This window comes from Esox lucius, chromosome 11, assembly GCF_011004845.1.
Source record: "Esox lucius isolate fEsoLuc1 chromosome 11, fEsoLuc1.pri, whole genome shotgun sequence".
In the NCBI taxonomy this organism is placed as follows: domain Eukaryota; kingdom Metazoa; phylum Chordata; class Actinopteri; order Esociformes; family Esocidae; genus Esox; species Esox lucius.
The window spans coordinates 26,371,068-26,515,246 of record NC_047579.1 but is presented as its reverse complement, the minus strand read 5'-3'; the positions used below and the strand labels follow the sequence as shown (position 1 = coordinate 26,515,246).

The 144,179-nt window shown below is 40.2% G+C and overlaps 1 protein-coding gene across 4 annotated transcripts; it reads left to right on the top strand.

Moving 5' to 3' along the window:
- Window positions 1-65,883: 65,883 nt before the first annotated feature.
- Window positions 65,884-128,898, top strand: LOC105022934 (protein shisa-6). 4 transcript variants are annotated; one of them, XM_010891710.2, is made up of 9 exons: window positions 65,884-65,954; window positions 66,371-67,327; window positions 73,307-73,455; window positions 78,766-78,858; window positions 80,896-80,967; window positions 121,743-121,808; window positions 123,249-123,269; window positions 124,818-124,958; window positions 127,938-128,898. In XM_010891710.2, the coding sequence occupies exons 2-9, from the start codon at window positions 66,783-66,785 to the stop codon at window positions 128,552-128,554; spliced, it is 1,704 nt and encodes a 567-aa protein (XP_010890012.1). In that variant the 5' UTR covers window positions 65,884-65,954; window positions 66,371-66,782; the 3' UTR covers window positions 128,555-128,898. The 4 variants fall into 4 exon arrangements, with proteins under 4 accessions (XP_010890012.1, XP_010890014.1, XP_010890013.1 ...); XM_020050631.2 differs by lacking the exon at window positions 65,884-65,954 and adding an exon at window positions 66,094-66,150; XM_010891712.2 differs by lacking the exon at window positions 80,896-80,967.
- The last annotated feature ends 15,281 nt before the right edge of the window (window positions 128,899-144,179 follow it).

The following is a 144,179-nucleotide window of genomic DNA, read 5'->3' as shown; positions in this document are numbered from 1 at the left end:
TAATTCTACGTGGCATTGATTCAACAAGGTGCTGAAAGCATTCTTTAGAAATGTTGGCCCATATTGATAAGATAGCATCTTGCAGTTGATGGAGATTTGTGGGATGCACATCCAGGGCATGAAGCTCCCGTTCCACCACATCCCAAAGATGCTCTATTGGGTTGAGATCTGATGACTGTGGGGGCCACTCATTGTCATGTTCAAGAAACCAATTTGAAATGATTCGAGCTTTGTGACATGGTGCATTATCCTGCTGGAAGTAGCCATCAGAAGATGGGTACATGGTGGTCATAAAGGGATGGACATGGTCAGAAACAATGCTCAGGTAGGCCGTGGCATTTAAACGATGCCCAATTTGCACTAAGGGGCCTAAAGTCTGCCAAGGAAACATCCCCCACACCATTACACCACCACCAGCAGCTTGCACAGTGGTAACAAGGCATGATGGATCCATGTTCTCATTCTGTTTATGCCAAATTCTGACTCTACCATCTGAATGTCTCAACAGAAATTGAAACAGAAATTGTAGCCTCTTTTTTCTATTTGTAGTGGAGATGAGTGGTACCCAATGGGGTCTTCTGCTGTTGTAGCCCATCCGCCTCAAGGTTGTGCGTGTTGTGGCTTCACAAATGCTTTGCTGTATAGCTCGGTTGTAACGAGTGGTTATTTCAGTCAAAGTTGCTCTTCTATCAGCTTGAATCAGTCTGCCCATTCTCCTCTGACCTCTAGCATCAACAAGGCATTTTTGCCCACAGGACTGCCGCATACTGGATGTTTTTCCCTTTTCACACCATTCTTTGTAAACCCTAGAAATGGTTGTGCGTGAAAATCCCAATAACTGAGCAGATTGTGAAATACTCAGACTGGCCCGTCTGGCACCAACAACCATGCCACGCTCAACATTCCTTAAATCACCTTTCTTTCCCATTCTGACATTCAGTTTGGAGTTCATGAGATTGTCTTGACCAGGACCACACCCCTAAATGCACTGAAGCAACTGCCATGAGATTGGTTGATTAGATGATTGCATTAATGAGGAATTGAACAGGTGTTCCTAATAATCCTTTAGGTGAGTGTATTATATCTGACTGAATACGAGCAGGAAGAACATTTTACGAGGAATAGATCCTTACTTTTTCTAACCATAATACACAGATGATGAATTGACTGAATAGAAGCTTGGACAGCAGCTAAAGGGGGGCGATGGTGAACCCGTTAATCCCCAACCCTTGCCCAGAATATCCGGAGACAATGTGTCCTTTGAGTATATATTATAACATAGCAATAGGAAGTATTACTTACAATCTGTCTTGTCTCCACGGGTTGAATTAAGGTAAATTGATGGAGTTGCATTTACCTTTAGTCCTCTTCTAAGTGAACCTGGGTCACAATTCTCGGTATTAAAATGTTTCTCTCGCAAACATTTTATGTCTCATTAGTTGTTCCACTGATTCTCCCACAATACAACTCGGGAGAGGCAAATGTATTGTCCCAATTCCAGACCGGGTAGAAATTCCAGACTGAAACAGAGGAAATCCAGAAGTTTAGAGTTTATTTATCAAATGCACTGAATAACACAGCATCATCCTGCACAATCAAAATCAATTGTGAGATAAGTGCCAACCTCGGTTGAGCTCACAGGTGTGTGTCCAAGCTGCCACAAAGAGTTGCTACAGTGCGATTAGGGGTCTGGCGAGTTCTGGGTGCTACTGGCACACTAATGAAATCACTTAAATGATTAGTTCTTCTTACTGAAGAACTCAAAAATATAAAAGGAGTCGAGCTTCCCATCACCATTTCAGAGACGTTCATTAAAACTTGCACATGCAGATGTTAGATTCAAGACTGTCTAGCGCCAGGATAAGATCAGATATGCTGGCTGAAGGTCATAAATCATGACCGACAACAGTAATTATCCTCTCTCTGCTAAGATGTTGATGTCGTGTTTGTAGTTAGTCTGTAAATATGTAATGCTATGCTAATTATAAGGCTATGTACAGACCTAATCACCAGCTGTTGTAAAGTGCATTTCTTCCGTTCTTTATAGAACCACATTGAAAGATCACTTCTACATGAAAATGTGTGTGTGTTTTAGGTGTTGTGGTGACCCAGATTGAATAAATAATCTGGATAACAACACGTCTGTAAATTCTTTCCGGAAAACCTGTAGTGGGTCAGAACCACATGTCAGCTTAAGTCAAGAGTGGATGAGGACATTTACAGCCAACCTTTTAGTTGTTAAGAGCATTTATATCAGACCCCTCTAATGGAATGTTTTTACACATTTCATGCAAGAAGAAAGCCTCTATATTCATCCAGATATATACTTCAGTGTTAAAACGTTGTTAATTGTCTTTCCAACTTAGGGTCTGCAAAGTAGCCCCCTTTGCCTTGATTTCAGCTTTTCACACTCTTGGCAATCTCTGAAACATCTTCAGGAGGTAATCACCCCATCGAGAGTTGAGTCCAAACTTTTGACTGCTGTAAATGTTTTGAATCTTGATCTTAATTGGAACAATGGTAATTTATGTTTATGTTGTGATTGTATGTGCTTTAACTTCTGTGTGCTGCTATTCCTGGCAAGGTCCTTCTTGAAAAAGAGATTGTTAATCTCAATGTGGCTAACCTGGTTAAATAAAGGTTAAAACAATAAAATAATAATAATTAATAATAATAATTCTTGGAACATCCAATAACCGCCAGTTTTTAGCCTCCTGGCAGACGTAGATTTCTAAAATGTTCTGGCACCTGAAAGTCCATGATGTCATGTACAATGTCATGTACAGTCCCATTTCAATATCTATCAATGTTTTGATTTTGGTCTTAAGATCAATCATAGTCACTAAACAATTTAGTTTTAAAATCTTTTGTAGCTCATTCCAGTTGGAAGGTGCACAGCACTGGAACGCTTTTCTTCCCTACTCCAGAACGTGTCCTAGGAACTGTCAACAAAATACAGTTATGAGAGCCCAAGCAATGTTTCTCATTAGTCCGTTGGACAATGTAAGAGCATTAAACCAAAAACATTCCTCCAGATTCACACAAAATCACAAAACCAAGTTTTTACAATGGCCCTGACTGTGTCCTGACTTAAACCCCATTAAAAACCAGCGGGGGGAGTCCACAAGGGAGGACAAAGAATGATCTAAAGACTACGAATGATCTGAAAAGATTCTGCGGATGTTTGATTGTATCTCAATTAAAGGTTAGATTTCTCTTGTATTTTGAAGATCAAGCTGACAGATACATTGGAATTTATTTTTATTGTTTAATTGTCAACAATAGGTCAAATTATTCTGCAGGACACTATGTAAAGTACTCAAGGCCTAACCAATGTTGGCCTGTCCATTACAGTATTAGGGGTCAGTAACACATTCATAATTTAAACTAATGGTCCTCCACCTATAGCTCTGGGGACCTGGAGACTTTGAGGAGATCCAGGTATTACTTACGGAAGGCTATCAGGGATGTGAAAAGAGAACACAGGGATAAGTTAGAGTCCAACTAACACAGCTCTGACCCCAGATGCATGTGGGGAGGACTGCGACACATTACAGAATACAAAGGGAGAAATAAAAATTATGCTTGTCCCGTTGCCTCGCTCCCTGACAAGCTCGACACTTTCTATGCACAGTTTGAGTCCACCAACACAATTCCTTCAGTGATGCTTGCTGAGGACCAGGATGACTACACTCTGTTCCTAACCACGGCTGACGTGAGGAGAGTTTTTAAAAAAGTGAACCCTCGGAAGTCACAAGGGCCAGATGGCATTCCAGACTGTGTCCTCAGGGGGTGCGCTGACCAAATAGTGGAGGTTTTCACCTCCATATTCAACCTCTCTCTGTCTCTGTCTGTAGTCCCCTCCGGTTTCAAACAGACCACCATCATCCCTGTACCGGAGAAACCTTCCATCACCTGCCTTAACGACTACCACCCTGTAGCACTGACCTCCACCATCATGAAGTGCTTCGAGCGGCCAGTCAGATTCAATTTGCATACCACACCAATATATTTAAGGATGATGCCATCGCCCTGACGACAAACACCGCCCTCTCCCACCTTGAAAAAGGCAACACATATGTGAGGATGCTCTTTGTGGACTACAGCTCTGCATTCAGCACTATTCAGCTTAGGAACCCGCCAAGCTTGTCCCTAAGCTCAGGACCACAACCTCTCTCTCATCGTCTGCCAGTCTAAAGAGATGACTGTGGACTTCAGGGAGCAGTGGGGGGTGGTGCCCCCATACACATCGATGAATCACAAGTGGAGAGTTTCGGAATGAATCAAAGAAGAGCTCTGTGTTTTCATCAAAGATGACCTCACTTGGTCCAGACAAGTGAACTTGGCAGTGAAAACTGGCCAAAAAACGACTAAATTTCCTGAGGAGACTCAAGACATTTGGCATGTCTGTAAAAACTCACCAACTTCTACAGGTGCACCACTGAATGCATCCTCTCAGGCTGCATTTCTGCCTGTTATGGCAGCTGCTCCGCTGCAAAACGCAAGACACTCCTGAGGGTGGTAAAGTCTGTGGAATGCGTCATCATCTGCCATCTCCCCTCCGTGGTAGGAATCTACCATACACGATACCTGAGGAAAGCACAGAACATCATCAAAGATCACAGCCACCCAGGCTATGGTCTGTTCACACTGCTGCTGCCTGGTAGACACTACCGGAGCATCGTGGCACGCACTTCCAAACTCACAGATTCTTCCCTCAGGCCATAAGACTCCTCAACCAGCAGCACTGATCCATGATCATACTGATTACACACAAACATTCCAGATGCTCTGATGTCATTTCAGCTACATTTAATGGGCATTAGAATAGTGCTTTGCATGTACCATTCAGAAGCATATTACATTCATATATATCTATAAAATTCAATACTTCTACCATAATGTTCATACTCCCCATTCTACTTTATCCTAAATTGATGCTAGTTCACATTGTTATGTATATTACTGCCATACTTATCATATCTTTAACTTTCAATACCACTACCAATATTGCTGCTAGTTTACAGTACTCTTTTTAAACTGCTGCTAGTGTACAGTATTATGTTTATTATTATATTATCTTCTTGCTATATTTTGTTGTGTATATATTTTTCTTCTTCATTCTCACTATGTTGTTGTAGTGAAATGTGATTGAGAAAATAGATTTTTTTCTCCCTCTCTTTTTCTCACTACACACACTGTATTTTTGAATGGGTTTCTGCCACTGCTTAGGGCTTCATAGTTACAATATAATAATTAGTGCTCCCTGTACAAGTTAGCTTCAAAGGAAAGCCATTGCCTTAGCCTGCTCATTCAGCCCACACATCTGACACTTATAATAGAACTGCATATCTATTAAGTTCCACAAAATTGTCTTACATTACTTCTCCATTTTGAGGTTTTCTTCCTTTGTGATTCAATTCTAGAACTGCTTGACAGTTTCTTAAAGGCAGCATACTATTTTTTAATTGTGTAGAAAGACTGAATGAAAAAGAGAGAAATAAATTATGTGAAATAGAAAGTAGCAAAGCAAAATGTGTCATTTTAATCTTATATAAGATTTGTTTTTGATGAATACCTACTAAAGAAGTTATTGGTACCCTTCATGAAGCTGATTAAAAGTAAGCATTCATGGAACTAAAATTGAAAATGTGTGTTGTAATCAGATGAGACTTTTAAGCCATGGACACCAGCACCTGATGCCCACAGCAAAATATGATGGTGGATCATTGATGCTTTAGGGATGTTTCCCTACTACAGTAGTGTAAGATTGATAGCATAATGAATTCCACTAGGTACCAAGCTATTTCAGCCCGAAACCTGGATTCCTCTGCAAGGAGACTGAGGCTTGGCCATAGATGGACCTTTCTAAGGGACAATGGCCCCAAACACACATCAAAATGAACACAGAAATGGTTGTGGGACAACAAAATCAATGTTTTACAATTTCCACATTAGTCCACAGCATTGTTTCCCAATCCGGGTCCTTGGAACCCAAAAGGGTGCACATTTGAATTTTTGCCCAAGCACTCACACACCTGATTCAAATGAAAGGACTGATGATAGGTTGATTAAGTTAATCAAGTGTGTTGATGACAAGTTGATGATGTCAATGTAGTGGATAAGTGGTACATTTGAAACAGGTGTGTGAATGCTAGGGCAAAAACAAAAGGATTTGGGCAACAATAGGTGTGGGAAACACTGGTCTACAGACTCAAATCTAATTGGAAACCTGTGGTCTGAATTGAAGAGGACAATACACACTTAAGATTATCAAGGATTTTGAAATGTGCTGAATGCAGGAGTGGTCCAAGATCCAAAAGTGTGAAAGTGTGTGCAACCTTGTCAGTTTTTACAGGGAAAGGCTCAGCACTGCTATCCCTGCTTCAAAAATATTTATTGTAGGGTTGCTAATAATTTTGAGATCTATATTTTTCAGAAATAAAAAAATACAACTCATTGAATTTGTTTTTGTGATTGAGAGATGCTATATTGTTTTATTTCAACCCAAGCACAATCTTATACTTGAGCCCAAAATGTGACTAATTGTGTTGTTTATTCTTTGCATTTGTTTATGCTCAATTTGATGAAAGGTGCCCTTCTTGATTTGATTGTTTATACACCTACTTGTGTGTGAGATGTAATGAAGTTCAGTCACAGGGAAACATTTTGATATTTGGTAGTGGAAGATTCTTTACTTATTTGTACTGAAACATTTACAGATCTCTGTCAATCAGTGGCTACTGCAAACTGGAAATAATGTGCTGGAGGTTCATTGAGAGTACATTGAGAGTATAGCTCAACATATGAATGTAAAGGTTCTATACTGGGTCCATTACTGTTCACTCTCTCCATAAACAATATCAGTGATAAGATATGAAAGAGTAAAATTAATCTATATGCAGACGACACTGTCATGTTCTCTATTGCTTCGATGGCTTTCCAAGCATTATTGCAGCTGGAGACAGATTTGACGATACTCAAAAGAATATTTTTTACAACTTGTTTGAAATGCAAAGAAAACAAATGTTATGATTTTTAATAGGTCTATAAAGCTGGTTGAAAAAACAATTGCACTCATCTGTTTGGATGGCTCTCGAATTAATAAAGTCTCTGCATATAAATAAGGCTGGATGATAAACTGTCTTTTAAAATAAATGTCTGATGAACTCTGTAAAAGGTAGAAGATCAAGCTAGGCTTCTTTTATAGAAACTGAACAGTACAATGAAATGCAGTTAGCAGAAGTGCAAATAGAAGAGGTCAGAAAATGTATTAACTATATGTATATTACTGGAAGGCAGTTGTGGGTGAAGAGGGAGTACAGGAGAGGGCACAGCACAGGGCAGAGGAGGTGAGGTTGTTTAACCTGACAGACTGGGGTCTGTTAGTTAGGAAGTCCAAAGTCCGGTTGCAGAGAGGGGGGCTGATCCCCAGGTCATGGAGTTTGTTGAGGATGACCGTGCTGAATGCTGAGATGAAGTCTATGAATAGCATTCTCACAAAGGTATTGGTTTTCTCCAGCTGGTTGAGGGCAGAGTGTATGCGGAGATGGCATCCTCTGTAGACCTATTTGATCGGTTGGCAAACTGGTAGGGATCCAGTGTTGGGGGGACCAGAACTAGTCTTTCAAAGTCTTTAAACCCCTGGATGCTACTCATTGTGCAGTTTTATTACGGGTGCTAGCTACAGAACTCAACACTGTAGTTTGTATCAAAGCCTGGGCTGGACATGCCCTCATGTTTTCTTTAAAACACTTCTTAATAAACTACCTTCTTATTTATCATCACTTATCAACATTAGAAATATTACTCATGAAACCAGATTTCAAATCTGGATTAGCCTGCACTTGAGGCCCCTGGAATCTCCACAGAATTGGGTAGGTCTGCCTTTTCCTATTATGCTCCTTGCTTATGAATCGCTTTCAGTGCGAACTTAAACTTGGGACTCTTTTAAACATTTATTGGAAGATTTTTGTTTCTGTATTGCTTGTAACTGTTTTGGGTAATGAAAGTTATTGTGCTATCAGGGGAATAACCTCTGTGTAAATGTAGCAATCTGCTTCTGTCTTGGTGTTAACTGTGGTCGTTTTACCTAAACTGATTTTTAAACTGATTTTAATCTTTTTGTTGCTTGTAACTGTTTGTAACTGCTGGTAAGATTTAGTATTCTGTGCACTGACAAAGGTATAAGACCTAAATGAACCTACATGTATTGATGTGTTGAAGGGCTTTGCGCATGGTCTGTAGGTCCCTGGGTTCCATGGTCACAACCGCCATACATTGAACAGTGTACATTTAGTTATTTTGTTAACGACATACACATATTTGTGGGAGAATTGTGTAACTATTTCAAAAAACAGGTACCTGATGTAATCCTCCAGAGTGATAAGTCAGGCATGCTCTGATTGTACATGACTTGTATGTTAACCTTGAGAGTATTAAACAATTTGTAATTTCAGAGGTATTACATGTGTTTGTGAGCGATATACAGTATATAAGTATGCTTCATATACTGTTTCTACTGCGTGAAGACAAGGGACATCGCATACCTCACCAGGCCCAATATCCACAAAAAACCTGATGCAACTGAGGGAATAACACCTATGTTGAAAGCAAAGTACTTTGTCTTGTGCTATCTATAACCATCTTGTTTTGTCTGTTGTCTGTGGGTTTTTTTTTTTATCATATGTGTAAACATGTATACACAGGGCCCAGCTGTAGATGAGACCTTGGTCTCAGTCTGTGTTCCTTGTTGAAATAAAGGTTTAATAATAATAACAGAACTGACACATTGGTAAAGCTCTACACGTAAAACTGACAAAGCAGTATATGTCTACATACAAAGGTAAAACGGTGTAGATAAAATTGTATTTCTCTACATTTTAATGTAAAACTGACAAAATGGCATATCTGTACATATGAATGTGAAACTGACAAAACGGAATAGCTCTGCAAATGAATGTAAATGTGGAATAGCTGTTATAGAGGTTATGTAAGGCATGTTCTCTGTTCCATCATTTGTTTGTTTTATCAGTCTATGCAAAGATGTCCTTCAAAGTCTTCCCGGGGTAAAGCAGAGAAAATATGCAGATGATACAGCCAGCAGGACTTTTCCAGTTGTCATCAACACCCATCAAAGCAGTGCTCCTTGTGGTAAAGATAACAAGGAAGGTTCTTTGTGGGATGTGATATGGTCAAATCATAGATCTGGACAAAGTGGTTGAAGAGGAAGATAGGAGGAAGGTTGTGTCTGTGTGTGCATATAAAGTGTGTGTGTGTGTGTGTGTGTGTGATACTCCTCTTGGAAAGAGACAAATACCTATTGACAAGCTGTTGTCCTTGTCTGACACAAAACATCTGGCCTGACCTTGTGAGTGAACAGGTCTGAATGATAATCATGTTGTAGCAGCTCTACTACCCACATCCAACTTAGCAGGTATATTTATTTATTTGTTACCTTCCATCCTTCAGTATTTAGCTAATAATATTGGTCTGTCTGGTCCAATCGGTTGTCTGTGGGCATTTTTTAAATGACCTCCAGTTACTGAACTTTCAAAATTTGGGGAGATGAATAGAAGGATATGACTATACTCTCAAAGGGATAACAACATAACATATTGCCTTTATTATTTATTTTCATGGAGGGGGTTGTTGAAACAGAAAGATTCGCTTGGAACAGCCACGTGTGTACGTTGTCAGCAGTGAAAGCATGGAGGTTGGACAGGATGGTCACGTCCTGGTTCTGCTAGCCTAACAGTGACAAGCAACCATATTAATCAACCCCGTCCAGCAGACGTGTCGAATCCAAAATTAACATTTCACCCAATTTAGCCCTTGATGCCTATATAGGGAGGTTTCTAGCCCTCTCCGGGAATATAACCTGGCCCAATTCTCCCTCTATCTCCAGCTTTCGCCTGGCCACCTGACTTCTAATTCCTGTGCAACGGCTTGTTTTTATTGAAGAGACACTTTGTTGTGTCAAAAATGCAATTCTCTCAACAGTTACTTCTATATGAACTATGATTAGGCAGACTGAAGAACGGCTGGGTGTTTTCCGTCAATGACTTGGTGGTGTGATATATATAGCGCAATCCCAGTTACTTTGATTTGCTGCTTGTCATTTTGAAATAATAAGGCTACACTGTCACAGTCAAAAACATCAACAGGTAAATAAGGTTGAGCTGTTAAAGTAGAGGAACTGCTGTTTTTTAGTGCAGACATCGTAGCGCCAAACTCACCACGAGACTCCCTTTAGGGAAAACGGCTCCAGAGTGATGGGGCTGATTGTTGTAGGGAGATAAGAGTCAGGCCTCTCTGATGTAGAAGGCTTCCTTTCACACGGACACAATAAAGCACACTGCATTGATTTAGTATTGATTCAAGGCCCCAGACTTTTGAAGATCTCTTCAGTTCAGTTCCTGTCTAGGTGGGAGTGTGTCGAGGGAAGCAGATAATACTGTTAGTGAGTGAGACAGCCAGATAACAGTTAGAAAGCAATAGAGAGCAAATCTGTTCCTGTGGGGCTATGATTTTCTCTCCCATCTGTAGGCTTCTGGTAGTGTCCGAATAGCCAGTGCTAGATGTAATTTTGTCACAGTAGATTGAGCACCTCTCTGTTGAGCCCACAAGCTGCTGGTGTTCTGTTAGTTATGGTGAGAGAGAGTATGGCCATTTATTAGCTTGGATGAGTTCTTAAACGAGGACATATTGGCAGGTGCCAAAGCAGCACGAGAGGAGATTAGGCCTGTAAATCAGCGGTGGACAGAGAGGCGAGCTGACAGCAGGAATCTACCCTGGATCGAATAGGAGTTAGGCTGTCTGTGTGGGCTTCAACTCCAAAGCACCTGCTCCACTATTTCCAGTTCTAGTGGGCTCCCAATGTACAAATGGCTGCTCCACAACTCACTGCTAATGCCGGTGCACAAAGTCGCCATAGTATATGTCCATCATGTTTAAGAACCAGGAACAGAAGGAAGGGAGTTTGCTGAGTTGTGACAGTGGAACGTATGAAGTGGGAAACAGTGTCCACCACAATGTCCCAGTGTTCAATCCACCATCCACCTGATATGTGGAAGTAAATGTGTCTTTAAAAAAAAAAACAATGTTACAGAGGATTTTTGTTTATTGCCAGATACGTGACTGTCTGTTTAGAAATGATAAATCCCAGACTTGTATGTCATGTACGCCTGCAGTCAGCATGTTATTAATTGTTGTAGGTTTTGCTAAATGTGGGTACTTGAAGAACAGTACAGTCTTGGCCATGCAGAGAATGAGAAATGTGACAAGGCCACTGATGAATTTATAACAATAGAGTTGACCAAGGAAAGAGGATCATATATCACTTCATTTAGACAAGATACTACAAGTATGGGGGATAAATTATATTTGCCGCATACACAAAGATGGATGGATTACCCCTGTTCTGAAACAGTAAATTAAAATGTAGTATATTTAGCCCTCCAAGTGCCATCTCTGCAAAAACATGCGATTGGGGTAGTCAGCAGGATGGAATTATAAATTGTGTTTTTGGCGGTTGGTTAAGACTCATTAAGAATTTCTAAGAGTTGGGTCCCTACTGAGCCTGGGTGCTGGTGAAATGCCCAGAAAATAAATATTGTGTTTCACCCATAATTTCTTTTCTCCTAGGGATTTATATTAATGAGAGAGAGCACGTGTGGCAATCAGCTAATGGCTAGGCTGGCCACAATCTGAAGGCTATTAGCTGAGGTGTTGCGCAGCAATTAGCTTGTGATTGCAAGCGACAGCTGAGCCATGGCTGGCTACCTCTCTGGACAGTCATGCATTCCACTTAATCCTTTATCTTTAACTTTCATAACTTTACAACATTTTGTTATTCCTCTTCTGCTCAAGGGCTGGTGGCCGATTTCTTTTACCAAGCAGCTAAGAAGTGGTAATGGTTTAACATTCACTGATATTAGTTTGCTCATCTCCAATGGGTAATCCTGTGCTCTCTCATCCAGCTTGGTGATTTATGTTTACTACTCTCAATTCTAATCCCATCTTCAATGCCTCAGGCCATAAAATGCTCTTTGGCATGAAGCTATCACTACTCAAATGTAACCATGAAACATTGCAATTTCCGCCTTTTAACACATTGTTGGACCTTTCTGGGATGTATCTTATTTTCTAAAACCAGTCTGTGTGTGTGTGTATGTGTGTGTGTGTGAGAGAGAGAGAGAGAGAACCTGTAAACAGGCAGTACTATTTAAATGGGACAAAAATATCCCCAAACTGTGGTTAAATAAGGGTAATGTGAAATATTACCTGTTCTCAGGGCAATTTTTTGGCTTAGGTATTTGGGTAATGGATGGAATAAGCATTAAAGGATGAGGTTTTGGAATTTGGTTTAGATTAGGTTTTTGTGTTTCAGTTAGGATAAGTAAAAATATTTGAATTCAGTGGTGATGTCCTCATTTAGTGTGCGTAGATGCATATGTGTTTTTATGAGACTGAGAGAAAAAATTTAATGTTTGTTTGTATGTGAGGGAGAGAGAAAGAGATGATGTGATGTGTGTTAGTATGTGAGGGGGACTGAGGGAGGATGTAATCTGTGTTTGCATGTGTTAAGGGGGTTTGTATGTGTTGGAGAGTGAGAGAGTGGATGTGATGTGTATTTGTATTTGAGGGAGAGGGATATCAGGGAATGTTTTGAGAAAAGTTTAAGATTATACAAATGCATGATCCTTCAGTCAGTTGATTAAAGTAAACTATGACATCTTGTATAAATACTTTTTTACCTGGTTAAAAAAAAAAATCTACCCAGTTACTAGAAATGTACCTTCGCATGAACATTAATCCAGTTTCACAATGAGTAGTGACACCTAACATTTTTATAATGAATCACGACTTGTTTTATGGTTAGCAAACAGTAACACAGAGATTTGTTTTAACATCTTCCCCATACCATTATTTTCTTCATGTTACCTAAGGCACAAGCCATCTACTGTTACATGGTCTGGTACATCTAGTCATTTATAGATCTGTAGCCTTGAACCTGTCTGCTTATTTACTTTTTCAGTACATTTTGTAGCTGCAGTAAATAGAAGGCCACAGTGAGTGTTTGCTCTAAATCGAAATCATCAGTGAGAACCACCGAAGTGAGAGAACCATCTATTTAGGGCTTCTCAGTGACCGAGGCAGGTTTCTGAGTGACTGCCTTCAAAAGGATCCGTGAGAGTCCTGTCTCTGGTGAGAAATTAGAGGTTGATCCAGCACTGTAAACTGTAGACACTCACCTACAATTCTGCTCATATCTTGGCCCATTCCGAGAACAACAGAGGAGTCTATTGAGAGGAATCTACAAACCCAATTCCAAAAAAGTTGGGACACTGTACAAATTGTGAGTAAAAAAGGAATGGAATAATTTACAAATCTCATAAACTTATATTTAATTCACAATAGAATATAGATAACATATCTAATGTTGAAAGTGAGACATTTTGTAATGTCATGCCAAATATTGGCTCATTTTGGATTTCATGAGAGCTACACATTCCAAAAAAGTTGGGACAGGTAGCAATAAGAGGCCGGAAAAGTTAAATGTACAGATAAGGAACAGCTGGAGGACCAATTTGCAACTTATTATGTCAATTGGCAAAATGATTGGGTATAAAAAGAGCCTCTCAAAGTGGCAGTGTCTCTCAGAAGTCAAGATGGGCAGTGGATCACCAATTCCCCCAATGCTGCGGTGAAAAATAGTGGAGCAATATCAGAAAGGACTTTCTCAGAGAAAAATTGCAAAGAGTTTGAAGATATCATCATCTACAGTGCATAATATCATCCAAAGATTCAGAGAATCTGGAACAATCTCTGTGCGTAAGGGTCAAGGCCGGAAAACCATACTGGATGCCCGTGATCTTCGGGCCCTCAGACGGCACTGCATCACATACAGGAATGATACTGTAATGGAAATCACAACATGGGCTCAGGAATACTTCCAGAAAACACTGTCGGTGAACACAATCCACCGTGCCATTCGCTGTTGCCGGCTAAAACTCTATAGGTCAAAAAAGAAGCCGTATCTAAACAGGATCCAGGAGCACAGGCGTTTTCTCTGGGCCAAGGATCATTTAAAATGGACTGTGGCAAAGTGGAAAAGTGTTCTGTGGTCAGACGAATCCAAATTTGAAGTTCATTTTGGAAAACTGGGACGCCATGTAATCCGGACTAAAGAGGACAAGGACAGCCCAAGTTGTTATCAGCGCTCAGTTCAGAAGCCTGCATCTCTGATGATATGGGGTTGCATGAGTGTGTGTGGCATGGGCAGCCTACACATCTGGAAAGGCACCATCAATGCTGACAGTTATATCCAAGTTCTAGAACAACATTTGCTCACATCCAGACATCGTCTCTTTCAGGGAAGACCTTGCATTTTACAACATGACAATGCCAGACCACATACTGCATCAATTATAATGTCATGGCTGCATAGAAGAAGGATCCGGGTACTGAAATGGCCAGCCTGCAGTCCAGATCTTTCACCCATAGAAAACATTTGGCGCATCATAAAGAGGAAGGTGCGACAAAGAAGACCTAAGACAGTTGAGCAACTAGAAGCCTGTATTAGACAAGAATGGGACAACATTCCTATTCATAAACTTGAGCACCTTGTCTCCTCAGTCCCCAGACGTTTGCAGTCTGTTTTAAAAAGAAGAGGGGATGCCACACAGTGGTAAACATGGCCTTGTCCCAACTTTTTTGAGATGTGTTGATGCCATGAAATTTTAAATCAACTTATTTTTCCCTTAAAGTGATACATTTTCTCGGTTTAAACATTTGATATGTCATTTATGTTGTATTCTGAATAAAATATTGAAATTTGAAACTTCCATATCATTGCATTCTGTTTTTATTCAAATTGTACAGTGTCCCAACTTTTTTGGAATCGGGTTTGTAGATCTTTTGGGATGTTTTCTTTTCTTTTTGGTATTCTTTTTGTCCCTTACCTTTCTTTCAGTATACCAGGTTGAGGTGCCAGTGAGGGCTGCTTCAGTGCCATTAACGTCATTGTGTATCTTACATGAAAAGAGTGTGATGTTGAACTGCTCAGAAATAGTCACCAAAAATTCTTAAAGGGGCCATTTGTAAGATTTAGAAACGCAGAGAAATGCTAAATATAATATATAGGTAATTGGGGAAAGATTCTCTTAAATGGAGTACTTCACAAATAGTTTGATATTGTCAGTGTACTACCTCATACCGTAAGGAATCATCTCAATGATTGGATTTTTTAAATTATTTAAGCGATGGAGGAATACACAGGCTGATTAGGACCTGAAATTCGAACTGTTGGTCATATTTATCCTCCGGGAAGCTCTCCAGAAGTAATAAGCTAGCTATATATAATGTATTTGTATCTGTCCGGTGCCAAAATAGGCTATAAAAATAGGAATTCCAAACCAAACGTAGTTTATGGTTAGCTAAAATGCTAAGCTAGTAAGCTGTTATCTCATTAGCTCCTAGACTAAACATAGCAAGCTCTGTCTGTCCAAGCTAAGAGTTTTCAATTAAAACCTATTCACAAAGCTGCAAATATCAACGTTTACTAAGGAATGGGGAGAAATCTTTAGCCAAGAGAAAGGGCGGGGTTGACCCTGTAGCTATGGAGGATGTTGTGTTCCATGACCAAGCTTACTCATTATGCCCCAGTGATTGGCTGATAGGGGAGGGGTCTCTGTCAGTGAATTCATCATAGCAATACTGTAGAAGGATTGAGAAGGATGTGTCATGTTGCCATATTGAAATAACGATATTCAAATAAAAATGTAGGCTACTTGTCACTGATTAAACATGAAACCAAGAATGATATACTGACTAGTCAAGTATAAGTTCAGCTAATGTCTGGCAACTCCTAAAGAAATGTGTGTTCATCTTTGGATGATCCAATAATTTGCTCAATAATGTGTCCCATCTATAGCACCAACTACACCGGGTGGTCCAGCTATAGCCACTCGGCCATTGTGTCTTTGTAGTTGGCGAACATCAAAAGGAAACCATCTGAATTGTCGGACTATATGAGGTCTGGAGAGGGCATTTATTATTTGATGTGTCTACTGACAGATATATGTAGTTTGTCTGCACTGCGTATCTGCATTTTCCCTGTGACCAAGTAGCATAGAGTTGTCACAACCATGATCTCTGGTTTTATTGGGTTGTTTCTGTTTTATGGTGACTTGACTGCATCCCTGACTACCTCTGCTATGATCATAATACCTTTGTGATTAAGGCGATACCTTTTTAAAAGCTCAGTATCAATAAATGTCGATCTGATCAGGAGGCAGATTCCCGGCAGCAGCCCTTTTAGGATTCTTTCTCATTTGGTCTTAGTGAATTAGGAGTTCTCTTGACTACTCCTAACTTTTCATAAATGTAATAGCTGGTTTTAGTGCTAAAAAATTTAGGAGGCGTACAATTAGGACTGACATACCCATTGTTTTTAAGAGAAAATCTGTAAGTTGGGAGCTACTTTTAGTCTTAAGTTGTTTTGAATATGTAGTGTAATGAGAAATGTCTGCTGAGGAAGAGTGGAAGTGTATTCGACGAAGAGGAGCGTCTGGCCACACCAAGTCTCCAACACACCCTTTGGGATGTTAGTCAGGTGTCCTGCATATTTGCTTCTCTAAATATCTGGGGCCTCATGCATCAATCGCGAATACGCACAAATATGTACGTAAACCATGCGTATTACAGTTTTGACGCAAAATTTGGCATTTATCAATAATGAATTTGATGGGAAAGTGTGTGTATCTCTACGCAAATTCCAACCCATGCACAGCTTAGCGGTTGAATTGATGAAATACCATGCTATTTCGGAAACGCTGGTATAGTAATGTCGACTGAAACACATGGGAAAATCTTATCAATAGAAATATGAATAGCCTACAGCAGAGGCGTCGCTAGGATCACAATACATTCGGGCTATGAGCCCCCCCCCCTCCCCCCACCCCGTTTGGTCTTGTGTTTGCATTGGATTTATTTATAGCGAACTTTTGCTTAACTTTTTTAATATACACTCACCTAAAGGATTATTAGGAACACCATACTAATACTGTGTTTGACCCCCTTTTGCCTTCAGAACTGCCTTAATTCTACGTGGCATTGATTCAAGAAGGTGCTGAAAGCATTCTTTAGAAATGTTGGCCCATATTGATAGGATAGCATCTTGCAGTTGATGGAGATTTGTGGGTACAGATTCTGTTGAGGTCATCTTTAACAGCTTTGTAAAGGCTCACCAGTGAGCATAACATGAAGTTGTCATGCCTATAACAGCTGAATGCAGCGATTTTCATGTTGCTCAACAAAATGCAGCCCAAATGTATCTAGATCTAATGCCCTTGAGCGTTTTGATTTAATGCTGAGTACAGCCAAACTCAATAGTCTCTTTTCAGTCATTGTTGACCGCAAATAAGTCTTTATGAGCCTGAGAGATGAAAAATGTCATTCACAGGATGCACTGCTCACAGGTAAAACAACCGCTATTTTACACAACCTGAACATGGGTCCAAAAACTAAGTGAACTCCAGTAGAGTGGTAGGACTCTCCTTTTCCCCCTTTGGTCTGTCTAGTACTGTCCTCATCTGATGTAACTCATTTTTGAGATCCTCAATATTTGAATCATAAGCTTCAGCCAATAACAGAACAGCCTCCTCTCTCAAAAAAGTTGGACTTGATGGATTTAGTGCCTGGACACCCTGCATAATGTTACAATTTGTGTTAGAAAATCTTCTTTCTATTTCTGCAATCATGATCCAGAACTGAATAGTACACAGAGACACAAAACATGTGTTTGCTATCTGGAACTACATGCTGTCCCAAGGTGGAGTGGATGACAGTATCCTGAAGCACCTTTACTGTGTGTCTTGGCCTCTTTGGTTTTCGCAGAGTTGTATCAATGTTACTTCATTGACATAAATAAAGTGTTTCACTCCACATTTCCTCAAAAGAGGCTTGACTATGGTACTGGACCAGTGTCTCTTTAAGTGCTTCAATAAATTCAACAGCCTTAGCATAGTCCACTGCTTTAGACTGGAACATGTCTGAATTTTTAGTCACTCAGGACCTTTCTGAACAGAACAAGAGATCCAGCAAAATTCAGATCAATTTAAGCCTAAATTATTCTATATAAGATTATATTATTTTAAGTAAACATGGGAAATGTACTTTCTTGTACGTTTTTTCTGACCGGTCTTCACCTTGCTTCGCGTATCGACTGAAATTATATAGACAGTAGGGCTAATTTGGATAACTTTTATGGGTAGTTGTAGGCGTTCGTTGGGCGGACACCGTAAGCTCATTCCCGTATGCTGAAGTATAGTATAGGTCTGACGCCAGGTTCACATTGTAACATATGTAATTATGGCGTACGTTGTTTGGAAGCAATCTTGCTCTGCTACATGATGCAGATCTGGGCAGATGGCGACTATTGCACCTGTCCTCCAGCATAGCGATGGTTTGATTAGTCTTCCAGACCATCTTATTTATACTACTTTTACTGCGAAAATAGATACATTTTTGCCGGAGTAACCAAGAATAATAAAAAGTATGTTCAATGTCAGTTTAGGTAAATTATAATCTGAAAATATAAAATAAAGACGTATGCAATAACCTTATTTAAAAAAGGAACATTACATTCTATCATTAATATTTAAAGCCTACTTTTTAGAATAAAATGGGAATATAATTCAAGAAAGGACCAATAATTATAATCAGCAATATTATCACAATATACATTTTAGGGAACATTATTTAATAAATGATTAAGTCATTATAACCATCACTTCTATTATCACAAGAAACGTAACTACATGGGAACATTATTTAATCATGGAACATGTAATTGTAACCATCGTTATCACAAAGTTATAGTAGGCTTTATAAACCAAAAACTACAATGGTGTAATATTATTCACATGTTGTCCTATTTTTGAAATGTAACATGTTTGTAGGGATGAGTGATATGTCCTACCACTTATTTCGATCATTTTTATTTGAGATTTTTTGCTGTGATTTGGTAACTTCCAGTTATGTGAACGGATTCTGCTGGAGCGAAGACCAGACAAAGTTTGAAATATTTTGAAGTATGAAGTGTCCGTTTCCCGACAGCGACCTCAGCCGCTAGGGGGCCTTTCCGATTCCACTCCGTTGTGACGGACTTCATTGGAATGAATGACATCCGGCGCAATGTAATGGAGTGTGTGAACCTAATGTGAATGAGGCACGAGTTATCAACGGAAGCACGCGTATGTGTTGCGTACGGCAGTTTGATAAATCCCAAGAATTGTGTGAGCATGCATATCGTAGGATTTCCATATACGGCAGAATTTAGTTAGAAACGTACGAAAGATTGATACATGAGGGCCGCCGGAGAGGCGTGATACTCTGAGTGAACTGGAATGTAATTAAATGCATGATATTGTGGAAATGTATCTGTACTGGCAGCAACGCCCCTGTTGTTTGTGTTCATTGTGTTTGCCAAGGTAAAGTAATGCTAATGACTATCTACAATTAGATATGCCTGATTTTAGGATAAAAAGCCATATCCCTAAAAGGTTATTTAGGTTTGTCATCGTTAAAGAGACCTCCCAACACGTTGTGTTGTAACTTGCTATTTTAGGAGTTTGTCATCGGATTTTCATCGGATTTCAAAGCAGTCTGGGTAGGCGCAAGAACACATGCCATTGACTTACCATCACTGAGTCCTGGGTTTTGAAATTGTCTGTGTAGTCTCAGGAACACATGCCATTTTATTGTACGGCTCAAGTTAACACGACCTACACCATAGGTGGGCAGGGCAGGAGGCTGGGCGTACGATAGTTACTGCCGCGAGCGAGCGTTTTAAGAGAAAACAAACATGGCTACGGGGGACTTGAATACATACGGGGGACTTGAAGTTATTATTCCTTGGCCGACTTAAGACCAAATTGACTTCCGACTGGCAGTTCGGAACGTATCCCGGTCATAAGTCGGCGACTACCTGTACGTACACATTTTCTGCTGTTCTCCATATGGATGCTAGAGGGAGGAACTTACCAACTTCTCCTTCAAAATCACATACTTAATGTGATTCCATTAATCTACAGCTTAATCCGTTTTCGGCACTAAAAAGCTTTCTGCCTCTTCTTTTCCTCTTCAATCAAGGCCTAGAACTGATCAAGCAAATACTGCATCTAAATTGACATCCATATCTCCTTTACAGTGTAAATGTCTTGTAAATGTTAATCAGTTTCTTCGCTGTAACATGGCTTACAAGGCCAATACTTTAAATACTTTTTCTTCACCTGTCCACCCTGGAAAGCATTTAACCAATGTTCGCCACCTTCTGCAGAAACCCCATTTACTGTCAATATACATCAAACAGGATTTGAACTTCTGATTGCAATGATGCAGCTGCACTGCTCCGGGGCCCTCTTTTTCAATTCTTAGCTTGTCAGAGGTTTGTTGTCTCTGACAGGGAAGTGCTGTACATCTACCAGTCATTTTGGCAGAGGAACTACAGTCTTGCTGTAGGACACTATATTTGAGAGAAATACTATATTCATAGCATCTGTGCCCAGGCCCTCCACGTTGTGACAAGAAAAGAACTGCAACTAATGAAACAGAATACCCCACTGGGATTCTCACTTGCTGACAAGATTTAGCATTGAAAAGACTGCATATTGATTCATACGAAGTCTAACTGATAAGGGCAACCCAATTTCCACTTTTAAACAATTTCCAAAATGTAATGAAATCAGCCTATTCAAAGAAAAAAGAAATATTTGAATAGATTTTCACACCAACTAAAATGAATAGAGCAATATAACTTGTGTCAGCAGAATCCTATCTTTCTTATTGTTACTGCCATGTTTTCACTTTGGAAGTCTGAGATCTTTTGAACCCAGGCTTGACTATTCCCTCTGTCCTGTCTCATTATGTCATAAAATTAAACTCTTTAAGGCATTTGGATAATCATCCTAATCCAATAGTGTCACTAGGCCTAAATCAAATTAAGCCTGTCTGCCTTTTTAAAGGGTTGAGGCACTTTACATTCATTGTAACAGAAAGTAAATACATCCACCTCCAAATTATTGGCACCTTTGATGGCCTTCAATGGCTTCCAGTTTCAGCAGGTAATAGAAATTAGGTTTTGGGAGGTGGGGTATAACATATAATTATAAAAAGTGTATTTTTTATCCTATTGAATCATTGATGAAGTACAATAAATTCCAAATTGCATCGTTATCAAGGGTGCCAATAATTCTGGAGGTGAATGTGTGTAGAATAATTTTGTCTCACATTTACTTACTTGGGAGAACCCTTCCAATATCCCAGGATATCCCCATATTCAGGCCTAATTTAAGTCATGTTTTATGTAACTGGACTGCCTATTAAATCAATATCTTACTCTTACGACCTAACAACCTCATTTTCAGGTTTTGGTTTGGGAACATTTGTGCGTCATCCAGGTGACTAGAGCATAAGGACTACACTCGCTTTTATAATGACGCTGTCATCATGTCCCCTTTCTGCCTGGACAAACTTCATAAGGGGTGATAGGGTAGCCTAATGGTTAGCCTAATCTGACCGTTAACCCAAGCTTTAAAACAAGTCCTGCTGATTGGCTTGCTGATTGGCTGGTATAAGTTCTAGAATGCACACCAATTCCGATTATACGGGAGAGTTTGTTGTCTTTGGGACACATATACTGTATGGGCCAACTTAACATGACATAAAAGCCCACCAATCACCACATCTAGAAAGCAATAAATATCAACAATGCAGTGAGGGGTTTATGAGAGTGGTTCAGAAGGTTTACCACTTAGAAGGTGACCTGGGGACAGCTAGGGAATGTGTACAAGGGAACGTAACCTTAGTGATAAATACATATAAATATATAATCTGACTCCATATTGTTAGTAAATAAATGTTATCGTAAATGACCATATGTTGGAAGTCCTTGGTAAAGGTTAGCTGCTTTTGTCACAAGCCTAACATTAAAATGACATGTGTTTCTGGATCCATCACGACAGGTTGGAAACCCAGAACTCAGGCATGCCCACAATGGCATGTGTCCCTGGGACCACCCAGTCTGTTCAGTGACCCAGAACTCAGGCATGCCCACAATGACATGTGTCCCTGGGACCACCCAGCCTGTTCAGAGACTCAGAACTCAGGCATGCCCACAATGGCATGTGTCCCTGGGACCACCCAGTCTGTTCAGTGACCCAGAACTCAGGCATGCCCACAATGACATGTGTCCCTGGGACCACCCAGCCTGTTCAGAGACCCAGAACTCAGGCATGTCCACAATGGCATGTGTCCTTGGCACCACCCAGCCTGTTCAGAGACCCAGAACTCAGGCATGCCCACAATGGCATGTGTCCCTGGGACCACCCAGCCTGTTCAGAGACCCAGAACTCAGGCATGAATGAGGAGAGCCATAATAATCTATATTCCAAAGTAATACAATTTATTCCAATCAACTAATAAGGTTACAATACAAAATATAGTTACACACCAACACAATTCTACGTCATCCCAACTAGTCAGTAAGTCTATTAAGTTTACCATAAGACACACTATAGAACGAAGGTGTGCTTCTGTTAGCGATAGACTCCTAAATATGACTACAACACAATGTGTTGGGAGGTCTGTTTTACAATGACAAACTCCTAAATATAACTACAACCCAATGTGTTGGGAGATCTGTTTTATGATGACAAACTCCTAAAAATGACTACAACACAACGTGTTGGGAGGTCTGTTTTACGATGACAAACTCCTAAATGTGACTACAACACAATGTGTTGGGATATCTTTTTAACGATGACAATCTCCTAAACAATGTGTTCGGAGGTCTCTTTAACATTGACAAACTCCTAAATATGACTACAACACAACAAGTTGGGAGGTCTCTTTAATGATGACAAACTCAAAGAACCTTTTGGAAACATGGCTATTTATCCTAAAATCAGACAAATCTTAAATACTCCCCCAAATAGTCATTGGCATTACTTTACCTTGGCAAACACAATGAACACAAAGGACAGGAACTGTCCCACTTAATGAATTCAAAAATATCAAATGGTTTGGACGTTGCTGTCAGTTGTTGTCAGTTGTGTACAATAAAGCATATCAGCCTATTCTGCCCTTTATGGGGAATAAGGGAAATCCAAACACTACAGACCAATGTCCACAATATCATGCATTTAGTTACACTCCAGTTTGCTCACATCTCTCCAGGTGAGCTCAGGAGAGTGTGGCTGATGGCCAACATCTGGTGTTCCACATCTTCAAGAAGCAAATATTACCCAGGACACTGATTAACATCACCAAGGGTCTGTTGGAGACTTGGTGGGGCCAGACACGCCTCTTCTTCGAATACACTTGAACTCTTCCATTTCTCATTACCGTACAACAATGTACACATGCACAACAGTTACCAATGAACAACAACATAAGCAATGACATTCTAGGAGCAACTTCATCTATTCTTTACATTTACGTTTCTAAGTCATTTTATGCTTTTTAATGTTTTGGTTGCTACGGATAAGACCTATTCTTTGATTACTTCTAAAGTTTTATATAATTATAGAAATAATAGAATGCACGAGTCTTTAGAAACCAAATCATATAATAAATGAATTAACACCTTTTACACAAATGCAACAAACACGGTATCACTCAAACGCCATAGCTGTCCTACCAACAAAACTTAATTTATGACAGAAATAATAAATGAAAACACATAATATTAATATGTTCAAAGGTTTTGGGGATATGTGTTCTTACTTCTAGGATAGATGGGGTCTATCTAATGTAAAATGTGCTTTCAGCATATACCTTTTATCGCCGATGGTGACTACTGTTCTAATACCAGACTGAATTTAACAATTAAAACAGGGTCTTCAGTTATGGGGACCTAGTTTTTAAGGGGATATATTGATGGAGGACATTTAGCCACAAAATAGTAGTAATTAGCCATTTAAGAATCTGGTCTGGACTAGGGAATCGTACTGCATTAAAATGATTTAAACATTTTAAACTATAATTGTTTTAATGTGCATAAAATCTCCATAGGCTTAACAAAAAAACATGTAGATTAATCATAGACACTTAGATTGCTAGCTTACTATAAATACTGTTTAAAATATATACATTTTATTTATTTATTTATTTAAATTATGCAAAAAATAACATTGTTTTGAATAATAGCCATATGATTGCTGTGGTAGCTATTAAATTTGTGTCTCCTCCTTGGCCTAATATGCTACAAAGCCTACTTTAACTTTACATTTTCTGAATATGTGTTATTAAACTTTTTAAACTATATAAAATAGGCATAAATTAGCATAAAACGTATGAACGCAATGCCAACCATAAGAATACCTCATAATAAAGTGTACACCCTAATACATCCTGCGGGAATTCTCATCAATCATTCGCTCTGTCATATTTATACCTCCCCAACCTGATACCAAGTTGGCAGTTGAGGAATTGCAGAGAACTCTGAAAACAAATTGGTAACCGTGTTCCCTGAGGCGGCTTCTGTGGCCGCAGATTTTAACAAAGGACATTTTAGGAAGGTGCATCACTATACTCCCTGAACTCGTTCTACTGCCTCTTCTGCCCTCCTATCAGCAAGTCAGAATAAGCTTCTATTCTGCTCATTCCTACCTATAAGTAAAACAGAAAGCACGAAAATACCAGAAGACCTGTACAGCACTGGCCAGAGCAATTAGAGTACATGCTACAGGGGAGAACATCACTGACTTTGCAGAATCTGTTCTTGGGTTTATCAAGAAATGTATTTACATTAGGATGTTGTACCTACAGTGACTAAGACATGAAATTAAGAGACCTCTCTCTTTTTAACCCCTTCTTTTCCAAACTCAAAACATTCCTTTTCCACTTTTTTGGAAAGGGAAAAAAAGTCTGGTCTCTTAATTTCTTTCCGGAGCTGTATAAAGAGCTTAGTCCTTTGAATGGCTCAGTCATTTGAACGGGGATTGCACTCTCTTGACAGTTTTCTTTACATTTACCTTACTTTGTTTTCGACAGGAACCAGCTTTTTCCAACATCCACTCATTGTAATCCGTGTAAAAGCAATGACTGATAATCAACAGATCAAAACCTGTAATTGGAAAACATGATATAACTTGTAAATGTGTTGCATGTAGCTAATTGTCAGTCACTACCTAGATATCCATCCCAATGGCAAAAGATTTTCATCTTAGTATTCAAAAAGATTTGTATTTTCCTACCAATGGGACGTTTCAACTGAACATACCTTTTGTTGATATAATGCAGCGTGCAGTGATGTAATACATTTACTGTATTTTTTTTAATAAAGGGGTTGTCCAACCAGGACCATGCATTCCTATCATTGCACATTGTTAAATAATGTAAGTGCTATACTGTATGACTAATATGGTGTGTCTCCCTTTTGTACTTACTGTATATTTAGCAAGCAACATGTGAAATCTGTTGAAAAAATCTGTTGGAATTCCGCTACAAAACACACACTGCAAATGCAAAACATTGACAGGCTAGGGTTATACCTGAGGGGCTAGGTAATTAGAAAAATCAGGCCGAGTTTAGCCCAAGGAAGCAGCCCTGAGTTGAGAGAGAAGAAGCGGAAGATGTCAAGGACATCCTGTCCTTTCACAGCCTTAGACTCCACTTTGCCCCAGCGACGCAAGAAAGACAGCCTGGAGAAAATGGGTGCTATGGCCACCAAACTCAGAATGCCAGCACCCCCCCCCCCCCCCAGTAACACCAATGTTAGGTCACCCAAATGACACCATTTCACCCAGCCCAGCGGTTTGCATTCCAGCTGTTCCTTATTTATCACGTTCCTCATGCTATGTTTGTAAATGCCTTACAGGGCCTTGAACACTTTGAGTGAGTCCAGAGGCCAGCGCCTGGGTGACTGAGGCGTGGGTAGAACAGTTGGAGAACCTCATAGGCACAAACCCCTGCTGGATCAGTGGGCGCATACAGGACCTCAGTAGAGCGCAGCGAGCCAGGCAGAGCCTGGCTTTGTGCCCAATGTGGGGTGAGGCAAACTGTCAGGGAGGAAGCAATACTGTTAGCAACAGCACGTTTGAGGTCGGTTTCATATGCATTGCCTAAAAAACAAGAAAAGGAACCAGGCAAGGCTAGTTCTGTTGGCCCGCCATTAGAAGGGATGAATGTTGTTGCCCAAGCTGGATTCGATCCAATGTTTACTATGAGACAGACTGCGACAGACAGCAGGTATGTGTGCAATTGATACGTGTGTTGAGATGTGGGGTCTCTTTACTTGCATTGTCAAACCAATTAGTCAAAACTACACAGTTCCCTACATTAGTTGACATCCAAACCAACAACAGGTATAACAGGATCACTACACTACATTAAATACGTTAAATTAGAAAGTGATTACTATAGATGGCTAGATAATAGCTATACAGTACCTATAATGAAAACAATGACTCCAATCACTCCACTGCTGGTTCGTTTCATTAGAAAACAAATAGACAGTTGAATAGCTAACCACTACGCCAAGTGAACAACGCTATGTAAATAGAAAAAAGAGCAAGGATGGAACCCCAGGCGCCATCACAACAGTCTGGGTTTCAAACCACTAGGCTATGTTGGGGGTGGCCAGCTAATAACTACACAGTATAATGAAAACATTGAGAAAACACAGGGTTGCCATCTGTCCCGTATAGTACGGGATCGTCCCTGACAGAATCAATACAGGATGCGATCTGTTCCGTATTTTCGTGCACACCCTACTCCACATTTTCACAAGCTTGAGAAATAATAAAACCAAAAGAGTTTCATGAGACAGCGGAGAAGTATTAAATCAGAATGACGGGTGAGTTGTCTGTCACTCAGCGTCATCGTTGCCCTGGTTATGGAAACTCAGGCGCACAATAACACTGACTGAAATAGTACTCAATCTTTTTTTAGTTTTTTGTTTGTTTGTGCAAGTCAGTCAATAATGTCAACCACGTCAATGGTGAATACTGTCCTAATTAGCATATTTTTTGCACCCCAAACTTTTTTTTCTTTTTGCCAATGCATCATTCCACACTCAATCACAAGACACACACACACCAAAGACACACATAAACTCACACAAAAAATACAGACCGACAAACACAATAGTATGCAAGTGGCGCGTCGTCACCAGCTTTTATATCTGGGGGATGTGAGTGTCTATGCTCCAGGAAAACCATGATCGGGGAGGATTATCAGGGAGGATTGGAGGATGTAATATACAGTCGTGCACATTTTATGCTAGTAATTCATTAGTTCCATGCTAGATTCCAAGGAGGCAACCATCTTTCCCAGCAGACAAAACAAATGTCATTAGCAGCAATATATTTCTCAGTCTTACAATGATTCTTTACAACATATTTGAAACTGTTGAGGCTCAAAGCGTCCATCAATGCAGTCTTGAAAATGAATGTTTAACCAAGGAGATGAATCATGTTCTCAATTGATTGAGCATTGCTTCTCAGGTCACCCAATATGACTCTCTGTAAACTATGGGCGACTGATCAATTCCCCATAATCTAAAACAGACACCCCCTCCTATTTAGCATTAGCTAGCATTTTCAGAGCTATTATATTAACACCCTCTCAAGTAAGCCCCACACACCCACAAGCAGATTACCCCCAATACATGTTGGTTTTATTGATGAGTAAAGTAGCCAGCTAAGCGACTTAATCACCGTTGTGTAGACTTGTAAACACATCCATGAACCATAAAAACTGGTTTTGGTTAGTCTAGATGCTTGAAATAAACTCTGTGGGAAACACAAGCTAGAGAGATGTTTACGTTTTGTTCCACAACACACAGACACACACACACCGTTGCACACCGTCGCCGTTGCTTACCATCATTTTTTTTCCCGAATTTTTTTACTCTGTTTCAACACCGCCGTGTCCGTAGATGGCGCTGTAGCGAATGTGAATTGCACGAGAGGCGAGACAATCGCCATTTTGCACAATACAACAAGGGAGGGGGCATCTTTGCTCACAACGACAAGAGTGCTAGCTAGCTAGTAATCCCACGTTTTAAAGTAGTGATGTGAAAACTGGATAATTTTAGTGTTCATTAAGTACTGATTTTCCTCCAAATCAGAAGCCATGGTCCTCAGTCGGAAAAGGGTAGCTTGCCCACTTCAGGTTGGTGGAGAGTTCTTGCCTCAAGTGGAGGAGTTTAAATATCTAGGGGTCTTGTTCATGAGTGAGGGAAGGATGGAACGGGAGATTGACAGACGGATCGGTGCAGCTTCTGCAGTAATGCGGTCGATGTATCGGTCTGTCGTGGTGAAGAAAGCTCTCGATTTACTGGTCAATCTACGTTCCTACTCTCACCAATGGTCATGAGCTTTGAGTCATGACCAAAAGGACAAGATCCCGGATACAGGCGGCCGAAATGAGCTTTCTCCGCAGGGTGGCTGGGCGATCCCTTAGAGATAGGGTGAGAAGCTCGGTCACCCGGGAGGAGCTCAGAGTAGAGCCGCTGCTCCTCCACATCGAGAGGGGTCAGCTGAGGTGGCTTGGGCATCTGTTCCGGATGCCTCCTGGACGCCTTCCCGGGAAGGTGTTCCGGGCCCGTCTCACAGGGAGGAGACCCCGGGGAAGACCTAGGACACACTGGAGGGACTATGTCTCCCGGCTGGCCTGGGAACGCCTCGGTGTCCCCCCGGAAGAGCTAGAGGAAGTGTCCAGGGAGAGGGAAGTCTGGGGATCTCTGCTTAGACTGCTGCCCCCGCAACCCGGCCCCGGATAAGCGGAAGAAGATGAATGAATGAATGATGAATGGTTCTTTAAGTCTCGTTAAAACGAACTACTCTTTTTCAAAGGGTGTATGGTATGAGCTACAGTGGGGAAAACAAGTATTTGAAAGCATGTAAAGGTCTATCTAAAAAAATAATCCAGAAAATTACTGTATGATTTTTAAATAATTAATTAACATTTTATCAGAGCAGTGTATATGCTCTGAATTGGACAATACAACAAGTGGATTATGACATTGTTTTACTACAATTTGATGAACTCCCGAAACAGACGAAGATAAAAAATCTGACTGAAAAGGATTGAACACCCAGTTACATACATAGCTACAGGTGAGTTCTGTTCTGCGTTATTACAAATAACTAACGTTAATTGTTGTTAGGTTACTGAGTAAAAACATCATGACTGTTTTGTATTAAGCAATGACTGTTTATAATATTCTATTAACATTTAAATTCTTTAGTCAAAGTCACTGGTAGTTGACTGGAAGTTCTAAACCAAATGTGGTAGAACAAGTTACAAAGTGAGCTTTGTGAAAAAAGTGGGAAAAAAATGCTTAGGCCTGAGATTAAATACCTAACCCTTGTGTTTCTTCTTTTATCCTCAATTGAATAGGAACGGTAACGTTAGCCAACTTAGTTAAATCGTTTTATAACATGTCTTTTATTAGTTACCTATTCATTTGGTAACATGTTTATTGACACAACCACACACAGTTCATTATTTGTAGATGCATTAATTAACTATTAGTTTACAGTATGTTTTCATGTATTAGTTAATGTTTGTTGATATGTGTTCCAACAGTTAACTAATACTTAGTTAATATGTTTAGTAACACATGCACACATAATCAAGGCTTTATAGATGCATTAATAAGTCATGCATCCATGTCAATTAATGCATTTAATAATCATTATTACTGTATCCTTATTGTAAAGTGTTACCAGTTATAATATGTTGTGCTTATTCCTCGTAACTTATATCAACTGGTAGGTTAGCTAAATTGTGTTTCTTTGTGTAACGTTATCCACATGTGCGATTGATAACATAGCTAACATTGTCTGTTGTTAGCAAGACTAGCTAAACCTGCCTACAGTTCCTTTACTGAGGTGTCTTGTGAGTTTTTTTGTGTATCCACAGTGCTACTTAGCTAGACTCTGTGTCTTATGCTAGTGTAACACTTGCAACTGGCTTTTTTTCTAAACCTCTTTTCTATACATTGCTTTCAGATCATGACGTTTTCTGTTTTGTTCCGTTTTGTTCACCAGCAGGAAGTCCTTCAGCCACGACAGGTTTGCCAGAACATTTTCACCACCTGAAGACACCTGGGAGGCTGTCCCTTATAAACTCATCAAGCATGCAGGTAAATTTGAAAACGTAATAACCATTTGAAACTTGGGATGAAAATGTTTTGCAGGGTAAATGCTTACAAAACCTTAATTTTTACAAGATATATGGGAGATCCCACATGTGTATCGCCAGAGGAGCGAAAATCGTTCCAGCGTGGGCCCCTACCACCCCCAAAGACGCACATCTACACCACAACACCCTGTGGATTGCAGCCCTGGGGGTAAGTGAATTACATGTTGATCTGGTAATCACTGCAATGTTTACTTGGTTTCACCATTTTTATCTATTTACTTTTATGTTTATTTATAAGATGGAGCAAGCACAGTACTCCACGGCACCAGAGAGGTACTCCACGGCACCATGTTGAGGACCACATGGAGGACTGCTAAAAAGGTATGAATGGGTTCATTCAATTAACCCAGACGCTTAACTTGATTTATTAAAGCATGTTGCTTTCAATTTTATTTGTCAATAAAAAATTATTTTGAAGGGCAAGAAGGCAGAGCTTGGCAAAGTTGTAGCTCTATACATGAAGGTAAGAATGAACATTTTGGCGGACACTGCAATTTATTGAGTTCTGAGGAGTGTAAAAAAACCTGATATTTAGGACTGAATAATGAACTGTCTGTCTTTACTTTCATTTGGAGAAGAACAGAATAGATTGTACAGCTGGGGGCACAGCTGGCTCTACAATCAGGTAAAAACAAGAATGTAGTTACACTAGCATCTGTGTCTTCATAAAACATTTCATTTGTCTGATTTTGTGCCCTTTACTAAAATGCAATACTGTATAGCCTTTCTGAAATAACATATAACGTATAAGGCAGTTAGTTATCTTTATTTCACTATTAAACTATTGACATTTCTTTGTGCTTTTTAGTATTAGATAAGCAGCTGACTGAAATATTCATAAAACATTTCATTTGTCTTGAATGTCATGCAATTTGTCAGTGGTATGTGATGTTGATAAACAGCTTTTTTGTAGGTCCAAGTAATTCACTTCAGTTGCGCCACATGGGCACAATGAGTGGAGAACTGTGCAAGGTGTCGAACAAGATGGCCGTTGTACTCACTTGTGTCTAAGTAAATTGGCTCGGTGTGGGAATTGTCGTTACTCAATGTTCCGAGTATTCAGCTCCCCTGGACAACCTGGAAGACCTGTGGCAGTTTGATTCACAGTTGAGGCAAGACACGGACATTCAGGACATACCGGTAAGCAGTTTTCTTTTCATAATATTTTTTTAAATACATAATCTTTTTTTAGATGTTATATAAAGTGATTAGATTTTTTTTACATGAGCTGTCAAGTGTAAAACCTTTTAATTCTTCTATCAAGTGTGTTCGCTGTTTGGCTGTTAAGGCTGGCAGGGAGCTGAAGCACACAGTGTGGCGGATGCTACCGTGCATCATCCCAAATGCTCTCGTCATTTTGACCACCTGGACTGGAGCTGGGAACAAAGCCAGCTTTAAGGACCTTTTCCTCAGGACCATTCTTCTAAGTTATTTTGTACTAAGTTATGGCTATTAGATTGTTGTGGTTAATTTATAATGACTTTTTCTCAAAATCATGTCAGACCATTTAAGTCCAAAACTGTATTACTGGATCAATAAAGAAGAATCGTTCCACCTGGGATGTCACTGATGAGGCTTTCCAGAACCAGGTCACCAGGTACCTGACAGGGGCAGCTGACCGTGCAGGTGAGTGAAGATGTCGCATAGGTACAAGGGACCTGCCATGAATATGAATGACACAGCTCCAGCACAATGCCACATCGCCACAACGCATGGATTCCGGCCCTTGCTTATTTAGTAGTGTATTATGTTTATTTAGTATATTTTTACATTCAAATACTGTGATTTTTCTAAATCTGTTGCTGGACAGATGTGTATTGCACAGGTTTTTTTGCATGCATCTTACACTTTTTGATTTCCTTATGTAATTCAAATGATTTGCACATGTTTATTTTGTACACTTGCTGTATAATAACATGTTGTTTTGTATGCATCTTGCATTTGCAAATGACAGTTCATTGTCATTTGTGATATGACCAAAATCTGATTATTATTTCAAGTAATAATTATTAAATAAATCCTAATATTGGCATGAGGCATCCTACTGGGTTTGGTGCCAAAAGGCAGCTATCCGCCCTCGAATCGCTGGCGAGCCCATGGTCAGGATATTGTTGGAAGGTATTGTAATGCAAGCGGCCCACAGGTGGCCCGAACGCGACGAGTGCTATTAAAAAAAAGCGTCCCGCAGCTGGCTTCTTACTGGTCAGACACTTCGCAGAAAAGCTTGGTGGCCGCAGCATCAAAAAGCGGGAAGCTGGCATGTTGTTTGCTAGGTAGTAGTTTCTTCTTGAAAACAACTGATAATTGAAATGGCTGCTGATTCTTTGAAAGTGCTTCCACCTATTACCTTCTTGGTGTGTAATTAAGAAATCTTCAGGGTTCTGAGAGAATAAATGAGTAACATTTTATTTAATTTGCTTAGGTTGTGTAGATTGTTGGGAGAAATTCCAACATATTCCCTTTTGATATTTAAAGGAAATGTTCGCTATTTTTGAACCTGGGGCCTATTTACAGATTATATAGCATGATCCTAGTTCATAGAGACATTATTCATTTTGGGTTTTTCCTGCAGTCTCTTTGGACTAAAATGGAACTGAATGGGGTAACCGATGTAGCGTTCGAAAATATATGATACATTAGTTTTTCCAAAATGGGAAGGCCAAGGTGTATTGATATAGGTCTCCATATGTTTTCCAGAATTGTTTTTGCCAAAACGTGCATTGTATCAGTGGTTCTACGTGAATCCAAAAAAAAAATAAACATAAACAATGCACTACTTCACAACGTCTGTAAATTTCCGTATCTGAGCTAACAGCATGCTGCTCCAAAACAGCTGACCTACGGTGGTGACCTCACTGGAGTTTACTAGCTAGCAACGAGAACAATTTACGAACATTCATCAAAATGTTTTGAGAATGTGCAGTCCCTTATTGTGTTGATAAAATTACATCTACTAAAACTAATCGTCTAAAAGGCAGGCCAAGACTTACGACAGAATTATCCAAATAGCAATTACATGCCTACTTACAGAATTGAGATTTGTCAGTTTGGTCTCTTCGGCCTCTGCCTCTTCTTCCAGTTTCTTTGGGGATGTGGAAGATTTCCAAAACTGCCCGGTTGATAAGAGCTTGAAAGTCATTGTTGTCTGTTGCACACGCTGGAGCCGATTCAGCCTCTTCCACGAACACACCAAGTTTCTCAATGGCACTAGGTATCAGTAAATCCCAACATAAGCTACAGTTTTGTAAACAAAGCCTGTTGCCGGATAAATCCTCCTTGCAGACAGATTTGTGTCTGTTTACCAGCAGTTAATAGAACTTGTTGGCATATGTCTTTGAGCTATAGTCTTTACTAGCTAATGTGAGCTGCAGTTTTGTAAACAAAGCTGGCTACGGATACAGTCTTCTCAGAGACAAATTCATCTGTGCGGCAGCTGCTTATAAATTTTCCAGAAATAATTAACAGGGATAACCATTGATACAATGCTTGTTTTGAGACAAATTGTTTTTGGAGAACATACGGAGACCTATAAGAATATACCCTGGCCTTCCCTTTTTGCAAAACCGAATATACCATATATTTTCAAACGCTATATCGGTTGCCCTGTTCACTGCCATTGTAGCCCAGGGAGTATTAAAAAAATCTAAAATACTCAAAACTGTAATAACTAAATGTCTTTACAGTCCCGGATTATACTAGATAATCAGAAAAAAGGCCCTAGGTACAAACATGTTAAAGGCATAGGTCAACCTTATTTTAACACAGTCCTATCTTGGAATGAGCATTATTAGCATGTCCTTCAACAACAACTCAGGGTATGCAAAATGTCACCCATATAGGAATCTAGGCCATACTATCCCTTTAAGGAAGCCAATAGAAGCAAAATGTGAAGAATGTGCAAGGGGTGGCAAGACTTTACCTAGCTCTAGGTTTACAGTCAGGATATTTCCTCTTTGCCCATGATAATTTTATCTTGACTATAATCAACCTCCCTAAAACATTCACTGTACTTCAGCATGGCCAGTGAAACCTATTCAATAGCATACAGCAGGTTGAACACACTGTAACTGCATCACAAACAATCCTCTTAATTTGGCTTGTACTGTCATGTTAGAACAATTTATCATCCAGTTCAAGTTTTGCAATCAGAAAAAATCTGCTGACCGACAGGCCTTGCATTACAGTAGGTAAATGAAAGAAAACAGTGACACAGAATCCATGTCAGTTTCTGTTAAGAGGATTGAAAAAAATACTGTAGGTGACCAAGCCCCTGAGGCTGTCAATGAACCATGTACCTGAAGCGAATGGTAAAAAGTATGAATGGCAAGGTCTTATTGGGCTGGTTAGATGAACTCTTATGCAGGCACTTTTGATTAATTTAAGTGATGAAAGCGATAAAACCTACCTGTCAGGTAGCCAGGCCATTACATGGACAGATTGAAGGAAATGTAACATTATTTTGCATCACCTCATTACAGAGAATACAAAGAAAACAAATTGTTTTAGGAGCTGTGAGTAGGAATGTTGCACTGCAATATCAGAAAATGTCCATCATATATCTGCAGTAATAATGGAATTATGGTGTTTTGGGTGCATGGAAAAGCACATTCTAAAATGCTAAAAGGCCCACAGGCTGACCTGGAAAAGCTGCTCTATCCCTCTTCCCTCTCAGTTGAGACATGATCGTTTTTCAAGCCAATGAAACAAAAACTGGTTGCACTTCAAATGCAAAGTAGACAGCCCCTTGGCCATACACCCTCGAACGCCCTTGGATGAAGTTTTACATTGTCACATGCCAGTTAACTCGTGAGTGCACTTGCCCATGCAAGGGAGCATGATGACTGGAGTTGGCGGTCTTGCTACAGAGTTTGCTAACTAGTTATACACCTCATGAGGAGTCTGACCAATGTTGTTGTAGTCTGACAAAAAACCATTGCGCTACCCCTAACGCTTAAGCTAACCCTAAGTTTGGGGTCACTTAGAAATGTCCTTGTTTTCCATGAAAACATACACAAAATGAGTTTGAATAGGAAATATTTGAAAGTTTGATATAATTATTTGTTTCCAGTGAGCTGACAGGATGTTGGATTGAGGAAGGGCAATCTTGCTCCAGTTATTGCAACAGCAGCTGAGAGGCCTAGCAAAAGCCCCAAAACTGACTTGAGTCAGGCCCATATTGATGTATTTAAGCTAGAGAGAGAGAAAAATTAACTGCAGATTGAGGTCCTGAAATGACAAAAATATGTTATTTTAATAACATTTAAAAAATACTAAAAGAAGGGAACAATTTGCAAAGAATTCTGATCATATTTAAATAGTAAATGTATATCTACTAATATGTATTTAAACAGATTATTTAATTTGAATCCATGTAGGCCTAAAACATTTACTAAAACTATAATTTTCTCAGCAGTGGTGTCCTCTGGGCTTGTCCCACTCTTCTGCTCTGGTGCTTCCAGCTCCAACCTGTCTAGTGTTGAGAATAACAACAGACAGTAGTTTCTATCAAAATATAATATTTCACGTATTAACAATGATACAGTATGTGCAAACATTTAGACCTCTTATATGCACACCTTTAGGATGTTTAGATCGTCAATAGCACTGGACACTGGCCACAATCCTGCTGACAGTTGACTTGTGAAGTCCAAAATGGTCTCCATCCACCATTTGGAAGCATCCAGTTGCAGAAAACCGCAGGGCCACGAGGAGCTGAAGCATTGGAGGGACAGCTGCATTCCTATCGCACCCATGCTGGATGACTGGTCCAACCTTTTGGTTTAGTTGAGTTACTGAGTCCTTGGAGAAGCGAAATCTTGTTGAAAACTCTTCTTATCATAACACTCAGAAGAGTTTAGCCTGTCTCTTATTTGTCTACAAGGAACTCGATAATTTTACACTCCGCAAATATGCTGCCCTCTTTCTCAAGTTAAACCACCTCAAGTGGCAGTTTAGAATTAATGTCTTATCTAAGTTTTTATTAAATTAAAAAAGAAATATGGGGCAACAATCTTAAAGTTGATCTAGGTTTAATGAAAGACATAAAGTTAGGTTAGAGGAAAGTAGAACCAAATTAAATCTAGATTTTATATTTGGTACAACACGATTTATAGATTATCCTTGATTTAACCCTGTTTACAGATTAACATATGTTGGTGCAACCCATTGTAGATTATCCTTGATTTAACCCTGTTTACAGATTAACATATGTTGGTGCAACCCATTGTAGATTATCTTTGATTTAACCCTGTTTACAGATTAACATATGTTGGTGCAACCCATTGTAGATTATCCTTGATTTAACCCTGTTTACAGATTAACATATGTTGGTGCAACCCATTGTAGATTATCCTTGATTTAACCCTGTTTACAGGTTAACATATGTTGTCGCAACCCATTGTTAGTCATCTATTTGTTTGTATTTTCAGAAAGCCATTTAGAGTTAGGTCCAGAAATATTTGGACACAGACACAATTTTCATAATTGTGGCTCTGTATGCCACCACAATGGATTTGAAATGAAACAAATGAGATGCAATTGAAGTGCAGACTTTAATTCAAGGGTTGAACAAAAATATTGTATGAAACATTTACGAATTGCAATCATTTGCATACACAGTCCCCTTATTTCAGGGGCTCAAATGTAATTGGAAAAATTAATACAATCATAAATAAAATGCTTTGCCAGGCCTTTACTGCAGCTGTCTTCAGTTGTTTGTTCGTGGGTCTTTCTGCCTTAGGTTTTGTCTTCAGCAAGTGAAATGCAAGCCTGATCGGGTTGAGAGCAGTTGATGGACTTGGCCATTGCAGATTATTCCACTTTTTTGCCTTAAAAAACTCCTGCGTTATTTTGCACTATGTTTTGGGTCATTGTCCATCTGTAAAGTGAAGCACCGTCCAATCAACTTTGTTGAATTTGGCTGAATCTGAGCCAACAAAATATCACTATACACTTCAGAATCCGGCTGCTTCTGTCACATCATCAATAGTGACGAGTACCACTGGAAGCTGTGCATACCCATGCCATCACTCTGCCTCGACCGTGTTTTATGGATGATGTGGTATGCTTTGGATCATGGGCCGTTCCAGGCCTATATACTTTTTTCTTCCCGTCATTCTGGTATAGGTTGATCTTAGTTTCATCTATCCAAAGAATGTTGTTCCAGAACTGGACTGGCTTTTTTAGATGTTTTTGGCAAAATCTGGCCATTCTATTCTTGAGGCTTATGAATGGTTTGCACCTTGTGGTGAACCCTCTATATTTGCTCTTGTGAAGTCTTCTCTTTGTGGTAGACTTGGATAATGATATGCCTACCTCCTAGACAGTGTTCTTCACTTGGCTGGATGTTGTGAAGGTTGTTTTTTTTTGCCATGGAAAGGATCCTACAATCATCCACCAATGTTGCCTTCCATGGACATCCAGGCCTTTTTGTGTGCGCTTTTTTTTTCTCAGAATGTACCAAGCTGTTAATTTGTCAACTCCTAATGTTCCTGCTATTTCCCTGATGGATATTTGAATTTTTTTTGCTGCTTAAGGATGGATGGCCTGTTTCACTTTTTGCTTCACTTTTTTTTCACTTATTGAGAGCTCCTTTGACTGCATGTTGTGGGTTCACAGCAACAGCTTCCAAATGTGAATGCCACACCTGGAATCAACTCCAGACCTTTCATCTGCTTAATTGATGAAGAAATAATGAAGGATTAACCCACACCTGTCCATGAAACAGATTTTGAGTCAATTGTCCAATTACTTTTGGTCCCTTTAAAAGAGGGGGCTACATATTAAAGAGCTTTAATTCCTAAACCCTTCCTCCAATCTAGAATAACCTCAAATTAGACCTGAGAGACTGCACTTTAAGCCAATGTTCATTATCTTACGGTAACATTATAGATGGTGTTGATAAATTGACAACTTCTGGAATCAGGCAGAGGTCAACAAAACCATCCGGGTCACAGCACCACCAGTAAGACCTTGAACGTGAGACCTGTACCTGTGTAGTTACACAAACATATGTTTGTTATTGTTCTCAGAAGAATGTTGATGGCTGTTCGAACAAGAGACAATGGTCAACAAAAAGGGAGACAATGGCCGACATCATACATTCTCATATTATTCTCACATTCCCTCATTTCTAACATTAGTAATTTGTACATTAAGTAGATGAGCTGTGCTAAAACGTCCCTTTAAGAAACAATAGCTGTAGAAATAAAATGGGCAACATTTATTGCTCTATACAGCCATGAGAATAAGGTCACAACTACAGTCCAGTACAGCTTTTTAGCCTACCATAGTATGTATGTACATTTAATTGCTATAGTAACACACAAAATGCAATTACTTTCCCCTACTTTATTTACCTGTTTGAATGAGCAGTGTGATAAGAAGCAGAACATCTTGGCAAGATGTGCATCAGAGGAAACATGACTCGATCTTAGATTCACCATAGCCTGAAACTAATGAAACTGGAGGAGGATAATGAATATTACAAGAAACTAGAAAGCAGATTTTTTTAAATTCGTATTTCCTATGTACTGTAACAAACCCCCAATGCTGGTATTTTCCTCTCTCTTCCACTCCTGCTGCCCAGAGGTGCTTTCCTGGGGCCCTTTTATCCAGTATGATTATTCCACATGTAATGTAAATAAAAACAAGCTCATTCATCCAACTCGGTGGAGACTACAGGGAGTTAATAATATTTTAAGACCCTGTCTGTTAGCATGTACATCTGTAAGTCAACAAAGAAGTGAGGTATAGTTTATGTAGGACAGCTTTTTGGACAAAAGCAGCAATCCATCAATCTACAAAACTTGCCTACTTTCTGTTACAGTGCAGTGATTTGTCCGGGAACTATTATGCAGAAACCCATACATCATTATGCACTACAGTGGCTCTCAAAAGTATTCACCCTCTTGTACCTTTCCACATTATATTGTAGTACAAAATGAAACCAAATAGGTTTAATCAGGAGGTTTTACAACTAACAACTATGGTCAAAAGTTAAAACAACGAGAAATGTATTCTCAATTAACAGAAAATATAGCATAATTATTCACCTCTTTTAGTAAATATTTGTCAGTGGCCCCTTTGGCAGCAATTACAGCCCTGATCCTAAGAAGAGCGAATGTCTCTTACTGAGTAAGTGAGTGACTGACTGATTACCCACTTGTTAAATAGGGTAGTGGTTAGAAAAGCAGACTTGTGAGCTATAAGGCAAAGCAGGCAAAGCAGGCGATGCGAAGTAAGGATTATGAATTATTCCGTATAGATGAAGACTTTGCTGGCTAAAATCGTCCGTATCTCCATTATAGTAAGTTTACAGTTATATTGAGACTGTTTCTGGTGGATTTTCTGTGCATGCATTTTGGGTCAGGATGGAAAAAGAGGATTTGTTCAGGATAGCTATACTGATACCCAGCAAAAGTACAGCTCTGTTGTGTAGTGGTTAACGACGCAGCCTTTCACGTTGGTGACCCGGGTTTGAATCTTGAGACTTTCTATTGCGGGCCGGCAGAACTAGGCTTGCCTGGTTCCTTGTATGGAAAGGAAAGGAAAAGGTGCAGTGGTCTCTACATTTTTTTCCGGAACTGTACCATTTGTAAAGAAGACATGAGTCAGCAGGCACATTGGCACAATCCAAAAAAATTAAAATAATAATTAACCCCTGTTCTAAAGTCTGCATACCCATCCATCCATCCATCATCCGGGGCCGGGTCGCGGGGGCAGCAGTCTAAGCAGGGATGCCCAGACTTCCCTCTCCCCAGACACTTCCTCTAGCTCTTCCGGGGGGACACCGAGGCGTTCCCAGGCCAGCTGGGAGACATAGTCCCTCCAGCGTGTCCTAGGTCTTCCCCGGGGTCTCCTCCCGGTGGGACGGGACCGGAACACCTTCCCAGGAAGGCGTTCCGGAGGCATCCGAAACAGATGCCCAAGCCACCTCAGCTGACCCCTCTCGATGTGGGGGAGCAGCGGCTCTACTCTGAGCTCCTCCCGGGTGACCGAGCTTCTCACCCTATCTCTAAGGGATCGCCCAGCTACCCTGCGGAGAAAGCTCATTTCGGCTGCCTGTATCCGGGATCTTGTCCTTTCGGTCATGACCCAAAGCTCATGACCATAGGTGAGAGTAGGAACGTAGATTGACCGGTAAATCGAGAGCTTCGCCTTGCGGCTCAGCTCTTTCTTCACCACGACAGACCGATACATGAGGCAGGCACTCTCCACCAACCTGAAAGTGGGCAAGCCACCCTTTTCCGACTGAGGACCATGGCCTTGGATTTGGAGGTGCTGATTTTCATCCCCACCGCTTCACACTCGGCTGCAAACCGTCCCAGTGCATGCTGAAGGTCCTGGTTAGAAAATCTGCATACCCTTAGTTCTTAATACTGTGTATAGCCCACTTTAGCATTAATTAAAGTGTGCAGTCTTTTGTTATAGTTGTCTATGAGACCTTGAATCCTTGCAGGTGGTATAGCTGCCCATTCGTCCTGGCAAAATGCCTCCAGGTCATCCAAAGTCTTTGGTTGTCTTGCATGAACCGCATGTTTGAGATCTCCCCAGAGTGGCTCGATGGTATTAAGGAGACTGCAATGGCTACTCCAGAGCCTTCACCTTTTTCTGCTGTAACCACTGGAGGGTCAACTTGGCCTTGTGCTTCAGGTCATTGTCGTGCTGGAAAGTCCAAGAGCGTCCCATGCGAAGCTTTCGTGCAGAAGAATGAAAATTGTCTACCAGTATTTTCTGTTAACATGCTGCATTCATCTTGCCATAAATTATCACAAGATTCCCCATACCTTTAGAGCTCACCCACCCGCAAAACATCAGTGAGCCACCATCATGCTTCACAGTGGGGATGCTATTTTGTTCACTATAGGCTTTGTTGACACTTCTCCAAACATAGTGCTTATGGTTGTGACCATAAAGCTCTATTTTGGTATTGTCACTCCAAATTACAGTGTGCCAGAGGCTGTGAGGCGTGTCAAGGTGTTGTCGGGCATATTTTTTTCCCAGGCTTTTTTGTGGCATTGGCGCAGTAAAGACTTCTCTCCAGCAACTGGACCATGCAGCTAATTTTTGTTCAAGTATCATCATATTGTGCTCCTTGAAACAACCACACTGTCTTTTTCCAGAGTGGCCTATATTTCTCCTGAGGTTACCTGTGGGTTTTTCTTTGTATCCCAAACAATTATTCTGGCACTTTTGGCTCAAATCTTTCTTGGTCTGCCTGACCTTGGCTTGGTATCAAGAGATCTCCAAATTCTACACTTCTTAATACGTGATTGAAAAGTACTGACTGGCATTTGCAAAGCTTTGGGTATCTTTTCATATCCTTTTCCATCTTTATAAAGTTCCATTACCTTGGTACGCAGGTCTTTTGACAGTTCTTTTCTGCTCCCCATGGCTCAGTATCTAGCCTGCACAGTGCATCTACGTGAGCGCTAACAAACGCATTGACTATTTATACACAGACACTAATTGCAATTTAAAAATCCACAGGTGTGGAAAATTCACTTTAATTGCAATTTTCATCTGTGTGTGTCACCTTGTGTGTCTGTAACAAGGCCAAACGTTCAAGGGTATGTAAACTTTCAATCCGGGTCATTTGGGTGATTTCTGTTATCATTATGATTTAAAAATGAGCCAAACAACTATGTGATGATAAATGGCTTCATATGATCACTATCCTTATATAATGTATGATCAGTTATATTTTCAAATTCAATGCCAACATTTCTGCCAGGGAATGCACATTTATGAGCGCAACTGTAATATCCATGGTCACGCACAAGTACTGAGTCTAAGAACAAGTGGTATAAATTAGTGATGAGATCTTACAAGTGTGCGTACAACTGTTCGTTTGATAAATCTCACTTTCTGTTTTGCACACCTATTTTTTATTACGTTTGTATGTACACATTTTGGATTGATTCTTGATAAATGAGGCCCCGGTTCTCTTGCAGATTGTAGCAGTTTTTTTTCCTAGGATTTCTCTGCACTTTGCTCCATCCGTTTTCACATTTATCCTCACAAGCTGGCCCTGATGCTGAGATGCATCCCCATAACATGATGCTGCCACCACCATGCTTCACATTGGTGTTACCAGCATGATGTGCTGTGTTGGTCTTGCGCCAAACACTGCTCTTAGAGTTGAGGCCATAGAATCTTCTTTCACTTAATCTCAAAGTGTCTCATCTGCCTTGACTCCACCAGATTTGATGTGTGTTGTTTTCTTTTTGTCACACTTCCATAAAGGCCACATTTGTAATGCACCCTGCCTTGGTTGCAAAATATATGTCTGCGAGCTATATTGGCCATAGGCCAATTGTTAAGTTCCCTGACTAGTGTTGTTCTCGCCTGGATACTAAATTTTTGAGAATGGCCTTTTCTAGACATATTCTCTACATTTCTTAATACTGGACTTTACTGTGCTCCAGAGGATATTTAATGCCTTAGAAATTGTTTTATATCATACTACTGGTTGGTGCTAAGAACCTCATTCTTGATTCACTTTGAATGTTCTTTTGTTTCCATGACATAGAATTGGTTAGGAATTGTATCAACCAACCTCTGAGAAACAAGTGCATTTTACCTGAAATTATGTGAAACAGGTGGACTCCACTCAACTAAACGTGTGGCTTCTAAAGACAAATGGGCAGCTAATTCAGGTGTGTCATAGCAAAGGGGTGAATACAAATTCAGGAAATGTTCTGTTTTATATTTGTAATTAATTTAGAACAATTAAAAAATATACATAACTTTCATATTATGGACTTTCTGGTTATTCAGAGGCAAAAACTTCTGATTAAAGGGGATTGTTCATCACAAAATCATATTTCAGGGACAGACCCCTTACCCCCAGTTAGTCCTTCAGGCACATAGAGTAATTTTTTAAAACAATTCATTATTTAGCTAAGTCAATATTTAGCATTATTAGCGTCGTACAAATTCATGAATGGAAACCATACGTGGCCCTATCGCAAAGCTGCATTCCAAGCTGAAAACGACTGTAAAACACTCCAAAGTAAGTGGTGTTGTTTACCTCAAAGAACATGACGATGTTGTTGATGTTTTAATTTTCGCAATATAATTCTCAATTCAAATAAATGGGTACTTCCTGTGTTTACTGGTCAGTTTTGTTCTCAATTGTATCAATCCACGGCGTTCCTTCAGGAAGAGAGTGTATGCACAGAAAGCCTAATCATAACACACAGATGATGAATTGACCAAAAAGAAGCTTGGACAGCAGCTAAAGGGGGGCAATGGTGAACACGTAAATCTGTCGCAAACATTGTATGTCTCTTTGGCGATGGTCCTCCATTGATTCTCCCACAATATGACTCGGGAGAAGGAGAGGTATTGTCCCAATTACAGAGCGGGTAGAAATTATTTAACTCAAGATCCACAAGCAGAAGTTCAAAAAGTCCAGAAGTTAAAAGTTTATTTATCAAATGTACACAGCATCATCCTGCACCATGAAATTCTTCTGACATGGCACACGACATCTACGTAGTAAGAATTAAGAAATAAATATAGCAAAAAATATATAAATAATATATGTAACTGTAAACTAGCAGCAATTTTAAAAAGCTAGTTGAAGCAACCTATCTTCACAGAGCTTGTTGAGGTTAAAGTTCATGCTCAGCTTGATGACATCCCTGCTGAAGAACATAAGCTATGTATGGTGGCTATAGGAAATAGCTCACTGGTGCCAGTTTGAATTCAGCCAATTCCTCCCGCTGTTTTGTCATGGTTCAGTTTAAAAATCTATGCTACACGCGACAGATTACTGAATGTAGTTTGAAGTGTTTTGGAGTAGTTTTCCACTTGCAATGCAGCTTTGTGATAGCAGTACAAAACGTTTCCATTCATGAATTTGGACGATGTTAATAACGCTAATTACAGACTTGTGCAAGTCCAAAGGAGGTAAATATATTTGAGAGCCACTGTATCTGGGCACATGTTCAAGGAGGTCATCATCCGTGGTACTTAAGCATAAATCATCTGATTTGGAAAATAACATCTACTTTGTTTTTCCTGCAATTAAGAACACATTTCAGTTGACAAAGGCTTTCTGCAAGGCAATTAAGGCACATTAAAGCCCCAAAATTGCCTGGTCAGCTGTGGGAGCATCGACAACAATATTGTTCATGTAATTAGTGAAAAGAACCGGACTAAGAATCAATCCCTGGGGGACACCCTTTCTCGTGCCAAGGAAACCTGATTTAACACCTTCCGTAAGTACATTATGTGGTCTGTCTGTAATAAAAAAATAATAATCACCAGCAACACTGCCTGGTTTATGCAAACTGATTAAAGATTTTTAATTAATAAGTCATTTTGAGTAAGTGTAGAAGGCTTTAGAAAAGTCCATAAAAGGGGTGCATATTTTTATACATTTTAGTATGCATAATCCAACTCGTCTTTTGTCTATCTAGTGCTGTACACACACACACACACACACACACACACACACACACACACACACACACACACACAATGGATTTTCAGGGAAATTTCTTGAATTTATGTATACCTACTGATTAAAGGATTGAGTCCCCATGTTTGGAGGAGAAAAGGAATGTAGTAGAGAGGTATCTGGTATTTGTTTAGGGGGGGCATCCTTGACCGGCACCAGCGGATTAGAGGGTTACTCGTAAATCGGTAAATCTGTATAACCCATCAGTGTCTATCTGTTATTTGTCCAGACGCTGTGAGTCCTGAAGAGTTGAGAAGGTTACCCATGTGGGGGAGGACAGCCTGTCCCTTGTGTAAGGCCCAGGATATGTGATGGAACAAGGGGAATGTGTTTTACTGACATACATCTTACCACACCCCTTTTTCCCCTTTAAGTACTGACGATTGTCCTGTATTCATTTAGAGATTATTCACTGTTACTCTGTAACCTGTGTACTCTCTCCTTGCAAGAATAAAACTGTTTATTGTGCAACTGAGTTTTCCTCTGTCTTACCTACCATTTTCGTAAATCGTTTGGACTTTAGAAATAGCCATCACACTTTGACACCTGTTAAAATGCCATGTAAAAGAATGAGACAAAGATAAATAATTTCAGTACTTTTTCCACTTTTAATGTGACCTATAATGTGAATAATTCAATTAAAAAACTGCTCCGTGATGTTGTCATGGAGGAGTGGAAGAGGACTCCAGTGGAAACCTGTGAAGCTCTGGTGAACTCCATACCCAAGAGGGTTAAGGCAGAGCTGGAAAATAATTGTTGCCCCACAAAATATTGACACTTTGGGCCCAATTTCTTCAGTGTTGTCACATGAAAAGATCAAATCAAATATTTACAAAAATGTGATGGATGTACTCACTTTTGTGAGATGCTTTATACATATATACATACACATTTACATGCATACATACATACATACATACATACATACATACTACATACATATATGCATTTCACTGCACACAGTACAGTATAGTACTGATCCTAGGCAGATAGGATAACATTTTACCCAAAAGACATAGTATCAAATTAGTGATTACATTTAAAAGCAATAACAACCAAAGGAGAAGAAAAAAGGCTGCTATGAGATCCTTGGGGCATGTGCCATTATTCAATTTGGATCCCATAATAACAGCTTGTTATTTCCCTGGAATTTCAATTACTTGTGTGCAGTGTGTTCTATGACTTTGTAAGAGTGCCCCGCACCCCTGCTGTTTCCGCCTGGTCCCTGCCGGCCAGAGCCTACACGTTCTTCTGGCCATCTTGATAGGAAATGTTACATTGCCAAAAACAGCAGGATACACCCAAACACAGACCCGAACACACACTTTAAACTCAAGGGGCAGATTTTGGAAGAAATTGGGCCAATTTCGGAGTGACGTGTGGGGCGAAGATTTGACAATTGTGAAAAGAGCCACTTGCATGATACAGGTCAAAGGTGGCTCCCACTTTTGGTTTAATTGGATGGGTCATTTCAGATCAGATTCAACCTCAAAGTTTGCCTGCTAGTTCTTAAAAACAGCTTGTATGAAACTAATGCAGGCAGGCTGGGGAAAAAATAACGACCAGCAAAAGACAATCTGAAGTAGACATCAGCAAATGGCAGTCGCATGTGTGAAAACTACCTTAGACCATAGGATATGTTATCTCCCTAGAATTCATCTCATCCAGTGTTATTTCGCTCTATGGAAACCAAACAAATTTTGCGGAATGGTCTAAATAATGCCTAGTGATCAGAGGTAGAAGACATAAAATAGAGAGAATCTGGGATGTAAGACTAGCTGATAACACAGCATTAATAGATTACAACTTTTTCATATGATCCACATGACAGGACAAAATTCCCATTATATGAATCATTAAAGTAAAAAAAAAAATATATACATTTTTGTACTTCCCAAGGCATGAACTTAAATTAAAGAAAGTAAAAAGCCCACGAAAATCTGCTGGCACTACAATCTAGTGCAGACACATAATTCTGGCTAGTCATACCAGTTGGTTTGGAGTGTTTGATACTGTAGAAACATTATTATACTGCATTGTAGTCAATTACTTTTGGAGACAGGGCTTTCTCTGCCAATGCTCCAAAACTGTGGAACAGTTTACCACTCCACATCCACTCTGCCCCATCCTTGCCCATATTCAAAAAGCACCTTAAAACCTATCTTTTCAGTAAGTCCTTTGATCCCTAACCCCCAAGTCCCCCCTCCCCCCTCATTTGTAAAGTGACCTTGGGTATTATGAAAGGCGCTATATAAGTATAATTTATTATCACCCAAAATGTTCTTTAAAACCAAACACAAGCACAGAAAATTTTAACTGAACTTCCCCATCAATTTTTCACAGACTGAAAAAACAAAATATTATACTAAAACTCAATAGTATAGTGGCATGTTGGAGAATTAATTCATGTAAGTGTAATGTTTATCTTCAATGTAATTTACACATGCTCACAATAAAGGAGTTCCAGACGTTCTGACAGCTGATCCATAGTTTTAGTCACACTTTCTGACATTCTGCTTTTCTGCCTACTTGTGTCACCTTCTATTAATTCCCTTTTTTTTTCCCTAAAACCTGGGAGTGGATATCCCTTGAATAAATACATGTACTGAATTACAACATCACAGTAAGAAACATTACTGATGTAATACAGTGACTAAAGTTTGGGGTCAAAAGTCTGTCCTGTCTCAGTCCCAATTGTTTACATTACATTAGGTTATGTGACGAGGGTCTAGAGTCAGTTTGAATTACATGCTGAGATGTCCTTTTAGATCCAACGAAAGATCTGTATAATTTCTCCTGTCTTGTTGAATCTTAGGAGGACCTGAGACCTTAGAGCCCCTTTAGAACTACCTGGCCTAACATGTCCAACTTGTCCCTGCCCAAAGTCTGCCTGGTTGTGCACCCAACTGTATTTACTGACCTGCTGGTCATCTGAACATACATGTGATTGGTCCAAAAAGGTACTCATATAGCCTTCACCCAGCACAGCCAAAAGGGGCCTGTCCACCCATCAGAGTCCAGCTCCTTTAGGATTCTTCCAAGGATCCGACACTATTAGGGAGTTTTTCTTGTTGTTGCTTGCTCTTTGCTATTTAGAGGTTTAGGTTTGGTAACTGTATAAGAACTTTGTGACAACCGCTGATGTTAAAACAGCTTCATAAAAAATTGGATTGCTTTTTTGCACGTAGCTGTGATTCACAACGTAAAACTACACTAAAACTACCTGTTTTAGATTAATTCCAAACAATCAATGAATTAATGTAACAAATGAATTTAATATATAGAGCATTACAATTACAGTACAAGTATCAAAGATAGAAAGTTCTCTGGAGATGCAGGCAGGATTGAGGAAAATGCAAGAGAGCTTCATCAAACCCTCGCTCTGGTTATATCCTAAAACTCAAGTAGTGGGGGTTGGTTAACTCACTTAAGGAAAACAAAACCAGTCCTGTAGAATAGACCCCTTATCAATCCCTGGGTCTCTTCCAATGACACAGGGGTGTTATTTCAAGGATCACGCAAGCTAAGAAATTAAAAGCAACACTTTTGTCTCTGCATTCGCTCCTTAAAGATACAACTGTTAACCATAAACATTCCAATGACTACTAGAATAGAAATGAAGTACAAAGGTATACATATAATACAAACCCGATTCCAAAACATTTGGGACAGTGTACAAATTGTGAGTAAAAAAGGAATGGAATAATTTACAAATCTCATAAACTTATATTTAATTCACAATAGAATATAGATAACATATCGAATGTTGAAAGTGAGACATTTTGTATTGTCATGCCAAATTTTGGCTCATTTTAGATTTCATGAGAGCTACACATTCCAAAAAAGTTGGGACAGATAGCAATAAGAGGCCGGAAAAGTTAAATGTACAGATAAGGAACAACATGATTGGGTATAAAAAGAGCCTCTCAAAGTGGCAGTGTCTCTCAGAAGTCAAGATGGGCAGAGGATCACCAATTCCCCCTATGCTGCGGCGAAAAATAGTGGAGCAATATCAGAAAGGAGTTTCTCAGAGAAAAATTGCAAAGAGTTTGAAGTTATCATCATCTACAGTGCATAATATCATCCAAAGATTCAGAGAATCTGGAACAATCTCTGTGCATAAGGGTCAAGACCGGAAAACCATACTGGATGCCTGTGATCTTCCGGGCCCTCAGACGGCACTGCATCACATACAGGAATAGTACTGTAATGGAAATCACAACATGGGCTCAGGAATACTTCCAGAAAACATTGTCGGTGAACACAATCCACCGTGTCATTCGCTGTTGCCGGCTAAAACTCTATAGGTCAAAAAAGAAGCCGTATCAAAACAGGATCCAGAAGCGCAGGAATTTTCTCTGGGCCAAGGATAATTTAAAATGGACTGTGGCAAAGTGGAAAAGTGTTCTGTGGTCAGACAAATCAAAATTTGAAGTTCATTTTGGAAAACTGGGACGCCATGTAATCCGGACTAAAAAGGACAAGGACAGCCCAAGTTGTTATCAGCGCTCAGTTCAGAAGCCTGCATCTCTGATGGTATGGGGTTGCATGAGTGCGTGTGGCATGGACAGCCTACACATCTGGAAAGGCACCATCAATGCTGACAGTTATATCCAAGTTCTAGAACAACATTTGCTCCCATCCAGACATCGTCTCTTTCAGGGAAGACCTTGCATTTTCCAACATGACAATGCCAGACCACATACTGCATCAATTACAATGTCATGGCTGCATAGAAGGAGGATCCGGGTACTGAAATGGCCAACCTGCAGTCCAGATCGCATCATAAAGAAGAAGGTGCGACAAAGAGGACCTAAGACAGTTGAGCAACTAGAAGCCTGTATTAGACAAGATTGGGACAACATTCCTATTCATAAACTTGAGCAAGTTGTCTCCTCAGTCCCCAGACGTTTGCAGTCTGTTATAAAAATAAGAGGGGATGCCACACAGTGGTAAACATGGCCTTGTCCCAACTTTTTTGAGATGTGCTGATGCCATGAAATTTAAAATCAACTTATTTTCCCCTTAAAGTAATACATTTTCTCAGTTTAAATGTTTGATATGTCATCTATGTTGTATTCTGAATAAAATATTGAAAATTTGAAACTTCCACATCATTGCATTCTGTTTTTATTCACAATTGTACAGTGTCCCAACTTTTTTGGAATCAGGTTTGTAAATATAATAAATAATGAAGAATCATTGAATGTGTAAATAGACATAGAATCGACATTTTTCGTTTCCTTCAATTTCATGGCCCACCAACGTTTGTTTTTCTTTCATATGTGAATGACATTGATGTAATCACTATCAATAGTGACGATAACTGTGTGAAAGTTAAAGACGGGAAAATTGTGGAAACGGCCCTTTTACTGCACAAGGGGTTGTGGTCTATATAACCCCAAAAAGCCTGCACGGATACATAATTTGAAAATCCACCAAAAAAGAGTAGACCATCCAAGAACTTTTGGCATACTATTTTCAGGGTACTATGGTTTAAGACATACTAATCTTCTTGCATCCTTATCTGGCATGCTATACAGAATGCAATTATACGATTTGAGACTCAACTTTGTGTGTGATTTCTATGTGCACACGGCCCTGCAGAATCAAACACTTTTATGATGATTGGCGGGGCGTTTACCTATGCTAATTAGGAACAACTGGCACGCGTTTTCAGTTTACGAAGACAATGGGATTCATAATTTTAAGGTATAGGTGTGAACAATACTGCGGTTTAAGAACCTTTCATGAATCTGATCTTTTCTGACTTTTCTTGAGGCCTTTCGAAAGAAAAAATTTAAGAATAAACTTAGGAAGATATTGGCGAATGAGGCCCATTGTTCTTATTTCTTCTTTCTCACTCTTAAATCATTAATATCTATTTACAAAGCACATAATTTTCCATATATGAAACCTACACAACAATTGTCTATGATGACATTTATGGTTTTAGTTTTTTTTAAAGGGGTGGATTTGCTGTCTTTTGGACTGTTAGCTGTTACCATTTTGATTTGAAGTTAGTGATTTTTTTATAGATTATTTTGGCAAGGGATAGGTATAAAATATATGGATTGGTGGATATGAAGAACTGTGAATTGTCCTTGGAGTAAAGGATTTGTGAGACATGGCCACTGGTCAACTTAATTATCAACCCTTAGGTGTGGGAGGAGGTGGCCGAGTGGTTGCAGGTTTTTGGGATGGCAGGTAATTTAGTAGTTAGAACAACTGACCAGTAACATAAAGCTAGCTAAATCAAAAATGTGTTGATCTCTGACTGAGCATTTTATTCTAACTGCTCCCAGGTCGCATTATGTAAGCATGTGTTCCAAGACAAAGTGTGAGTTTTGTGGCCAACAACATCTATACTCATAAGAATACAAAATTCTCCAGCTGGCAATGGCTCTGGCCAGATACAATTTAAAGATGAATTGAATTTATGCTGTCTATTTCCAATGCTCTTCATACAGTATATCCCTAATATTAAGAAATACATTTATTCTATTATTATTAGGAATATGTACAGCCACATTTCAAAAGCTGATGCAATATCAAGAGTAAAGGACATTGATATGTCTGCTATCAAACATAGTTCACAAGAGTTTTATTAATGTCAAGTTTAATTAAACAAACCATGGATTGTTTGGGAAAGTCTTGAAATGTTATGCAGGTATATAATTAAAAGGCCACTGCAGTTAACAAAGACCAGACGCACCCCACGTTTTGCAACTGCTGCTGTGTTTCTTCCGTAAATAATCTGCCACCAACAAAAAAGAATAGGCAGAGCGAGCCCATGCACTCACCTGGAAAGGACAACTCTGATATGTCATCTTGTATCCGATGCAAGCAGAGGAACTAAATTGTTTCCGAACATGAAGCGCTATCTGACTTACAGGCAGTGGCCCTCATTCATGAAACGTGCGTACGATCAAATCTTAAAATGATAATTTCATCAACAGAGCTGGTATGGTTTGAAATGCCTTTTGTGTCTGTAATGACAAATGAACTAGCTTTGCCTTGCTTTTCCCAAGTCACTCAAGCCGTTTCGATATACTTGGAGAGCATAAATGGTCATTATAATTTCGGTGGCTGGCATCTTGATTAGCTAACAGGTCTTAAATTGACGAGAGGATGAATAGACCAGTGGCTCTGGTACAAGTTAACCTAATGATTGCAGAGCTTTTTCTTTTAAAGGACTTCGGCTCTGGGCTGATCCCTCATTCACACATAAGCGGCATGCCGTCGTTGAAAGCCGAAGCGCTCCATTGCTAGCAATTCAAAAAAAAGACTTCCTGCCCCGCTCCTTGAAGCAGGTCGGCAGCAGTATTCTATTTTATGTCCTTCTCAGTCGCGGAAAGCCAATCAGAGCACAGCAGAAAACCAGTAGGAAAGCTTGTAGGACATACTACAATACTGAGTAGTCCATAACATAACCAACACGTCGGATGAACAGCTAATTTTACTAGTACAAGAACAGGAGGAAATCTATAACGTCACACTCAAGGTCTATCGAGACAATATAAGAAACAATATAAAGTGGCCAAGGATCACTTGGACCTTACCCCCAGTCAGATAATATGTAAAATGCATTTAGTAGTGCTAGCTATTGCTATCAACCAAAACGAAATACTAGCAACATGCTACAGTAGATGCAGTTTTAAAAACAATTGCACCCGTTTTCGTTAATTAACCGTTTCGGGCTGTTTCTGTTCTCTTGAATTGCTAGTAGGATAGAGAAATCCCCTGTGTTTTCTTTTAGTGAGTTTCATTTTAATGAACAGAGAATAGTACTCTGTTTTATGTTGTTTTATGATGCAATCCGGCTGAGATGTTGTGTTGTTAGGGAAACCCTTGTGATGAAAACATAACTGACAGTTGCCAGTTGGGTGTACAGATTCAACACGTCGCTGTCCACATACACTGAGTCATATAAGAGTGGCCTTTTATTGTGGCCAGCTTAAGGCACACCTGTGCAATAATCATGCTCTCTAATCGGCATCTTGACATGCCACACCTGTGGGGTGGATGGATTTTCTCGGCAAAGGAGAAATTCTCACTAACACAGAAATAGGCCTTTTGTGTACATAGAGAAAGTCTTAGATCTTTGTGTTCAGCTCATGATAAATGGGGGCAAAAACAAAAGTGTTGGGTTTATAATTTTTTGCATGCAGTGAACCACACATAGCCACAATTATATTTAGAAAGTTATTTTACTCGCAAGTTGACTGATAACATTTATAGCAACGACTGGGGAAATAGTCACAGGAGGGGGTGAATGAGGCAAAGAGAAGCTGGGGATGATTAGACAACCATCTTGATAAGATAGCCAGATTGGAAAGGGATCTTAGTGATCACAAAGAGCAATCACACATATTTTCCCATCCACAAGATAGCACCCTACACAGAACAATATCCTTTCCGTTGCCATGGGGCATTGATATGTAGACCCGAGGTAAGTGGGCCCCCTACTGGCCCTCCAGCAATATCTATTCCCCCATCCATGGGACAACCATGCTTTGCTTCTGAGGCTAACAATCAGTGATATCCAGGGTGCTATAGTCCTGGGACAGTGATTCAGCTGGCCCTTTGTGGCTGTTTCTGGTTTCGTGGCTGGCTGTTCAGAGCTCTGGGATTACCGGCTACCCCCCACCCCGTCTCGTCTTTGGGTGGGTACTGTCCTGTCCTGGAATGGCAGGCCTTCCCTGCCGGTGAAATCCAGTGAACTCTTTCTCTCATTTGTAGCATGGACACCTGTTTATCTTATCAGTAGTTATTTGGTTCTCATACCATTGTTACATTTTAGTTTTGTTTTCGTGTGTAGTTTCTGTTTTGGTTATTGAATAGTTATTTTTTATTAAAGTCTGTTTCCCCTGCGCCTACGTCCTGCCTCATTGCTGCACCATAACACCTCCTCCCACTCTGAGGCGTTCACAATGGGATGCGGGATGTCGTATTGAAACATGTACGGTTGTTATCATAAGAATTTAACTTCAATTAAAAGTAATTCCAATTCCTGAAAATTCTGGGATATGGGTTATGGATGTTCTTTCACAGGGGTGTAGTACAGCAATTTCTGCCAGGGGGCAGGTATAGTCAAATGTGAAGTGAAATCAAATATTTGCTCCATTTGCTGTTTTTATTGCATTGTGCTATGTCTGAGGTTTCTTGTCTTTGGTTAAATTGTTGTTTGTGATCATCATCTGATGCCATTGGGTATTTACTGTGATATAATCCCTAAAGAGGTTATACACAGTAGTTTCATTTCATTTTGGTTAATGGAGATGCTATAATCAAACCTCATGTGTGCACAGACATGCATTGCTTCTCTGTTGAAGATAATATGACTCAATTCATTGAATGCTGTACCAAACATTGCATGTATCAGCTGCTTAGATAGTCTTTCATATTTGCATAATGGCAATCTTAGGTGAATGAACGTTCTAAGATCTAAGATGTATTTCATTAGAGCCAGCCAGGTATATTTATGATCCAATAGCTTTCAAAATTATAAAGTCAGAATTATTCAGGTAATTTATCGTACGGTAGATTTCTACATAACTACAGTTAACTTCTCACCAAACTATAAGGGCCCTGTAATGTATTATTTACATCTCTGTGATGCATGCTCTGCCGTATAACAGGGTGCCTTAGAAGAAGTTCCAGTTTAATTTGGGCTTTGAGTATGAAGATGAAGGCTGAAAAGGTTACTGATGTAAAGGTATGCACACACCCTCCTTTTAATTTTCTGATTTATTCCACCCACCTTCTCTCTCTCCTTTTCCCTCGTCCACTAAACCCATCAGAAACTCACTATTTGGGATCATATTATTTAGTTATAATACTAATTCTATGAACAGGTCAAGGAACATCTGAGAAAGTTTGCTTTGAAGATGTGCATATGAAGTCGAATGCTTACACAGTTAATGTAAGCAAATTACCTTTACAAGACTAACACACAATACCGCACATGCACTGTGTATTTGTCTTGAACACTTAATTTATGTTCCAACTAGCCTCCTACATACAGTACAAACCACTTCCATCTATCCAGGGACGTCGATAGGCCTATTTTAGGGGGGGCTTAACCTCATTCACCCCCTCCTGCATCCATCCTAACTACCATACCTTTAGAACCTCTTCTGTCTGTCTTAACTACCCTCCAACATACAGTAGAATCCCTCTACTGTATGTCCTAACCTTGCCAAAACACTCTAAATGTTTAGGTATTAAATTCCCCTTTAACTGTGGAGATTCCCATCAGCCAGTATATTAATCCACCCACATCATGGGTGCTCACCTGGCCTGTGCATCCTGGTTTTTGTGGGGCAATGCAGTGTGTAAAGGCAAGCATTGCAAAGCTTAAAACCACAATTTGCAGTGGGAACATGGTTTTTCTGATAACCAAACACTATGCTGAAGCCAACCATGACTCGTCATATACTCATAGATTTATAGATATTAAACAAATAGTTCCCTCCAGAGGGCTGGTAACATTCCAAATCACATTGCTTGGAGAGAAATGTTCTGGATGTCTATCGCAATGTTCATTTTGCACCGAAATAAATGTGTAATATTATATGATGAATATATATGTGGAACTATGTATTGATGGTGACCTTAGTGAGAATGGCTTAAGGATTAACTAGGCTATTGATACTCTATTTATAATCTGGATGGGCAGATGTATGGAATATTGAAAATGTCCTTAACTGTTATATGATTGGCTGTGGAATGAGTTGCTACACTATAATGCATCTAGTTGCTACGATTGGCTTCAGAGCCCTGACCCCGGCGAGCCGTCCAGAGCTCCGGCTGAACCCAAACGAGCAGTCCGGAGCCCCTGTAAGTGCCCTACGAGCCGGCCAGAGCCCCAGCCATACCTCAACAGCAGCCTGCACACCAAGTCAGGTGGGGTCTGACGGTGGGGATGGGATGCTGATGTCTGCGGCATGAGCAGCACACCATTGCCCACTAGAGAGGAAGCTGCAACTTTTCGGAGGCAGCCAGTGGGGTCAGCCCTGCCCCTACACAGCAGCTTCCCATCTGGAGCTCATCAGGGCAGATGTATACACCCAGTAGAGTAGAGCAGGCTGGGGGTAAGCTGAATAAAATACTAAAGGAAAGGAAAGGAGCCCAAGAACTACGCAAAGACTGCCGGTGATGCTGCCCCAGTGACACAGGATGAGGGGAAAGAGGCAGAAGACTGCCAGGAGAAGAAGTGTGGAGAAGCTGCCGATGGTAAAACCACCTGCCTCCAGTCATTTCAAACCACCACTAGGACACAAAATGGGAAATACGCAGCCACCCCGGCAGTGTGTGTTTGTCCTCCACCTCTTCAGTTTTCATAAATAAATCGCCCTCTTGAGACACGAGTACTTGTACTATTCCATTTCCATTCAAGTCAAAAGTATGGACACACCTACTCATTCAAATGTATTTCTTTAGTTTCACTATTTTCCTCATTGTACAAAAATACTGAAGACATCAAAAATATAAAATAACACATATAAATACATTTATATTTTAGATTCTTCAAAGCAGCCACCTGTGATGACATATTTGAACACTCTGCATTCTCCTAACTCATGATGAAGTCACCTGCTTTTGATGAGCACTTGTAGGCTGATTTTCCTTCATTCTGCAGTCCAACTCATCTCAAATACACCCTGGGAGTTTGTTTTAGGTAATAGCCCTATAGGAAATCAAAGGATAGTCGCACTAAGAGCAAACCAGATGGGATGGTGTATCGCTGCATAATGTTGTGGTAGCCAGGCTGGTTGAGTGTGCCTTGAATACTAAATGAATCACGGACAGCGTCACCAGCAAAGCAACCCCACACCATCACACCTCCTCCTCCATGCTACTTGGTGGGAACCACACATGCGGAGGTCATTACCCACTCTGCGCCTCACAAAGACATGGCAGTTGGAACCAAAAATCTCAAATTTGGACTCAAATTTGGATTTCAATGGGTATCCATTCCTTTTATTTATTTTATAACCGAAGAAATTTTATCCTTCAGCAGTTTTTTTGCTACTCTGAACAGTCGATTTTGAGTTGTATCTGTTACTTGAAGAATTTATTTGGGCTGCAATCTGTGGTTAATTGCTGATTTCTGAGGCTGGTAACTCTAATGAAGTTATCTTCTGCAGCATAGGTAATTCTGGGTCTTCCTTTCCTGTAGTGGCCCCCAACTTTTCTGGATTGACTGAACTTCATGTCTTAAAGTAATGATGGTCTGTTATTTGTCTTTGCTTATTTGAGCTGTTCTTGCCATAACATAGACTAAAGACATAATAAGGACTACAGTACAAAGACAATGGTTGCCTTCTGTAAACCCACACAACCTTGTCACCTTCTGTCACCTAAGACAATAAGGGAAGAAAATCAACTTTTGAAAAGCTACACCTGTTAATTAATTCCAGGTGACGACCTCATGAAGCAGTTTAAGAGAATGCAAATAATGTGCAACTCTGTCATCAAGGCAAGTGGTGGCTACTTTAGAATCTACAACATAAATGTATTTTGTTTGGTTTAACACTTTTTTTGGTTACTACATGATTACATGTGTTATTTCATAGTTTCTATCAATCAAATTTATTTATAAAGCCCTTTTTACAACAGCAGTTGTCACAAAGTGCTTTACAGAGACACCCGGCCTTAAACCACAAGGAGCAAACAACAGTAGGGTTGTTAATACAATGTGGAAAATAGTAAAACTAAAGACATTCCCTACTAGTGGGTGTGTCTAAAGTTTTAACTTTGCTTATAGTGTATATATTTTTTGAATTTGCCAAAATAATCATTTCAATTAGTAAATATTTTGGCATTCCATATTTAATACATTTTTCTTGAAACTCACTTATTCCTTCAGTGCAATGAATCTTTGTCAGACTTAGAATAGACACAATCATATTTTGATATATGCATCGTATACATTATATACTATATATTTATGCAATATGAGATGTGTTACATTGGCCACGTACCACAAACACATTCAGGATTTCACCCAGCTATGTTTTACCTGTTCCCTGAAGTGTAGCCTCACACCTTCATGGACTGCTGACAACCTCCCCCTTAGACTAACGGCAATATAGAAGGTGATACACATTGTCACACATTGGCAAAATGTCATACTCACTGTCTGTTTCTCTCAGTGTTGTTTTCTGGTTAGGAAATGTTTATCTTTCTTCGAGCCTAGCCTTTTCTCTCAGTGTTGTTTTCTGGTTAGGAAATGTTTATCTTTCTTTGAACCTAGCCTTTTCTCTCAGTGTTGTTTTCTGGTTAGGAAATGTTTATCTTTCTTCGAGCCTAGCCTTTTCTCTCAGTGTTGTTTTCTGGTTAGGAAATGTTTATCTTTCTTTGAGCCTAGCCTTTTCTCTCAGTGTTGTTTTCTGGTTAGGAAATGTTTATCTTTCTTTGAGCCTTTTCTCTCAGTGTTGTTTTCTGGTTAGGAAATGTTTATCTTTCTTTGAGCCACCGTGGATACCTCTACTGCAGAAAGACAGTAATAAGATGGTGCTCAACCATACAGACAACAAGTGTAGCTGAACAACCACTTTACTGTGAAAGCGCTATGCCTTGTATCTCTTCTCATGGATGTTGCTGCACAAATGAGCAAGTTTGGAAGATATTGGAAATATATGTTTTTGAAGAGCAGTGGGTACTTGTAAAATAAGAAGTAACAACAACATACCAAGGTTGCCTTTCTGCATCAATAACAGTTTATATCCAGGAGGTGTTGAAAGGTTTGGTATGCATTTTGGTTTTAGACTGACTGTAGCCCTAAAGGTCCATCAATCTGTAATATGTCCAATATCCTCTCTATTTTACAATATCCGTGGCTATAAATGTAGCAATCACTCTTGTAATGTCTTTGGCATGGTCAGAATACAAACGGAAAAAACGAATGAAAAGTTGTTGTTCTGAATTGCTTTAATTGAAATAGGGTGATGTACAGAACCCCAAAGTTCCCAACGACTAAGCCTCAGTAGGAGAGTGCAATGTTTGCATAGGCTCTTTGTTTTGTTGGCCTCGGATTTATCTTCTGGTCTTTTCTAACATTCTATCATAGGTCATTTTATTTTTAGCCGTAAAACAATAAAATACATTTCAATATGTATATGTATGTATATATATTAATATATATATATATATATATATATATATATATATATATATACACTCACTTAAAGGATTATTAGGAACACCATACTAATACTGTGTTTGACCCCCTTTCGCCTTCAGAACTGCCTTAATTCTACGTGGCATTGATTCAACAAGGTGCTGAAAGCATTCTTTAGAAATGTTGGCCCATATTAATTGGATAGCATCTTGCAGTTGATGGAGATTTGTGGGATGCCCATCCAGGGCACGAAGCCCCGTTCCACCACATCCCATAGATGCTCTATTGGATTGAGATCTGGTGACTGTGGGGGCCATTTCAGTACAGTGAACTCATTGTCAGGTTCAAGAAACCAATTTGAAATGATTCGAGCTTTGTGACATGGTGCATTATCCTGCTGGAAGTAGCCATCAGAGGATGGGTACATGGTGGTCATAAAGGGATGGACATGGTCAGAAACAATCCTCAGGTAGGCCGTGGCATTTAAACGATGCCCAATTGGCACTAAGGGGCCTAAAGTGTGCCAAGAAAACATCCCCCACACCATTACACCACCACCACCAACCTGCAAAGTGGTAACAAGGCATGATGGATCCATGTTCTCATTCTGTTTACGCCAAATTCTGACTCTACCATCTGAATGTCTCAACAGAAATCGAGACTCATCAGACCAGGCAACATTCTTCCAGTCTTCAACTGTCCAATTTTGGTGAGCTCGTGCAAATTGTAGCCTCTTTTTCCTATTTGTAGTGGAGATGAGTGGTACCCGGTGGGGTCTTCTGCTGTTGTAGCCCATCTGCCTCAAGGTTGTGCGTGTTGTGGCTTCACAAAGGCTTTGCTGCATACCTCGGTTGTAACGAATGGTTATTTCAGTCAAAGTTGCTCTTCTATCAGCTTGAATCCGTCGGACCATTCTCTTCTGACCTCTAGCATCAACAAGGCATTTTCGCCCAAAGGACTGCCGCATACTGGATGTTTTTCCCTTTTCACACCATTCTTTGTAAACCCTAGAAATGGTTGTGCGTGAAAATCCCAGTAACTGAGCAGATTGTGAAATACTCAGACCGGCCCGTCTGCCACCAACAACCATGCCACGCTCAATATTGCTTAAATCACCTTTCTTTCCCATTCTGACATTCAGTTTGGAGTTCAGGAGATTGTCTTGACTAGGACCACACCCCTAAATGCATTGAAGCAACTGCCATGTGATTGGTTGATTAGATAATTGCATTAATGAGAAATTGGACAGGTGTTCCTAATAATCCTTTAGGTGAGTGTATATATATGTGTATAGGGTTTACAACACTGAGGGCTGCCGCTTTTGGAAAATAAAATGTAACAATAGAGGAACCAAAATGTCCTAAATGACACATCTCCTATTCTATCTTATTTCTGTCTTGCTCCTCCATTACTTCGGTCATTACGGATTTTCCATCTAAGGAGGGAGTAAATGGTCTGAGCATATACAGTTCTGGAAGGGCATGAGCCTGGCAGGGCCTTAGCTGAACTGGAGGATTCCGGTGGAGAGAATCTTCAGTCACGCAAGGTTTAAGTTTGATTGTACCAACTCACTATCACGTTCCATCTTCGAGCAGCCAGACATTGCCAGAGTTTTCCCAAATATAGTAGTTGGGTTGTATTTATCCCTGTTGCGCTCAAAACCTCTTACCCACTCCAAATAAGAATAGTTCTGAGTTAATCTATATAAACTGAAAGTATGCTTTTTATCAAGCTGTCTTCTTTCAAAGAAGAAATACAATCTTATTCATTACTCTACATGTTAATTATGTAAGTACAATAGGCTCATTTCAACCGCAGGCATTGAGTGGGGCACCTTGGTCGCACCCAAGCACCAAAACAAATATTAATACCTTTCACCTGGTGCAGAAGTAGAATGTCCTGGTTATTACCCTAACAAATAAGCCAAATAAATAAATAAATAAAGCCTCTGATTGAATAAAACCAATCATTGTGAATTCACAATTTGCATGACGTGAAGGCCGAAAATAATTGAATAGTGCAGGAAGGAGTTCACAAAATGTGACCTTCAAAGCAGTGATTAAAAGCAGTGGATGCATCAAAATATAATAAAGCATCTGATTTAACAAGCCTGTAGAGGACCCTTGTGACATTCTAAGGTCATTTGAGATACATACAGTTTCATGCATGTTAAACTTTGGATATAAATCGCCCCAATGCTTCTCTTCCAAAAGGTATTGGTTTCCTTTCAATCTTGGTCCATCGACGGTTTGTGATGTAATTCCAGAGCTGTGACATTTACATCCAAATGGTAATTGATTCAGGGGAAGCTGTTGGTATGCAGCAACAATTTAACAACCCGTCTCAGGGGGGGATCAAGCTGTGGGAAGGAGGAAATAGGAATTTAGTTGTACTAAATGTTTACTGAATGCCAGGCTGAGGCTGCCCACGTTCCACACTCTAGAGAGGGCAGCCAACCTCGGGGAAGTGTGTAAGAGGAGATTGGAACAGATTTCTGGTTCTCCACGTTTTGCTTAACAGCTTACCCTACTGTGCAAACATCCAGGCTCATTGCAGCCCTGTTGGTAGGGCTACTATTGATTGGCTGCTGCAGGCAAAAAGAACCATGTCAAAGGTAATGCATGCTAGCTAAGCTGGCCACTATAGAAAGCCAGACAGCCTCAACAGGGGCTGACAAGTAACAGTAATCCTTCATCCTTCACAGACATTGTCAAGCTTGTCCCAAATAAATTCTGGTATCGCCCTTAGTACACACCACCCAGAGTTCTAGAAAATGCTTAAAGAGACATTCATTTATCTACAGTATTGCCCATGATCATTCGTAAAGACAATGCAAATGGAGACAAATGCAGTGCTGATGGGCATAAAACCACATTTTCATTATGTTTTAGTCATTTAGCAGATGCGCTTATCCAAAGTGACTCAGAGGAGCAATTAGGGTTGAGTGCCTTGCTCAAGGGCAAAACAACAGATTTCTCATCTTGTTGGATTAGAACCAGTGAGATTTCAGTAACTGGCCACAAAATCTATCAACCGGGCTATCTGCTGCCCCTTGGTGAATACCAACAGTGTTTATTTTTTTGCTATTATTCTTATTACACTTTACACGCCCTACCAGCATCACTTCTTGTGTACATAGCTCTGACTGTGTTGAAGGAAATATCCTGGGTTCAGGATGACCATCAGAGTCTAAAGAATCTGTTACTGTAAAGCCTTTGCACATCCCACTGATGATGGCCACAGATAACTGTATTTTGTCCGAGAACTTCCGGAAGACCAAAAAAACTGCTAATAATAAATGTAGACTACAATATGATCTCTTTTTTTCTCTTGTGACTTTGACCAGCTCTGTAGAATTTCTTCACAGGACCACCACTATGTCTTAATAAAAAACGAATTGTCACATACAAAACATTTGGGATACAATGTAATGTAATAAATCAGTTGCACGCAGTGGATTTGGAATGAGGATGTAGTAGGATTTTTTCTCTTTGAGGCACTAGTGCCATGATACATTTATTTAAGGTACAACACACAGTGCTACCTTTTTCTCGGTTTACTTCTCCTCCTACCTGGGTGGCCTGGGTATTTTTCATTTCTGGCAAATTCCTAATAGGCCGGTCCATCATTAACTCTGCAGTCATACGTATGTTGTTATTTTGTGTAAAATATAATTATCTTGCCAATAATTATACTCAGTTACTTTTCAACAGTGGTTTTCAGCACCAAGGTTCTTCTGTGTGTGAAGATAAACACAAAAATAAATAATGATGTGACCCCCAGGACTCTGACAATACACATCCATCTCTCTGCCCTCGCTGTGTAATTATGTTGTTTTGTCTCCTTTTAAATGTGTCGTGGATTGCAGCATGTTCAATATCCAAGTAGTGAACTACGTCACGCGGTGTCACGTCAAGTACTGGCAAGTAATAATCAGTCCACAAGTCTTACCGCCCCTTCAACTATGCCCTTCCTCTGAATCACAGAGCTCTGTCATGTTTGAGGGAGATAAGGGTTTGCGGCGCTAACCGCTAACAGCACGCCACACACACAGCCACTCCTTTCATAGTCTGAGCGTGCCAGCAGCAACGGCCGTTGCCTCAGTCATCGCTGGCTGTGCAGCTTTGCTGGGGCTGATAAATCGAGAGAGAGAGAGGGAGAGAGAGAAGCATTGCTACTTAAGCTCTCATTTTGCCCAGGCTGGCTGCTGGTCCTCTTTGCTCTGGCTCCTTTTCATATTATAGTATGGTGTGGTGTTAGGAACAGACACAGGCCAAAATTCCCCCGCCCATTAGAAAAGCCACAACACTCTCGCCCCATCCCTCCATGTTCAACGTCTCTCAACATGTTTATTAGTTGCCTCAATTCCTCCAAACTATTTTTTGACATTTCCCTCAGACCATTATTGGTCAGTGCAATACCCCACATAAAACACACGCAATTTGAGCGATCATGTGGATAGAGAAAATGTTTTTAGGTTAGTGACAACTATAAAACCATTAAAAAAAGGGTTTACTGTGACTTCGGACATGAGTGGTAGGCCACACAAAAGCTGCCTAGTGTACCCCGCATTTTTAACTTTGAACCAATCAGCTGATACTATCGACTAGTTTCCCCATGCATGTCTGCTCTTAAGGGGAGATCACTGTAGCCTATTAGAACAGTGAGATAGGATCCAGTAGTATCTTCTCATTAAACAGAAAGGCACGGTGGTAGCAGAAAAGTGTTCATACTTTATATCTCCAAGGACATTCGTGTAGATTTTGTATTACCCCTCCAAACTTAATTATTCTGTGACTTTGGAATGCAATTGGGGAAAATAGTAGGCATATTTATGAAAATAACTCACTGAGTTTTTGTCTGGGGGAAATGTTTTGTCTGTCCCATTTACTCAGAAACAACATAATGGACCTCAAACATACCCCACAATGTTAACATTACAAACTACTGAGGCAGACATTTTAGTTTTGCTCTCAGCTGGAGCCCAAACAAGAACCACGTAAAATCCCTAATTGATAGAGCAGAAGTTAGAAGCACAGCAAACAGATGTAGTACATGTGGGGCATATTCATGATATCACCATAAAATGACACCAAATTGCTGTGTTATTGACATTTATTCATCTCTGTGGAGAAAAGACAACATTATGAAGTATTGTTTCCAATTAGTTGATATCTGAAGAAGTTGCTCATTCCCCTCAATTGGGAGAAAACCAGCATGCAGTATTCCCAGCTTGGAGTCCTTGTGCAATTAATTATTTAATTCTTCTGAGGAAATACGGTCTCATTATTCCTGAGCCAATGTCGGGGCAGTCGTTACCTGTCAATGCTTTTTGCTGAGACTAGCTTTCTTCGCTCTAAGCTGTTAAACACTAATGGACAATCCTTCTTCCCTTTGTGCTCGACATGCCATCTGATGTGCAATTTTGACTGACAGAGAGACAGGGGGCTAATTTGCAAATGCTGCCGTCCATAGCATTCAGTAAAGAAACGCATTTATCAAAAGCCCTGTGCCCTTTTCTTTCTCCTTGTCATATTACTGTAGCTTCCAAACTCTGTTGGAATGCACAGAGTTAGTAGGGATTAGATTCAAGAGTAGGGAAAAGGTGAAAAAAGCCAAGTACAAAATCCAATCAAATGCTCTCATGTGCTTCATTAACAACAGGTGTGTGTGTGTGTGTGGGGGGGGGGGGGGGGGGGGTATGTAAATGATTGTCACATCATTTACATACACAGTCTTTAAGATCCTGCATGGCCTTGCCCCTCCGCTTGTACACCAGCATATCACACACAAGGAAAGTGAATCCAGGATAACAAGTAACCAGAGGGGGCTGTGTTCTCCCTATCCAACACTGTGAACTCAGACAATCGGCCCTCTAAGAGCTACAAGGCAGCATAATGGAAAATACTGCCTGTGGACTCGAGAAAAGGCACTGATTATTGCACCTTTAAATGAAAATGGAGATCATGAATCACATTGAACCAGAGCTGTAGACATCAATTATCTGTCGTTCCATTAAATGCAAACACTGTCAGCTGATGACAGTGTTTCTTATTAGGTTGTGTTTATATGTATAATGTGCATGTACTGTAGCCTACTATGAGTACAAATCAGCTTTTGGCTAAACCAAGCACATTTACATGGTTGGTTCTTTATTGGTAATACTCACCTTTATTAAAGTGCACTGTCCCTTTTAGATGTATATATACTAATTCAGTTGTTGTAAAGCATATTTTGCTTTCCTGACAAGAAAATAATTGAGGGTACTCCAGTCTATGAAATGGGGAAAAATGTCAAGTACATGAAAGATACATTTGTGATTTTTAGATTTCGATTGTAAAAGGTCTCCTAGGAACCTCAACTGAACTTGAGGCTGGGTGTCAATTATATAGGCCACTGTTCTGTTTCTGCCTCTACTGCCTCATACAAAATTACATGGAGGTTGAACATGATGCAGTGCCTCGAGTGAAAATTAGGCTACTGCGGATTCTGTAGTGTCCTTTAAGTATGTTACCTATATTGAAGCCTTTTCACGGAATAGTATCCCTATGGAATTCCGTTGTAATCTATATTTTCTCTTTTTCCATAAAAAAAAAAAAACGGATTCCAGATAAGATATCAACGTCTTGGAAATTATTGTCACTTCTTTGAACATCAGAATGGAAATCTTGAGTGCACAGAAGGCAAACTCTGCTATCGCCTAATGTTGTAGTTCTCGTAAAAACTAAAACAGTCGTTTTAGGATTTATCCTAACATAGTTAAAGGCCAAGAAGCACCAACAATTGCCACATGCTGTGAACCGGCAAGAGTGAATGAAACATGGTGCGGTAGAGCGATGATTTTTACACCGCAGCTTGTTGCGCTATGAAAGAGAAAGCTCTAATGCAGTTGTAGAAGGATCCAGATTATTGGGTCCCGCCTGTAGGCATGACAAAGCGCACTGCTGTCATGGAGCGGTTTCTAATTAACTGGTTCAGGTAGGCCTAGCCGTATTGGTGACGTGGATGCGCTCCTGTGGAGGGGGAGTGAGGGATGGAGGCGGGCCGGGGCAGAGTGGGGTCTCATGCTGAGTTGAGGTTCTTATTTGGCTCAGTCAGTGGCAGAGTCGACACCCCGTTGCCGGACACCATCAACGGGTAAGTGAATCTGTTTTGTTAGTGGGTGATTGACGTTGTCTTGTCTGCGTGAATGATAGATTCACTTTAACTCAATAAATAAAACTGGAGAAGTAAGTAACCTTCGTCAAAAGACAGGAGTCGAAACAACTTGCATTGAATGCCAGCCTTACGAGCTTTAAAAAGAGTTAGACAATGGAAAGCAAACAACCCATGGGTAAATCATATAATAATGTGCCCGCCAAGTAATGCGCTGTCCGTGGTTCTGAAACAGTTTTGAGGGACGGTCTGCGAGAGTACGTCGTTTGGAACTAAAGGGTTTTATGAGGCTTTTTAGTTTTAATTCACGTGCTATTATTCATAATTATTCATACTCATTCAGATGTGTGTGATATTTCATCTATTTCATCTATATATGGTCTTTTCTTTTTCTACAGGAAAAAAAAAAATCTGAGTTCAACTGTATCTTATGACCGAGCTTTGCTGATAACGACGGCGGGAATTCTTCCGTTTATTTCTCAAGCTGAATTCCAACGACACTTACTCCACCCAAAAGTCCCCCGATGATCACAGAACTTCACTTAGGAAGATGCTTCACAATGTATGACACGGTCGCCCGACTGCAATTGATTGGTGCAAGAAGCATCCTTCACTCAATCTGAGCATGACACTCTTAGCGGTGGACAGTTGGAGAAGGGTAACGGAAATGAACTCCTGTGGACAGGCGCTAGACTCGGTCTCTGGCAGGTGGAGCACGACCCGGTAAAGAAGCTCCTCGTATCCGAGAAAGCTCATAACTAAAAAGTGGGGGCAAACGATCGCATCAGCAAAGACATACAACCTCAAATCATGGGGATACAGCATCTTCTACTTCTTCTGATTTACTTGGACCCGCTGAACGTACTGTGCGCTGCTACAGCCAATAAGAAAAAAAACGCTCCAAAGCGGAATCAGAAGATAAAGGAAGTGAACAGCACCGAGGCACCCACGGTGGTTCCGCGGCGGCTCACCCAGGTCCAGGCACCTTCAGTCGCTGCCCATGACACGTGCCTAGGCTACTACGACGTGAGCGGTCAGTACGATAACGTGTTTGAGTGCAACAACACTGAGCATCGCTACTGTTGTGGAAGCTGTTTCCTGCGCTATTGCTGTGCAGAAAAAGGAAAACGCATAGAACAGAAAACTTGCACGAATTATAACACCCCAGATTGGATCAAAACGCAGCCTCCATCCCTGGCACCAACAGGTGACACTTACGATCCTGATCTGGATCAGACTAACACTACGGTATACATCACCTGTGGGGTCATAGCTTTTATCATCATCCTCGGAGTTTCTGCCAAAGTTGCCTACGACAAAGCAACCAAACCCCCTCAGGAAATGAATGTCCATAGGTAAGTCATCCTGACATTCAGTTTAAGAAGCTAGACTTTGTGTGTGTGCGTGTTGTGCGCGCGCATGTAGGCGTGTGTACGTGTGTACGTGTATAAATGCACCATAAGAACCATAAGTATCAGTTTTCACAGACATGAAAAATCTCCCAACGAATATGTGCAGTGGAATGCAACATACAGTTTGGGAAGTCTAAATCAGAAGCATTCTTCACACTGATGCAAATATATCTGACCACCACAGGTGTGCAACTATATATCTCCTATATTCAACTGTTGAATAAGGAGAGTGTTCTGTTATATAATTCTGATATATTCATCTAAGAATCTGTTTTACACCACCCACAAGCCTGTATTTAAAGGTAAACTAGTCATTTCAAACAACAATGTTCAACTAAGACCTTGTTGACACATATACATGAAGTACCTGCACCTGACAACATATGCATATTTGAACATAAGTTAGAGTATTGCTCTGCTTTCATCAGCAGCACCCAAATCTGCTTGAGGCAGGTACGGAATCAAATGTCTCTGTCAAGAAAAGCCATCTTATTCACGGTCACGTAATAACAGTCAGGGAGGAGTAGGGTCAGGTTGCTTCAGTACAAACAGCCAACAAAACGTAGACCTACAGGATGTCACCTTCCTTTATTTTGATTGGGTTTTTATTTTACTTTATTGTAGCCTGCGATCAGCCTTTTGTTGGTAAATATGTATGATTGATTACCTTTGACTGCTAAGGAATCCATGTGTCAATTAATTTTAATATGTCCCCATGGCTGTGTTTCAAAAGGCTGCCTTCTGATATGTTCTCTCACTAATTGGTCTTTTGACTAATCAGATCAGCTCTGGAAAAGATCTATGCGGAGAAAATCTGCTGTGATTGGTCAAATGACCAATTAGTAGAAATAAGATCCAAATTGCACTGCCTGTGTGAATACAGCCTATGCATCTAATGAATAAATAAACACGATCTACAGTACCACTAAATTGGCACCAATCCTTGTAACCAGGCATTCCTTGTAACCAAGAACATAATGCCTGTGCAATTATTGGAATCTGATGAATTTGTCCATGACACTTTAGAAGCCTAGATCATTTTGTATCAGTGAAGTGCGTCCTTGAGCTGGATAAGCGATACGTTACCTTAGTCTGAACTGAGAAGACAAGTGGAAGCGCAGTAGAATGCTAAGAAACGATACACCTTCATCTAACTGCCATGAAGAATTATGCCAAAGAAGCAGCTATCTCATTCATTTACTGATATCTATGCGCCGTGTCCTCAAGGCTATAATGAGGCAGTACCCGTAGACACCATTCGGGTGGAGAAACAGCATGTGGTTCACCAATCATTGTGGTTGTCTAATGGTGGTCTAGTGTTTCTTTGCCGTAGCAGTTGTGTATCTTTTCAAACCAAGCTCTTCATTATTTCATATGGTACTAGGCAAATTGTGCCTTGTTACTCCTGCCTTATGTGACCCGCTGACTTCCTAATATCAAGGCATTGATTAGAATTTAGGTTGATTGCTCTCTTAGTCCATGTAGCATTTGTTTGTTCAAATTTCCCAATTAATCAAGTCCTCCCCAGGGCACAACCCTCACATAGAAAATGTATGTTGCTCCACTAGAGATCATTTGTACCACCAGCCAACTGGGCATGGTTAGGGTTGGGATCTAGGGGGTTCTAGGGGACCTCCGTGTGAGGTTAAATGCAGCTTGAACGTAAAGGTGGTCAGATATTCAGTGTGGGGCAAGGTCCAAGGATCACACAAATCTTTTCTCTCTTTCACAAAATCTGTTAGCACCTGTTTTTCTCGTCATGCCTCTGCTGTTAGTTGACTTACACTAACACTGTTTAATACCAATGGTTCCTACTTGCTATATTCTCTGAATGCACAGTTAACATGTACAGTTGTGTTAAGATGAAGTTTGTATAGATCATTTTGTATTTCAATAAGGAGTTGTAGGATGTATGTATGTATATTTCCCCTCCAAAAATGAAAAAAAAAATTTTTAATATGACAATGAAATTCAATTTAGTGTTAATGTGCATAAAAGCAGATTCTACAAATATACCAAGTTTTACAAGTTTGGGAAAATTTTTTATTTTTTAAATAATTTTACTGCTTTGCTGATTTTGTATCCAAAAAATGGAGAAAAGGTATACATTTTATTTTTATGTTTGGAAACAAAATATGGTCATTGTTAATTTTCCCACATTGAGCAAAACCAAAACCACCTCCTTGTTCCAGAGACTCTGCTGAATATAGACATTTTCAGTATTTTGTAGTGCCAACTGGTAATTTTTGTAAGGGCACCTGATGAGGATATTTTTCTGACTCCTTAGCTTATCTTTCGGTTGATAGGGTAGATACTCTCCTAATTTTAAAGAGCTTACTTATGAGTATGTAGGTCCAACCATTTGGTCACTGATGATTCCTGATGGATTCAGTTTTATCTAAGGCTCAATTTGTCTGAGCGGAAAATGTCGATGACCGGCTTGTTCTCCTTGCTCTCCGCTTTCGACTGATGTGTGCCAGACGTCTTAGTGACGTCTTTGAAGAGGAGGGCACCCCTCCTCTGCAAAAAGACCGCAATTGATGCTTCCTAGAAATGCATTTACCGTAATGGCTTATTTTGCCTGGTTCACAAGATTCTGTTGAACACAGTCAAAGAATAATGGTGCAGCTATCAGAAACATAACAGATTCAGGCAATCTATAATATCATAACCAAATTCAATCATGTTTGCGTGATAATAGACTCTATGGATCAATTAGGAGTCCATACATCAGGCAACTTTTGACACAGGTTGAATATTGACGGTTCAGTCATACCAAGAATGTACAAAAACAAATATAATTCACTTATACCATGAATGTATTGATGTGTTGCATGTTTTCCAAATGTTTATGGAAATATCTTTCTGGGAACATATCTATTTCTCCGTTCTACTAAATGTCTGGGTCCGACAGGAGTCCTTACAGATTGACAGCTTGGTTGACAAAATAAATATATGAGAACAAAGCTTAGAAAAGTTTTTCAACCTCCCCAACCACTGACTTTCATCAGTCTACACACAATAAAATGTCTGAGGCTGTAGCAGAGCCTGCCTGTATCTCAATACCCGGAACTGAGAAGACGGAGGTTTTATGGCCCTTGAATGCTCTCCTATCCTAGCCATGGGGCATACTTTCAAATGGAGAGGCTCAATGCCATCACCATATCAGAATGAATGGTGGAAAAACAGATGAGACAGAGCAAGGAACCAGGTAACACTGCATAGTTTATTTCCACCAATCATTTTGGCATAGTCCCGTCACATGATAATTAAAATTATCTCTTTTGGGGGGAGAAATATATGTGGCTGGCTTGAGACATCCATTCTGTAACAATGTCAACAAAGCTGTAGTAGAACATAGGATTATCTATTTACTTGGCAACGATTCGGTTCTGCAAACGTGGAACTTTTTCTGTTAATGTATTTGGTCTTGTGAAGTGATTCGGCTTTACTCCAGTGAACAGGGGTCATTTGTGAGAGGAATGTCGAGTCTTTGGTGAACAATTGCTGTTTCCTCTGTGACATTCAGTGTCACACAAAATGTCAGTTGAAAGCCAGGGATTTTAGTCTGCATTGATCACTTTCTCTAAAGCAAACCTGGATTGCAAACCTGAGGCTTTATACTCAGATTGAGTGCACATAAGATTACATCTTCTTTTATATTTAAAAAAATAATGATTAAATTGACCTGCAATAACCATCATCTTGGGTAGAGAAAGCAGATTGGGTGTAAGGTAGGTGAGGTAGAATGACTAAACATCTCTTGTGGGTCTGTAATGCATTTCCTGTAAATAACACCTACGTTAAGATTTTTCTTCTCCAGTTTCAACTTGTACTCCATTAATGGTTTGCATGACAGTGATATTCTTTCTCCAGCTTGCATTTGGAAGATTGTCTTGTTTTGGGAGTAGAAATGTACATAGTTTTTTAATATTTCCCCCCCAGTGCCTTTTAACCAGTTTTATTCAGGTTAGAATGTAGATTATGTACTTGTTGAACATCTGTACCACATGCTAAAAATAATTTAATCTGTATCAGTCTGAATCAGTTGCAGGCAAATTGCAAATCCCCATATCTGTAAACACAATCAAGGCTTCTTTGTTTTGACCATGTACAAACAAAAATAACTGCAGAAAAAGAAAATCCCATTTCACTAAACTGGCAAGTCCATCTGATAACCAAACAATTAACATTCTACGCCATGTCATGTAGACACAGTGTGAAGAGTCTTATAAGACATTATATTTTCACGGCTGTTCTTCATAATTCTACGTCCCTCAATAGATGATGGTTGTATCATTTAAATAAATACATGGGTTTCAAGTGCTTGTAGAATGAAAATGTCATTTTTTGGCACTTTCCAAATCCCTAATAAAACACCCTCGAAGACTGCTGTCACTGCCAGGGATCAGCTATTATTGAAGGCATCCCTGGATGCAAGTATAGATTTAAGTGCTTTACTCAAAGGCGGATTAACTGGTCATCTTGTCGACTCAGTGTTTCAAACTAGCAATGAAATGCTCAGACTAATGCTGTGATTCAAACAGTTTGGGTGTGGGACATTTCCAGTGGGCATTAAGAAAAGAGAATTCCAATGCGATTGGATCGACCTTCAAACAATGAAAACAAAGTGCATGGTGTAGCACCATGATTCACAATACCAAACAGTACTGTACATTGATCAACATCGATTATAAGCTCCTCAGAAGAATCCATTGTTGCTATTTCTGCGCACTGGGAGCAGTGAGTGGGCGCTTCATACTCGCCATCACCTAGACCACACCCGTAATCCACAAAAGTGCACTGATTGGCCCAGTTAAACAGTAGCCAGGTCCAAACTTAAGCCTACTCATCACGACCAGACTGATATCCATGTGGCATTTAAATGTAAGCTTGTGGGATCAGGCAGCTGTGCCAGTCTAATGCTATGTAGGAATTGCACAAACGTTAAATAGCAAATGTGTTCTAACGGCGCACAAACTGCTACCCACAATTTTATCTCAAGCTGGGAAAGTAGAGGAATCCTGAATTATTCCTGTTAAATGGCAGAAATCATAAGGGATGTTGTGTAGAAATGTAGGACATTACTGAAAAGAAGCGTATCACCACCCAGTCCCGAAATGGCAAAAGGTTTTGAAATGAGCTGTAAAAGTATTTTTTGTATCTCTACCTCATGGCAAAATATGTAGAATTACAGGAACTTCAAAACATAAATCTCATGTAGGGCCCCGAACAGGCTGCAGCCGGCCGTGTGGACCTGGTTCTACTTGCTCCTGCTACACAAGACACAGCAGTCAACTGGGGCGATGAAAACCAGGTCGCCTCAGTCTGTGAAAGGGATATGGTTAAAATGTGCCCATCTTGGAAGGGAAAGGCTATTAATACATAGTAGTTCCCAAAGTCATACAGAGTTATGGAACCAAGTGGACTATGGTTGTTTTATCACGTTGACTTTGACACAGTTAAGTTGCCCTTTACTCCTTGAAGAAACCAATAGCTTCGCTACCCTGGCCATTTTACTTGAATGGACCCAACATTGAGAAACGGTAGTCGCAAAAGATACTGTATCGAGCCGTGAAAATTGGCAACATGGTACGACTTAGATTCCTATTTGGTGTAGCAGTGCATTCTCTTAGAGCAGTGGCCTGAAGAAACAAACAGACCCATCTGTACCCACTGTGTTTCACTATTGAAACCTGGCCTATTGACCACCTTGGGTTTAATTAGACTTTCCACTGTGCCTGGTTTTGGAGCTCCTCTAACACAACTGGAGCTAGAACTAAATTAATTTGGTAGACCTTCCGGGGGTTTGTAAAGAATAATGCTTTTCTGTTATTGAGGACAGGAAAGTATTTCTTTTTTATAGTTTGTATATTTTTAGAAACAATTAAATTGCGTCATTTTGTTATTATTATTTTGCAGAGCCCTTGCGGACATTTTGAGGCAACAAGGACTAAATCAAGAAAATGAAAATATTGCAGCGTTGGAGGGTTCACCCAAAGACATAGAAACACCTGTCCGGACGTCCAAGAACCATTACACCCCAGTTCACACCAAGCCAGCAAACCATGGTGGGTACCTGCACTGTTTTTACTTCACATGACACAAGTATATTTTGTTTGAACATTATTCATATTTGACAGTGTGTATAGTGAGGATAGGTTCTGAAGACGGTCTTATTTATTCTATATGGTGTGATGAATTTGATTCACTGTAAGGTGAATCAAAGACCCCGCTGTGTATACAATTTACAGGGTTACTATGCAACATGGCCTCATCTGGGGAGCCCCTGCACTGCACAGCTGTAAAATCCCCTCACAGTTACTGCGTGATTGTACGATCTGAGTTGGAATCCCGCTCATGGATTAGTCCAGAAGTATGGTGCAGTTGGCCATCACCATCTGGGTTTGGGGGGTTAGTGAACTAATATGGTTGCCTTCCCTTATCGCGCTCTAGAAACTTGTGACACCCTTTGGCTACTGTGAGTTCAAAAGCTGGAGAACGTATTCCTTCTGCCCTATAAGGATTCCAGTCGGAAATTCCTGGTTCAGCAAGCAACGTATGATGAGACCCTGAAAAGGCATCGGATGTGCTTTGGAAGACACGTATAGTATCTCTGCTTTGACCGTCCTCTTTGAGTTGTTGTGATAAAGCGGTGACTTCACAAATTGGATTTCACGAACTTGGAGAACAAAATGGGATAGAGTGAGAACGTGAAAGTAAAGACTGGTTTTAACTGAGCCCACAATGTTTTTTTGCGCCAGTGAGCTTGGTGTGCTGTATTTGCAAATGGAGAAATTTTTGGAAAGCCTATTTGATGACGTTTCAACTTGAAACATGACAAGTTCCGAAATGTGCTTCTTTTCCACGCTTAGGGACGATAATTAAGTCTACAGTATATGGATTGAGCGTTGCAATTGAATAAATTATCCCAATATATTTCAGGAATTATTGTCATTCAACATTGGGAAGCTCTTCAGCTCTGTATGTCAGTTAAGACAATAGCCCTAACACAATTGGCCAAATTGACATTGTGGTTCTAGATGACATCATCCAGAGGCAGCATATATAGGGAATACAATAGTGGTCCCAAAACCGAGCCTTGATGAACACCAAAACCTAACTTGCCATGCCATCCACAAATATAAACTGCTATCTCAGATCAATAAGATTTAAACCATGATAGAACATGTCCGTGAAGCCCAACATGGGTTTCCAGTCTCTCCAAGAGAAGGGAATGATCAATGGTGTCAAAGGCAGCACTAAGATGAAGAAGCAACAGGACGGATGTGGAACCTTTATCTGAAGCCATTACAAGGCCATTCATCACCTTCATGAGTGCAGTCTCAGTGCTATGATGGGGTCTGAAACTGGACTGTAATGGCTCAAGATTTTTGAGAGGAACGGGAGGTTCGATATTGGCCTATAATTCTTTAATATATCCGGATCCAGATTAGATTTTTCAGAAGAGGCTTTCTTTCTGTTATTTTTCACATCCGGAGGATAGGGAGCAATTAATTATGTTCAACATCTGCTGACCTAGCACAGGAAGTAGCTCCTTAAGCAGTTTCAATGCTAGCTCCCATAAGCCTACTCAGCAATTGCTCAAATAGAGATGCAAATGACCATGCTCTTTGAGAGCCCTCCTCACCCAGAGATTCAATGTTATGTTTCAGTCTGGAGTAACAGTATTGCCCTCCTCAACCATAGAGTCAATGTTATGTTTCAGTCTGGTGTCATAGTAGAGCCCTCCTCAAACAGATTCATTGTTATTTTTCTGTCTGGTGTCACAGTAGAGCCTTCTTCAACCAGAGATTCAACATTATGTTTCAGTCTGGTGTCACAGTAGAGCCCTCCCCATTCAGAGATTCAATGTTATGTTTCAGTCTGGTGTCACAGTATAGCCCTCTTCACCCAGAGATTCAATGTTATGTTTCAGTCTGGTGTCATAGCAGAGCCCTCCTCAACCAGAGATTCAACTTTATGTTTCAGTCTGGAGTCACAGTAGAGTCCTCCTCAACCAGAGATGAAATGTTATGTTTCAGTCTGGTGTTATAGCAGAGCCCTCCTCAACAAGAAATTCAACTTTATGTTTCAGGCTGGTGTCTACAGACGCAAACACTACAGCTGCTGGTGCAGTATATTAAATGAAACTACTTAAGGCTGTCCGATAGAGGTAAATAGATTATGTTTGCCTGAATTCCAGCACTTGACACTATGTAGTTCTCATAGGAATCAATAAACACTTTGACTGTCATCTCACCGTGTAGAAAACAATGATTGTTTATCCCCGTATGGTATGTACCGGATGTCAGCATCCACCCCCTCCAACAGCTCTCACGGTGCTTCATCGAACCATCATGTTATCCCTGAAATGACCTCTAGACTACAGTTGACACAACAGAGTTTTTACATTAAGATTGTAGACTTTGCTGGATACGTCCCGAGAGGCAGGCTTTTTTTGTGTGGGTTCATGTCAGTCCTGTAATTGGTCTGGATCTCTTGTGGCCTCGTTTTTGACACAACTCATCTTTCTTTTGTCAAATACTGTATGTTGCTCCCATAGGTCTGGCGAAAACTGTACCTCGCCGTGTCGAACTGGCCTCGACTGAACTATCAATAGACTCAACAGATACGTATGGAGCACTTATACCAATGCTAGTTCGTGCACTTGGTTGGTCTTGCAGATTGTATGCGGATGCACTTGGGCCTCTGCAATTGTACATTAGACCTTCTTATGGACCGGTCTGCTCATCTCAGTTCAGATTGTGTTCTATGACTATGCAGTTGTGTTTGGATATAGAGTGTGTTGTGTGTAATCTTTTTCTCATTTGATGTTTTTTGGTCTCCACTTGGATCCCAAAGTCACTCTGCTGGAGGACAGTAAAATAAATGAGTCTTTTTAGACAATGCGTCAGTACATGCCGTACCACCATGTATCCTAGTCAACCAATCCTAGTGTGGATGCTGAATTCAGCCCTTAGGCACTGTTCTCAGAGCAGACCAAGGTTAGCAAGCTGATTATCACGGCTTCTGAAACACAGGCAGATATGTGAGTGGTTGTTGTGCTTTACATTTTATATTTTAATACAGGAAGACCTAATAGAGGCATGCTTGCTAAATTGGATTGATTAAACACTTCATGTCAATAGCTATTTTTATCTAGCCTAAATTGGTTCAACTTCTTAAATCCTGAGATGAAGTATTTATTCATATCTGAGTGCAGAAAATCCCAAAGTGGTAGCGATCGGCCATATTTTTCAGTGATCGGTTGACAGTATACTTTGGGCTTGAAGATACAACGTGCTTTTGGAGAGCTCAGGCCTGTATGGAAGACGTGGACTGCTGAGACACATTCGTTCCTTTCTTATCCTGACCGCGTATCTGCCACCCGAAGGTCTGAGGCAGAGGCACGTGCACAGGTAAGGCTCGACCTGTGCACATGCCCCTTTGCTACCTTGTGCCCTTTGCTGTTGACCTGTGCCTCGTCCACCTCCGTGACGTGCGCCACGCACGCCGCAGGGCACGCGCCCGTTCATCTTTCTTTACACGCACCGCGCTCTCCGACATTTCGTCTGTCCTTGTGAGCCAACAACTCCGCCCACTTCTCCGGTTTCAGCACACGCCTTTCAAAAGGTCTGTGCACGGCACTGGTCCGAGGAGCCCGTTTGACTTTGAAGCTGCTCCTGTGAGATGAGTCTGTTGAATTATTTGCCAGCTAATGCAGAGGGGTACTAACAGAGATGTTGGTGCGCAATTCCGGGTAAATGCACAAAGGATTATATGAGTGGACAAAACATGCGTGGGTGGCCAACAGGAGCAATTTCTGAACTGCTTCTTTTGACAATAAGATATTTAAATAATTGCTGGTTGTATTATGTCACACTACACGGTAATACAAAATGACTGAAATTATAATATTATTATAGGGATTCTGTACATAATTCTAAGATCAGACGCATTGTACTTCACCTGATATTTCCTGCACACTTAAATGCAGTGGCTATTATGAACATTGATGAAATTACACAGTGTATGAATCAATTACATACGGTCTCTGTAGTGTCAGTATGAGTGAGGTGAAGGCAGTCTACTGTGTCATGTCATTTGAAGGAATTAAACAGGTTTAAATCACAGAAGAGCCATTTGAAGCCTCCTTCAGAATCTGTCCTCTGACCTACAGGGGTCAAGACCTGAAAGACATTTTGGCAACCAATTAGACTGCTTTACCTGCCATTGCAAAAGGGCAAGGCTTTTTGACCCTGAAAGGGCATCTTAGCTCATTTTGGGAAGGAACTGAGGAGGCAAGGTCGTCACTAGCTCCCCAAGCTTTGGGGTGTGACATTGGCGGTGGAGTGCTGATCCTGAGTGTACATCAGATAGCATCAATGTGTTAATGTGAAACCTTACTTGCCCTCTGTATCCCTGATCCTTTCCCATTTGGACTGAGCCAAATGTAGCGTCTCCTCCCTATATGTAAGTGTAATGGCTGATCTGGACCAAGACACCATAAAAGCCAACCTTCCACAAACAGCTGAAGAATGTATTTAATGTGTGGTGTGCTGTCACTCTGTAGGCTGTTCGGATGTGTCGCATATCTTTTTCTCAATCGTATAGAAGTGTTTTTTTTTTTTTTTCACCTCGAGCAGAGCAACAACAATGAAATGTGTTAATACCTTTTCAGAATGTTGCTTTGTGTACCTGGGTTTTATATCTTAGGTCTTGTTTTACTAAACAGTTAATACAATTGTCGTACATGATTACCAAATCCACTGCATCACTTAGTTCACAAACTAGTCAATTCACTGAAGGACTTTGTTCCTGGAATAAAGTGAAGAGACAGACAGGGGTTGAAGTTGAACTACACAGCTTTGATTTGGTGTGAATTGAGGCATACCTTGCTTCTCAACTGTATTCATCTTTCCTTATTTCTTTTGGGGATCATGTTTCTGCTTTAAACGAAAGTTTATTAGCTATGAACAGACCAGATATTGATTATAATGGACTTGGATACTGATCATACCAGTGAATGTATCCTTCACAAAATGAGCTTATTTTCCATTTTAATTGTTTTATAATAGTTTTATAGTTTGGCAAATAATCCATAAAAGGATGATAATTGTCTGTAATTATGCTAATGCTAATTCATCATTCTATCTTTCCGTACTGGCACCAAATCTCATCAGCATGATTTAGTGAGAACAAAGAAAATCCATTCATTTAACATTAACTTTCTCTTTTGTCAGCTCAGATTCAAGACAAAAAAACAGTCATTTGAAAATATATTTTTTACCTGATTGAGATGTTTTTTTTGATGAAAATCCTAAGTAAGATAAATGTTATGGATATCATGCTCTATTAACTTTGCGTTCCTCCCAAAGGGCACTATGGGAAAGAGAACTTCCGCCAAGGCCAACTTGATCACAACTTCATTTCCTCTGGATTCGTGACATTGGGACGGCCGCACCTGAAAGGTATTTTTCATTGTTTCCATCTTTTGGTCTGATAACATTGTACATATTTGTTGTACATCCGTCAAAACACAAATCTCACCCTAATTTTGACCTCACGTTCCACCTCCCCGCATTTACGCATCTCTGTCCAAAATGTCTTAGTTCATTTTTATAACCACTGTTTGAGTAGATCAGTGGGAAATACAACAGTCTACACAATTCCTTAAATTCTACACTTCCTGGCTGCCAGTCACCTTGTGAAGCTTGAAGCTTTTGGCAGAACAATAATGGCGTTTCTCAAAGCTCATTGGAAAAAGAAAATCCTAAATGAGTTAGTGCTTTGTTCAGCTGTGAATGGTACACTCTCCTTTTGTCCCCCCCACAACCCTGACTGACTGACTCATACAGGAGTACATTGATTAAATAATACCCAGCATCATCAGCACTGCATGCTGTGTTTGGCACATCCTCCCCCTCTCCTTTGTGCCAGATCACTGTGTTCAGGACTGTGAACTGTGCTAAAACAATGGAGTCAGTTTAAACTGACTGGACCTTGTCTCAGCCCTTTACATTTTTTCAGAGCATAAAAGGAAGGATTTGTATTTTACCCATTTACCATCTGTAAACTTAACTAAGACCCATTATTGATAGTTCAATGTTTTGATGATGACTACCTGTCAAATAAATGACGGACATGAACTACAGTATGAGATTAATCTACTGAATGTATCAGTCAACATGTAAACACACTACATACTGTACTACACACTAAATACTGTATGTACACCTTCTCCACATGTTTTGTATTTTCGACTTAATTTATCGCCATCAATCTACACACAATATCCCAGTACATGTCCAGTACATGTCAGTGCAAAAAACCAAGCTAAGAAGTCCAAAGACCTCTCATAGACCCCAGAGATATAATTGTGTTGAGGCGTGGACAGGGAAGTTGAAAGCATTGAAAGTTCTCAGGAGTGTGCTTTATCACTGTGAATTGGAAGATGTTTGGAACCATGAAGACTCTGCCTAGAGTTGTGCGTCCAGACAAACTAAGTTACCGGGCAGGGAGGCGACCAAGAACCCAATGGCTGCTGTAACAGAGTTTCAGAGCTGATCGGCAGAGATGGGACAACTTGCCTGAAGGACAACCACCTCTGCAGTACAACATCAATCAGGCCTTCATGGTTGAGTGGCTAGACGAAAGCCACTCCTGAGTAAAAGGCATAAAACATGCTGCCTGAAGAACTCTGAGAGCATGAGGGAAAAGATTCTCTGGTCTGATGAGAACAAAAAAAATCCAGATATTTTGCCCGAATGCCAAGTCAGGGACTGTGAGGCTGGTCAGGACTGAGGGAAGGATGAATGGAGCAAAATATAGAGAGGTCTTTGAAGAAAACATGATCCAGAGTGCACAAAACCTCAAAATGGTGAAAATATTCTTCTTAAGCTTGACAACAATCCGAAGGAGACAGCTAAGAAAACCCTGAACATGTTCATGAATGTCCTTGAGTTGCACAGCCAAAGCTTGGACTGGAACCCCATAGAACATCTGTGGGAAGCCCTGACTGCATTTCACTGACACTCCCTGTCCAATCTTGTAGAGCTTGAGAGGAACTACAAGGATCAATGGGAGAAACTGGCCAAAACCAGGTCTGCAAAGCTGTAGGGGCATACCCTAATTGATTTGAAGCTGTCATTGCTGCCATATGCATTTTACAAAGTACTGAATGGGTCTAATGCACATGAATAGAATAGACATAGAATAAACGGACAAACATTTGTTGTGTTTTGCTTTGTCATCATTGGGTATTATGTGTAGATTGATGGCAATTATTTTAATTAATTATGAGTTAAGTCCATAACACAATAAAATGTGGACAATGGAAAGGTCTCTGAAAACATTCTTAAAGGGCAATATATAAAAAAACTGGGATAAAAAATGAAACATTCTCAATCTGGAAATATTTTGACCTGGTAATAGGTTTGTAGATGTACAGTAGGGTTTGTATGTTTAAGATTAAGTAGTAAACAGATGGCTGTTCTCTGTCTTTTCAGCCCAGCACTCAGTAGACGATTTAGGGCAGCTGTCCTGGCAGGGAGATCTGGACGTTCCTAATATCTCCTACAGTATGTAACATATTCTCACTATGGAGACCCATGCTTCCTGTTGGAAAACAGCCACACACCTGCTTTCTGCTTTTGCCAGATTAGAAGAAGTCACACACACACACCTAGAACCTCGGCCCTTGCAGCCGTGGGACTGGCCATGAAACTGCTGTTAATCAGAACATTGTAGCTTTTAGAGTGCATGGTAGCATGTGTACATGTACAGCTCTCGAAGAAATTAAGAGACCACTGCGCCTTTTTCTTTCCTTTCCAAAAAAGTAGAAAAAGGAAGGTTTTGAGTGAGGAACAGAAGGGTTCAAATTAGGAGACCACTGCAAATTGAATGCTTCTGTTCCTCACTCAAAACGTTCCTTTTCAAATTTTTTGGAAAGGAAAGAAAAAGGTGCAGTGGTCTCTCAATTTCTTCGAGAGTTTTCTCTTATTTTTTCCCAGAGATGTATATATATATGTGTATATATATGCAATACTGTGCAAAACTTTTAGGCACCTGAAAGTCGAACTAAAGTCTTTTATTTGGATAGTGTTTTTCTTGTTGTACATGTATATATATATTATATTCATATATCATACATTAAATATTTCTTTATTTTTTAAATAAAACCCTTACTACCGAAATAAATGGCCGTAGTTCAACCTCCAGGTGCCTAATCCTTTTATCGGTACTGTATTATGCAGCATTTTATACACGCACACTTATAATGCTGTGATTACATGGGAGAGCAATTCTTCAAGGGGGAGTGGAAAGCAGGCTTGGATGACTGTGCTGGTCTGTTCTCCAAGTGTGAAACAGTTCTGGGTTCTGTAGATGATTATTCTAGTCCGGGAGACTGACAGGTATTCAGATGGTTGCTATGTCATGTTGAACTGTCTGTTTGTTTATGTGTTTGTATGTGTGTGCGTGTGTGACGAGACACCATAGCTGTTGTACTGTGTTTGCGATTCCGTGAATGCTTTTTGTCCAAGTTTAGGTCTCTGAAAGGTAAGTGATTGTTTACCAAGAGCCTTAGCATTTACGCACTCGCATTGGAAAAATACTGTTTTCAACATGTCGATATTTAATAGCTGATCGACATGTCCATACTGTTTATTTATGAAAGATGATGTTGTGTGTGGGCAGACAAAATGAACAGCAAACTGCTGCTAACCTGTTAACCCACATCCCTCCTACCTAGTGGTCTAGTAACGTTCAATGCGCAGGGCTTGTCAGCCCCAATTCCATCTCTCAGTTTAACAGCTGCCTGTCAGCTGGCTACCTCCGGCCAGATTGACAGACATGGAATGTGTCTGCAGACTGATACGTGAGCATAGCCCTGCCACACTAAACCACACTCTAGCGTCTCTCCCACCCATACATACCTCAGCTTACCTAAAGGCTGAATTTCAAGTATTCATATTATATTCTGGATTTGTCATATATTCACATATTATTAAATGTAATAATCTATGATGTAATTTTAAATGAATATCCAAATACTAATGCATAAGCATGTGGTTACACTTAAGGTCGTTTTAACGCTAGACAGATTAAACAGTGGACAGTTTGCTTCTTGACAAGAGAAACGACTGCCAAGGGCAATGGGAATTAACTCAAATGAACGCAGTGAAAGTAGCTAGCAGTAAAAAAAAAACTGTTGTTCATATTTGAATATGCTCAAGTGTGTCTCAAGCAGCTGAAAAACACCCATTAATATTAATATGTCAGTTCCATTAAACACTCTAGGTCCGGCACTACTCATACATTATGTACACACACTGACAATGTAGAGTTAGTAGCTCGTTTTAGAAGGGTACGTTGGAAGGATTGCGCAGTGATTTTGATGTGATCCCGGGGAGTGGTATGGATTGGTCCTGTCTGTCCATCTCCCTTCTCCCGTGATGGATGGCCCAGCTAGACATGTTCATTCAGCCACTGTGACCGCTACAGATTTATTAGAAGCATCTAAGGCTAAGTAAATACTTATGGAGAATCCCATTAATTTATCTAAATGACAAACATTGGATTGATAACAGGTGCTTTTGAAGCTCATTGAAATATTTATGCCAGCTGGGGAATTCTCTGTAGCCGCACTGTAAGGATTATTTGAATAGGGATGTAAGTCCTTCTGCACTGGTTGGAGGTCATTGTGTGGTTCTTGGACACTTTTAGAAAGAATCTTAGTTTTAGAATAAAACAATTCATAATGTTAGTCATATTGGAAGAATGTACTGGACAGGAACATACATAAAGCACAGTTGGACCTGTCCTCAAATTAGAGATAAAATTTGCAATTTAATAATAGTGAAAATTAACAATTAGTGCAGTTGCTAGTTGATAAAAGGGCAAGTCCTAGCAGATATGCAGTTGTGCTCATAAGTTTGCATAGCCTGGCAGAAATTGTGAAATGTTGGCATTGATTTTGAAAATATGACTGATGATGCAAAAAATAAATGATGTTTATTTAAGGATAGTGATCATGTGAAGCCATTTATTATCACATAGTTGTTTGGCTCCTTTTAAAATCATAATGATAACAGAAGTCACCCAAATGGCCCTGATCAAAAGTGTACATACTCATGAATGTTTGGCCATGTTACAGACACAAAATTGTGTTTTAAATTGCAATTAGTGTCTGTGTATTAAAAGTCAATGAGTTTGTTAGCTCTCACGTGGTTGCACTGAGCAGGCTAGATACTGAGCCACGGGGAGCAGAAAAGAACTGTCAAAAGACCTGTGTAACAAAGATGGAAAATAATATAAAAGCATATCCAAAGCCTTGCAAATATCAATCAGTACTGTTCAATCACTTACTAAGAAGTGGAACATTTGGGGATTTCTTGATACTAAGCCCAGGTCAGGTAGACCAAGAAAGATTTCTGCCAAAACTGCCAGAAGAGTTGTTTGGGATACAAAGAAAAACCAATATGTAACCTCAGGAGAGATACAGGAATCTCTTGAAAAGATGGTGTGGTTGTTTCAAGGAGCACAAGACGATAATACTCGAACAAAAATGAGCTGCATGGTCGATTTGCCAGAAAGAAGCCTTTACTGTGCCAGTGCCACAAAAAAGCTTGGTTACAATAGGCCCCACAACACCTTGACATGCCTCACAGCCTCTGGCACACTGTAATTTGGAGTGATGAGACCAAATTAGAGCTTTATGGTCACAACCATAAGCGCTATGTTTGGAGAGGAGGCAACAAGGCCTATAGTGAACAGAATGCCATCCCTAATGTGAAACATGGTGGTGGCTCACTGATGTTTTGGGGATATGTGAGCTCTAAAGGCACGGGGAATCTTGTGAAAATTGATGGCAAGGTGAAAGCAGCCAAATGTTATCAGAAAATACTGGCAGACAGTTTGCATTCTTTAGCACGAAAGTTGCACATGGGACGCTCTTGGACTTTCCAGCACAATAATGACCCTATGCACAAGGCCAAGTTGACCCTCCAGTGGTTACAGCAGAAAAAGGTGAAAGTTCTGGAGTGGCCATCACAGTCTCCTGACCTTAATATCATCAAGCCACTCTGGGAAGATCTCAAACATGCGGTTTATGCAAGACGACCAAAGACTTTGCATGACCTGGAGGCATTTTGCCAAAATGAATGGGTAGCGATACCACCTGCAAGAATTTGGGGCCTCATAGACAACTATTACAAAAGGCTGCACACTGACATTAATGCTAAAGGGGGCAAAACACTGTATTAAGAACTAAGGGTTTGCAGACTTTTGAACAGTGGTCGGTTGCCATGTTTTGTGTTATGATTGTACCATTCTGTTATGACCTACAGAATGTGAATCTCATGAGAAATAAAATACTTTTTTCGCCTTCCTTTTTACAAATGGTACATATATTATCCATTCTCCAAGGGTATGCAAACTTTTGAGCACAACTTTAAGGGCATAGCCAGTGGGCATAAACTACACATTTCAGTGTGTCAAATATTTCATTATATGGTTGCAAATGTAAATGTAATTTTGTCTTCCCATTCTGGCCTCTTCAGAAGAAGCTAATTTCGCAAAACTTTAAGGGTCAATCTGCTGCTGCTGCTTCACATACAGCTGGACATCACAATTAATTACATACACTTTTTGATGCTTTAGTAATATATAAATCATTATCATGCCTCGTGAGATCGGTTCAACTGTCTTACCCCATCATAACCCCTCTCCAGTGCTAGCAAACACAGTGCATTTAATGTAATCCTATGTAAAATGTAACCCTATGTAACATTTAATCTAACCCGGTGTAACTTGAAAACATGGTAACAGCTCGACTCTATCATTAGGGGCCCATGCATTCTGTCATCCTGAGCTGTATGTGAATCAGAACGCTGTTACATTTCCAACCTATCCCTGATTTCGAAACGCTGACTGCCACTGGAAGTATTTTGAGGTCAAACAAACATCCATTGTGACACTCCTAGATATCAAGTGAACTAACATTGCCCTTGTACTAAGGGTTACCCCCCCCCAACCCCCTCCACCACAACCCCCGTCCGCCTGTGGCATCCACTGATGTGCATCCTAGTTAATTACGTTTTCATGAGTTGCTCCTTGTTTTTGTCCTGGGGGAATTGCTTTCCTCTCATCTCAATCCACTAAGGTGACCTTGTCTCATAGGGATGCCCCCTCCCTCCCTCCCTCTAAGGCTGTTTGTTGGAGAGGAGGTCAAGTAAACTAAGCAGGTGTCACCTGCATGACTACCATGATTCTGTGCTTGAGTAGTTACTTTGGATATAGGTACTGAAGAGGATATGGCTGTTTACATTATGTCAGTTTGAGGTGCAGGGGACAAGCAGAAGACCCGTGCACCCAGAGAAAAGAGATCCCACACCCAATGAAGTTGATTGTTGGGGTGGCACGTCAAATAGAAGGGGCTGACAAGAGTGCCTTAGCAGTGTCCTCTACTAGCGTGTTTAAAGCCTGACCCCTGCGTATTGACTTCCCGGTGGGGTGATTTCTCTGCTCCTCCTGACCAGCGCACTGTGACCACTTCCCTCTGCCCTTCAGACATGTGACGGCCAAGGGGAGAAAAGATGCCACGGTGGACAGCTAGATCCTAATGGATTGGACCGTGCAGGATGGACTGTAATTCAATTATAGTGAACCATTGCAACAGAGTCACTGAGTTCCCAGACGCATATAATTCTCAGAGCCACTATTTTGAGTCCTCAGTATAAAAAAATATAAAGGAAGAAATTCAAAAGGATTTATTAATGGTGATATGGTTGAGTGGAGAATATTCTCTTTGTTGCCTGCCTTCAGAAAGAGGTGCAATCCATTTTTATTTCAGGAACCAGGGCTCTGTTCAGAGTTGTGGCACTTGCTAGCCAGCTAAAGTGCTTCTTGTTACGGCCATTGTCAGTTGTGAATGTAGAATGCAAGGTGACACAGCAGTTTGTGCCCACGCACGCCCAAATGTCCTGATAGATATTGATATGAGTCTGAATATTGTCCTGCTGTGGTAGTTAAGACGACGCTGACACACCTTTCAATCACAATCTAAAGTCAGTGAGACAATGAAGCGTGCTGATGGGAAATCATAGGGCAATTCAGATAATTGCAGATCATTGTCAATAGTTCACAAACATGGGTAGGCTATCACGCAAGACTCTTTTCAGGACATTCTTTGCTCTTTTGTATTGTCAGTGGGAGCTACATTGGCTTGAGCTGCATCATCCTGCTCTGTGCTGATGGGCTTGTCTCTGAGCAGCCTGCTGACGGTTATGTGGTGTGGGAATCTGGGACAGTCAAACGCACAGTTTGAATTGATACTGAACCTTAATAAGTCTGTCTATTAGAGCTACAGGCTAATGGAAGTGATTAAGTTGGCTGCATGTGTGAGTCTCAAGCTTCTATAGTCCCACTGTAACACTGTAGGTAGGCCTTGGTACTTTGTCGGCACAATTAAACAATGAGGCTCAAGTTGGTGTGGTTTAGGGCCAATATATCTAATCTAAGAGCTGCACTCAGGCACTGCGCACAGTGCCAGAAATACAGCCTGCGGCTATATATTGGAAGCATACCGCCAAACCTGTGGTATGAAATGAAATGTACTACAGCTTTCAGACAACCAGCATTCAGGTTCCGAACCAACCGGTTTCTAATAACATTCATAACCTGGTGCATTAGCAATAACTAATGATGACTCTAATAAAACATGAATTGACCACAGATGTTTCATGGGCCCTGGTTGGCTGAGGCCTGGGGCTCAGTTCTCTATTAGCCTAGTGATTTTAAACCTGTGCTCTGTGGCTGCACCTCAGGTGGTCCCCAATAACTTCACAACCAACACCCGTATAACTAATACCCTCCCAATCGATATGTAGTTACGTTTGCGTGTCTGGGTCTGTTTCTCCTTACGCGAGTGTGCTACAGGCGTGTATGTAGTTGCGATCTGGATTTTGATGGCACTCTGCGTTATGAAAGAAAAGGTATGCATTCCTGTAATGTTTCCTTATCCTCATCTGAAACTGGAAACTTTTAGAAAATATAGCATATTGTAGAGGATTTGCACATACCACTTAAGAAAAAAACGCTGAGCCTCCAAAATTCCAATGTCCACGTTGAGCTCAAGTTGGCATTCATTGTTTAGGACAGCGCGGACAACCACGTGTTGAATGAATGGGCTTTGTGGAAATGTTGAAACGCATTGCACAGCAATACAAATGCACAGTAACGGTAGCAAGAGTGGTAGCTATAATTGAAAGGTTTAATGGAAGTTTAATAACTGTAACAGTTGGAAAATGGAGAACGATGTTTATTTTGAAATTGATTGATTTATAGCATATTCAAAATTCACTAGCACGCTGGATTTTCAATTTACTCTCAAATGTCACTTGTTTCCCTAATTTTTTTAATTTGAATGAGTGAAATATTGACAATAATCAGAATTTTGCTGTGTGTGCTTAATTTATATGTACACTATGTGTATTTACATAGAAATGCATTTTTGTAGCGTGGCAACCACACACCCCTTGCTCTGTTTAGGCTTCCCTGTGTTCACCTGCACTGTCTCTGCTATATTAATTATTCATTACTGTTATTGTCATGTTCTCTTGCCTACATCCACAGGCCAACCAAGAGTAGGATATCTCTAATCAGAATGAATAGCTGTAGGCTACATATATAGATACATACTTTACATTTTTTACAAGATTAGATGCACATATAAAATCCATTATGGGTGTTTAAAACTGCACAAAACAGCCATCAAAATGACATTGTATTTATTCTGTTTCTTGTGTTGTAAGAGTCAAGATATCCTGTATCAAGTTGTTAAATTTGCAATGGAAAACCTTTGTATTCCATTGAGCCCTTTTTAGCCATCACCGGGATGCATTGACAGGTAATTTCAAACATGTCGACGGTTGCTAATTTAAATGGATAGACTGGTACAACCGTGAGTGGGAAACAGATACCACAGTAAAATAAAAACTATCAGTACCGCACTGTTTAAGTGGAAAGTGGATTTAGCTTTTCTCAAACACAGCAATCTGTCCTTACGACGCTGGCATTACTTAGCATAGTTCTCTTCAGGTTGAAGAAACAATTCATTCTATCTTTTAAACATGTATTTAGAGGGTCCAATCTGGTTTACTTTTTCCTACCTTCATGTAATGCATTTTTATTTTTTACAAGTCATCAGAAGCACTATTTATACAGTGTTATTCTTTCATCTGAATGCTATTTGTTGAATATTGTTTTTACCTTAAAACTTGAATGTAGTCATACTACTGTTATTTACCTCCCTTAACAGTTGTGAAAGAGAGAATATCAAAAGTGTCTAACTGTCTATCCTGTAGCCAAGTCTAAATAGCCTGCATGGTCAATTATGGCTTAGTTCCAATCTGATACAATTTCATAGTTTGACAAGGCTATCTGAAAGTGCATATTAAATATGATTCATTTAATAGTAAATAAAATTTGACAGAAATGACTGTGACTAAAAGCTTATTTCCCTGTATGCTACGGATATTACATTTTGCATATCCCTTAGCAACAGCTTCATACGTCAGAGTGTCTCCAAAGTTATCAACACTGGGATGTTTTTCTGAAAAGCCATTGGGTTTCTTTAGCGCCGTGGAGACGCGGTCATGTGGGCCCTATGTCCGTTTCAAGCGATTTAATGAAATGGGCGTGGGAACAGCGAGGGTATCATGTTTACCATAAGGCTTCTGCTGCTTGGGAAATCCGATTTCACCTGTAGACACCCAGACAACTAGATTGATGGAATTCACTTTGCATGGGCCTTCACGGTTCTGAGAGAGTTAACAATCTTTGTGAATGAATAACTGAACACTACAGGATACTGTATGTGGGGGGGAAATGTTTTGTACTAATGTATGGTCCTGTCTTTACTCCTCTCATCACTCGAAATTGACTCTGAAGCCTTGCACAATGAAGCAGCCAGCTGAAAGTGCATGATGAGGACTCTGGTGGTGTTATCAGCATACACATTAGCCACGATTGGGATTTCTTTTTTGCCATTCCACCAAGCAGCAATTATCTGCCATTTGTGGCTGGAATGAGAACTTGTCGCTTGCAGCACAATGCGCCACCTTCACCATTATGCCAAAGAGCTAGAGAGATGGGGGAATGTATACACATACCAAAACACTACTCATTTTCCGCTGTCCTGACTATCACTTTCTCTCTTATTCTCTAGATCAGGTGATATTGGATGTTGATTTTGAATGTTTGTGTGATTTTGGATGTTGATTTTGAAGGGTTGTGCGATTTTGGATGTTGATTTTCAATGCTTATGTGATTTTGGATGTTGATTTTGGATGTTCATGTGATTTCAGATGTTGATTTCGAACGCTTGTGATTCGGATTGTTGATTTTCGATGTCTGTGTGGTTTGGGGTTTTGATTTTGGAGGTTTGTGTGCGCGTGCTTCTTGTGGCCGTTTCTCTGCATGCACCTGTTTGTCTTTTTCTGAGTAAATACATTCTGAAAATGTTTCACTTCCTCCAGTGTTTTTTTCACATTTGCCAAGACATTGCCCCTCTGTGTACATCACAGCCAACAAAACTCCAAACACACAGGCCCTAGGCCTGGTGCAGCATTTTGGCCTTTGGCTGTCAGATATGGTTTGTATCTCTCAGCTTGCTCCATTTGCATCAGCTTTGGTCCAGCTTTGAATGAGCTCTCTCTTCAACATAAGGGGAGATAGTCCCTTTATAAATCAACAGCCATTTTAAAGACCAGCTTTGACTGAGCAATATGCAGTACAATACTATAGAAACATCATGCTCTGCATGCTAGATCAGCTGTCTCTGATATTAGTATTCAGAGAGGTGGGTTCTGGTCCCAGCTGCTCTTTGGGTGTCGGCCGGCTCGTCGATGTCATGCTGACAGAAGCAATTCCATGTCACTGCCCTGTCCTTGCCCCCTCCTCATAATAGATATTGACATGTGGAGTGCTGATAACGCTAATCTCTATCCTAACAGGATTTAGTATGTTGTAGAGCCCTTTGTGTTATTGTAGCATTCCATTCACAACTTTGTCAGGCCACTAATAGCATTTTGTGCAAGCATATAGCGTGCCCTGCGACTGAAATTGTCACCCTTCTTCTGGTCTCTGGTCCCTTGCTCCAGTTCAACAGGTAGTAGTCAGTGGTTTGGGGTGTTATGCCTGAAAAACATTGGCAGGGTTCAAGCATTCAGCGCCAAACTGACCCAGAAGAGGCGAAGGAATCGATCTCGTTATGAGGAATGAAAGCAGCAACATTTGAGACACCGTGGGTTCCGCTGACATGGGGACACATATCTTATCCGGTTTCTGTCCTCAACAGCTGACATTGGGCTCTGGGCCGTAGAAACCAATTATCATTAGTATAAACATATTATTGGGGTCTTTGCATTGAAATATCAGAATGTGTCCATAATACAACACATCTGCAGTTAGGATGGAATGGCAGTGTTTCACAATATTTAGTCAGCCAGAAATGATTGCGGATGCATACAAAAGCATATCCTAAAATGTACACAGATTAATCGATTTTTTCACTGACACTATTTCACTGTGTGAACCTGTGTACAGTTTGTAACATCTGCAAAAGTGACACCGAGCCCAATGTATCACCAGCATTATACTGCATCTTTAATTCAACCACCCAGATGAAGACTGCATGGTCTCCTCGTCTCTCACCAGCGTCCTACTGTTTCCCTGTTTACATAAATAATGCTCTTTTATACCGTACCATCCAAATACACAATTGATGAATAATGCATGGCCCTTATTAATGAGCTTATGGAGCATGCAACAGGAATGCAGATAGAGACGGCAGTATATCCCTGCCCTAATAAAACAGGCTGAGTATCTGGAGCCAGGTCCAAAATGATTAGGAACCATATTACAGATATTTATTTAAAAACACTATTAAATAAATAATACAAATAATGAAGTAAAAAAAAAAAGAAGAATTCTATGCTAATCCACTATTTGTTTTCTTGGAAAGATAGGAGTCTAAATAATTGCCTGATGACTCAAACTGAATTCTTATGCTACTCCATTCACTGCATAGTGTGACTGCTTACATTGTTTGTGGTGACGTCAAAATCAGGAGGGTTCTACGAAAAAAAGTTACAAAGCAATTGTCTAATAGATCAGAATACCAAAGCCAACAACATATCTACAAAAAGCTACTTGACTGGCTTTTCCATAACTCTCAGTAAATACTACTTTAAGAGATTTTAGGCCATTCCTCTAAACACAATCTTTTCACATCCCAGATGTACTTTGGCTGCACTTATCGACTGCCCTCAGTTTTGTCCTCAGCTTAGAGAACTAATTGATTTTGTGGTCTGTTCTTTATGAATGTCTGTATTTGGCCAAGCACTTTTACTGTATATGTGGCTAGAGAGCCAGATGCTCATGTCATCTGATAGCACACGTGCCAGTGGCGGTTAGCAAACCCTGTTTGTTTACTTGGCGTTTGCATGCCATGACAATGGAGCTCTTTGGCATGGCATCTAAATAAGTATGCATTAGCAGAAAATAACTCCATACCTCCATACCTAATGGTGGATGTTTGATGTTATGGGGCTATTTTGCCTACTGGTCCTGTGGCCTGTGTTGAGGTCAGTCCGGCATTATAAAGTGAAGCCTATACTACAAAGTAAGCTACACCGCCTGTACCCAGGGTTCTAAAAAGCTTGGAGTAAAATAGTCTGGTTCCCAGTTTTCTTTCTCACCCGCTGTATTCTTTCTATGATGTTCTTAGCAACGCAACGAGCACCTCATACCTCCATCCCATCGATTTAACAAATGTAATTACTGTGCATGGATACCATTAATTACCAAAAACAACCATTTGATTCTTTACCTTTTTTGTCAATCAGAATTGACCTGATCCTCAGCTTGCTAGGTCCATCAAGGAAGAACAAATATAGCTAGCCTGCTAGGATGTGTTTTACCTGGAAATGTAGCTGAGGTGAACCTGTGGTATTGAATAAGAGAGGTGTTAGAGACAAGAGCGGTCCGGGGTGACAGGCATGTTATCGGTGGACCGTCCCGTGGGTGTTGTCCTGGGGAGGTAGCCGTCAGGCTCCAGCAGCAGGCAGGAGTGACAAAGAGAACGACAGGAGGTGGAGAGAGATGAGAATGAGGAGGAGAGGGATGAAGATCAAGGCAGAGGGCAGGAGAACCAAGGCAGAATGTGAGGGTTTTAGAGTTCAGAGGGGTGCCATCCCCGACAATGTGCGGCATCAATCAGAGTCCTTTCCCTGTGCTATGTGGCCACTTTTCATTACAGCTCATTAGGACCAGACACAAGTTCGGCGACAGGTAGAATGCAAGGAGTGTTTCAGGCTAATTTACCCTCATTTTGTTCTTATGGCTCGAGGCACATGTTGCAGTGTGATATCGTAAAGAGGCCAGTCCCATCGGTCCGACCACGTAAAGAAGTGGCGCTGAAAGCCATTTCTTATAATGGCGCTATTTGTCAAATCACTGTGATGCATGTTCTTATGTATACACTAGACATAAATATACACCTCCCATAATTAATGGCACTTTCTGGAAACCAATATATGTTTTTATAGCCATGTAAATTTCACTTTAAAACTTTTATTTGCTGAAAATGTTTACTTTTCAATTACTGGATTTAATCTGATAGCGGGTTATTACATTACGGCTTTTCAAGGGAATGTCCAATTGAGCCCCTGTGACTGGTAATTTCTGTGAACATTAACTTTAAAAGCTCCAGTGCCTATAACCCTTTCAGATTGAAGCCAGGAAAAGCACAGTTTCCCTGTCTCTTATTGTAAAAAGATACCTGGTTAATGCCTTGGTTTCACCTACCCTGGCTTATAATCTCACATACCAGAACATGTTCAATGTGATTTGGCTTAATAATACTGTATTACGTAAAAGTACTGAAATATACCTCAAAATTACATGCTGAAATATACCTCAAAATTACATGTTGTTAAAGAAGTTGAATTTGATATGCCTTTGGTATGCATTTCATCACATATTTTATCGTTGCCTGTTTGTCTTAATGTGTAATTGGTTATATGTGTCAGCCAGGTAGCCAGACAAGCGATCACAGCCGGTTGACAGGCCACCATGTAGGGATGCAAGGAAGCAGGCAGACAGGGAATCAAGCAGGTAGACAGGTAGGCAGAAAATCAAGCAGGTAGACAGGTAGGCAGGGAATCAATCAGATGGTCAGACAGACAGGCAGGGAATCAAGCAGGTAGACAGGTAGGCAGGGAATCAAGCAGATAGTCAGACAGACAGGCAGGGAATCAAGCAGGTAGACAGGTAGACATGGAATCAAGCAGATAGTCAGACAGACAGGCAGGGAATCAAGCAGGTAGACATGTAGGCAGGGAATCAAGCAGGTAGACCGGTAGGCAGGGAATCAAGCAGGTAGACAGGTAGGTAGGGAATCAAGCAGATAGTCAGACAGACAGGCAGGGAATCAAGCCAATAGTCAGACAGGCAGGCAAGGAATAAAGCAGATAGTCAGACAGACAGGCAAGGAATCAAGCCGATAGTCAGACAGGCAGGCAAGGAATAAAGCAGATAGTCAGACAGACAGGCAAGGAATCAAGCAGATAGTCAGACGAACAGGCAGGGAATCAAGCTGATAGTCAGACAGACAGGCAAGGAATCAAGCCGGCAGTCAGACAGACAGGCAGGGAATCAAGCAGGTAGACATATAGGTGGGGAGTGAAGCAAGTAGGCAGACAGACAGGATGGGAATAAAGCAGGTAGACAGACAGCCACGTGGGGAATCAAGCAGGTAGACAGGCAGGCCGGATGCGCAGTGGCTTTATCAGACCAGATCTGGCCCAGGGTGAGTTGAGACTTCATGGGGGAAGGACTGCAGCTCTGGGCACATCAAAGTTCCCATCTCTCTCCAGCACCAGACAACAGGCTGGGCAAAATGACAGTAGGTGCCGCCAACTGTGAAATTAATTGAACTTGTTATCCGAGGGGTAGGGACCAGTACTCACCCCAAGGAGACGTGTGTGTCCACACTTACATTAGTCCATGACAAAGAAACAACATAGCCCCGGGGAAATGCATCCCAGGTCAGTTTCCTTCCTCGCCAAGATGTCTACGGACATGGCTGGATTACTGCTTCAGTCGACTTCTGTGACATTGCAGTGTTATTGCTTGGTTCTGGTGAAAGATTTGGCTATTTTGAAGAAGTGCCTTTGACAAATCTGTAGTTTAAACATTATTTATACTTCGCAGCTGTTCAAAGGTCACTATTGTTCTCACCGTGATACTTTCCCAAATAGCCAAATGATTGCTATAGGATAGACATTCAACCACTAAATGAACGATTACACAGGAGAGAAGAAGGTTCAGAACATACTCATAATGCAGGGTTAACGCCATGTCAGTGTATTTACCGTGAAACGCTGTGCATATAATTTGATCAGTGGACTCAATCAATTACAGTAAAACTTTCTTCGGGATAACACTGATAAGTATTTGTGGAAAACTGCTACACCTGACAAAGAGGGGAGGGGCGGAGCCTTGAAACAGGCTGCAGATGCACACAGGGCAGAGAGTAGGCCACCACAAGTGCATTGCTTTAAGCAGACTGTGCCCCTCCAAAGGTTCCCAGCAATGCAGTCTGGCTGGCCCCATTGATACAATGCAATCTGTGCTGCCCCACATTAGATTAGAACTCTGAAACCTACATTGAGGTCACATTGCACCAGTCAAAGCAGCAGCACAGAAATCTTCTGCCTTCAGGTGGATAGCTGTGTTTTACAGTTAAGAAGCACAGAAGGCTCTCTGTCATCAAAAGATTGTCTGAAGTTGCATCCAGTTTACATCCACAAATTAGCTTAGCGTAAAGGACTTGAAGGCAATGACACAACAATTATAATAGTATAATGAAGTGTTGCCTTGAGTTAAAACCTGTCATACTGCATGACTAAATGTTTCTCGATAAAATAATGCAACAAAAATGCAATGTAATCGCTTTATTTTTTGCAAAATCGAAGTAACAAGTGTGGAAAAGAAGTGAATCTGGACTCCAGACACCTAGAACAAATTAGGTTTAAGAACCTTAGTATGATCTAACAGAAAAAAACTAAACAGACTTTTACCACCAGAAATGTCTGGTCCATGATCAAATTTGAATATATCATTGTTTTGGATAATACAGAAGGTAATGAATGAATGACTTTACTATGCATATGATGTTCATGTCTCAAGGCAATGCATGTAGTATATCATTTTGGTCTTGCTTTTTAAAATGAACTAAGTGTGCTGTGATATTCATTTATTTATAACATTCAGAATATAGTGATATTTAATTAGAACGCTATGAATATGGCTTTCAAACATCATGACCTTTATGAACACAACCATCTGTGTTGCAAAAGGCTATGGCTTCTGCTTTACTTAATCAATTAAAACGTGTAAGCTTTTAAGCCGCATTTCTTAAAAAATCGGAGATATGCATAATAATGACCTAATTACAGAAGGTACGGCAGAGCGCTTTGGCATTGTATTGGGTAGATTGGACATAAACCCCACTTTTATCAATCGCAATCTATCACTGAGAAAAACCCCCGAAGGAAATTAAGGCGAAAATGAAGGAAGTCAGATTATAGGGGAACAAGAAAGCGGCAAGCTTTTCTTTGAGAAACCAGCAGCTAAGTGCAAAATTGAAACCAGACATTCTAGGCACGAATGCGGCTCCAGCCATCTATAGTGTTTGTGATACAGTGGCGTTCCATGGTCTATTGCAAGGTGCATGAAAATACACTTTGTCAAGGACATGGGCTCCAGCTCCTACTCATGAAATGTATCAACTCTTACCAATCTTAAAAAAGCCAGCAGCCTGGAAATAGAACTGAAAGAAATAGTGGACAAAGAAAAAATATTTTCTCTCTTGCTTATCGCTTTGAGAACATTATTTCCTTGAGAACACATTTGATTAATTACAATTTGTGGACAAATATTAGATTTGACCTAAGATGTAAGGTTTTAAATCTGGAGACGTAAAGCTATAGGTAGATTAGAGGAGCTTCTACCTATTTCCCCTTTCTTCATGCATCACATGGCACGTTCTTCCGTCAACACATCTAATATACTGCACTCCATCACCTAAGATGATACTTACAATGATTTACAGTACATAAAGCATCATGCAGTGTTATAAACAATAATCTATAGTACATAAAGCATTATGCAGTGTTATATTCGGAAGGAGACAATCCCACATCCCATCGTGATGCCAGTCCATTCATTAGTCTGGTGTGGTACTGTATGTGGACTGTAGCGATGCATTATTCCAGGATTTAGCCTTTCTCCCTCTGCCTTGGCGTCAGCCCGGGGCACATCTGTCTCCTTGACGTTACGTTACACATTGTCACACAGCACGGTCCGCCTGGTGTTTTCAGTGACCACTTCAGAGTCTTCCAAACACAGCTGTGTAGTTACCAAACATGCACTAGGTGAGGTGTGGTCATTACAAGACTTTTGGCACCATAGAGTAATAAGACGATGGAAGGAGTTAGTGGGCAGAGGGAGGGGAATTATTATGTGTTTAGAGTGTATTGCTTCAGTCAACTCAACATCCCGATCCTCACCAAAACTTCTGGACTCCTCTCCTACACTTCTATACAAGAGTTCTGTATAGAAGTATAAAAATATATGCCTGAAGATGTCTCCTAATGGGATCTTAAACATACATCCCTCACATTTAGCAAATAAAACAAACAGATATAGGCAGGCACATGCAGTGTTGAATTCCACATAACTGACTTCACTAGATCCAGAACGTTGACTGAACTTTGTATATAGTTGCGCTCGTGATTCACGTCTGAATGAAGTATACAGTACAATCTCATCTTATTATGATTTGTTCATCTGAAAACAATGATTGTCTTGGTGGCATGCAGAGGTTTGAAAAGCAGCATCATTGTGGGTCATAACCAATGCTCATTGAAAAGGAAATAACGTGAAGGAGACAAACCATTTAATTGCTTTGGTTGCTCAGAGGACGGGCACCTTCTATCGTAGGAAGGGAAAACAAGGTTCTCCAAACCTTTGGCTGGACTCTCTACCATACCACATCACAACACATCATGTTGAAGCCCGTCTGACAACACCAGCTACGCTCTGCTGGATTTGAAATGATTGTTTTCCCTTTCAAAGACATCACCATCTTGTATCGGACTTTAACAAAACGGCCAAAGTTTGCAGCCGGCCCAAAAGTCAGGCAGAGCGAACAGAATGTAATTAGATACTGTCTGCTCACATCTTCTGACGGAGTATTGAGGCACTGTGCTTGCTACTGGGCCGTGAAGGCCTCACTTCCCTTTGAGCTGCTGTAAAAGCAATTTGAACCACTTCAGACCCTTTTTCTAAAATCTACTTCACATACTGTTAATGAATAGTAGGCTCATTCTGGGTTACTAATTGTGCCCCTATAGTGTGTTGTTTATGATAGCCAAAACAATCCAGTCCAACAGGTTGACCTGTCAGGAAGCAGAAAAATACTGCATTTTGACAATGCTATTTGAATGTAATAATTCATGTGATTTTTTTTTAATTAGTTTCATAGCATTGTCAAAATGCAGTATTTTTCTGCTTCCTGACAGGTTAACCTGTCAGGATCTGTATAAAACATAACACGAAAAAAAAATCCATGTCCAACCTCTCAAACTGTATAGAATACTGCATGTTAAAGCAAAGCAGTGTTGGTATTACAAAATAAGAGTCGTTTACTATACAATTACACACATTACCATTGAGATGACTTCATTGTGATACATAGGTGTCTGGGCGTACTGCTTTGGCAGTGCCATTACTCAGTGGAAGTGAGGCAATTAAAATGTCAGAGCCAAGGAAAAGGCTTAAAAATGCAGAGACTGCTAATATGACGCCATGAAATCCAAGCCTGATAACAAGATCAGGGAGAGGAAATGAAATCTACAGTGAGTACTGGCATATTTAACACTTGACCCCATTATTCAGAGTGAGCTGAGAGGTGCGTCTTGGCTTTATTGCCCTTTGCCCCAACTGTGTTCATTTGAGAACATTATATGATCTTAGTGGCTTCTCGTGGCCTAATTTCAATACTGACATTAAAGGAGTGTTGATTAGACACGGTCTGGTGCTTTTTATTTGAAATGACCTCAGACTAGCTTGTCTTCCATTGTTCAAAGTGAGTTTGTTTTACCAGCCTGGTCTATACCAGTGTTTCTGGTGCGTGTGGGTCTGTGGAAAGGTTTAAAACATATTCATTAACAGGCAGGGTGTGTGCATATACATCCTGTCATATCATACATATCATAACATTTTATCTACTTCTGCAGATGTGTGCGTGTGTTCTCAGGTCACAGGCTATCACAGCAGATACTGCTAAAATATCAATACCTGTGTCTGAAGCTGCCATCATTTTAGGAAATAAAATAAAACACCCTAGTGATTGGAGTTCTCATGCTGTTTTGGATTAGATTGATATTTGACATACGTAGTGTTGGGTGTGGACATGGAGTTCTCGTGCTGTTTTGGATTAGGTTGATATTTGACATACGTAGTGTTGGGTGTGGACATGGAGTTCTCATGCTGTTTTGGATTAGATTGATATTTGACATACGTAGTGTTGGGTGTGGACATGGAGTTCTCGTGCTGTTTTGGATTAGATTGATATTTGACATACGTAGTGTTGTGTGTGGACATGGAGTTCTCGTGCTGTTTTGGATTAGATTGATATTTGACATACGTAGTGTTGGGTGTGGACATGGAGTTCTCGTGCTGTTTTGGATTAGATTGATATTTGACATACGTAGTGTTGGGTGTGGACATGGAGTTCTCGTGCTGTTTTGGATTAGATTGATATTTGACATACGTAGTGTTGGGTGTGGACATGGAGTTCTCGTGCTGTTTTGGATTAGATTGATATTTGACATACGTAGTGTTGGGTGTGGACATGGAGTTCTCATTCTGTTTTGGATTAGATTGATATTTGACATACGTAGTGTTGGGTGTGGACATGGAGTTCTCGTGCTGTTTTGGATTAGATTGATATTTGACATACGTAGTGTTGGGTGTGGACATGGAGTTCTCATTCTGTTTTGGATTAGATTGATATTTGACATACGTAGTGTTGGGTGTGGACATGGAGTTCTCGTGCTGTTTTGGATTAGGTTGATATTTGACATACGTAGTGTTGGGTGTGGACATGGAGTTCTCGTGCTGTTTTGGATTAGGTTGAGGAGAAATAAAGCTTAGTCGTTCAACTTCTCAAGGCTTGAACACAGAAAAGATTTAATGGCAAACAATGTGTTGAGACTCTCAAGGGAAGTCTGGAATCTGGAGTGGCTAATGCATTTAATATATGTTATATCATAATAGATGGCGGTATAACGTATATTCATGAATGTGTTGCATCTGCAGAACAGTGTACATTTTTGCTAAGTGTTAGGCTACAAATCCATTAAACTCTTCAGTTGGTTTAGAGCAGGGCTTGTGGTAGCCTGCCGCGAGAGACAATTCCACAAATGGAGATGTTATATAAATGGTATACTACTTCACACTCATGACGTAGTAGGCCATTTTCTGGGATCCATCTTGACTAGACAGCACCAGTTTTACCACCAGTGACCAAACACCTCACAATACAACATTAATTACTCTCGGAAAAGGACTAGTGGAGATTTGGTTGATATTTTTGTGAAGCCGTGGGGATCTAGCCAAGGGCAAGAGCAGCTCTGGGACAATGTTGTGCGGAAGACAAGTCAACGGTTTTGTGGAATGTAATGCTAGGCTTTTACCTTGTTCTCCAGGAGTCAGAAAGAGCGTCACGACTCATAGAATAGAAAAGACCTCTTTCAGTGTCCCCGAGGGCAGTCGCCAAATATTGGCTAATGGTGACAAATGCATGCACAGCACATCACTTTACAATGTATACTGTACTCTCATGCGCAGTCCCTGTTCATTACTGGAATTAAGTATGCACTGCAGCCTGACCTGGAGAATATTGGGCTAATTTAAAGGTACCAATTTACTTTTACAAAAATACAGGACATCTGTAATCCCTTTCTAGACCTCATCAATGAAATGGAGGTCTCTGAATGCAGAGCCCATGCATCTTTAAACGCCCTAGTATATGAGCTAGGTTTAAAGCCCTGATTACTGAGCTGCTTACTTGGCAGCCTAAACACAAAAAAAAGTGCCTGACTCTATCTTAGCTCTGCCTGGTCTAGTTGACAACAGCTCCCATGCAACGTGTTCTCCACACACCAACCTTCGCACCTTTCTATGGATCACAATGTCCAGAGACGTCTGTTATATAAACGCTGTCCTGGATCTAGCCAAAAATGTAAATGGGCTCGTGAGATCAAGTTCTTGGATCTGTGGACAGGTTGGCTCTGCGGTGATAGTGCTAACCGACCCTGCACAGGCTGCCCTAGTTAAAGGGGTATTTTAAGACTTCCCAGACGGGTTTATTTGCCCTCTAAAGGCTTTCTGTATCTTTCTCAAGTTCAGCTTCATCTTCCTTCTGAAGCATCCATCTCCTATATATTGAAGCAATCAGTGTGAGATTGTACTCGGTGTGGCACCTTCCAGTCGTCTTCTCTAAATAGATTACACACTAAAAATACAAGTAATTTACCAAAACAGAAGGCGGTCTGTCACTGTCAGTGATTATGTGTTGCACTCAATCATATTGTCTGCTAAACAAAGAATTGAAACTAAATTGATGTTCAGAGTGTTATATTCTGTCCACTTTTGATCCATGAAAGACATCATAAAAGTCAAAGGAGAACTTTTTTCATAGCATGAGTAGCATGCTAATCTTCTTTAGGTCTTACATGTAATAATTACAATAATAAAAAATGTTACACTTCTATGCCAGAAGAGGTGGTCTATGATCATATAGGCAAACCCTACACAGCCTTTAATCCACGAATCCGAAACTGACAAAGGATCTGTGTGTGGGGCCCCGTCTTTCCTATGGTCTGCATTGTCCATGGGTCCATCAGACTTTTTATGACAGGTACATGCACACAAACTAACAAACAAAATGCCTTCGAGTTCCAAGCTCTATACACAATGTGGACAGGATGTGTGGGCCCATCAGTAATGGGCATCACATGTCCTACCTATTGTCCTTTGTTCAGCTGTGATTCAGCACTTCCAGGCGTTGTGTTAAGCTTTTCATACCCATAATCTCACAAGAGTATTATAACAGTGAGATTGACAAAAGAAGGTGACATTGACTTGCAATATAAAAATTCTTTGTGCGATGAAATGTTGTGAGAAGTAATTAAATGGCTTACAAAAAAAATGCTCACTGCATCAATTACTAAATCAAAATCTAAAGAAAAACGTCTGAAGCTGTGAAACCCATGCAGCTGTACACAAAGCTGCATGTTTTAGCCCATCGTTTTGAAAATACATAGATAAACATTCAGGTTTTCTGTTGATTACTGAGTCATCTGGATGAAAGCCCTTAAATTAAGTATCTGTTTTACAAGAGTGGTGTAGTGATAGCAAGTACTTCAATTACCCTGCAGTTTGATACGTTCCCAAACAAGCCACAGCTCAAAACAAACTGCTCTTGCAAATTGTTGTTTGATTTCTTCTATTCATGTCAGTGAATGAGCACGAAGGGGTCTCCCAGTTGAACATTTGTCTTTCAGGCAAAAGCAGGAATACAGATAAAATAGTTTTGTCTTAGTTAATGCCTATAGGCATTGCAAAAGAAAATATTGCCATTATAGGTTGTTTCTAAACTTACTCTCATCTAAGAGTTACATTTGTATATTCAAGAACATTATTTAAATAAATGAGCACAGCACATGAGGCTTTTTGTGACAGAAAGCAGGATGTTTGGCTCAATCTGGGGATGAAAAAAGCCTCTCGAAAATGCTTTTAGGCCCACTTTGCTCTTTGATTTTCCCATTGAGTCGCCACATCTGACTCACTGCTGTCTGACTCAGGCTCCCTGGTAGAAGAAAAGAAGGTTGCAGGGGGGAGAAGAGGGTGATCATAGAAATGCCATTACCGTAGGCCTTATCAATGCACTGATATTCACCAAAAGATGCCGCTTCTTTGGGGCTTGCGTGTGTGGTGAATACTGATGATATTCAGACAGTGTTTAAGTAATGACTGCGTTTACACAGCCAGCCCAATTCAGATAAGTTTTACCCCTAATTGATCACGTTAGATCTTTCCGCATCACATTTTACCGAGTTGATCTGATTTGTAAAAAGGCAGTGTGAACGTAGCCAGTGTGAACAAGAAAATACTTAGCGGTATTAGGAATGTGTCCATCCAATTAGGTTCTGCAAATGTTCCCACCAGTGGTTTGTATCCGTCGAACATTTTTTGCAAAGGTCTTCATGTGCAGCACAAAAAGTAAGGAGTTTCAGCATTTTAAACTCAATGGTGGTTTTCACACTAAAACTGTTGCGATAAATTGCAAACATGCCCACTGGTCTTGGCACGAGTGCTCTAGCCAACAGCTTGCACATAAATGGCAGCCACACATTAGTCATCATGTCACCAGAATAAGATATTTGATATTTTTTGGAAAGAAGCTCATTACCTTGCACTGTCACCACCCTGTGTTGTTCATCATACAGTATATTATTTAGTAGCCTCGACGTGTTGTCTAAGTATAAAGAAATTAGTGCTCACAAAGTATTTTAGGTGAACGATAACAAACATTACCTTCGAAATATCACATAATCTTGATGTGATCGGTATTTTATCAATATTGTGGCTCCTGAATTTATTAACCCCATTAATTCATAGCAGATAGAGAAAATAACTCCAAGATAACTCCAAAACTCCCGATATTGTCTTATAACATGCCAGATGTTTTGCAGATAATACTGTACCAAAACCAAGTTATATGGGATGTACCTCTCCTTTATATGACAAGTGTTAATCTGCAACGGTGTCACTGCTCCACAGCTTCACCCTGTGTTCTAACTGGCACATTTATTGGTTTTGAGACACTGTTTGACACAGAGGCCCTAAACAAATTATTAAAGCCGCAATAAATACTAATTTCTTAGCAGCATTTTGGCAAAAAAAAGGGTTCATAAAAAAGGATCTTGATGGTTGTGGAAGAAGAATGAGGTCCTATCAACTAAAATTCAATTGTTTCAAGTATTCTGAGTGACAATCCAATCAAATTGGATCTGTAAGCTTCTCATTCTCATAATATTTCAAATATTAGACTATAAGGTTTCATTAATGTGCTCATCTTTTTGTAGATAGGAGCTTGGTGTATTAGCCCTTTTGTCTAAACATTGGGAGTGTGATAATCTTGTGGCAAGGAGAAGGATATATTTATTTTTCTTTTATTCCTATCAAGTTGTTTTTTCTTCTAAACTTAAAACCAAGTACCAAAAAACACCCAGGTTATTCTTGGTTAGAATTCCTGTATGTTAAGTATATAAAACAGCAAATACAACGATGGTATACGAAATGCATTTCTGCTTCCAGCACAACTTGAGAGAATGTTTGCATTGTTTGACTACGTGTCACACTGATTGAACAGAAAGAAAGGTAGCGCTGCTCTCTGACCAGGTTTTTTCATTCAAGCCGTTATTTAACCAGGCTGCAAACAGTCTCTTAACGATGTTCTCGTTCACATCATGAAAAATGATGTTGTTCCCATGTTGTCGTTCAGATCATGAAAAATATTGAGTCCAACATTTCACTTACAAGCATAGTGGCAACGTATTACTTTGATTGAATATCATGCAAACAACCCATTCCCCACTGAGATCAATAATTAATTTCAATACAATTGAAAATGAGCCAGTGTAGCTTATGAATGTCTTTTAATGCAGTCGTCTCTGGTTTTAACTCGTGTTTTATCCGACACTCGTTTGTAACAACCGCTCATTATTGTGAGGCCCGTAATGTCATACTCTGTTCTAAAGACAGTCAAAGGGTTTAGATCACTAGGTAACTGAAGGACTATTGTAACACCAGGGTGTGGCTTCAATCTCCACAGTGGGCCAGTATGTATGCAGTCACTAGTTTAAGTTGCTCTGGATGAGATTGACTGCTAAGTGACTAAAATGTCAAAGTCAGAAAGATCTCTTAAACATCAATATCTCATGTTTAGTGGAGCGACACTGTGGTAGAATAACTTGGCTACTAAAGAGATCTTGATGTTAAACATTTCATCCTCTCCTCTCTTTATTCCATTTAGCAGAGACCATAATGCTCAATCTGTCCACCGCCTGCCATTTATCAAATAATACAGTCTTTAGTGGTACAATATCCCAGCGTTCTGCTAATTATTTGGCTACCCTTTTCCGTCCTCAACTATTTCTGATTCTCTTTATCTTGTCATTGACCGTTAGGCAGTTTCAAACTTAGGAAATGTAACCCTTTACCTGCTTACCTTGAGTAATACTTAATTAATACTTAATTAAACAACAACAAACAAAAAAAAATATATATACATATATTTTAGGATATCTATTTTGGATCTGTAGTTTTGGATCAGTTTCTGTTGCCCTAAAAAGTCTAATATTTTCCATTCTTTTACTTGAACCAGTTCCAAACTCTACTGGGGACGTTTTCTGATTTCAAGCCATGACCTCTGGAATTGTTACAGGGTGAGGGTAGTGGGTTGAGACAAATGTAGATTTCTTCCTGAATTTAAATTGTATAGGAAGTCATTTCCATTTATGCATGCATAACTAAATCAGTCCCCGTGTGTCTTAGGTCAATTTGACCCTTCCGCTTTTGCTCAGCCCTTTTAGGTTTCTCCTCTCTCATCCTGCAAGTTATTTTTTTTCTCTCTACTGGGATGCAGTGCTGTCCACCCACCTTCATCCCTTTCAGGCACTTCGCCTTCATTCTCATTATTCTCTAGCATCTCACCCTCCTATCCCTCACCTCCCTCATTTCCTCTTGTCCCTTTTCTCATCTCAACTTCTCTGATTGAACCTTTCACATATCAGATTAAAAGGGTTCTCATGATACACTCCTCCATATCATGAATGCTAATCGTTTTAACGCGCTCCCTCGACCCACCCTTAAACTGGCAGAGCCTGTCTTTATCTCTTTCCATTAAAAATTGTCTGCGTCAACCATCAGCGTCTCAGCTTCAGCCGTGATACATTTAAATTAGCCTCCACCTAAGCCAGCGGTATGAAACCCTGCATCCTCATTCTAGCTTACCTCCAATGCTAAGCAAAGGTCTCAAGGTATGGTGCTGAATGGGTAGTACTGTATGCCACTCTGACCTCTGGTATCAAAAAAGTCCTGGCGCCCACGGCCCGGTGCCATCAGGCTGATCTAGAGCCATGGATCAAATGGGACTTCAACCTGTCGTCTTGACTGTAGTCACTTAATGTGTCATGGCTCGTGTTAAAGTAAAGGTTTTAACAACAGTGTCATGAATTAGTGTGTCAACCTTACCTTCACAGCCACCTAATCATCCCCATGACCCCTCATCACTGTCCTCCATGACCCGCTGAACGGCTTTTTGCCGGACCGTGTAAGAGCCGGCTAAGAAGAGCGACTATTTCTTACTGAGTGACTGACTGACTGACTACCCCTTGTTAAATAGCGTAGCGGTTAGAGAAGCGGGCTTGTGAACTATAGGTCCCACGTTTGGATCTCCTCGCAGGAGAGGCGAAGTATTCATCGTGAATTATTCCGTGTTGATGAAACCTTTGGTGGCTGAGACTGTATGCGGTTATATTGCGACTGTTTCTGGCATGGAATAGTTCATCTTCAGTCTCGCTAGCAATTGCTCTATTCTTCTGACTATTCCAGTAAGTTAGTAGATATACTAGTAAGCCTATTACTGGCTAATAAACTGTTAAAATGGCCAGTGGTAAAAGCAATACAGTTCATTGACGCTATTTGTAGTGGAGGTAAACTTAATAAGAAACGTTAGTCAGTTTAACACAATGGAGTTTAGTGACAGCTGAAACATGAAATGTAGTGGCGTAGTGGTTAAAGATAATGTTTCTGATGTGGAAGAGCTGAGTTTGAATCTATTGAGAGCAATGACATTTATTAACTATTTCTGGTAGATTCCACGATTCTCTCGTCTTTTCACTTAATGAAAAAGTTAGTTATCGTCACCTTTGTTGATAGATACTGTATAAATGTCATTCACGAATGAAAGAAAAAAGATTGTTGTTACGTCATGAAATGAAATAGCTTTGGCAGACTTGCTAGAAATTGCTCAATTCTTATGACTATTCCAGTAAGTTAGTAGATACTAGTAAAGCTTATTACTGGCTAATACGCTTTTAAAATGGCCAGTGGCAAACGCCATACATAGACACTATTTGTGGTGGAGGTAAACTTAGTATAAACGTTAGTCAGTAAACTGTATCAATGTCATTCACAAATGGCCAATTAACTATTAAAGCAGCCAGTGGCTAGAGACAAGAGGCTATACGGACACCCACCCAAAGTATAGCTCCGTAGTGTAGTGGTTAATGACCCAGCCTTTCATGTGGGTGACCTGGGTTTGAATCTCGAGGTGGCGACATTTTCTATTGCGGGTCGGCTGAACTAGGCTGGCCTGGGTTCTTGTGAGACTTCACGTGCATCTCCACATTTAAGCTGGTTATTTAATTTTTTACTAAATCAAATTAAAATGATTGACCTCAGTTGAATCAGAGATTACGTAAACAGCATCACACAACAATGAAATGTTCTGGTTCATAAAACAGGAATATGCACCAGAACAAAAATGTTCACATTGAATGAGAATATACACTAAACAAGGCCAGTGTCACTACCAATGAATGAAAACTATACTGTTGGCAGTATAGTATTAGCATGGTAAATAGAATACCCCCAACAAATATTGTGTGTACAGTATGTCTTTGTGTGTGTGCATATTTGTGTGTCTGTGTGCTTTCGATATCTGATGATTTTCCACGGGCCATCCTAAGAAAATCCTAACCAAAAATGTATTAACAATAGACCTCTTTCTTTGATATGCAACTACAGTATATAGATGGAACCAGTCCTTATTCTATCAGTGTAGTATGAAAGCTTATCAAACAATACTGCATATCTGTCGTTGAACAATATCTCCCAGTCCCATTAATACATGGCTTCTATCTACTGGTCAACTCTTTCATAGGATATTTTGACTAAAACATTCTCCATTTATATTTCTCTGCCTCCCTGTTGGTTAGAGTGAATGTATTTTGTGTGGTGATTAATGGAGCTATTATGAGGGGAGGAGAGGCACAGTTAGATACCTCAACAGTTACCAGACCAGTTTGATTCTCACATCTAACCTACTGTTTAATTCGTTTTTGCTCCTCAGCACAGCATCAGAGGAGGAGCTGCTTAAAACACCTTCACAAAACAGCGCAATGTACAGAGCCTTCAAAAAGTATTTAGACCACTTCACTTTCTCTGCACTTTGTTGCGCTATAAACTTAACATTTTTATTTAATTTTTTGCCATCAATCTGTGCACAGTACTCCATAATAACAAAGCAAAAACACTTCAGAAATGTGTGCCAATGTATTGAAAATAAAATAAAAATGATTGTTTGCCATGAAACTCAGGAGAAATGCATCTTTGATCATGATGCTTTGATCATCCTTGGGAGTCTCTAGAACGTGATTAGTGTAGCAGATGTAATTTGTTGGCTATGCACACCACCTGTCTATATAAGGTCCCACATTTCACGTGCATATCAGAGCATAAACCAACCCATGAAGTTCAAAGAACACTTCGTCGACCTGCAAGATATGATTGTGTCAGTGGCCATTCTAACAGAGCTTCAAAGTTTCTCTCCAGGCATAGAACCTGACCCAGAACCACACTGCAAGAGAACCTGACAGAAGGACAACCATCTCTTTAGGACTCCATTAGGGCTATGGTTTACTGGGTAGATGAAACCCATATAAAACACAGTATGGCAATCGTTTTTGCTGTAGTTAAACTGCAGTTTTCACCGTGATGTGCAAATATTAATAAATACCAAGACATCTGCGGTTTTAAGTAGCAGTCCAAGCAGAAAGCATTGGTACTGAAGGTTGACACAATCTCTTCACAATGTGACATGGAATGTTTTAAGAACTGCAACGCATTTTGCCACGATGGCATGGAGACATGGGTATGGTGACAATTATTTCCCTCAGTATTCTATTGAACAGGATTTGTAATGCTTCCAAATGACAGAATCCTCTTTAATCTTGACTCTCTTCATGCTCTGCAATTAATCTGGGCATTACCGTGCTGGCGTGTCTAGTTCGGGCATTACCGCGCTGGCGTGTCTAGTTCGTACACATTTTATCTGAGATTCTTAGATGGGTGCCGATCCATATCGGTGAGTCTTTTAATAAAAAGAGACTATTGTCACCCAGGGCAACATGTACAGGTAGTGCCTTACAGGTAGTGCCTTCATTAGGACTTCATTAGCTCTGTTATTGTCCACATGTTTGCAAGCTCTGAGCGGTCATTTCATCATTTCAGAGCAAATTTAAGATGGGACACAAGGTAAATATTTTGAAGATGAAATAACAAGATGAACAGCAAACAGTTCATGCAAATAAGTGGCCATGAAAACGAGATTAACTCTGTAGGAATAGTATTAATCACGTTCATTATGTAAATAGATACTATCACCTCATTTACTTATCTCATGATACACACTAGCAATGGGAAGTTGGAATTCCTTTATTGTTTTTTTTTGTCCAGTGAATTATTTAATTATTTCAACTCATTTCATTGATTTGAGTCAGAAACGCCCAAAGCACAAAGAACCACTTGCCTGCGACTTCAAAGAGTCATGATTCTACAAGCCTCTTGTTCATTTCCCATTCAGTGTAGGGGGCTTATTGCCGTCATTTGTGACTGCGACTTGTAAATGTGTGCTATATAAACAATGTACATTTGTGACTGGTAGGCATATGAATAAATACTCTTTGTTAATACATTTTAAACAGCATTTATTGGTGACTGCAATCTGATTTGATTGTGAAATGCTTTGGCTTGACTGCTAGGAGGGTGATAAATACATATTATACAATTGCAGAAGCTCCATAAACAATTGTAATTGAATTTCTTGAGCAGAGGCTCCATGTACGGCATGTATATACATATATACAAAACTGTGTCTATTGTAGCACTCAATAGGCTAATCATTTTATTGCTTACATTCTTGTACCATGCATCTTTCTTGTCTAATGATGCCTGCAGCTTGATCTGTTTTCTCTCCACGCACATGAAACAAACCGATGTTGGTTGGATCACTGAACCGAAGGCATGCTTATGAATCCTCCCTGTAAGGGTTTATCCACACAGGCAATGAGATGCACTGAGTATGATAGGGTTTTATTAGCAAAATCTTGCACAATGTATGTATGTACTGATTATCACATGGCTACTAGCACTAGATATGACTGTGTATTTAGTGTTAACCATCTAGCTAATGTGTTTCGAGTTTCCTCAAAGGTGGTGAATTAGCCTCTGATATAATGTACATGCATGCACTTTCACGTTTTGAACAAAGCCATTTGGAAATACTGAGGCCCTGTTATACAGTAAAATGGCTTAACAATAACCTAAGTATCATCCCAAAACGTTTCAGTGGATTAGGTTGCACGTATGTTGATAACATGTTTAGATGAAACCACCTTCTTATTACGTTACTTTTCTATTAGTTACACCAGTTGGATAAATATGCAGTTTCATTTGTAGACATCTGAATTAATGCAATGTACAGTATCCGCTGATTCTCAAAGATTATAACATAGTACTGTGAAATACTAATATTTCACTAGAAGTGCAGTTTTTGGATGGAGATAATAAACAGAGCTCAAACCGTAATAATCTTAATAGCAGAGGAAATGTTTTGTTTAACTGCTGAAATCCAGACATTTCACTTTTATTGCTGTTTCCATGTGCCACCAAATATAGTGACTTGTGACTATCATTTCATGATGGATCTTGGGTTTGACCCCTTAGACAAAACTTTCTATCAAAATATGGAATTTTGAGATTGATAGATCCATATGGTAAAAATAGTCATCAAAAACAACAAGAATAAAAAAGATAAAAGCATGCAATAACGTCCAAGTGGGAGAAGGTTTGAGAATCTCCTCATTCCCACGTTAACATTCAGATGGTCTAACTGCCAGGCCACCCTGCCACCTCCAAAATGTTAAAGGAACCATTTGCGGAATATTACTAATTAAAAACAATATATACATACAATTACCTGATCTTTCAGCATTGACGGAGACGACATTAGACCAAAATGTGATGGAAAGTGTTCAAGCCCAGAAAGCATCAAATGAATGTGTAAAAATGTGTGAGCTTCCCCTTTCAAGCTTTTTATTTGCCTATTTTTTCTCTGTACATGAGAGGGTTTCTAGACTCCAACTGAAGTATAGCATGTGCCCTGATTCCCTCAAGTGTTAGCTGTGGTTTTTTGTGTAAATGATAAGCAAGGTCAGGCTGAGGGGGGAGAGGAAGGCCATCGTTTGACTGGAACTGTCATGCCACCAGAGCATGAGCCTCAGCCTAAGACTGTCAGACGTTAGTATGGAAGATGATACATAATCAATGGGAATTGATCAAAGGACCTCACCACCTTTGGGACCCCGTTGGAACAACGTCATGTGGAACACTATACCAGCACTCTCACCCCCACTGTCACTGGTCTCTCTGAGGGAAGGGAGGATTGTCGGAGAGCTTAAGACCCTTACATATTCAGAAAGACACAGATCCAGTATCACTGTAATGCTGTGGAGGTGCTCCTTTGAAAACCTCCCGTCCACCCTTGGATTTGTTGAATTGGAAATGTATGGCAGATGATGATCCTTTAAGAAGCAATGCCTTCCATTTTGATGAGACTGTGATGTTGCACAGTGCATGTGTTTACTGACTGGGCATCATGGCCACTGAGCTAAGCCGATGTAAAGTCTGGTAGTCTGGTAACTCAAGGTGGTTCGTTGCTTGAGTTTGCTTCACCGGTCTAACTTTGCCTCTTCAAAGTAAGGAGGATTTTTAGGGGTGAAATCTAATTAAACAAGTGAAAACAAAGCAACCTGATCTAAGTGTAAACATTTACACTCTTTGCATTCCATATCCTTGTGATAAAATGCCGGTGTGCAGTCAGCCTTAGCTCATTATTGCGAAAGTCATTAACAGATCTCAGTTGCAATTTTCCAGTTTCTTGTCTACACAAAGCCAGACATTGCTCCTGCTTTAATCCGTTTCATGACTTACCCACAACTGTCTTATTCTGACGATACAAACATAATTGTGGGAAAACAGAATATAATTATTCAAACAAAATTAGGGAAATGGAAATTAAGAGAAAGGAAAACCAATAGATAATTATATTCAACTGTATTTTTGCATCCCATTTGTGAAAAACACAGATTACTTTAATTAGGAATTAGTGTTGCTGACAATTTAATGAATTACGTTGCTGGGCATTCTTGAACATGGCTTATTCAAAGAAAATAAAAGGCCTGTAGTATAGACATGGATGGGTAATATTCTTTACATTGCATTTGAAATGTGTATATTTATTGCTTTTGAGTATTTTTTCATGGAAGTTTTTTTGTCTGTAACTAAAGTTTAATATGTTTTGTTAAAAGATCTTTGTAGAACTATACAGTTCTAGAGTTATGATACACAGCATGGTTTGTCATTTTTTTTTACATTAGTGATCTGTCCTTTAGTATCCAGATTAACATATAGTCAATGCAATTAACTTAAGATCAGCAACCATAGTCATACTACTCATAGCCCAATAGGCAATCTGTAGAGCTTAATGGAAAATACTGTCTTTAAACATAGGTGTTTATTTTTGAAAGATATTTTCTGTAGAACTGAGCCTAACCCAACAATTCATTCTCTGCATCTTCCTTTAGGCAATATCATTTAAATGTTTGCTTTATGTACTTTTAAGTAACTGCCAGGTGAAAATCTTACTTTTAAGATGGCCAATCAGTGGTCTTTTTTATGACAGGTATACACTCAACCATTCTGATATTGGATTATATGTACACCATCCCACCACAGAAAAGCAGCTTTTTTAGGGAATTAAACATTTTGGGAAGAAAACCAATTTCACTCATAATGTAAGAACAGATATATTTTATCCAAATTTGGAAACGCTGGGCAGTTACTTCCAATCCATACAGAGTGCTGTCTTTTTAGTACTATAGGCTTTTCCCAGGACTCCCATGTGATCCAGGTTTTGCTGTTCAATTCAACTTGGATCCTTCAAGAAGATGATAAGATGCTAAGGCACGGATAAAGGCAGCTTTGAATGATGTTACTTCTTTCAAATTGAAGAAGACATCAGATAAATCTGTGCTTATCCTTGTTAGCAACTCACAAGATCAACTCCAGACCACCGGAGGAGCTATGGTAAAGTTGCATTTTTCACAACATTTAACTGTTGGTATTGCATTTTTTTCTCCCAATATAGTATTTCACTTTTTGGAACTATGCATTTGCTGTGTCATTGGGATCTCTTTGCTCGACGTTACCCGAAAACTAGAAGATTTTGTGAGTACGTTAGCAGATTTGCTGGATGATAAATGTAGAGGAGATACAATTATAGACCAGTATTAGTTCAATCGACAATGTCTCAGTGGTTTTTAAAGAAGCAGTGGTTTCTAGACAAGCCTTGCAACCTAATCAAAGTGTCAACTCCAATGGTGGCAAATAACATGCTGGTCTTCAGTGCTATCATATTGATTTGTCTATAGAGTGACTAACAGATGCATTTTTCGTAAATGGAAGTGTAGATTTAAACCTCAGGATCTCTCTGTTGCAGACATTTCATATATTTTTTTCTGTTAACGTAATTACTGCTGAAACATTCATTAAATGTTTGTCAAATCTGCTGGAATGGGCCAAATGTAACGCACTGGTTTAAGAAGGCTATTTCTTCACCTGGGATTTTACTTACCATCTCAACACTTTCATTGTGCAAGTAACAGAACAAATATAGTTTCAGTACTGATTTCTTTGTGCAATTACAGTTGCAATGTTTACATGTTATGTGGTGAAAGATAGTTATATTTCTCACAACAATTTAAAGTATGCATATATCGAGCTGTGTAATGTAGAGCCAAGCATGTTCATTTTAAATGTAGTCATTTAAATGTGTATATTTCTTGATACATTTTTGAATTATGCATAAGAAAGTGACAAGAACCGTTTAGTGCTGGTAGGCCAAGCGAGTGCAAGTGTCTTCTGTTTTCTCCTATTGATATTAATGTAATAATGTAACGCAGTATATATATATTGTATGTACATATTTATATGCAATAGAGGCACTACAATTTCCCATATTTGATAACTGAGTAAAAAAAAACATAAAATGTTGAAATGCAATATTTTGTGGGGGACTTAATGCAATCAGTTGAATCCCTTTCCACCAATTGGCTTATACTCCACACTCTTCTTTTTCCATGAGTACAATGTTTTAAGTGATTATTCAGTGAACATCTGGAGGATTTAAAAATGTTTGTTTGGAGTCTCTTCATCCATTTACCAACTATAGCATTTACAGGAATAAAGGTTTCAACGATTTAACAACATCAATGAGCTTTGTAACTTAAAGCCCAGGGATGCGGTTAGTCATTTTGATCTCGTAGCAAAAACAACATCGCTATTGACTGGAACAAACCAGTACCTGCAAACATAATCACAACAAAAAAACGACACCCTGCTTTGTGCCCAACAAAACCTCTAGTCACAGCACTAATCGATACACGGCCTGTATTCGTGCACAGCCTGTCTGTGTTGATGGGAAATCGTGGGTTCTCGTAACATATGGTCGGGCGTAACGGGTCCCCCCGACAAGGTGAGCCTCTGCCTCAGCCGGCCACACCACAGGGCCCGCATGGCACTTCACACGCTGTCAGGGTAATGGTGCGCCGCGAGCTGTCATTGTTACGGTCGGTCCGTCAGGTTTCACTGACAGCAGCAGAGTGAAGCTTTTAAAATGGATCTGGGTCACAGTGGGATCCCCTCTATCTTCCTCCAAACGCTGGTACCTGGAAGTTTCAATTTTTTTCCATTTAGTGGTGTGCCCAAAACGACTGCATTATGTTCAGCCAAGCCTGTTTGACGTGGAGGGGATGATGCCGTTTGGTGTGAGCCGTTACTATATAAAATGTCCTGCATGAAAAACAAATCCAGATGCTTTAATGGGTTATGTCTAAGTACAATGTGGATTTATGATGGAGAAAATGCTAACAATTAATATTATATTAACATTAAACATTTATGTGTGAAGTCTGGATTATTAATCCAAATTATCTCTCTTTTGTAGATAGACTGACCTTTAGTGGATCTGTGCATGAATATTTATATTATGGCATTACTCGTTTCAAATTCTCCCACACCCCACCACTGACGCTGAGTCATGCAAATGCTTCTGCCCAAAGTGAAGACTGGCATCAAATGACTCGACATGTTATAGTCTGATGCAAATGACTTTACACCTTATAGTCTGATGCAAATGACTTTACACCTTATAGTCTGATGCAAATGACTTGACACCTTATAGTCTGATGCAAATGACTTTACACCTTATAGTCTGATTCAAATGACTTGACACCTTATAGTTTGATGCAAATGACTTTACACCTTATAGTTTGATGCAAATTACTTGACACCTTATAGTTTGATGCAAATGACTTGACACCTTATAGTCTGATTCAAATGACTTGACACCTTATAGTTTGATGCAAATGACAAGACAGCTTATAGTCTGGTTCAAATGACTTGACACTTTATAGTCTGATTCAAATGACTTGACATTGATGTGTGTGGTTCATGTCTTGATGCATTTACAGGTGCTGGTCATATAATTAGAATATCATCAAAAAGTTGATTTATTTAAGTAATTCCATTCAAAAAGTGAAACTTGTATAATGTATACATTCATTCCACACAGACTGATATATTTCAAGTGTTTATTTCTTTTCATTTTGATGATTATAACTGACAACTAATGAAAACCCCAAATTCAGTATCACAGAAAAATTGAATATTGTGAAAAGGTTCAATATTGAAGACACCTGGTGCCACTCTCTAATCAGCTAATTAACTCAAAACACCTGCAAAGGCCTTTAAATGGTCTCTCAGTCTAGTTAAGCAACACAATCATGGGGAAGACTGCTGACTTGACAGCTGTCCAAAAGACGACCACTGACACCTTGCACAAGGAGGGCAAGACACAAATGTTCTGGCTTTTCACAGAGCTCTGTGTCCAAGCACATTAATAGAGAGGCGAAGGGAAGGAAAATATGTGGTAGAAAAAAGTGTACAAGCAATAGGGATAACCGCACCCTGGAGGGGGTTGTGAAACAAAACCCATTCAAAAATGTTGGGCAGATTCACAAAGAGTGGACTGCAGCTGGACTCAGTGCTTCAAGAACCACCACGCACAGACGTATGCAAGACATGGGTTTCAGCTGTCGCATTCCTTGTGTCAAGCCACTCTTGAACATGACACAGCGTCAGAAGCGTCTCGCCTGGGCTAAAGACAAAAAGGACTGGACTACTGCTGAGTGGTCCAAAGTTATGTTCTCTGATGAAAGTACATTTTGCATTTCCTTTGAAAATCAAGGTCCCAGAGTCTGGAAGAAGAGAGGAGAGGCACAGAATCCACGTTGCTTGAAGTCCAAACCATCACAGTCAGTAATGGTTTGGGGTGCCATGTCATCTGTTGGTGTTGGTCCACTGTGTTTTCTGATGTCCAAGGTCAATGCAGCCGTCTACCAGGAAGTTTTAGAGTACTTCATGCTTCCTGCTGCTGACCAACTTTATGGAGATGCAGATTTCATTTTCCAACAGGACTTGGCACCTGCACACAGTTCCAAAGCTACCAGTACCTGGTTTAAGGACCATGGTATCCCTGTTCTTAATTGGCCAGTAAACTCGCCTGACCTTAACCCTATAGAAAATCTATGGTGTATTGTGAAGAGGAAGATGCGATACGCCAGACCCAACAATGCAGAAGAGCTGAAGAGCTGAAGGCCACTATCAGAGCAACCTGAGCAGTACCACAGACTGATCAACTCCATGCCACGCCGCATTGCTGCAGTTACTCTGGCAAAAGGAGCCCCAACTAAGTATTGAGTGCTGTACATGCTCATACTTTTCATGTTCATACTTTTCAGTTGGCCAACATTTCAAAAAAAAAAATTTTTTTGTGTTGGTCTTAAGTAATATTCTAATTTCCGGAGGTACTGAATTTGGGATTTTCATTAGTTGTCAGTTATAATCATCAAAATTAAAATAAATAAACATTTGAAATATATCAGTCTGTGTGTAATGAATGAATATAATATACAAGTTTCACTTTTTGAATGGAATCCCTGACATAAATCAACTTTTTGATGATATTCTAATTATATGACCAGCACCTGTATACTTGTCCTAGTGGGAGGACTAGGGGATCATATTCAGCACCTTACTATGTCATTTAAATTGTTACGTTTGTTTTATGTATTTTTAAACAATTGCCAAGTGAAGATGTCACTTTTAAGATGGCCAATCAGCCATTTTTCAAAAAGAACACTCAACAGTCACTCCGATCAGTTTTACAATCACCTTTACAATCCGCTGATGTAGTCAAGCACATTTTTGATTCCTCCCTAAAATCATACGGGACGTATTGTGCAGATAAAGAGTAGACAAACCATTTCCATATTAAACATTTTAACTGCATTTTATACCTGAAAGCTTACACTGAGAGCCAAAGTCAGACAGTGGACAGGGATTGTTTTATTTGTATGAAAAATATGGACTTTTGAAACACTGGTATATTGCCATCTAAGATGGCTTAATTAGATATCTGTTTGTCCATTTGCTAGACAGGTTTTGATCTTTAAGGATATTTCTTCGGCACTGTTATGAAATAAAACATTTCAAGATACTTCAACTCTGATCTTCTTATTGCTTTGACATAATCAGGAAGCAATTTTTCCATTCATAATGTATGTTGTGCACATTTCCAGCTACTTAGCCAAAGAGCAGAACTTGAAAGGAAGGCTTGTGGGTATTTTATAACGGTCACAACTCTACATTAGCAAGTCACAGTAATTGAAGAAAAGCAACTTCCTCAAACAATGAGATGCTATCCTGTCACTTGAGGTTGTACATTATTCAGAGTTTAATTTGACTTTCTTTTGTGTTTATTGTTCTAATTGGATATTAAACGTACATGTTTAAATGTGAATAGGGTATCATATTTAAATATTTCTCATCTGCATCTATTGCAAGGTAATCTATGCATCTAATTAGATCTAAAAAAAAAAAAAAAACACATAGGATATTATGGCCCACAGCTGTCAGGTACAATTTAGATGAAATCTTCTTACTTTACTTCTCATTCAAATCAAATTAATCTTTCTATAAGGTGCATTCAAAATCAAGTAAAAAATGTAAAATTAAGCATACCTAAAGAAACAGCAGCAAGTAGAAATAAAAAGTGTCTAAAATAAGGAACAAAGGAAAATATAAGTAACAGTAAAATCCCTGATCAAAGGCAGAGTTAAACATGTGGGCTTCAGGAGTGATTTAAAAAACCTCAACAATATCTGCTCCAGTTTACACATGACAGGGCAAGTCATTCTACAGCTTTGGGGCTCTAAGAGAAGCAATATATTGTTAATAGGCCAGTACCTTGGGAATAGAGCACTTTCGCCGGTTGTATGGAACAAGCATGTCTGTCAGATTAGAGGGTGAAAGGCAGTACAGTACGTTGACCCTGAAGATACTGACTCGGGTCATTTTGACCCTAGAGACATATTTCTGATTTTAAAAAATATATATAATTTTTTATCCTGATGTGTTTTCAACAAATCTCTGTCATCTTTTAGTGCTTCTGTAAAAATGTCTGGGTGTAAGAAAAATGACAAGGGCTAAAACACTTTAATATCTGCAATTGGTACACAAACTCTGACAATGGTATTTGTTGTTGATTAAACTATAATACCGAACTCAGATCCACTCTGAATCTACATGGATAGTTAGTATTAGTGTGTGTTCTTGAAAGAGTATAGGGATTACCAAGAATGCCCACAGCAGATGTATGTATTACTGGTTTATGGAGACTGTTTCAAACATATTTGGGGCTGTGTCCTGCCCCTGCAGAATAAGACTTGTGCATGTAACAAGAAAGCCAAAAATCTCTAACATAAAACTTTGATCAAAACATCTGTCTGAATGATGCTTCAACAAATGTGGTCTAACATGCTAAAAACCCAAATATCCTTTTAAGCTCACTCCATCAGCATGGCAATTCATTTTGCATCCTTTTGTATAGCTGAAATGGTTGGACTTTTGTCACGAAGTGTGGTCACGTGTTCCAATGAGGGGCCAGGCATACTGTTACTGGAGGAAACTACACTGTTAGGATCTTCTGCGGACGTTTTATTAGAATATTGCATAAATATACATTGACTAGAAGAACATTTAAACCAAGTAATGTTTTGGTTATGATTCTGATTAGTTAGTTAAGTATTAAATTGAGAGCAATGTGATTTTCAGCTTGATTGCGCTGCTACCTTTTGGTTAGTTGTCCGATTTCCTAACTGCTAGGCTACCTGTTATTGTTTTCAAAAGCCAAACAAGTCTTGGATTGTATCAAAAGTTGAACTTAGCTCTGGTTCACGGTGGTTCAAGAGGACTGGCAGTAGGTCTAGTGTACTCCTACTGCTATGACATATTTGAAATCCAAATTAAAGGGTTGCAAATATATTGTTTAAATTCAGAATGTAAATGAGCTTCTGAGCAAGAGTTTTCTGTAAAATCCTTTAGAGGAAAGGATGTGTTTCTGAATTACAGGCATTATAAAAGGCACTATTCTTGTTGCATTTCTTTATCCTTAATTTGCTAGTATTATTTGTAATCACAGTGAAATAGTTTTTTACTGGTAAAACAAAGAAATGTATTGTAAAACATGTATGTAAACAGAAAATCCCTTTACTGAGAAATATAAGAAAACTCAAGAAACATCTGTATATTTATTGCCCCTACTTCAAAGCAACATAGCTCACCTTTTGTGTACCACAGCTTCTGTATGACATAAAAAAAAACGATTTGTGTTGCAGAGACTCTTCCGAGTATAATGTATATGAACTAATTAGTTTGTAGCTCCCAGCATTCCTCTCTGTGACAAGACAACTTCAAAACGAAGATGCAGACGTCTCTGAAAAAGATGAGCATGTTCCCTTGACTCCTTACTTTAACTAGCCCAATAAAATGCAATACATGAATGGGTTATATTGGTGGATTTGCAAGGGTAAAAAAAACGGTGTAATTCCATAGGGGAAAGGGGGAGACAATGTTCCTAAAAGGACACATTTGTCCCACAAACATTAGGAAAAATATAAGTATTTATTACATGAATCCTAATTGGGTTTATTTTGTTATTGATAAGTGTTTGTGATTGTTTTACTCTTGTTCTCATATTGCAAAGACTGACAAGCACACATCCTAAATCCAATTCACTTGGGATCTATAGAAAAAGCCAGTCTCTCCATAAGTCCATTTCGCACTTCATCTTTTAGACTTAAGCGTTCCACTTACGTTCAAGGAAAGTGCAGTTGACTTGGTGTGGCAGTCCCCAATTTACTGAATACGAATGATGTATTAGCTGGCTTGCTAGCTACTGAACTTCAGCTGTGAGGTCATGAACTTGCATCTCGACTTGCGGTATTGACCAGAGAGTGACTGAAGCGCTCTCTACATTTTTAGCCAGTGTGTGTCGGACTCAGGGACTGTCAGGGATGTGCGGAACAGTAGGTTGGATCCTGAGGTGTGTGATAAAACAGACAGAATACCCCTCAAAAACCTGTTTAGATAGCTTCGTGTGGTATTTATGTAGTATTCCTTTTCTCACGCTCCTCAGCATCCACCCTTGTGTTCCTCACGTCCCACTGACAGTCCCCTACTTCTGGCTCAGACTCACTCTGTTCAATTATTCAGAGAAAGCAGTCAAACACAGTGGACATTGTATACCAATAGCAACTCCCATCTATACATGAAGTGGTGGTCTCATGTGGAACAGCATATACAAAGTATCACTGTCCTGGTAGTGGAGAGTAGTACTTTCAGGCACTGTACTATATTGTATAGCCATTTTCTATTTAATTAAGGTGAGCTATCTTTTGTCTCATTTAATTTGTAATCTCCCTGACCATTGCCGTGTTGATAGATGACTAAGGGTCTTTGCCATGTGTCAATCAAATCAAATTTCCTATCCGATTCATTTTTATAAAGCCCTTCATCTGCAGTTGTGCCTTTAGCAATGGTCACAAAGAACTTGTAGCAACAAGAAACAGTGGCTAGGAAAATCCCATGTTGGATCAGAACCTAGGAAGAAACCTAGAGTTGGTTCAGACTCTGAGGAGCATGGGTTTATTGGGCCACATCAGTATTTGTGCGTGTTCAGGTGAACAGTGGGTCTAATAATACAGGTGTGATAATGGTCCTCCTGTATGAGTTGCAGTGAGATTAGATCTCCTATCCAGTCGGCGTCCCAAACAACAAGAGTAACTGTTGTTCTTTGTTCAGAAGAGAATAGTACATAAGGCCTGTTTGAAAATGGGAAAATAATTTGATAGGTCTTGCTTCACCCGACCACTATGTCTTACGGGAAAATTGCTAGTAATTTAAATGGATGCCCAGCACACTGTCTCTGGACAGGATGTCTCTGGCTGTCTCTGGACAGGATGTCTCTGGCTGTCTCTGGACGGGATGTCTCTGGCTGTCTCTGGACAGGATGTCTCTGGCTGTCTCTGGACAGGATGTCTCTGGCTGTCTCTGGAAGGGATGTCTCTGGCTGTCTCTGGACAGGATGTCTCTGGCTGTCTCTGGACGGGATATCTCTGGCTGTCTCTGGACAGGATGTCTCTGGATGTCTCTGGACAGGATGTTTCTGGCTGTCTCTGGACAGGATGTCTTTGGGTCTAAAGAACAAAGTTTACTAAAATGTCTGTCAGATGAACAGTTTATGTTAAAGAGAATTCACAGTGTTTTCCGTTACACCTGTTTTAACTGTCAATGATCACAATATTGTAATGTGTTAACAGATGTTTAATTAACCTGTGGTATTATTATCTATGGCAGGGACCTTATCTATTACACCTCTTTCACCTGGTTTACCTGCTAGCTACTGTAATTGCCTTCATCTGGTTTCACTGGTCTGAGGAGGACCCTGATCACAAGGAGACGAGGAAAACATGAGTCTTTCAGCTTTCCAGGACTGGAGTCGCCAACCATTGATCTAAAGCAATGTTTCATTTGTTTTCCAAAACCTAACCTTTCATTGTTTTCCCAATAGGCAACCATCAACATGATTATCAACATAGTCACCTGGACCTTACTCAGGCACACACACCTAAAATTGGTAAGGATATTTAAGGTTTGCATGCTCACATAAAATTGCATTGTGGTTGCTAATATTGTCCCCTAGCCAATTCTTTATATAAATATTTAGATAGTAACTAACCAGCTGGATGTATGGTACATACAATGGGGAGAACAAGTAATTGATACACTGCCAATTTTGCAGGTTTTCCCACTTACAAAGCATGTAGAAGTCTGTACATACATACATCCATACATCCATACATACATACATATATACATCCATACATACATATATACACACATCCATCCATACATACATATATACATATATACATACATACATACATCCATCCATACATACATATATACATCCATCCATTCATATATACATACATACATACACACATCCATCCATACATATATACATCCATACATACATACATACATACATACATACCTACATATATACATAGATTGACCAAGACAGTTAAACATTATTGCATCAGGGGTTACCATAAATAGTTCTATTATTATCATGATTATTAACATTAGATGCATTATGTATAAACATTTCCTTTTAATTATGAAAAGACAGTGCCAAATAAAGCATACTGGTTCTTGGGCATGCTTCAAAAATACCTGAATAAAACCAACAAAGTTGAGGGAGGATTAGGTCATAGTGATTTCCTAGCCACCCAACATGACACATGAACTTTGACTAAATTGGAAGTGAAAAGATGCTTTTTCAGATAGCCAAATGCAATTACAGAATTTTCAGACTTATAGCGAGAAAAAATAATAATATGGAGGGGAAATTAAAAGCTTAGATAGCAAATTAAATGGGGTCTTGTGGAAAATGAAAAACAAAATGCATGATAATGGAATCTGTTTGGCTTACGTAAGTTATTGAAAAACTTCAATTACTTATATTGTGTCCTATCTACTTTCCAAAATTTGATTTTCTTCAAAAAGAGAGATGCTTTTTAGCATGAAATAATTGAGTGTTCACACCTTAAACACTGCAGTGAATCACCGTGTAGTTGGGCATTGTTACAAGACTCCAGTTTGTCTATGCTACATAATTGGCAAAGAAAAAAAGGTCATATTTTATACATTTCATGCTAAACGGTCTGCACTGAAGTGTTAAACAACCCTACACTGTATTTGTCAACATCAGGGTAGTGGTGGTGTCTAACCTTCTGTCGGGTTGCCCTTCCAACCGAGTGTTTCGAGACCAACAGGAAAATTGAATTTTGAAAAGTACCAACGAGTAGACAGAGTTCTTCACCACCACGGCGACAATGGAAATATTGAGAATCACCCCTTTACATGAAATCATACAACCACTAGCATGATCCTTTTATATGCTCTTGTATCTATGGTAATACGACAACATTGATCAATAATTAAATAAGTACCATGAATCGTGTTTGTTATTGTATTGATGCTTTTTCTCTTACTTGGATTTGTTGTGTAGCACACAGACAAATGAGGCATGGTAAGTAATACACATATACACTGGCTGTACATGTGTATTCCATTTCTCTTTCCCATACTGTACATGTCAACCCGTTGTGACTGTTGGTGACAGTGACGTCTCGTAGGCCACTGGGGTCAATGCAGGGGGGGTCACTCTTCCTTTTTGCTTAGACTGAATGCACCAGTGCACACACCAAACTCATTCCCTTCCCCACACACTCTGTTCTGCTGTCTTTCTTCCTCTCTCTTTCTCCCTGGTGGACTCACGCTTTGTTTTGTTAGCTGCCGCACACCGTTGCATTTGTAGGATCTCATTTAGATCAGTGCTAATATTTCTGTCACGGAACGTAGCGCAGAGAGCTCTTGCACAAACGAAATGCGCATTCTACTCCATTTCCTACTACCGTTCCTCGCTCACACTCACACCCTCTTTCGCTCTGTGTTGGTCCCAGTTACAGAGCGCCTCACTCCTGTTTCATATGGTCCTTGGTGTTGTATGTCCCCGTCCTCTGCTGCAGTAGTCACCAAGTCCTATTTTTAAATCTGCCACCAGTAACCAGCGCCCCAAAGCCCCGTCGCCACCCTAATGCTCCTGGTGCCTTTGAAAGAAACACTTGGGGGTGTGCAGACAAGCAGACAAGCAGGAAGGCAGGCTGACAGGCGGGCAGCCAGGTGGACACCCAGGCAGACAGGCAGACAGATAGGCAGGCAGGCAGGCAGCCAGCCAGGCAAGTAGGCAGACAGGTAGGCAGACAGGCAGGCAGACAAACAAGCAGACTGGCGGGCAGACAGGCGGGCAGGTGGGCGGCCTTGCCACCTGGAATGGTGTGTAGAATTATGGTGCCAGCCGGCGTGGTGAATACCGTCCCAACCAGGGACTCACCTGTAAAAGAGACTCATCTAAGTGTGAAAAATGAAAAACCAAATGAATGATAGTGGAATCTGTGGTTTACGTATATTTTGCCCCATCTCTAACCCTAAATTAGATTTTCTTCAAAACAAGAGATGCTTTTTAGCCTGAAATTACTGAGTCTTCACACCTTAAACACTGCAGTGAATCACCACGCAGATGAGCATTGTTACTAGACTCCAATTTGTCTATGCTACATAATTGGCAAAACAAAATTCATATTTAATAAATTTGATGCTAAGAGGTCTGCACTGAAGTGTTAAACAACCCTACACTGTATTTGTCTACATCAGGGTAGTGGTGGTGTCTAACCTTCTGTCGGGTAACCCTTCCAACCGAGTGTTTCGAGACCAACAGGAAAAAAGTATCTTGAAAGAACGAATCTAAACGAAAGTATGTCGTTTTTTACACTGAAACAAAATCATGTTCAGTACGGATTAGCGAACCCCCGAAGTGCCCGACCAGCCACACAGCCCCCTCAGCCCCCTCTGACCCCTCAGCCCCCTCTGACCCCTCAGCCCCCTCAGACCCCTCAGCCCCCCCGTGTATCCCCTCCTGTCTTGCCCGGTGAGGACCCCTCGGCGTGGCGTCCAGACTGTTGCCTGTCAGACGGTGGGCCTGATTGCAGTGCGCCAATCTCTCCTCTCTCCCCTACAGAGAAGCCCCAGCGCATGAACAACATCCTGACCTCGCAGACGGAGCCATACGACCTGGACATGTCTTTCTCACGCTCCTTCCAGAACCTCACCCATCTGCCTCAGAACTACGACCTGGCGGCAATGAGCAAAGCAGACTTAAGTAAATACTCCTCCCTCCACAAATTAAGTGGGTGGTCTTTCATTACATATTTCCATCACGCCTGCTTGATCTCCTGCCTGGACCCGGCCAGGTACACAGGAAGAAGAAAAGGTTGATCTTTGCACATTGCATTTAGGTATTGCCCCCGAGGCATGTGCCTGCGATGCAATGCCTGTATGGATGCCTATGACAGGAACGCAAACATAACTTCATTACTAAAAAGTCAATGGGGTTATCTGCTGAATCCATAGAAATACATTTGGCTTGTGTTCTTTTGTTCTCCGTGTGAGAGGGATTTATTCAGGGGCAGAGGCAGATGTTAAAAGCACTGGATTCAGCCTATTGACTGACATTTAATTGTGGCATAATTTAGCTCCATCTGTGGCCCATGTCATGTTGCTAATGTCGTTTAATGACATATTAAGAGCCAATTCTCCAGCTAAACATCCCTACATGAGTCTGGATAGCAACAAGACGGGACTAATGTCTTTGAGATTAAATCTGGGTCTGCTCTAGTATTTTCATTCCACGTCCTCTGCATGATGTCCAGACATTAATTCTGCACATCCCCTTTGACAGTTCTGGTGTGTTCCTCCTCAGATATCCCCCGGTTACACTGCATGTTCCACGCAAAAACAATACTGCTGTATCCAAATATATGTGGTGCAGTGTTCTTTTGCAGGCTTGCATGTCATGCTCAGTGTGGACAGAGAGAAATCTATGTGACGTAACATATGAAGTGGACATTATTGATGGCGTCTGAATTGGCAGTATTGAGCCTGTCACACCGAATGCGATGTATCGTTTTGTCATGCAGTGGTGTTCACTGGAACCCTTGTATGGAATGTCATTACAGCACCCAGGGATTTTGAAACCTTGATGAAAAAAATCATGTTTCTTCACCAATTTAAGCTCCCTTCATAGTGTTTCGTAGTCCCTGGCCCATTAGTTTAATGTGTCTGTGTATTGTCAGGGCTTTGTACGAAACTGAAATGATGTCAGTTTGACCTGGGAGCCATAAAACCTATTTCATCATTCTTTGTTGTCTACTTACCTACAATAATGACAGCTCTTCTGAGAAATCCCCCCCCTACATCAGATTTATGCTATGGCTTTGTGCCGAGCAGAGCTGCTTCTCCAAAAAACAATGTAATGAGATGCATTTAGATGTATCTGAAGAGATGACTACAATAATCTACATTAATATGGCAAATTTGTAAATGTAGATGCACATATCTGTGTGTGACAGCTCCTCCTCTACCTTTGTCCTCCTTGTCCTTCACAGACAGGAGGGAGGCAGAGATGGAGGACACGACTCTAAATAACCTGCTCAGCCCCTCGAAGGAGTCAGCTACAAGAGCGGAAGGGAGGGGGCAGTAGCAATCTTATTTGGCTCGATCTTCTCCCTCCCTCTGTAAAAACCCTAACAGCTTTAATTATCATGCCAAGAAAAAAAAATGGCGCGTTATTGCGGTCCCCGTTTTCTGACCAAGCCTTCGCTTGATCCCCTCTAAAGATCACTTTATAATTGATGTTTCACCAGTTTTTCACAAGTGAATATGTTTTATGTGATTACTGCTCCGTCTCGACCGGGTGACGGCGTACCGGGATTAATATAGGAATTTAATCTAGCAGAGTGGAGGCTTTGGTTTAATTAACCACTGCTAGCGAGTTTGAAGGTTTGTGGTTTCCCCTCACGTTTGAGACCCCTTGCCGTCTTCAAATCGCATTGATGTTAAAGTGCAACATTTTATTTGCAGCTGCGAAGAAATGAAGCCACAAAAGCCATAAAAGTAAAAAAGAAGTAAATGTATTCTGTTTGATTATTTCAAGGTTGCACTTGCTTTGGATAGACTGCTTCAGAATAAACTGTCAGAATTCATGCTAGTTATGATAACAGTTACTGTGGCATGTTTCATACAAATAATGTAGTCTAAAGCTCTATTTGAACTATTTACATTTTGAAAACAGCAGTTAAGATGTCAAATTGAAATAATTTAGAAATGTCAAAATTAAAGTATGAGAGGACAATGGAAAACAGTTTATCTGGTTAAAACATAAAATAAGCCCTTATTTCAACATGGCTTGGTGTCCTCAATGCAAGGACATCAATTCTAAATCTTAGATCTCTAGGCTTAGGATAAATGGAAACGTAATCCTTAATAAGTCATGGAAATTAACAGGGACTTTGCTAGAACAAAAGGACATGCCCTGTCAATTGTGGTCAAACCATAGCCTCTGGGTCAGTGTTGTTGACATTTCCTACCATAATGTCACAAATAAAGTGACCTCTGGAGAAAAACACAAAAAAGCTTTTGCTGAAGGCCAAAACCAGGTCTTCATTAATTATGCACAGCTAGGGAAAATGAATCCCTATGGAGAGAAAATAAGGTGACCTTCTCTGTCCAGACCTCCACTGGCGAATATCCAAGAATAAGAGCTTAAATATTCACACCAAAATAAATTCAAATATCGTATGACCGCAGTACTGCCCCGAAATTATCATTCTACCTCTGTGTGTGCTTGAAGCCTGAGGAAATGTGGCGTTGCTGAGGTCTCTACTGCCCATCAATGACAGTTGTTTCAGGGTGCCATCACTTTAGTGTTGCCCGGCCCAGCCATTCCAGAAGCTTAAAAGTAATTTGAGCGAAGCCTGCAGCGTCCCTCATGCAGGTGTAATGACTTTAACATCAGGAGAGTGCTGGCACTCGCTGTAGAGACCCTCTGTCGGTGTCTACCCCTCAACGCCTCCCTGACATCACTGACTGTTGGATTGTTGTCTCACAGCAGGCTGGTAGTCCTTTGAACACCAGAACCGGAGTAGCATTATTTTCATGCGGGCTGTTGGCTTCTACCCCGAAAAACAGAACTACAGAAAATGCAATTATAATCAAAGGGGAATTGTGGGAACTACTGAATCGATCCAAGTTTCCCCTCCTCCTCTGTCTCTCCTAACCTTCCCTCGTGTTTCCTACTTAGCTGATAAGGACGTGGATGAGTACTACATGCGGAAACGACACCAGGACCTGGCGGGCCGACAGACCCTGCAGCCGCCCCACATGGTGAAGCTGAACGCCGAGCCCCAGCGTCAGAAGCCCCGGCGCGTCCAGAGGGCCATGTCCCAGGATCACGTGCTGTCCCCAGAGAGGACGCCGCGCCACGGCTACGGCCTCTCGGCCTACAACATGGGAGTCTCCACGTACGGCAGCCGCATTCTCTCCGAGGAGCAGCTTCTCTCAGCGGATCGCCTCCAGTCCCAGGACCCCCTGCTCTCGCCGGACAAGATGCTGTCGCTGCGGCGGTCCAACTTCCGGGAGAAGGCAATGTCGCGGGCCATGTCCCATGTGGACATTAACTTTGTGCCCACCACGCCTGTCGTGGATCGCAGCGAACGCTACGCCAAGATGCAAAAGATGCACTCCCATCCCACTACCACCAGTGACTCAGGCAACATGCTGACCGTCAACCACGCCACCACCAACAAGAGGCAGCAGTTTGCCTCACGACGGACACATACGGTGGACCATCTACAGTACATCCCAGGCCACCACCACAACCAGTATCGCACAGCCAGTAAGAATGAGGTAACTGTTTAATGACCGGGCGCCTGGCCAAGGATTCCTGTGTCAATTACTGTCAACAGCTAAAAACTTCCAGAGGTGTGCAATCTCGCCATAGGTCTTCTTCTCTAAGTAGCAAACTACGAACTCTTCTTGCTTTCAGCACAAAGCTCTCAGCAAGAATCACAGCAAAAATCAAGCACCACTAAGACATCTGTACTTTCTCTCTTTTAGGGCAACATAAGGGCTTTGCACGTTGACATAAGGAATGCTGTATGTCAGAGGTTATCCGTAAGACAATATTTTATAAAAAGGGGTTGGAACTGGAAAAGAACTGGATCAAATTTATAATATATACAGTATATAGCATTTATATATACACACACACATATGTATATATATATATATATATGTATATATATATATATATATATATATATATATATATGTATGTATGTATGTATGTATATAGATTGATATATATAGATACATATTTGTGTGTGTATGTATATATAGTATGTGTGTATATATAAAGTATATATTTACTACTTGTATTTTCAGTCCATATTCTTATTGAACTTACCTGATGTTAGCACTTCAAGTAGTGCCTCTAAATTGCTCCCATTTCAATAATGAAGTGGATTTGTGGGTTAAAAAGCACAATTAATAGATTTTTTTTACTCTGTTGATTTATTCCTCTCTTTTTGGTAACGGCCAGAACATATCAGCTTATTAGTGAATATAGTGGCAATTTCCGTTGCATAGATTATTGTAAATAGGCTATATTAGCAGCATTATACAGGTAATGAGAAGAAGCTGGCCAAGTGAATTTGTTTAGTTTCTACCCAGAGCCCTAAAGTAGATACACAGTTAAGGATCACAATTTCAGATTAATTAAACCCCTACAAATACTTGATACTAACAATGTGTAAAATAAAGTGTGTGCAAATGTGTGTATGTTTTTTAACTGTGCTTGTTTAATGATTGTGTATGGCTAGGGTTGAATCAATCTCATGCCACTGTTAATCGGCAGCTTTAGACCGTAGGCAATACTCTACATGAGAACATGTAAACGAATGCTTCTTTCAGTAGTTACATTTGATTCAGTCATTCTGTCTTTGAATCAACCACATGGATTCCCTCCATTTTGTTTAGAGTCGGGAAGAGCTGCTTCCATTTTGACGTACAGTATCAACGACCCAGTGTTGTTATATGACTCCGTATATCAGAGATGGAGAATATACAGTAGTTGCTGTTATTTAGTAGTTAAATAGTTGCAGCTCTCTTGACATATTTTAAAACAATCAAGAAAGAGGACGTCAGTATAATCACTAGCTAAGTAAGAATTAAAACTGTGAATTGTTGTCCAGACGTTTTCATTAAAGCAATGCCTTATAATGTGGAAGCCCATACATGTTCTTAATTATATAGTCATGCTTGTGTTTTTATGTACTGTGTCTAACGTCCGTAACCAGCCTTGTATGTTTCTTTTCTATCTTGGATGATTTACCAGCACAAGCCAAGGCCAGAATTAATGTTAGTTATACAGTATACCACAGAATCAGTAGGACACAAATGTGACGAGGATGGTATTCTAAAATCAATTACATTCTCTTTGTAAATGTGCAAAGGAAGTCAAACTTAGGCCCAAATATACATATATATATACATATATATATATATATATAAGTAAAAAAAAATATGTATCACATGAGAAAATGTGTTTTCTTCCACACATTCTGATTCATACTGAATTCCTAGTGAATCCCCATTGTGCCATCTTATACTTATGGAGTGAAAGTGAAAGACACATCACAGTCTATGTTTTTATTTTTCAACTATCTGTATGATGAACCAGGAAAGGCCAAAGATTATCTTAAAAACCTGAGTCATTAAAATTATTATATAGACATTTACTGTAGTGATGTTGTTATAGAGAAAGTGCTGGTCATTGGCCAATGCCAATGTTTTTGTAGTGTGGTAATTCAGCATTGGTATCTATTGAATATCTTTTACAACTTGTGCTGTGTGTACATATTTAAGACAGATATAAATATGTTTTAAGACTGGACAAACACAACATGTTTACATGCAATGTAGAATTGGATTCCCTTAAAATATTAGGAGCACATATTACACTAGTTTCAAGCCCCTGAATCAGTTAAGATATCAGTACAGCAGCAAAAAATTGTATTATTTTCTATGTAGGCCAGAGTAAAGAAAAAGGTGCAATATGGAGTTTCATAGTCGTTGTGAATCTTAAATGGCAGTTTTATAGCCTTCAGATAACAGATGTTTGTAGCTATGTCAGAGCAATGACAAAATTAGCTTTGATGGCCCTAAGTCTGACATGCGATTTTATGGTGGCTCTGTTAGAGCTACAATACTGTGTTGTACTGATGTCAAACCATCTCACAGACAGGTATCTCAGCAACCATTTGACTGGCTCAAATACATCTTAACTCCCTTACAGAGCTCTGGATTTGCTTTCCAGTCAATCAATTATATTTTTTCCCAGAAACTATTCTCAAACACAAGCATAATCCTCCCGGTATGTTCTGAGAATATTGTGCTGTTAAGTTAGTGTATCCCATGGTCTACTGTATCTGCTGTAAACACACTGTCTTTCTTTAATTTCAAATATTCCTTTCCATTTGTTAAGCTTATTTACTTTTGTAAGTACGCGTCAATGTGGTATGAATGAAATTATTTTGTGTCACCAGATGTTGGACACTGGAGGACTCATTTAAAAGGCTTCAAAGCAAGCAGTATAAGACTGTTTCTGTGCAATGTATTTGTTTAAAAAATAAATTAATAAAGCACATCCAATGTGTATTGAATAAACCTATAATTAGTTTATAACATATGTCTGAGGGAATTTCATTATCTTTTGATTTGTATCCACACATTTTAGAGTGAATTTAATTTTTATGACTGTGTTATAAACATTTTACACCACAATTTATAGAGGACTGAATCAGAGGACTCAAACATCAGTCTGTAAAGAATTATACATACATACATACATACATACATACATTACACAAATTATTTGAGCCTAATTTATTTCACAAAATCAAACCAAAGCGTCTAAATATCAACACCAAATTAGCATATACCTCATAGATATAGAAGCTCCAAACCTCTATGCATACATAATTGTTTTGTCTTTTGTCATTGGATAGAGCAAGTCCATTTGCCATTTGCAGTTCCACTACTGAAGTCAACATTATTAGCTAGGTAAATGTTTTCTTATTGACTGCACATTAATGATTAAAATCATCAGTAGAACTTTAATACCTCTTTGCCCATACCTTTTCCTTAGACAGTTGACTATATCTGACTATATCCTACAATTGACAGAAGTCACTGACCTAATGGCACTCACGGTAACAACAGAAAACTTTAAACTGCTATTAATTTAATGACACAATAATACCCATGTTTCCCACATAGCTGGTGCAATATCAAAGCCTCTTCAAATTCATAGAAGAGTCCGAGGGAACATTTCCTTGCAACATGAAAACAAAAGCCTTGTGGTTACAATTGTGTACAGATACATGACAAATGGGAAATAGCTATGGTTTTAACTTGGTGCAGGGCCCTTCCTATTTGCATTTAGATGGGAAAAGGCCATGGCTATTGAGAATTGTGTGGTAAGAAGAAAACAGTAGTGGTCAGAAATATTTTTGAAATGGTCTATAGCAGACCAGGGATTAAAGATACCATTCTGATAGTTTTGGCCCCTGGTGTTAAAAGTGGTGCTGTCGAGCAGAAATGGGTCCCCAAAAATGTAATATGTAATATGTCATGAATGGGTCAATATGTGCAACATTTCATCGAAACCACTCGCTTTTAACTTGGAATTTCATGGCAACTGAGGTACAATAGTTAATCTACTTAGAGATTATGCACATACAAACAACATATTATACATCCAGCACAAATCGGTAGGTAAAAAAAAGTCCCGTATACAGCATCTTCAATAAACGTAACTTTTTTCTTCAATAAAAAAAAGACAAAATGCACACTTTCTTGCAAGGTTTATACTTTTATTACATGCTTTAAAACTCAAGGGGGTTTTCTCCAGACTACACTTTGCGGTGAGGTTTTAGGTGGAATGACCTTTCTGTCCTTCTGGGATGAATTTTGACAATAAGACACCTTAAGAGTTTGACAGACTGGGTGTGTTTGCTACACCCAACTGACAAAAGACTTAGTTACTCTACATACCTGATCTAATACCAAGGAGATCAGGATCGTCCAGGTTTAGTAACAAAGTAAAAGGGAGAAATAATATGTGGTGGGGTGACAACCAGGTAGAACTCCCCCTTATACTTGCAGTTCAAAAGAAAATAACAAACAGGCATTGTTGACCAGTCAGAATGGTAGGCATTTCCTTACCAGCAATTACACTTTACCTACAGTATTCAGAAACAAAATTGGATGACAGAGCTCGGGCGCATGTAATTTATGTTTCACCACTGCAGCTCCAGGGTGCTTTAGCTATGGATGTGGGCAACACAATGTTAATGGAGAAAGGAGTACATCTGTGTGTGGCTGCTGTGGGAGGCCGATGTGTGTGTGTGTGTGGCTGCTATGGGAGGCCGATGTGTGTGTGTGTGTCTGCTATGGGAGGCCAATGTGTGTGTGTGGCTGCTATGGGAGTCCGATGTGTGTGTGTGGCTGCTATGGGAGTCCGATGTGTCTGTGTGGCTGCTACGGGAGGCCGATGTGTGTGTGTGTGTGGCTGCTATGGGAGGCCGATGTGTGTGTGTGGCTGCTATGGGAGTCCGATGTGTGTGTGTGGCTGCTATGGGAGGCCGATGTGTGTGTGTGTGGTTGTTATGGGAGGCCAATGTGTGTGTGTGTGTGGCTGCTATGGGAGGCCGATGTGTGTGTGTGTGTGGCTGCTATGGGAGGCCGATGTGTGTGTGTGTGTGTGGCTGCTATGGGAGGCCGATGTGTGTGTGTGGCTGCTATGGGAGGCCGACGTGTGTGTGTGTGTGTGGCTGCTATGGGAGGCCGACGTGTGTGTGTGTGTGTGGCTGCTATGGGAGGCCGATGTGTGTGTGTGTGGCTGTTATGGGAGGCCAATGTGTGTGTGTGTGTGGCTGCTATGGGAGGCCGACGTGTGTGTGTGTGTCTGTGGCTGCTATGGGAGGCCGACGTGTGTGTGTGAGTGTGGCTGCTATGGGAGGCCGATGTGTGTGTGTGCGGGGAGAGTGTAAACAGCGTGACTTTCAGCAGTAACCAGTCGACCACAGGAGTCAGATGATGGATGCACCTAATAGGGCCAGGTACTGTGCCCAGCACTAAATCCCCCACCACCCTCACACAGGCCCCACAGGCTGACAGCATTGATCTCCCAAACACATTGACCTGCCCCACTTAAATGAGGACAATTACTTGGATTGCATGCAGGCTTGGAGGAGGCCAGGATCTCTTTGCAGAACAGTTTTGTTGGGTGAAGAGAGAAGGTAGATAGGGAAATAATTACGATTGGTTAAGGCGGGTGTGATGCAGGCACGCGACGAAGTTCCACCTTCAGCTGAGAATTCCTCGTTAGCAGGCGTTATGGTTTCATTGTGTTAGTAGGTAAACTGTGTTCATTTACTATTAGATTTGCTCCTGTTTGACTAACCACTTCACGATTGTTCTTGCCAACAGCCTTGCTTCAGTGCTTCAGTTCTGTCTCCATCAGGTGACACTGGGGGTATAGGGCTAACATTCTGCCCCCCCTTTTCAAGGTTAGGGTTTGGTCAGTGGTAAAACATTTCATCCATGCACACTTTACACCATTTTATTTTTAGGGGTGTGCTAGCCTCGTCAGAAAGCAACTATGAGAGCCCTACGATAAATACATAATTCAGATTTTCGCAGCTTAAAAGTAATTTGATGCCTCTGTTTAGATGAGACCACACTACCAACTTTACCCCTCTGCACCCATCACAGTGGTGGGGAATGAGGGCAGCAGAAGCGGTGTCAGGACCGAAATGGGGTTAAGTTGGGCCAAAGCCCGCCCCGTCGGGGCATCCAAATAAGAGCCAGATGGGGCCGAGACCCAGCACCTTTAGTTAAGAGAATTCTCCATACAACAATATCTGATGAACATGTAATCAGACAATCAATAGCTATTGTGCTGCATTCTTGAAAAAAAAAAAACACAAGTTTGTTCAACTCTGTTTATTAGGACACACAGCTGTGGATAGTTACATTTATTCAAATTTACTTTGAAACAGGTGTTATGTCTCCAAATTACAGTGCAGCTCAACGAGGTGGAAGATGAACAGAGACAGAACTTTTTAGGATACAAGTACAGTAGCTTAAGGATAGCCTAGCTCCTAAATGTCATTCAACATTTTTACCTGTCCATCCATCAGTTTGTGGGTTCAGACTTTCCTGGGCTTCCTGGGCTTCGGCTACAGGGCTTTTTGGTATAGCCATGCGTCTATTCATTCATTTCCAAAGAAAAATGATGTCTGCGTGTTTTGCGAGCTGACTTTGACGCTCCTGGAAATATGTGTTAATAAATGTGTGCAAGGAGAGCAGACATTTTCATAGCATGCCTTGTTTATTAGCACACTTTTTTTTACCCTCACCATCACCATTTAGTGTGGGCCTGTGCATTATCAAGTCCACAGAAAGGGTCATTGGCTGCAATTTGCAATATTGAAACAGCTGCTCTATACACTTCCAAAACACTCCTCATCCCTCTAGATAGATTCATACAGTATATGAATGTGTGGAACTGAGAATCTGTAAACGTGTAAATGAACTGTAAATGTAAATTAATGTACAGGATTCACTCCAACTGCTCATCTCCCATAATCCCATATGCTCCCTGTTGGTAGTCTACCACTGGCATCACCTTTACAAACAAGTCCATTTGGGGTTATTATGTACTTTGTGAAAAATGTGATCAATTTTAAATATTGTTATCATCATCACCATTAGGGTCATTTCATAACGAAGCCTGTCAAAGTAGCGTCACATTGCGGATGACTAAACCAAGCTCTCTCATCTTGCTGATTTGTGCCTTCATCAGGTTGACTGCTTCCAGACACAGCGGGAGGTTAAGAGCCTACTTTTAGAGAGGACTAAGTGGAAAGGTGCATCTTCCCACCAAATGATGACGATTATTACCGTAATAACCCTAATTACAACAATCAGGGAAGTAATCATGGAAAACCTTTCGATGGTTTATGGGAATAGCTTTTCAATGAAGAACAACAGTCAGAGAGAGGGGTTTGCAAAAACCACATACTCAATATTGTGACATTGCATATTTGTCACACTGACTGGTTTCAGATCTTCATGCAAAATATCATATAAGACGAAGATGAATAAGAGTAAACAGAAAATTCTGCATTTAAATGCTAACAGTATTTCTTGAAGGAAAAGTTTCCCAACACCAACTGTTGTGGGTGAAACCCATTAACCAAATTCGGTTGCTCATTGGATTCAGTTGGGTGGAGCTGGCAGTTGGGTGGGGCAGACACACCCAGGCTTTATTAATGCTTGCCCTGTTCAATTTATTAAACATGACTCATGCAGAACCCCACCCTCAATGTGAAGTAGGCTACAAGATCTCAACAAGCAGCACACTGTTGTGATGAACAGAAATTCCAGAAGGGATGAAAATAAGTTGTTATAGATCAGTCTGGAAAGGGTAACAAAGCCATGTCTAAGGCGCTGGGGCTTCAGGGAACCAGAGACATAATCTCCAAATGAAGAAACATTGGAGTAGTGGGGAATCTTCCAAGGAGTGGTCAGCCTACCAAACTTCCTTTAAGAGCGCAACGACGAAGGAAGTCACAAAAACACAGCAAGTCACAAAAACACCCAGGGCAATGTGTTAAGAACTTGAAGCCTCTCTAGCCTCGTTTCATGTTAGCGGTCATGATTTTACAGCAAGAAAGAGACTGGGAACAATTAGAAAAAAATGGGAGAATTGCAAGAGGAAAATTATTGCTAACTAAGAGTGCTTGTCTCAAATATGCTTGTCTCAAAATGTATGACCCCCAAGCCATTTGGGATAATGTATCTGGGAGAGGTGCATGGACAGAATGTATCCAACATGACAACAAGATCCAAGGGGCACGGGGCGAACAGAGCTGACTTTTCATTAGTAAAATACTGGTGACAAAAAACCCTGGAAATGAGCACATACTCAAGTCGTGCTTAAGCACGCTCAAGTCGTTTCTGTGATTGTTGCCTTCATTTTACTAGAAAATATGTTGGGGCCGGTCAATTCTTTCATCCACCGGCCACAGTATCCCATAGGAATCATTACTTTAAATATGTTTTTTTTTCTGTGAATGTTGGTGATTTTGTCATGTCCCATGGTGTTACTCATCAATTTTCTATGAGAAATGTAAGATTATAAACATGAATCAATTTTCATGATTCTAAAATATGTTTGATAAAGATGTTTAAATCCTGTTAATTTTTTTTTTAATTGAGTTCTAACTCAATATTCCTCACTCAGAGCTTCAGTACTTCTAACTTAGCTTTGACATTTCCTTGAAATTAAGGAATGTGCCCAAACTGGGTGGAAAATTGTTTGAAAATATATTAACTAAATCACTAAAATCAATATGTATCTACCCATCTTTGCTATTATGCCCTATTTTGCTTAATTTCACCCTGTTAGATTAGTATTTTCATTTTAAAGTGTTACGCAGATAGTTAGGGTGGAAATATCTCATGGTCTTGTGTGAATAATATGCCTACATTTAGGATTTAAATGCTTGAGTTTGCCCATATTCTTTATGACAGTCAAACATGACCTTTTTCTGATAGCATATAATAAACAATTAAAATAATTTTTGAAACAATTAACTGCAATTAATCGCGTCATATTCTTACGTTGATTGCAAATGGTTTCAAAATGTGGCCCTGAATGCACACTTTTCTGATGAAAAAGTGCATTGTGTTAAAGACATACTATGTTTTATTGTAAATAATGGATAGTGCTTGACTTAAAATGATATAAGGGAGCTGTCTAGTCCATTGGAAAGGCTGGGTGTCACCGCCCTTAAGTGTTAGCCCCTTAATTAGCATAATAACTGACAGAGTCTATGATGAAACTTTGGGTGAAATGTGATTAGAATGGTGTTCAGGTGGGGACTTGTTACAATAGCTTTCGTGATTGACGGTTGGCCACAACCAAAGACTTCTGTCTTTATTAAATGATTCCAAAGTCACCCAAATGTATGAGGTAAACTACTTGAACAATATGAAAAGGCGTAAGGTAGCCAAGGTAGCTAGAGAGCTACAAACATTAATTAGGAGAGATCTGTAATGTATGCCGAGCATGGAAGTTGTTTGGTAATTCCGCTATTAGAATATGTTTTGGTGAAAAAAGTGACTGGCAACAACATAAATTCTTAGTTTAGCATTAAAACGTTAATAATGATAACCTACCATGCTACAACCAATGTGTTAGCGGCTGGATTCTCTCACAAACAGTCTCTGGACACGTCGGAGTGAGGCACTGCTGACCTTCTCTTTTGATGGATTTATGGAGGGTGGTGGGGATGGGGAACGCATGAAGAGATATTCCAATTTTCATCAGTTTAGAACAGTGCATCTATTGTACTACTGGTTGTGTAGCCTACTAACATGTGTTAGGTAAGATTGACTGATGAGTAAATACAATTGAAAACATCAATTCCTACTCGCCAATGCTATATTGAGGACATATACCTGTGAAGACCTTCAGACAATTGTCTGAAAAGTGGCAATAACGTTACCAGTATGCTTTTGCAAAAACACAATAGGTGCTGGTGTCAACATTCCAGACAGTCAAGCACTTACTGGTTTGGAGGCTCAAAAAAGAGAAATGTGTTAATGGTGACAAAAAAAGGCATTTTAAATTAATCAGGCATCAAAACTTTGACTGCCCTAATTTAAAATATTTAAAATTCAAATGCCACCACATGGCAAGATACCATTATATTTATTCAGCGAAGTCAGTCATGAATTCTTTAATGTTGTGTCTAAGAAAACATATGGCCAGTTTCACAGACACAACTTAAGCCTAGTCCTGGACAATTGTTTTTCCATTGAGCTTGCTTTTTAATTCCAGGACTTGGCTTATGTGTATCTGCGAAACCAGCCCTTATACTGTCCCTATGCAATCTTTTGAATAATATTTTTAAATAACCTCTTTGTCTAATAATTCACTGTTACTGAACTGTCATCCAGACATATCAGCCTGATGACACCATGCAGTTGACATATCAGCCTGATGACACCATGCAGTTGACATATCAGCCTGATGACACCATGCAGTTGACATGTCAGCTTGATGAAACTATGCAGTTGACATATCAGCCTGATGACACCATGCAGTTGACATGTCAGCCTGATGACACCGTGCAGTTGACATGTCAGCTTGATGACACCATGCAGTTGGCCAAAGGTTAACTCAAAAGTTGAAATTCCATGGTTTTCATTTTATTTACACAGATTTCATAATTTCCTTATATTTACCAACTTGATATATAATCATTATATTAATTAATCTATCTGCATTGCCTTATTGACATCCCCTTCAATTAATCACCACACATACAGAGTCCATGATTCACTTGTCACCTGCTGCTGAGATAAAAATTGGAAGAACACCCCTCCTCCACTCCCTCTCTCCTTTTCTTCCCTCTATTTCCTTCTTTTCTCCCAGATACTTATTTTTTTACCACAGCAAAGGCACTTTGAATTTGGCTGCTAGGTCAAGCAATGGATCAATGCACTGTAGACTGGAGATCAGGCAATCCCACAAGACACGGATGTTTGATTGGCAGATATTTCCATTTGATCAAATGCCAGCAGAAACCTTTCAAAGAGAAGACCCAACTCACCGTATGATGCAAGAACATCACCTGGTAAGCTCATTTGCTAATAACAAAGCTGACAGATGTCCTACCTTGGTGGGTATTTTTTCCCAGTTTCTTATGCAATCCAAAGGTAAATACATTATATAAATTGTGTACACTATATTGTGTAAACAGAAGTATAATCCACAAAAAAGAGTGTATTTATATTTTTTATTGTGTCCTTGCTGTTAAAGTTGTAATTTTTGGCCACTGCTTGTAAAAGTGGTGCTGTCCAGTCTGCAATGTCATGTACGTATGTATTAATATGTCTCCCTTGTCATCAAATCCATTACTTTAAAATGTGGAACTTCATAGCTAGCTGAGCTATGACAGTGATTCTATTGATGAATTTTTAACATATAAACAAAATATTATACATCAAGCCCAAAATGGGATTTTGCAAAAGTCAGGGAATGTTTTTTTTTTTTTTTTTTTACTGTGGCTCTATTTGCCTGTATACAGTATGTCTGTTAATATTATATTAACACATCATTAATCATATACCATCTAAATTATGAATTGCCTCACATGGCGGAAATATGAGTGTTTCTGCATTTTACTGGTGAAAACGGGCCATCGATATTTCCTGTCAAGAAATCTAAATTGCCATGATAACCACAAATCATTAAAAATCATCCGAAGATGTAAATTGTTTTGCAATCTCAAAAAGAATAGCTAGCAAGCTAGTGAGCTCCCAGAAATCTGTAAGATTTAACGCTTCCACTTTCAAAAGCCCACCTTTGAGTGTGGTCACACAATTTGACAAGAAAGTAGGGCCTCCTGTCAGGCCGTAGTTTTCACAAAGCCAGATTAAATTAATCAGGAATTTGGTTGCCTATAGAAACGTTTGTTAATTGAAATCCAACGGCTCTATTGAACAAGAACAATCATATCTATTCGCTTCTAATGTGATCAAGCAATCCGCAAAACATACTTGCTACAAAACATGACTCCATTTGTTTTTAGATCAGACAGCAGGCTCATTATGTGTGTTCACTCTATGTATATTTGTAATATTTGCTGAGGGGGCATTTTACTTTTGAAAGAGCTCTCTGCTAGTTTAAAACTCCCCTCTACAGCGGAACGACTTAATCTAGGCAACTAGGCTGAGATCCCTCAGAGGAATTCCCTGTTTGAGCACTGGTAACCACACAAAAGGAAAAATACTACTGTTTCCTGTACGTTTTTCTAAAGCAAAAAACACAGAGGCCTCCAGCAGATCGTTAGTTCAAAGTTCACATAGCCAATCCATTAATCAACAAAACTGGAGTGGAGGGAGCAACATGAGGTCCAGGACCCATTTGCCAAGCCCACTGGGTCCTTTCAATACATACACACACACACACACACACACACACACTGAAATGCAGTTGTAATGGTTGGTATTCCAATTTCCCAGAACTCCACATGTCCAACAACCATTCGAGCAAAATGCAGAGTAAAATTTTTTGTGGCTTGACAGGTATTAGACTACACAATCAATATCCAGTTATCTCCCCAATTGCAACTGACACAGTAGTGTTGTGGTACACCAGGTGTACACATGGGCAGGACCCATTGTTCTACCATGATAATAGGTGTCAGATGAATGGCAGGTCTCACGGGGCGAAGCGTCCTAGATTCTGAAGACACTGTGTGACCTTGATTTCTGCAGGAGTGAAATCCATGGAGTGCGGATGATTAAAATGCCTAAACCCCCTCTCTAGAAAACTGCTTTTCTTTGTCACTCTTTCCATCAACAGTTTACATTCACTTGTCTTTGCTAACTTAACCAACCAGTCCACACCAACACCAACATTTTAAGTCATATTTATTATCTTGGTTTCCTGAAGGTGGGAACAAAGTAAAACACAAATGGGACATTAAGGGCTAAGTTGACCTGGAAGGCTGGGCATCCAGGTAATTCAATGTATTTTTAGGTACGTTATTTATAGTGCAATTTGATGGCATAGGGCACCCTGGTCCCTCCTACAGAGCACCAGGGCTATAAAAATGAAGAAAAGTTGAGTTTCAGACAGTCAATTTGGTACAACACAAATGGTGGACCTGAATCCCTTTAGAAGGGCCAACATGAGGGGTGTACTAATACACTGAGCCAGCGCTAGTCCCAGGAGTAATGTGGCTTTGTAGGGGAGAATACTAATATCCATACACTCCAATGGTTGAAAGGGAGTCACAGAGTGCGTACCAAAGTCCCTACCAGAAATTGCGCCCCTGTGAACATCATTTCCCACATGACAGATTGAAATAGCAGTGAGATGTTCACATCATTTAAATTGCCAAGATTCTCCAAAATCACGCTGTCTTAAACAAAGTGATCTCACCATGTATAAAACTGACCTATGGCTGTTTCAGACATGTCAAAATGTGCAGGTAGTGGAGGGTGTGCGCAGCACGATCTGTTTCATAAGGCTGGAAGAGATGTCAGGTGGATGATCGTGTGACTAGACGGCACCTTTAATCAAGGAAAATGACTGGCCTTGTACGGCATAGCGGATTCCCGCCTCTTCACCAGGATTAGCTTGGTGACACTTGCACATTCTGCTTATGGATACAAATGTGCAGCCCTCTACTCAGTCCAGTTGGATTACCAATAACAAAATTAGCTGAGGTGAAGTCAGGCAGTTCTTCTCAGAATCTTCTCTAAAAATCAGAGAATTATCATGGGAAATGAGGACTGAGATGTGCACTCATGCCTGTTCGCAGGAATCTGCCACATTCACCCAGTCGTCTAAATGGGCATTCCTGCATTCGCACTGGTGCTTGGGCTCCTTCAACCATGTTGTAAAGGGTGTATGGAGACTAGGAGAGTCTGAAAGGGAAGACTAGAAACACGAAGGCTATACCATTGAAAGTAGAATCTCAGAAAAAAAACAGTGCTCAGGGAGTATGGGCACATGGAAATATGCATCCCTCAAATAGATTTTGGACATAGAGATAGAGAATCCCATTGAAGGCAGAAGGGGATGCAATTTCCATGCTCCTATTGCGAACCAGGGAGCCCTGACTGTACCAAACAGGTCCTTTTTTTTACATTTGTCATGAAGTTACAGTTGTGAGTGCATTGTGAGACATTTTTATACTTGTTCAAACCCACCACATAGGTGATGCAAACATTACGCTCTACCAACTGAGCAGGTACTGCCTGGATATGAAAGTGAGAGGAGATATCTTTCCTCAAGACAGGCGCTGCAGCTATCAAGAGAGATTATACCATTAACCCTGAAAAAAAGGTGGGAGGGAGTGGACGACTCATAGCAGATTGAGGTTTGTAACCCTGCGTCACCAGGGTCTTTTCATTATTCTCACATTTGCGTAACACTTTTGGAACTAAGGGCTTGTTTACATTACGCTCCATTTTCTGCAATGTCTTGAATAAGACTTGAGAAGCTAGATTTTTTTGGGTGTGTAAACTTGCCAATATCAACACCTTCCAAGATGGTGTGTTCCACATTTGCGATAGAGCCCACCCCGGGTTTTGCAAGTGTGAAGACAATTCTGTCAGAAATGTATTCATTTTCTGTGCAGTGTGCATGCATTTTGCTTGGTTGTCTCTCAACTGACAGACACAATCCTGCGTGGTCCTGTGATGGCACTGCATGCTCTCTCCCTATCTTGCGCTCCACCTCGACGGCGTACTAACTGCCAGCAGGAGAGGATAGCAGCAGCGCACCCCACTGACACACCTGCACCACAGTATTCATTAAGATGCCTATTTAAGTTCTTTGTTCTCACCTGCACCTCACGGGTCATTGTGTCATTTGAGTTGGACCGCGTGGGGTTTTCTTGTTCGATATTGAAAAAGACAAGTATTTTATTCCTCACAGGCAGGGGCTTATGTTTCATTATACATGAGTGGGACATGTTCCCCCACTTTTTGAAAATGGCATTTTTTGTCCCCCCCACTTTTTATCAACACAACTCTAAGAACAACTATAAGAAAATCTCAACCTCTTTAGAACGTTGCAGTGGCAGTACGGTAAGCAATTGCGTAATTCAAATTTAGACTGGCATTAGGACCACAAGCAGGCACTTTAAATTGCTTTGAGATATGGTAGTTGCTGGTCTGGTTAACGTAGTAGAGTAGAGGCTACCGTTGCTACTAGCAACTGTGATCTCTGGCTCAAGTGATCTCTGGCTTTGGTAACCTAGCTGATATGACCTCTAGTTAATTATCTCCCATAACGTTTGAATGAGGTAGATATCTTATCAGAGTGTTTTTCTATAAGCGGCAAGGTGTAGTTAGTCTAACGTTATACATGAATGATAGTTACAAAATATATATTAGCTTGCTAGCTAATGTTATTTTGCTAGCTAGCAGACAGTCTACATTACACTAGATTCACCTCACTCACAGCTAGCACCGATATGACACTAGCCAAGAAAAGACTGAATATAGACAAAAAGGCATTTTTTTATGCAATGACAAAGTGAGTGGTACAGCTAGCTAGCTATAAGACATTAGAAGATATAGTTAACGAACTAGCTTAATACTGTAGTGGATCTCATGAAAAGTTGGCTATTGTAGTTCACTACATAAGTAGCATTTGGCATTTCAACCTTATGTGGGTATTATAGATCAAACATTGCCATCAGGTTCTGCAGACGTCAATGTAGATCAAGTTGTTCATGTCATATGTCCTGCTTTTTAGCAGGATCAGATGGTGACTGTGAGAAGGTCCTTGTCATAACAGGATCAGACAGCCAGGCAGAACCGGTTAACCGTGGACCTGAGGTGGAGTGTTGTCTTTAAAGGTGGATAACTTAAATAACATTTG

Coding starts and splice junctions, on each gene's coding strand:
- LOC105022934 (XM_010891710.2), top strand. CDS start 66,783: ATGGGGATACAGCATCTTCTACTTCTTCTGATTTACTTGGACCCGCTG. Junction 73,456..78,765: donor CACCAAGCCAGCAAACCATG/GTGGGTACCTGC, acceptor TTCCTCCCAAAG/GGCACTATGGGAAAGAGAAC. Junction 124,959..127,937: donor AATGAGCAAAGCAGACTTAA/GTAAATACTCCT, acceptor TTTCCTACTTAG/CTGATAAGGACGTGGATGAG.